At 48.2% G+C, this 126,777-nt stretch overlaps 7 protein-coding genes across 7 annotated transcripts; 4 read left to right on the top strand and 3 right to left on the bottom strand.

Annotated features, from left to right (window-relative positions):
• Positions 1–41,334: 41,334 nt before the first annotated feature.
• On the bottom strand, positions 41,335–41,975 carry LOC128720691 (general odorant-binding protein 56d-like). Its single transcript, XM_053814380.1, has 3 exons — positions 41,907–41,975; positions 41,672–41,809; positions 41,335–41,589 (listed from the first exon to the last, which is right to left on the bottom strand). The coding sequence occupies exons 1-3, from the start codon at positions 41,973–41,975 to the stop codon at positions 41,335–41,337; spliced, it is 462 nt and encodes a 153-aa protein (XP_053670355.1).
• Positions 41,976–43,850: 1,875 nt separating this feature from the next.
• On the top strand, positions 43,851–44,395 carry LOC128729806 (general odorant-binding protein 69a-like). Its single transcript, XM_053823092.1, has 2 exons — positions 43,851–43,913; positions 43,991–44,395. Exons 1-2 carry the CDS (start codon positions 43,851–43,853, stop codon positions 44,330–44,332), a joined length of 405 nt encoding a protein of 134 aa, XP_053679067.1. The 3' UTR covers positions 44,333–44,395.
• A 4,716-nt stretch (positions 44,396–49,111) lies between these two features.
• Positions 49,112–50,593, top strand: LOC128729790 (leucine-rich repeat neuronal protein 3-like). Its single transcript, XM_053823091.1, has one exon. It carries the CDS (start codon positions 49,112–49,114, stop codon positions 50,591–50,593), a length of 1,482 nt encoding a protein of 493 aa, XP_053679066.1.
• Positions 50,594–53,398: 2,805 nt separating this feature from the next.
• Positions 53,399–60,343, top strand: LOC128729774 (uncharacterized). Its single transcript, XM_053823088.1, has 3 exons — positions 53,399–53,480; positions 59,762–60,138; positions 60,218–60,343. Exons 1-3 carry the CDS (start codon positions 53,399–53,401, stop codon positions 60,341–60,343), a joined length of 585 nt encoding a protein of 194 aa, XP_053679063.1.
• A 937-nt stretch (positions 60,344–61,280) lies between these two features.
• Positions 61,281–62,128, bottom strand: LOC128729758 (kallikrein-6-like). Its single transcript, XM_053823087.1, has 2 exons — positions 62,068–62,128; positions 61,281–61,993 (listed from the first exon to the last, which is right to left on the bottom strand). The coding sequence occupies exons 1-2, from the start codon at positions 62,126–62,128 to the stop codon at positions 61,281–61,283; spliced, it is 774 nt and encodes a 257-aa protein (XP_053679062.1).
• A 1,727-nt stretch (positions 62,129–63,855) lies between these two features.
• LOC128729742 (uncharacterized) lies at positions 63,856–97,677 on the bottom strand. The gene is made up of 7 exons (XM_053823086.1): positions 97,651–97,677; positions 89,459–90,171; positions 87,130–87,322; positions 70,159–70,360; positions 68,078–68,442; positions 67,427–68,015; positions 63,856–67,355 (listed from the first exon to the last, which is right to left on the bottom strand). Exons 1-7 carry the CDS (start codon positions 97,675–97,677, stop codon positions 63,856–63,858), a joined length of 5,589 nt encoding a protein of 1,862 aa, XP_053679061.1.
• On the top strand, positions 69,270–70,543 carry LOC128730456 (uncharacterized). The gene is made up of 2 exons (XM_053823502.1): positions 69,270–69,599; positions 69,985–70,543. Exons 1-2 carry the CDS (start codon positions 69,316–69,318, stop codon positions 70,097–70,099), a joined length of 399 nt encoding a protein of 132 aa, XP_053679477.1. The 5' UTR covers positions 69,270–69,315; the 3' UTR covers positions 70,100–70,543.
• Positions 97,678–126,777: the final 29,100 nt, after the last annotated feature.

Genomic DNA, 126,777 nt, shown 5'->3' with positions numbered 1-126,777 from the left:
AGATTATGGGAAAACGAGCGCGACTTCGCGTGCAGCTCGGATCTCATGAATGATTCAAGCGGGCGTAAACCGCCAATTCCAGCCCTATTGATGGAAATGATGTCGATTTGTTTCGAATTATCGTACACGCAAACACAATCCGTTTGAAATGAAAACAATATTTATGTCTGTGAGTTGATTGAAATAATAGACGGCTAGAGCACAAGGTGTCCATTATACAATTTACGCGAGGGTGATCTCATGCAGGAAAGCGAATAGACTGATTTCTCATCGGATATATGGGAAATATAAAGACAAATAAATTATCCATAGGAAAAAGACTCCCCGGAAGTTGCTCCACTCGCTAAAACCTGTAGCCTGTTGTTCCTCCGCTGGAATGAATGTAATTCCCTCAGGACCGAACATAAAAGCCAACCCAAGAAAACCTACATACACTGTTTTAGCGGCTAATAAACGCACGCAGCACGTCCCCGGGACGCGAAATGACTCAGTTACTTCGGCTTGGGATAGATTTTTCAATTAACCTTTCTCAGCGATCGACCTTTTCTTCAACGGCCCCCTCGGCCAACGGCGGCACCGTCTTTAGGGCCGAAAAATCCGTCACGAGGCACGTTTCGCTTGCCATTAATGGCCGGGAAGGAACAAACAACAGCCCCACAGGACGAGACCAGCGCCCATTTGCCTACCCTCCAACGGGACATGGCTCTCGCATGCCTCGATCGTAAAGTTCGGTCGATGATTCTATCCCAAAGTGCTTTCCCAGACGGGCGTGCGATGCCCGTTAAACGCACTCGATCAAGGGGTCTCACACCCTCAACAGCCCTGGACTCCCGCACCGGAACCGGAATCAGTGCGTCGGGAAAATCGAAACCGGAACATGGCGATAAATTTTAACGCCGGTCCGCGTAAGACAATATTCCCAGCCAACAGCCCTCCCGATTTATGAGCACGTACCCAAGCGCGGGGAAGCGAACGTTTGCCGAATATCTTAAGCTAACGGTCGCGCGCGTAGGTCTTTCCCGCTCTTTCCGCCTTTTTCCGAACTGATTTTCTTCTCAATTTCACCGGCGAGCTACGGGGACACGGAAAGCAAGGAACCGACCGGTCCTAAATCATTCCCCCGTCAGCGAGCGAATTTGTCACACATTTTATAGTTATCGCTCATAAATCGGATCGCTCGGTGAGGAATAAATCCCGAAAATGGTGTCACCATCCAAAACGACGAACCATCTAATGGACCCCCATCGGCCGGGTGGAATCGTAAAAAAAGATAAACTTGTAACCGATAGTCACGGTGGCACCCGGGAAAGCCCGGCAGCACGTGAACGAGCACTCCGTTCGCTTCCTTAAGCGCTTCATAAACGTTTCTCCACCGGTTTCTCGTGGAACGGACCGCCGGCAGTAGTAGCAAATCGAATTTTAAACAACCCCGAATCCGTCCTAGTGCATATCGTTTCGTGCACGCGCTCCAAAAGGACCTTCGCGCGTGCGCCAGCGCATAAAAGTTTTATTAGTTCATCTGAGGGGCGTAAAATTTGGGTACCGTGTACTTGGGCGCCGAATGTGCTGTTTCAAAGGACAAAGGGTTTGGGGAAACTGAAGAAAAAAACACACAGAAAGGACATGATCCGAATCCTGACACCTTGCAGTCCTGGACTCGCGGAAAACCCTCTTTTATGACAGGTGGTGCATTTCCTGCCCGGGGAAATGGAGTCGAGAATGAGACGGTTCTAGCACGGACATCATCGGGAAGCCGAGGGACGGTGTGTTAAAATTTAATTCTTAATTTCCAACTCGCTCGAAAACCCGAAAAGCCCGTCAACGAAAAGGCACCACCCGCCTTTCGTTTAATTAAAAATCGTCATCGTGCCCTCGGTGGCCCACACACGGGACGGATTTGTGCACATCCAGTTTTCAAATCCCATCCTTCCAGGAGGATCACCATTTCGTGTCTTGTCGCTGTCGAATTATGACCGACGCTGGATTTGCGCCCGAGTTTCTGCACCGTTTCGCACCTATGCTATGGGCATACGTAAAAGCAAGTTTGCGCTTCTGGCGGTCCCAGTGGAAAGCTTTGGCCCCAAAAACTCGTGCCCCCGAGTCGGGAACCCAGGTGCGAGGTTGACAATGTGACTCTCTCAGCCCGCGTGTACCCAAAAGTGCCGTGCCACGTGAACCGCTAACCTTGGGCATGGCTTAGGTAAACTCAGTGGTAGGAGAAAAAAAAAAGTGAGCAAAAAATTATTCAGCCGGCTCAGGAAAAGTTTTCCACCTCTGGATTAGATCATAATTAAGACAGGACCCACGGGAGAGCGCCTGCGGGTTCACCACACAGAATATCAAATTGCGCCGTGGGACTGAACACGGCGTCCTGTGCTTGAAGTTGCCTGCATATGTGTTGGGAGATGTGACGACCTTCAGACTCTACATTAAACAGAAATAATTTCCAACAAGCGGTACCAGTGAGTGTTCATGTTAAATGTTTTGCTCAAAATGATTGTCTTGAGGTAGAGCTGCTGTTGCAAAGAAAATTGCTCAAATAGGAAGTAGAAGATCAGTTAAAGAACATTTAATCATAAAACTGTGCTTTCCTTTATCTGCCTAAATGGATTTATCGTTCTAAACACAGTGAGAATGATATAAACATCTTAGTTAATTAAAACAAATGTTAGTTTAAATGGCCATCCATGCGTATCAAGCAATGATCCGGTTACCTCTTACATCATTCGCTCACATTAAGCAGCCTACTTTGACTGTCAAGCGTAACACTGCAAAGGGTTTCTTGCTCACAGAAATAGAGCCCTGCAACAAAGGAAGCCCGTGTTTCTGCTTCTAGGAAATGTTGAAATATTTTCGCTCCGATTCGAAATTACCAAAGCACATTCGCAAGAGCAAAAGCAACCCGGCATCCTTTATTCACTGGATAATACAATCAGGCGCCTCATCAGAACTTCATTTCGTGTAAAATAAGTACGTCCCGGGCGGGCCCAACCCTCCACCACTGCCGGGAATCGTAATTTCGCTACCAGCTTAATTCCGGCACCGGAACTCCGGGAAAACAAAGCAATACGACACGTAAGCGAGAGTAACAAGCAGCTTAATCAGTTGAATCAACATGCGCTCAGCCTCCCTCAGCCCTCTCGCCAGTGGAAGAAAAAAAAACCTTGCCACCACCCATTGAACTGGGATAATAATTTACAAACTTCGCCGAAGCATCACAAAAGCTCAACGCGCGCGGTGGCGGCTGCGGAACTGGTCCCTGGAGCGGCAAACAATTGGCAAAACATTTCCCGGAAAAGCGCAAAAGCGCAGAGACGCTGGTAATGAAAGCTTTGCGCGATGGGCTGGAAAAGGGGGACGGCGAAGCCGGCACGAAAGGGGGAAACGAAGAACACGAAGAACACGGCGAGTGTACAAACAAAAAAAAAAGACGCAAAATAAATCGTAAACCCACTGCACTCATTTACCACTTGCGCGCCATTTCGTTTCATTTCGGGGAAAGTTCTAATGAGTAAGATCCACGAGTCCCTCTGGTGGGAGGGTGAGGGGGTTTGTTTCATCCCTTCCCTCGGACCCACTCACCCACTCAACCCACCCACCCACTCACGTTTATAGCCAGCCGAATGTAATAAACAATATATCACGGTACCGCAAACAAATGATGTCAAATTAATCGCAGCACCCACCCGGCGGCATCCTCACGCCTTCCCACACTCCCCCTCCCCTCCCATCCTTTTGGAGGGGGGGTGGGGCGGAAAATCGGGAAAACATTCCAGGAGCAAGTTTTGTGCCCGCCTGTTCGTCCTTTTGCGCCATCGCACCCAACCACGGCACCGTACGTAACAGAGTTACGCGAAAGTTGCAGCTCGTGGCGCGAGGCGCACCGGGAACCCACAATTTGCACCTTCTCCATCCCGATTCCACCCTTACCCAGCCGCGTGGGAGGTTCGTCCTTTGCGCGCCACGCAACAGGACGCCCGAGCCCGAGAACCGGCGCGCTACGAAAGAAGCAGCATAAATTCTCATTTTCGCCACCGGCATCAATTCGCCTTTTGTTTACCGTGCTTATCTGTGTCCTCGAAGGATATCAGCCACGGTCCTGGCGCCGCACGGCATCCTGCAAAGGACCTCCGAAACGTGGGACGTTGTGAGCGTGCGCTCTTGCGCTCACTCCCTTAACACTTCGTCGTCATCGTGTCGCCGCTGATGAGGGCGAGCGAAATCGAATTAAAAGTTTTCGTTCACCGCCTCGCATCCCTCCATTCAGGGTTGTGTGGGCGTTCCGGAAGCCAAGCCGCTGGGTTCCGGTTCATCGGGCGGCGAGGTGCGGCTGCGTGGGTGCGACGCTTTTTATGCCCGGCAGCGAAAACCCAAAAATTTATTCAAATTTAATATGTTTATGTTTGCACTTTTGCCTCGTGGCCTCCCGTTATCTCGAGGGAAGGATCTCCTCGGTCGTCCTCCTGGCACAAAATGAAGCAGAAAATTTGGCCCCGGTGGCTCCGGTGGTGTCCCTTTGGTGGGAATGCCTTCGCCAGCGACTCACCCGGCAACCAAAAGCGACCAAAGTAGTTCAATTACAGATTTATTGTAACCGTCCCCTTGTGTGCGAGTGTGTGTGTGTGTGTGTGTGTGTGTGTGTGTCCTGCCCCCCCGGGGAGTTTTGTTTTGGGGAGGACTTTTTCCCGCCAGAAGCCGACTCCATCTGGGCGCCCGTGGGAGCACTTTTAGCGAATTAGTCAATTTTGTGTTCACAATATTTTGTGTGTCCCCGCCGTAATTTGGCACATCCTGTTGAACAACTCGTACCTCACACGCCCTCGGGGGGCCAGTTCGCGTCCTGCTCCCATCGGTCGTTTCTCGGGGGGGCGTGTCAGCCATCGTCCAGGAAACCGAACGGGAAACCACAACCCGGAAGCCGATAAAAACCGACCACCGCGTATTTGTCATCACATTCGACAGTCCGGGTTAGTGTGTTTGAGCCAGGACTCCCTGACGGTGACGCTCTGGGACGCTTCGGGATCGTAATGGTGCGCCAGTCGTAAAAAAAGGCGTCCCTCGGCCAACCGAACTCGAACGTGATTGTTATGAGGTACACACGGGCGATAAAACATCCCACCTTTGGGTCCGGTGTTTGTGAGTTGTTCGAACGAGCTCAAACAAGTCAACCCATCGCGGAAGGCCATCGTCCGATAACGGCAGGAGCTGGAGTCGGATTCACCTAATGGCCTGGATCACCGGGCTTAATGGCCACCGAGCGCACAAACCGGAAAACCCGGACTCGATATTACTCCCACCGGGACACGAAGCCTCTTCGCGACTTCATGGGGGGAAATGTGCCGGCATTTTCAAAACCCTGCGAGAACACACTTCCGCAACGTGTTATACGGTTACAATTTCTCCCTAAGCGTGTAGCTTCCTGGGAAAGCCAAAAATACCGACCGGACAGCGCCAGCTACGAATTGGATCAGAAATCATTAAAAAGATTTACCGACCACAAGCGAACCTGGCGGTAAGCGAACAAATCTTCCCAAAGTAAAAGGACACTTCCACCTCCGCGTAATTCGACACTATTTATAGCCGCAAGAAGAATGCGCGACGGTGCGCTACCTTCCCAAGAAGCGCTCAAGATTTGGTCCAGGCACGCAAATTACATCCCCAAAAGTGGAAACCTTCCCGGGAGGTTTTCGGGATGCGAAAGAGAGAAAGAGAGAGAGAGAGCGAAAGTGCGCCATTATTTATAGCGAATCGCTTCTCAAAAGGTCAGATTTCATTTTTGGAAAGCCACAACAATGGCGGATGCTTGGGTAGGGAAGTCGGTAAAGAAGCATCGAGGGAAGACAGGTGGCACTTGATATCATCGTTGTGGAAAATGGAGATGAAACACAAACAAACCGGCAGATATAAACCACTTCCAAAGGGAACGCTACGCATTAATGACAGTCCCGGTGAAGCGCTAGGCAAAAAAAAAGGACATCTCTCATCCTTCTTAACGAAGCAAGTTCCTTTGTAGGATCAAGAAAGGATTGCCCGTCACGTTAGTTGGCTTCTTCCGGTAGTTGCCGGCAGCAAGTACGCAACCGGTTTGCCCAAAAAAGGGACTACGGCCGGTCGGCCTAGCCGTACGGAAACCGGAAGACTTCGAGCTCCCACCGGAAGAGGGTGGAGGGAATAATTTTAATTGAAACTTTATTACGGAACCATTTATCTAATGGAAGCCGTAAAATTCTAAAACTCCAACCCGCCAAGAACCGGACTCCGGCCCCTGCGCCATATAAAAGCTAATTCATGTAACGGATAATGAAAGTTCGTTATTGCTGCATTTGCCGTGAATGGGCCGCCATGATTCACCATGCTATCAGGGACGGCTGGGCACGGCCACGGGTACCGGCGGGCGGGTGCCATTGGCGTTGATTAGCACCAGAAAAATGAAGCACCCACCCATGATGGCGTGGTGATCCGTTTACAGGCACGACGCAGGACTTGCCATCGCACCGTTGCTAGGTTTCGCGCCGTTGTTCTACCGATGTTCCACGAAAAGCTGCGGCCTACTACGATGCGCATGGAACGAACGCTTGATACTGGCGATGAATGAGGTGAAAATGAATCACCAGTCTGGGGGAGCGTAACAAAATGGCATCTCTGACGCAGTTTTCGGAGGGGGAGCAATGTGGCCTACAGAACGGATACACACGCAGCGGACGAGAAGCGCGACAAATGTGACATCCTTCGGTCCGGGATTGATGACAGCGACATCCGTCCACGTGGGAGGAGGGAGAAGCTGATGATAATGGGACGTTGGACATGTTGCTTTTACTTTCGATTGGTGCGTCCTTTTGGGGAAAGAAAACCGCTTGTCTACCGAGCGCTACCGAGAAGGCGCAAGAAGGACAAACTTTTACCGAAGATTGCGACCACTCTCCGTACACGACGTCGTATGGACCGGCTGTCACAATTATGGCGAAGGAATGGAACTTTTTTTTTCTTTCACCCTAGAAGCCATGGAAGAAAATGCGCACATTTCTGTGCCAGCAATTAACTGCGATAGGACGATTTTGCACGTGTTGGAGGAATAATTGAATCCACCATTTATAGACGCGTTGCGTTTGACCGTGAGATTTGATTGCAAGACGCTTTTTGCCATGTTCAAATGGCAGAAGTAGTTCTTTGATTGGTTTTTATTCTGGGAATTTCCATTTCGATTGCTTGCGAGCTTGAGCTAATTTATTTTTGTACCTGACATCTAACATGTGCTTTGATGGACAAACTTGATGCTTTAATTCACCAGGCCCAAGGGATTTTCAATGGTTCAATGGTTTGATAAAAGTTTCTAAAATTGCTATCATATAGCAATAAATTAATGCTGATCGCTAAACTCGTTTTCAACTTGCTTCCAAAAGATACGAAAATATACTAACTTATACTTTGCTTACTAAAATATCCATAAAAATCAGAGTCTTCTTGACACTGCTTTAAATAATATTCATTTCCTAACAGATTCAGTTTTCACCGTATCGATGCTCACAATCTGCTTCATATTTTTCGAGCCTTCCAACCATCCGCTATCGGAGCAGTATGGAATTCGTTTTCCAGCATCCTTTTCCATTGCCACTACACCACTCCTTTGATAGGGATTTTCCTACCACAAGAAGGTGAGCGAAAAAAAGCCCCCACAGGTAGACAACCGTCTCGTAGGCTCGTTTCCCGACCCATCCGGAACCGGGCTGAAACAAATAGAATAACATCAATACCGGAAACGACCTGACCGGTTGCCTTCATCAATTTTCTTTCACACCACCAGCCAGCCGGACGGATGCGAAACAGAATGCGAAGGGAATCAGGTTCTCCTCCCAGTGCCGGATGGAGATTACCGAAACCGATACCCACCACTCGGAGACGGATGAATTCATTTTTCAAAATTTTATCACAAATTCGAGCCTTATCATGGGCCCACGCTTCCGAGCTGGGAGCCGCTGAAGGTGAGTAAGGTGAAAATTATCATCGCCCTAAAGCGGGCCGATTTATTCTTTCAGCACGCTTTCCATTGGCTGGAAGATGGGGTCGAAATCCTTCTCGATTCAACTACGCCGGCTCTGTATCACGTGAATGCGTTCTTCTGTCTACCTTCGGAACGAAAAAAAAACCTCCTGCCGTTAAATTCCATCGACGACTATCGCACCGGAAGCCCAGGTCTGGGTTTCGTTTAAGGGAAAGAAAAATCAATTTCAACCCTCCCGGTTCGGATGGCGTCGTGCGCCCTCATAAGAAGCCAATTTCGGGCGCCCAAAAACTGCGTTTGGTTGCAATTTTTCCATCGCTTTCGGATCAAGATTCTCGGGTCCCCTTCCCACATCGCAACGATACGCACAGCCTTCGAGAACGCAAACCCGCAAAGCGAAGCTGGAAAACCTCTCAAATTCGATCATCATCATTAAATCTCATCATAATCGCATTAGAGCCGCAAAACACCTGATGTGTGCGAGCACTCGGTTTCATGCGTTTTGGACGTGGCGTGTGGCACAACAGGAGGCTTTCTCGGGCTTCCACGTGGCAAAGGAGCCACAGGCAGGAGAAAAACTTTTCACCCTTCACTATCACCGATACCGGCAGTCAATCCTTTGCGAAATGGAGAAGCCATTTTCGGCAAGCCAGCCCCTCGTTTTTGCGTTTCGGTACACGAAAGGACGAAACAACGCAGCCAGAGACAGAGATGTAAGGGGCTCACATACACACGCACTCCTCCCCCAATCGTATAGGGGCGAGGTAAAACGCATTACTTTACTCAGCGCTGAAACCCTCCCCGAGTTTTAAGCCCCTGTCAGGACGCGCTGATCGATCCATCCGTCGGGATACATTTCCCTGCAAGTACAACGAAGCCGCGCACGGACAGGGAGTCAACACCAGCAGCCGACCCTTTCGTCCATTCCGGACCGGGTGTGCGTGTGTCTTTTGCTTAATGCATTAGGCATGCTGTGGTGTTTCGGTGCTGGGTTCCGCCGGAATTCCACTCCACCGTAAACTGGTACACACCGACACGGGCAAGTAACCCTGGGAACAACGCATTATTATTACTCATTCATGCGCATGAGTGACGTACGTGTCACGAAAAGGCGCATCAGCCAGGAAGCCATCTCTTTCGACGGTGGGCTCGGAGAATATCTGCGAATAAAATTCCGTACGCAAAATCAAATTCCTAGCGCTTCCCTACCGGTTCCCGAAGGGTGCCATGGAATATTAAATGAAGATCTTAAAATAGGGGAAAAATTCTAACCCTCTAGTAGTGGGTTTTTTGCTCACACGCAATATGTTTTATTTAAGCAACTGATGGACGGATTTAGCGATATTACAAAGACACATTCAGGTGTTTGATTTGTACAGGTTTAAACAAACTACTTACAAATAGGTGCACTTGTTGGGAAATGCATTTGAAAATTGTGATGACCTATCTGCCATTACTCGATGTCATATTATTGAATACTTGTTTTAAACTGATTTGTGCTGAAGGTATGAAACAATTACAAAGGCAACAGACAGAAAAACGAACCATAAAAAGCTCTCAAACTCAGTGTCTGCTTTAGCTACAATGTTGTAGTAAATTTCTGCGTTGTCTCACAAACGTGTGCATTTTGGCCGTTGTTGTTTTCATTTATCAATTTGACATATAGAAAAATGCAATGACCGCATGGCCTACTATTTCAAATATCACTAACATCAACTATTAATGGACATAGATACGGTGTCTGTATTCCATAAGCGAACCACATAAAAATAAATTGCCAATCGCATAAACAAAACCATAACAAGACACACCACCACCGGAGTGGCGTCCAAAATAACCAACCCCGGAATGACCACAGCAAAAGCCTTCCGCATCGTCAATGAGTCGCCGCAAAGACAATCGGCCCCAATCGAGCCTGAATGCGCTCGCTAACGAAGGGCAAAGTTTTACGGCACAACCGGGGAGGAATTATGGCAAGTTTGTGTTTCTCGCATCTTCGGACGAAGAGTTTGCTGTCCCTACAAACAACGGGAGGCCCTTTTTTCTGCGGGCAAATTTTCTTCAGCTTCCAAACCCCCGGGGGCGTTTATATTTGGGCCACATCCAGTACAGAACGCAGTACACGCGTCGTTTTCTCTCGGGAGTCTCTATCACTCCTGCTGTGAGCAACCATCGCAATCTGTTCCTTATGGATGATTCCACACCATCTTGCCGGTGGAGGAAATAATTCATCAGTCCCCACGAACGCAGGTCCGTGTGCGGGAACTTTGTGCGTCCAATCAAATTATGATTCCGAACCCATCAGTGGCATTGTCCAGATGATTTGGAACGGGAAGGCGCCAAAATAATCCTTCTTGCCGCTCTCAGACGAAAATTACAAAACTCATCAGCACGACGCTTCTCTCTGTGCTAGCGAAGATTTGCAGCAGCTCAACACAACCGCATCAACACGATAGGGAGACTTCCGGTGTAATGCAGAAGCATAAGCAACTTTCAATACCACCCGATCTCCGTTCCGAGACGCCTTCTTTGGGGCGCAATTTTTCATCCTTTCACCGGAAGTGGGCCGTACGTTCGGGAGTTCGATAGAAAAATTTTCATTCTTTCATTTCGTTTCGAGGGGCCGAAGGATGGAAAATTGTGCTTATTTAATCCTCCGATTGGCTCCCAAGTGAATTTTCAAACCGAAAACTTTCTCCCATTCCCAGAAAAGAGCTCTTTTTTCTTTGCTCCGTTAATGTCTAAAGTGGAAATCGTGCAATTTTCCACCCCACCCATGCCCGATTGAAAATGGTAACGAAATGTTTTCGTTTTGAAAAATAGACACAAAATATAACAATTTGCGAAACGGCCGAAAACATCCAAAAATGCCCGTGATGATTTTAAAGCTTTACGAGGCACATTTGGGCCATCTTCATCGAGAGTTTGGATGCTCTCCAGAGACAAACAAACACGAGCCCGGGCCGTGGAGTGGAACGAAAAATCATGATTGAATCTTGGCGTTGCTTTCCCTCGCAGGGCTAAGCCGGTCTATTCCGCACGGGGAGGCCCCCGAAATCCCACCGGAAGCGACGAAAGCACTCAAATAATAACAGTAACAATAAAAACCAATAAATTCTAATACTTTTCATTACAGCGAACATTTTCTGACAGGTCTCAAAACTTTTTAATACACCCTCCGGATCCCCAGTGGAGAGCGAAATCTGACAATTTTTGTTTTCCAAAACCCCGAGCGCCGTCCCAGAAGGAGCCAAAAGAGACACACCCGAGGCACAAGAAAGGGGGCGGTAAATCGAAGAACTGCGCCCGGCGGGGAAAGGTTTTCTTTTTCTTCGCCCTCTCCCGGGTGGGGAATTTGGCCCCATACCACAGACGACCGGTTCCGGGAGGACCCAGGATAGAGAGTCACTCGTCCGGATCGTCTTCAATCGGTTGAAGTCGTCGGGAAGGCCCGGAAACCGGAAGCTGACGAGCAGCGAACGAACCAAACGGAAAACAAAACACAAACACCAGCGGCGGCACAACAGCGAACCAGACGGCAAAAGGAAACTTCTTGGACGGGATCGGGCCTTCGCAGCCGATATCGATGACGACTACGACCACGACGACGACGCCGGGGCAATGATGATGAAGATGGCCACGAGGGAAGTGCCCCAGGACGAAGTGATTTAAGCCTTTTTGTCGCTTTCCAGCGGTCGGAAAACTTTCCCTTCGGTGCACGGCCAGTGCCAAGAATGTCGCCGTCCCACGGGTGCGTTGGCACAAATCGGCTTTTCGATGAAGTGGAAACGGTAGCAGCCGGTCGGTCCCGGTTGCCATTTTTCTCTCCATCGATTGCTCATTTTCGCTCGATACTCGATACCCACCCACATGCTTCTGCCTTTCGTCGGAAGACAACGCGCCATGACAAATTGCCACCATCATCATATGCCATCAAGTTGAGCGTTTCGTCGTTCCGGCGCTCGAAAGTAGCGTAAACAACATAAATAATCATCAGAAACATAAAACTGCATTCGGTCGATGACATCGTTCAAAGGGGAAACCAAAGCGCACGAGGACACCGAACTAAGACGGGTTTAAATGGAGCGTGGGTGGGCTGATGTCAGCGACCTGTGTGTCCTTTTCGCTGTAAATGTCCTTCCACCGATGCCAATGCGCCCCGGAATGTTGTCAACGACTTCGAGCCAAACGACTGATTGATGAGGCTTCCAAACTGCTACATTTTTATCAAACACTAATGGACGAAATGGAGTCGGTCCGGTGGGAGTAGTGTTGCTTTTCAATTTCACAACCCACATTCGCCTGCTGCAGAATTCAGCGATGGTTGGAAAATTAATCCGTCACTTCGCGCACCCGGAATCGGGAGCTAACGTCGCATTTATGACACGTATTCCGTGAAAGCTCGCGGAGGGAAATTACTTCGATTTGTGCGCCTGCAGGTGGCAACGAAGCTCGACGAAAACAATATCATCCCAAAAACCACACACAATGGGTTCGCACGCGCGTGCTCCAACGCGATATGAAGATTGTACCAAAGCGGCGTCTTGCCATTCTGTGCATTGTGTGCTTCATTAAACTTTCATGTACAAAACTCCCCATTGGTGGGGTAGGTTGTACGAAGGAAAGCCCTTCGTGATGGGACTTCACTGCTGCCTCGATTCAATCCCCGGCTCTAAGCGCGCAAAACGCCCAACTCGCGAAAGGACCAACAATACGGTGCTACGGATTCGGTTAGGTTTCGAATGCGCATGGAAGCGCTTTTGTGGCAATGGAGACGCGGCGCTGGAAAATCCCACCGTTCCCATAAATTACCCGTAAATAATAACACTATGTCAACGCAACGACAGAAGCCAAACTGAAGGCTTACCGGTGAAAATGTCGCCTAGAGACCGCCTTCCAGACGTTCGTGTAAGTGCAATCTGTCTGCCGGTTTCGCGAACGCGCCCCGTCAGCCAGCTGTTGCCAGTAGTGCTTGAATGTCATCGCTGAAATAAACTCGAATGGTGCAGAAATAAAGCCCGCGGTACCGGGTGGGTTATTTATTTGTTTCTTAACAACATCCAGTCGGCATCACCTTTTTTCCCCCGGGAGGCCTCTCGCGTTGACAGAATCCGATGTGTGGGTGGTTTTCAGTCGGCATTAACTCACGCACGCACGGTGTTACCACAACGACAGCACTTGAACGCTTCCCTGTAAACGTATCCTCGGTGGTCTACAAACACTTCGCCCCACTAGTGAGTTTATTGAATTTTCCAACCATTTCCGCAGCGACACGCCGGTAAACATTAGACGCGTCGCGTTTGTGGGAGGATTGTTTGCGACCTCTTCAACGGTGCCACACTCTTAGAGGCCCGGTAGCTAAAACCGAGCGGGCAAAAGCGAGTTGGTTTGCCCGTAAATTATCCATCCCAAGAGTGTCGCAGTCAATGCGAAAAAGGATGACGCTACAATACAAACGACTTACGCACAGGCTGCAATCGTTAAGCGAACGGTGTATAAGGACAACGAGGAATTTTTTTTCTATTCCACCCGAAGGATGCGTGAGACGCTTTTGCGTAAGAACGGACGCATAACACGTCAACCTGTCATTCTGGTGGAATCTGCCGATTGTTAAAGCCCTTTCCAGCAGGCCTTGACATCGCGGCAAAACGTCGTGGTGAATGGGTTCGTCGGCTTTGCGACGCGGTTGGTTAGCATTCTAACCAGGCGTCTCCATGACAACCCGCATAAGGCACTCCAAACTTCCGGGCCGGAAAGCAACCGGGGAGGCATATAATTTCCATGTGTGTCAACAAATTATTAACAGCATTATCTATTTGTTTAGGCACGAGCGAGAGAGAGAGAGAGAGAGAGAGAGAGAGAGAGTGAGAGAGTCACGCCACGCCGAGCGAGCGCTTTTCCATCCGTTCACCCCGAATGACATTAAAAGTTTAGACAAACAGAACTCGATGACACGGGATGAGCGGCGAATGTTTCAACCCGTTGCGTTCTTGCGCCATTTTCGCCACTGAGAGCCTGCGCTGGGCGTGATATGGAAGTGGATAAAATGCCGAAAGATTGAGATGAAATGTAAACACACGTTGACAGACGTCAAAACCGAAAGAGATTTCGTGCTAGTGCTGGCGCAGACCCACCACACAAAAAAGGACATTTACGGCCGGAGCCTACACACAAATTTGCCCTTCTTAAGGACCATCCGGAGAGCGTGGGGCACGGAAATTTAGTTCACTGTTGCATTTTTAAAATTCACCCTACCAACGGGCAAACAGCCGAAATTATTTAACGAATCGAATGTGTACTTTCTTCCATGTTATTCGTACCCCCGTTTCAAAATCATAGTGTTGCCTGCCCAAAAGAGAAATGAGGAGGAAAAAACCTCACCATAAAGCTGGGTTCCTTTTCTACGGAAGCCCCCCTCAAACAAAGAATGGCAGCAACTAAAGAAAGTCTTACACCCATGGGTGTATTTTGCGCCACTCGAAAGCCATCCCGAACCCTACCGATAAAGGGCTAGGCAAATGAGAAAGGATAAACGCTGCAAGCAATTTGTAGCCGCCCTGGATGGATGTGAGCGTTTCTTTTCCTTGCTGTTTCCAAGTTCCGTTTTCAGGAAGGACCTTCCCGGTGTCCTTTTTTTCCCTCCACATGCCCGTGTGTTATCCGCTGCCAGTGGAGGTGTTCACGTTTTCTCTTTATTGCAGCACTAGTGTTGGCTGGCGCACAACACCTTTGCTAAGGAACGTTTTGCTTCCATTTAACCTTCATTCGAACAAGGATGTTCCCTCACCAAGCGTTGTTCCACCCCTCACGCGCGGGAGCTTTGTGAATGGAATCGGTTGGTAAATATTTAGTTAGGAAACAGGATGGCCACTGTGCAAGGGTTTGCCGTCGTGTACAGCTTAAGAAGTGCTCCTACAAAACCTTCGCATCCCCGACCACTCGAGCAAAACCCAAACTCACACGCACAAAGGGAGCCCGGGCCCGGGCGGTGGCCATTGCCTCGAAACAAGAAGCCATCCAGAATACGGACTCTGGCCGCCTGTTGTTGGAAGGAGCGAGTGAATAGAAGGAAGGTGGCCCGGAAACTCCCAACCGGTTTGCCGGAGTCAATAATAGACGAGCCAGCCCGGCCAGCCTCCGTTGACAATCGTTTTGCAAATCGTTTGCATTTGAATGAGAAAGGACCGCGCGTGTGGTGGGAGGCTTTTCACAAACAAACTTACAATCTTTACGCCGGTTTTGCCTGCACTCGAAAAAGGGGAGCTAACGAAATGCGAAGCGTCTAATCTCCACACAAAACCCGATCTAATCGAAGAGTGGATTCGAGTGTGCATGTGTTTCCTTTTTTTTCGTTCAATTTCTCCCCATTCTTTGGCGGGAAGTTAAGCAAGCCCATTCAGCCAGTGTTGGTGGCCAATAAAAACTTTAATTTTATTTCCGCCCAAGCTGGACGTGTAAGCAAATAAGCCATGGGTCCCCCGTCAATGGTGGACGCGCAGGCCCATGCGATTTAATGTTCCACTTACAGTTGCTTGTTTTTCCGCCCCGACATAATGCTGTCGTGTCTCATTTGGCACAGAAATTAATAAGCTGCCCAGCAAGGGGTTTCCTTATTTATTTTTTGTTTCCATCCGTCCTTTGCCTTTCTGTTCCCGGTTCTCGCTTCGATGCGGTTTTCCTTCAATTCTACGGTTGTTTTCCGAAAACTGGACGTACTTCGGTGTGTTTGTGTGCGTGTTTTTGGTTTTCCCCCTCATGTAAGTGGCCGTTCCTTTGCAACCAACGCCAATCATCTTTCGCTCCACGCTCACTGAGGCCAAACATTCCCAGACGCTGTCTGGACTGATTATGGGCATTGCGGTATATTCGACGGGAATTAGCTTCGAAACGGTTCGGGGATCCCGTGTCGAGACGACAATAAATAAAGTAGCCCCCTCCTCCTCTCAGACCACCCCAACAGCCCGCGAGGAAACCTTTTTCCCAGTTGTGGTAAAAAAACCACCGAAAGAAATCCATTCACACCGCGTCAGAACAGGGACCGCAACCGGAAGTGGCGCGCTCATACCTTGCCGACACTCACACACACACACATACACCCGTAAGTTCCGATTTCCGTCCCGCCAGCCGAAAAGGGGGCAGCCATTTCCATCCATTACCGCAGCCCCCACGGGTTCCCCCAGACATCGATTATTTATGGCAAGAAGGAGGCCGAAAATCGGACGTGCCATCCTTACGCTTCCTGCGCCAAGCTCCGACGTAACCGGCAGCTCGATTCGACCGCTAAAAATGAGCTACTTCCTGCTAGGCTCGCCCATCCTGCGGCTCCCCGGCCTTATTAGCGTGAAGTCGAACATCGAACCGAAAACAAATACATAAATTACGCTCATTTTAATGCCGACGGTGCCGTCCGTTCTGGTGGCATTTTCTTCACCACGAACTCACGCAAACGGGGTTCTTTTTCGTAGCAAAAAGGAGCTCCCATGCGAGCTAAAAATAAACCCCCACAACCAGTCCACTCGATGACGCGTTTTGTGACTTTAGCAATGGGAACGAAATGAAATGTTTCCTGGCATAACGTGCATATAAACACCTTATGCTATTTCCTGTGCCTACCGATAGATGGCCCTTAGAGATGGCTTTTTTGCTGCGATTCTTGCGTCCACCACTGTACGATGGAGGTTTAAATTTCTTTGCCAATGTCGCTTACAACACGCCCCCACCCAAAGCGTTAGGGAGGGAAATATGCCCACCGAGCACGTCATAAATAGATGAATCCTTAGGGGGTCTCCAAGAAAGAACGTCACCAGCGTTAAGAAATAACCGAGCGGGTTCGTGCGCCGAGTTCCGTTCTAAAAAGGGGACTTTTTTCTTCACCCCTTTCTTTACAAATGGCGTGTATTTGGAGCGTATCGTTGCGTTGCGCGAAACTTTCGCACGGCATAACCCTGCACAGCTGCAAATTGTGTTTATGCGTTTCTGCTTTCCAGCGCTGACCGGAACGCTAATTTTCCATTCAGTGCGAGATAGCAGCTGCACCCTTAAAACGCCCTCATACCTGGAATTCTGCACACCCTAGGGAGCATTCCAGCCCACGTGACGCATGGTAAGGAACGCAACGAAGGTCCTTCCGGCGATGCGGGTTCCAGTTAAATATCCTACTTCTCCCCTTCAAACGCTTGAGGCATGTTAATTATGGCGGAAAGAAAAGAAAAACTACGACAAACGAATGGGCTCGAAATGGTCATGGAATGCATAAATAATTACTCTACTTCCTTGCGTTAGCTTCTTCCGTCCACATTGCGGAGGACCACTCATAAAGGATCAACGAGAGAGAGAGAGAGAGAGAATGAGAGGGATCGAAAAGAAAAAAACAAACAAGGAAATTCTGCGCCGTTACTGGCCATTTTTTAATCCTTCCTATGTCGCCCTCACCGGAATGGGTTTATTATGCGTGATTTCTGTCGCGCCCGGGGAGTGCCGAATGGCGTGTCAATGTCGTACTCCTCCTTGAGCTGGTCGCTACCATGAGTAATGGGCATCCCCCGGCTATTCAGGACGAACGCATGCATGCGAAATCCGGGGCCCGGACCTATCGGATACCCGCAGAAATGTCGGTGGACCAACGAGTCATGGGCAGAGCCCGACCAAGTGCGATAGCAATTTGAATTAATGGTTCAATTCTAGCCGGGCGGCACCTTATATGATGCCTGTAATGGAGTCATTTGTTCCAAATATGAAACAATAAATGCTGTTATTAACGACCCACCCAGCGTACACACGCACGCACGCGTTCTCCGGTCCGGACCGATAAGTCAATCTGGCGCGGAATGGTTCGGCCATAAATTAGCCGACCGCACCGAATGCAAAACCCCGGGCCTGATAATGAGCAATTAATGCAGGAGCCTTCGCTTAGCGTCTTCGCAGAAAGCTCGCAAGGATATCGTTGCGTTTTCCGATTGGCGTTGGTCAGTTTTGGGATATGCAAAACACGCGAGGTCCACGCTTCCGTGGGTGAATAAATAAATACTTCAGCACCCCATCCATCAACCGATGGGCTTCGGGAAATTACTGCGGCTTTTCTCGGGAAATTATCATTTTATTGCTATTCCATTTCCTTCGAGCACTACCCAATGGACGTTCGAAAGGACCATAGACGACGCTTTAAAGCAAATAAAAGCTTCTATTTTAGCACATTCACGCAGCTTGCTAAATGTGCGAATGATACCAGCTTCAGTGGTCTATTGCCGCAAATGATCGCGAAAGGAACATAATCACCCATCGCTCTTAAATCTCCGACACCATTTAAACACATCCCGCAGAGCGGTGATCATTCATTTATAAAGAAACCGACCGCATCGCCGCATCGTTCCGCAGCAAAAACTTCCCATTTCCCGGTGCAATCGACAGAAACTTCATTAGTGTGTTTGTATCGATAAACTTTCCCTCTCCCGACGGCGTGCGAAAGCTCGCGACAACGCCGGCGTGGTAGCACCGTTCCACCAGGCGCCAGCATCATCCCACTTAGTGCTGCAAATGATGAAAATTGCCTTACTCAATATCACAAAGATAAGTGAAACCGGAACCGGGAGCGAAGCGCGCAAAACATCAACAGAAAGCAGCTGTGTACAAATTCCATCAAAGTTGGCGCTGCCGAGCGGATCCGTACGCTTTGCTCCAACCGTAGTAGCCGGGTCCTTGGATCAGGACGCGATGCAACAACAGCAACAGCCCTTGCCAACGGTCGCTTGGCTCGGAAGGGCGCGGCTTAGCGCACTGTCGGTAAGAAAAACTGCACCACCCACCCACGGTGGAAAGCGCACGGGCACCGGTGGAATGGAACTGCTGGGGCAAACTTTTGAATTATGCATTTCGCTTTAGTTTTCCGCCGCTTCGCGGACCATCCGCATCGCCAGGGCCGGTTGTAAACCGGTTGCCGGCTTCCTGCCGGTATCCATCCTGAACACACCTTGCCCCCGGGGCAAGCATTTGCATCCTGCATCCTGCTTTCCTGCCGATACCGTGCTGGTGGACCGGTGGCGTCGGCCTCGCTGCATACCTTCGGCCATCTGGTTCACTTAACTTTTCATCCGCCCGCCGTGGAGCCCACCGTTTTCGCTTTCGTTTTCCGGCCATTTTCTAGGTTTCGGTTGCTAGGGTCCTTTTTAACGGAACGCTTTTTTTTCTCTCTCTCTCGCCCTTTCTTGCTTTTTCCCTTTTTTCACGGCACTTTTCAGCAAAAAGACACCGCCCGCCCATGGTTGCTTCCGGATGGCTTCGGCCGCTGGTGTCAGGCACGGGTTTCCGGTCGGGGTTTGTTTTCTTTTTTGTCTCCCTCTCGCTCGCTCGCTGCTTTTCTCATGCCACTGCTGGAGCCACTTTTCCAGCCAATCCAGCCGCACACAGACGACGTGGTTGCACGAGAGGATCTTCAAAGAAAAACCCTTGCCAAGCGGGGCCACGAAGCAGCAGGGTTGGGAGAAAAACTTTTCAATATTGCACGGAATGCAACGCTACTAAAGTGGGAAGTATAAAAAGAGGAAAACGAAACCCCGCGCAAGAAGCCGTAGCTGTGCCCGTAAGTTTTGCGGGCTGTGCGGGTGTGAGTGAGTGTGGCTCATTTTGCCTTCACTTCCACGGTCGTGGTCGGTGTTTTTTCTTTATCCCGTGGGCTAATGTTGAGTCGGGATTCGCTGCACTTACGTCGCGTCCTGGTGGTGGACCGAAATGCACGCTAACAACTGCACGTCATTCTGGAGCTGGAATGGCTTCAGGATACAGATACAGATTCGGTCGTTTCTTAGCGACAAGATGAATGAAAAGCGGCAACGTTGAATCAGCTGGAAAACGGGAAGCTTCCAGTGGTATTTATTGACAAGTGGCAATGCTGAATATTTTATTCAGGCTACATTTTCTTTAATTATGAATGTGATCGCGTAGAACATATCTTATTAGCTTATTATTAAATGATTAAAATATGCATTGAAAAAAAAACTTTGCTTACAGAAAATTTACATTGTTCCTTGAAAATAAAAACACAAAAATAAGCTGCTGAGCCGTTGCAACTTATTAGAATCACGCAAATTGAAAGCAATGCGTTCCATAAGCTAATGCTTCCGCGTTAAAACCAACTGAAAAATGCAAAGCCCTGCACATTAGAGCTCAAAAAAAGAACAGTCCTTCCGTCCGAGGATCCTTCCGAGGAGATTCGCACTGCGCACAGCTGACTAGGGTTACGAGAAACGGAAATTGGAACCGGATCACGACACGCGTGTTGCAGGGAGGAAAACTTCACCGCCCACTCGAACGGGAAAAACCAACGTCGGCAGGCTCTCAATCTCATGATCGAAAGCCCGTACGCCAAAATCCCGGCAACCTTACGAGATCTATCAAAACAAATCAATCTGATTGAGCGGCACACGATTCCGAGCGGCCGGTCGCGCTTGCACACTCAAGGATGCCTGATGAATATTCAAGGGAATGGTTCGTTCGTTCGTTCGTTCGTTTTTCTCGCTCGATCTCAGCTTCACCACTCACGACTTCCTACAACGCATCCAAGCCAATGCACGTTCCGTGTGAAGCATCCTCACGATACGAGCAAAAGGATTAAACCGTTGTGCTGCCTTCTAACGGGATCCTCGTGGAGAAAAAAAAACGGAAAATGGACGTAACCTGCGAGAAAAACTCTGCCCCGGTTCGTTCGGGAAATGTGTACTCGAAAGTTTTTCCCTCCACAACGGCGGAGATGGGTTTTATTTTCCATCCCGAGCGGCGCGTATGCAGAACTGACCATACCGCAGCAGGTTTAGATCGAGTTTTTCTCCGTCCATTTTGCTCGTGCATTCAAGGCTTTCCCAGACCCGAACCCGCCTGGTGAACGTGTAAGTAAATAAGCATACATTATTTAATGCTCCAGATGGAATCGATTTCCAACCCGATAAGGACGAAGCGAATGATGATGTTTTTTGTTGCTTCTTTTCACACGCTCACTTCCTCTCTCACTCTCTCTCTCTCACGCGTGGAAAAAAAAACGTTCACAATTCTTTGGAATCAGTTAGCGATGAATGGGTACGCAGAAACGGTGCACAAATAAAAAGCCTGCATCCGACGACCGCTGGTCCGGAATCGAAACGCTGGAACCAACAAAAAAAACCGCCCGTCCATCCAAACGGAACGAAAGTCGAAGATTGATGAAAGAAGGCTGCGAGCTTACACCATTTTCCCAATCGTTGCCTCCCACCTAGAGCTAACTTTCAGCGGCAATTTTTCCACCTACCGAATTGGGCGAGCGAATTTTCCACGCCGCAGCGACAACGAAAGCGAAACCAACCGTTCGGATGGGTGGCTTCCCTTCAAAAACCTCCCACGGGATGCGGACAAGAGAGAGAGAGAGAGAGGCCGAACTTTTCCCTGCACCCAGCGAGCCGAAATGATTGGATGGCCGAAAAAGTGTGGCCGCCGGTTGCGTTTTGCGGAAATCGCAGAATTTATTGAAATGTAAGTTGGCGAGGACGCGCGCCACCGCTGCCGGACCGATGTTTTTCCAATAAATCAAATTGGATTTCCACTTTGCCCATTTTTCCATCCCACCGCACACACGCGAGCCCGGTTTTGGACGGGCGAACCTCGAGATTGGGCAAATTCGGCAGGATCTTGAGCCGCCATTCAACCGTTTGCTGGAAAACCTCCCCTGGTCGGTGGTCGGGAAAGCTAATCATGGCGCTCGCTTGTTATCGGAAGAGAAGATGCGATGGGGAAGGCAAAGGAATGCAAAATTTATGCGATTCAAATGTAAATCAACTTCGAGGTTCGGTTTTGCTGTGAAAACATCGGGTTTGAAGCGTTCCAGGAATGTGTGTGTGTATATATATATATATTTCCCTGAGAGCAGGTGCGCCACCACCGCCGCCACCGCTAATGAATCAGAAGAATTTTCCGTCCGATCGAATGTACTTTGAGATGGGAAAAGATTAAAAAATATCCTATTATCAATTGCACGACTTTCGCAAGCATCTATATTGAGTGGCAGAGTAGCTAGAAGCTAGATCAAGCTATGGTAGATAGAGCGTAATAAACTCACCAAATATAGCCCAATAAACCCTTTTCTAGTCGAGTTGCTTATATTTAAGAGAGAGGGAGCAAGTTCTTCAAGTCTTCCTGGACAGCAGACGAGTAACATACGGCTTTTTCTGGCACAATTTTCCTCCTTTTACACACACACACACACACACACATGGTGGCAGTGAAACTCCCATTCACCAATTAGTCTAAACACAAATTGGAATGTGTTCTTGTTCCTTTTTGGCACATCCATCCGCCAGATGGTAAACAGAGCACACTTCCGACCGACGAACGATTAAAATTTCCAATTAAACTGCCAAAGTACAAATCAGTCCCACGTCCCGTCCACGCGACCACCGCGCGCAGAAGCGTAAGGAAATGGAAAACTCATCGCCAGCCCATCATCCCGTGCCGGGTGGGCACGCGGGTTTCGCCGATATCTCGAGCCACACCGTCCCTGCCGACACCGGCACTAATGAATAATGTAAATTTTTCGCTCCTAGAACAAGAGAGCAAGGTAAATATTGATTTTACTAAAGCGAAACAAACACGACCGAAGCCTGGGTGGGGTAGAGATGATTGTACCCAAAGCCGGTACTGTTTGTCTTCCATTCTGGCCAGGGGAGATGCCTTTTGATGCTGCCGACGTGCGCTCGTGTGTTTGTGTGTGCGGGAGTGTGTTCTTTAATCATACGAAGCGTCCGTTTTAGACGACTGGCGGTCCCTGGCGGTCCCTGGCGGTGCTACATCGATTCGACGAGAAATGTAATTGCTCTAAACGTCACCAGCGCGCACACACGAAACTCGCGGCCACTATGCACCGCGATGCCATCCGAACAAGGATGGCGTGCGATCATCCATCACATTTTAGGGGGGTTGTTTTCTGGGATGTTAAATTATCCTTCAAACTCTATAGCCAGAACCAGGCATGGTGAGAGTAGGGAAAAAGGAACACACACACACACAGGCACACAGGCACACAGGACGGAAAGCAAATTTAATTTTTCTCTCCATTTGCGCCACCCTCCAGCCAGGACCCACCCAGCCGGGCACTCCACTCAGTGTGGCTTTTGTGCGTCTGTCTGTTTGGCAAATTATCGCGTTTGCTCACTTTCCGCGCCCAGCGATGGTGCGATGCCTAAGTGATGGGAATTTTCCGACCGTTAGAAACAATAGAGCAAGACCTCCGCGGCCACTCGCAGGGAGGAGTCTTCTTTCGGACGAAACACGTGCCGGCAAATTCATCCCTCGCTACCAAACACCAGTGGCAGGCTCAAATCGGTTGGTCAAATAATCAACATCAACATCATAAAAGCGCAAATGTACCTTGAAAGAACGGTGAAGGGGGTGGTTTCGGATCTAAACGCAAAAAAAAATGCGACCGAAAAGAAAGCAAAATCCTTCACTCCACTTCAAATTCAATTCCGGGGAAAAGTTTTCTACCGTTTTTCCACAAAATATGCAGGGGAAAAAAAACGCTCCGTCCGTTTACTTTTATGGGATGCGTGCACTCTCATTAATTCCATTGTTGAATTTTGCTCCATTGAGCGTTCTGCCGCCCCCGCCATCGTCGTAGAGTTTTTCCCGCCATTCCTGCCTTTCCGGTGGGTTTTTCTTCAATTTTTTTCCTCCATTTTCCCTCCTATCGAAGGAAGGTGCGTAGTACAGTGGTCCCACCGGGAGAACGTCAAGTGCCCTTGCAACCCTCAATGGCAACCCGCAAGCGGGAATCTCTGTACGTGTGCTAGCACAACTCGTGAGCAGTGTTTTCAATTTCCTCGTGCTCGTCTCCACCACAGCTTGGTTTTTCCTCGAGTGCACACATCGATTAGGGAATAGGAGGAAAAAGCGCCCTGACGAGTGGCGTGGTGAGTGATTGCGACCCAACCGAAAGGGGTGATGAAAAATCCCGATTTCTTGACTTTAAAATTTTCTCCCAACCGAGGGGTTCGTACCCTCGGGTTTTCCCATGCTCGAACTGGTGGGTGGGCGTGTGATAATTCCGCCTCGGCAGGAAGCCGAAACCATGGCGCTGTAAGATTAATGCAGCGCAATTTGTATCGACGAATTAATGGGGGAAATTAATTGGATGGGATGAATGGAATAGTTTCGCGATGCGTCCCACCCTTTGGCGTAAAGGACGACGACGGTTTTGCGGCCCTTCAATCCTCGCTTCCCAACCGTACATTGCCCGCTTCCGGTGCCGTGCGCCAATTTAACTTTAAGGAACGTTACCGCTCCGGGGGACGGAAAATGGTTCGTAACCCCAGTGCGGCCGGTTGGCCATCGCGAAACCCGTCCAGCGGGTGATTGATTTAGGGATAATGCGATCATTATCACAGCTGGGTTGGTTTTCGGTTTGGATGCGCGCGTGCGTGCGGATGTGTTGAAAAATTGCTTTCCCTAAAAATTACAACATCACACTAGCGCACCCCCGTGGAGAAAGGCTGACGTGCATGTTTTCCTCGAGTACCGCCGTTGGCGACGGTTTTTATCGTTGATTATCAAATTAAACAACCCGGGGGGATCGAGTAGAACCACTGTTACCACTTGCGGCGGAGTACAACAAGTTTATTGCAGGTGTGAGATTGTTTCAGTGTTCATTATTGCGTAATCAAATGCCCGTCATTGTGATGGAAAGTGATGGACAAGTGAAAATAATTAGTTTTTTTTTGTCACAAGTAATTACCGAGCAGCAATTATGCTTTCAAAACACGCTTATGCCATGCATTTTACGAATACTTAAAGTGTTGCGGTTCGTTACAGGCAAATAAACGGAATTTAACATTTTTTTTCAATGACATATCAAAGCATCATGGCCCCAGTTTTGAAATACCACCTTCGCAGCAAGCATTCCAACTTACATAACGATGGATTTATTCAGTAAGTTCATAGGTAGCAAAACCACACAAAAACGACAGTTAATATCACCCCACGCCAACGACAAATGAAACGCAAGTACGTAATGCTCGCGCTGTTCAACCCCCGCATGCTTGTCATGTCCAATTTTCCATCATAATCGAACGGAACAAATCAGCAACTTGCAGCGGCACATAAACACACTTTTGAAACTCCACCATCGTCGCCAACAAACCAACGCACCACGCTGTACAAAGGAAACTTCTGCTCAATTTGTACCGCGTCAGCCAAGCCATTAAACTTGCCCACGTGGGCCAACTTTTCCCCCTGCTCGTGCGCCCACGCTTACGCAACATAATCAGCAACTTCCGTCCGTTAATTGGCTTCGCGTTTTCCGTAATGGCGGTGGATGGGAAGGAAGCGCATGCCAGCGGGTGCCATTCGAGTCCCCGGTTAGAGAATTCGGTAATGGGGAAGCACGAGTGAAACACCTCCCAGAACTACCGGCGATTCCTTCCGCGGATGGACGCATTTTAAGTAGGCGAGGAAGTAAAATCTAAGCCTACCCTGATACAAATTGCCGTGGAATGGAAAAATGAGCCCTTGGTCCGTTGGTGAGGGAAGAGAGCGCAAAAAAAAATACAACACATCTTCCTCAGCAAGGATAATAACGGGAAACAAAGCGGAAGAAGAAAAAAAACACCGTCAGAAACGAACGCCTCTGAGGCACCTTCCCGCACCACGATTTCCCGACGCCTTATTACGCACGACCCCGGAAAGATAAACAAAATCCTGATGAAATAATACGGCGTAAATAACGCGACCACCTCGACGCGACGCGCGCTGACAACAAAGGCAGGACAATGGCGCTGACACGGCACGGCTCGGTTTCGGTAATGAACAAGACATATCATGGTTATGATCTTATTGTAACCTTCAAGCTGTAGGAACCTATCGGCGGAACGGCGTTGCTCGATAAGCCGAGGCGAGGTGGCTCGCGAGCTCAGCCCGGAAAAAGCCAAAATGGGGGCGCATATTTCACCGCCAACAGGAAGCCGACAGTGGATCCTGTTTCATTTTTTTTTCACGCCTCACTCTCCTCGAGCAGTCGGAGGGAATAACGTGCAAAAATACGACACCGCGAGGACGCCATCTACACTTCATTAATCTAACTCAACGTCTTCGGCGTGTCACACCGATCGGAGCCAAGACACGGGGACAACAACATGATAAGCATAAATTCGCCATCGAATTGAGGTTTATTGCGTGTCGTCCGTAAACTTCCGCGTATTCCGTGGAGAAACGGTACAAAAAAAAATCCCATCCAGACTTGCCGTGTCGATGTCAGGCGTCGATAGTGGGACGATGTTTTTAACTTCCTGCATTTCGAGCGATGGTTGGGATAAAAATGGAACGACTTTACCGTGTGATAAAACATTCGAGGCACGATTCTGGCGTGCACCGTGCAAGCGTGGGCCAAGCGAATTGTCATCTATCGGAAGCGTTTCAAGCGAAGTGAAAAGGTGACAATTATGGTTGGAATTTAAATTTTCACACCTAGCACACGACATGATGGTGCGAGATGGGAAATTTCGACACCGCGGAAAGAACGTAATCGTGATTGGAATGAAAAAATTAAGCATAAAATTTACATCGAACAATGATAAATCAGGTACAATTCGAAAGGACAATGATATTTCATTAAGAGATAGTTTTTGTACTTGTATCAAATGAAAAAAATATAAAAAATATATTTAAATTTTAATATAAATTTAAACCTTACTTACCATTGATCGCGAACCGACCCGGTAGATCATTATAACCCTTTTTAATGCTGTTCTTCTTCTTCTTTATTGGCTCGACAAGCGGTGTTCGGTTAAGGCCTACTTTGCTATAATTAGTCTATCGAGCCCTCCCAACGCTGTTATTACCGTCGTTGATTGCAGGATCTCGAGCAGTCGCCTAAGCGACATCGTTGCTTCAACATGTTGATGGTAGTTAATCTATGACAAATAAAAAAGAATAAAATAATATAAATGAAAACAATCTGTACCATCTCTGCAATTCAATCGACTCATTTTCTATGGCCATGGAGATGCTGTAGAATAAGATTATTGTAACAGAAGCAACTGCATTCTTGGAAAATTTCTAGTAAATTACTACTCGCGCTACTTCTAGGTCCATTGTATTTAAGATTGATGAACTTTTTACGCACACTATCGCTATCCCCCATTCAAGCTAAATGATGTAGCAAAAATAATTAAAAACACTTTAACAAATTCCTGGCACCCCATCGAAGCTATGCCAGCTTCCAGCACGAAAACTCGGCACACCCCAGCCAACATAACGACGTCCGCGTGACGCGAACGCAACGAGACAAAAACTCAGCTTCATCATCGGCGTAAATCCGTGACGAATGGTGCGGACTCCCTCCGGCCCGACCGGCGACCAGCCGAAATCCCGGAAGTCCGGGCGCTGCGTCCTTGCGCGCGGTGCCGAAAGAAAGAATCCCGCCGGCAGTGAGTGCCGGAACTACGCCGGAGTGACACTGACAACGGGAGGAGGTGGAGCGAAAAACAAAAGGCTCCGATTTTAATGAGTATTTGCAATTCATCAGAAGTGAGCGTTTAATGAATCGCAAACTTTCCTTCGCAACTGGTGGGTGTATGGTGCGGCGAGAAGGGGGGGGGGAGGGAGGCACTTTTCCGGAAGCAGTAAACAATCAACCACCGATGAGGGGGAAAACGAGGTGTCTACCCGAAAAAGCGCCGATCCGACCGACCGTAAATACACTGTAAACAGGGAAATTTATCAACCTTCCCTTCCCTCGACAGCCGGCAGGTTTGGGGAGGTTGTGCGGAAACCTCCGATCCTGCGCCGAGAAACGTCTTTCTTTGATGACGCCCGATTTCGTATCCTGGAATCCGCAAATCGGCGAACGCGATGATTGCGTGCTATCCGAGGGCGTCCTTGTGCCAATTAAATCCAGCGGTCCCGGGCGCGGTGCTTGACACGTTTACCGGAATGAAGCGAAGGAACCAGGGTGGGGAAGGAACCAGGGAAATCGGAAGTGAGTCATCTTCTCGCCCGACTGCCTTCGGTAATGGATCACAAAGATGCGGCATGATGATGGCGTGTTTTCGAAGAAACGTTCAATTTTTTTCTCCCCTATCGCGTTGATTTCCAGCATGCATACGGGTTAATTCTCCTTCAGTCGGTCGGAAAACGGTCCCTTGGCTAGTTCACCATCAAAACCTTCATTCGAGGGGACAACCGTTGTATTGAATTCCCCTCGAGGTGGTCGCCAACCTCGGGGGAAAGGATATGACGTTATCGGAAAGTTTGTTTTGCGTCGAACGCCCACCCCAAGAAAGTGATCCAGAGATATAAACCGCCCTCGAGCACCCCTATAACAGGGTTATCGGGGATTGGGGAAGAAACTAGCACACATGCCCGGGGAAATGATCCCACACGGGCCCGTAAAAGTAGGGGCGATGGGTCCTTACCTGAACCGGGAATGTAAAACTCACCTGCAGCGGATCTCCCCCGGAACCATGTACGATAAACTTGGGCGATAAAATTATAAAACTTATTTATGAAATTGTATTCCCGGTGCCGTGTAAAAGCCCGCCTCATCCGCCGGTTTGCCCGGACTGGACTAAAACCGTACCAACAGGACACTCCGGCAATGGAAGGAACGACTAACGATAGCGAGAGTCCCTCTCGTTTAGGAATAAAAACGGGCCTGCTGCTGCTGCTGCTGGCACCTGCACCAGACGAGCGAGCGTAAAAACGGTTATGTTGCACCCAAACGAGTAAAAATTTCAATACACATGCATGCCTCTCTACCCTACTACACCGCAGGTAAGTGCAGCACGCGGAGCTGGAGGACCTCTGTCTTCTCTGGCAGCATGATTCATGATGCCACTGCATGCCGCAATGCCGGAGTGTCGTAGCCGAGTGTTCCCTACCGGGAGCAGGAGCCGATTGGCTGCGGTCGGGCGTTTCACTGCATCTTTGCATCCTGGATCCCGCAGGGGATCCAAACGAGCCGGAACGAAATCGAACGATATTGCACATGGTACCGGTCGAGCGATTTGCGCACGGAAGCGGTCAGGAATCAGCAGACACACTGCAAGCTGGGCTGCCGCATTTAATTCCCTAGATGTCGGTCGATATCCTTTTTTTATCCGACCGCGTTGGGTGTTATGGTTGAAATATTTCATCGAGGGAAATGGTTATAAACATAACTCTATGAAAAATTACAAGTTTAAAATAAACTAATGTACAATTCAACAAGCTTTTCTTGTAAACAGATAACACAAGCACGGATAGTCTGTAAATCAAAGGCATAAGCAATTAAAATAGTATTTGAAAGACAAAAAAAAAGATGAGAAAACCAGGAGTGAAACATTTCATGAACACTTCAAACCATGTTACTATTTTTTTATGCCAGTAGTGGATCATTAAATGAACCAAATTTGCAAAAGTTCATAACGTCAGTAGGATTTTTTTGCAAATATCAAAAGCAAACTAAATAGCTTAAGCTTTACAGCTGTTTTTGTATTGTTGACTTTCGTTTCTACCACTTAGGTTCATCCTCAGGTTAAGCGTGTTTATCATAAGCATGCTCTCTAATCAATTCGCCATACACACACACACACCTTTGCACCTTACCTCAGGGCGATCTATCTGATCCTGCTAATCGCATGTGTACGCATGTAAAACGATACCCTATTTACCTTGCTACCAGGAAACTGTGTTCGATTTTAAAAACAACATCCCATCCACCATCCGTCCGGTGCATCCTTCGCCTTGGGCCAACCGTCGGGCCAAACGGGAAGCAAACAACAAACCACCCACCCTTCGCTTCGTGAGCGTGCAAATATTTCCCGGAACTCGTACCACCATATCGTCAGATTAAGCAAGCAACCCAAGATGCTTCGAGTTGCTCTGGCTCGTATTAGTTTTTCCAACTACGGAAATCAAACACCATAATCACGGTGCACAGGAGCAACACAAACACCGGCGTCAAAACTATTCAAGATTCTCACATCATCCGCACGAGGCGCACCACTCCCGAGAGGGGAGGTACCGCTTGGTTACACAACCCAACCCAGTAGAGTGAGAAAATTTCGATGGAAATTACAGCGCAAAAAAAAACGTATCAGTTTCGCAACTGCTCCGGGTTTTGTTTGCATAAAAGTACTGTTTACCATAACTGAATCGAATCATCCCGCCAGCACGCAGAAAACATTTTGAAACAAATTTTTGGGAAAACATTTTTCAAACACATCTCCAACACATGCTGATGACATATTTTGAGCTCGAACTACGCGGAGCTTTTTAGCCACGTCGGAACACATTTTTGCCGCCCACAATTCCCGCGCACACGTGACGCCAAGTCGTAAGTCAGTGATCTTTTATTTCGTCCTAAGCTCCGCTGGCCAAGAAGAAGAAGAGGAGAGAGAAAAAAAAACGAAACGAACATTCGACTCTGCAAAGACTTGCAGAACGTCATAAATATTTTGTCAAGCAATATTGGATCGTTTCGGTGCACGTAAGGACGCTTAGAGCGCGCTTTCCACTCTGGCTTTGTTGTCTCGCCCTCGGGCAGGATGACTTTCAAATACGGCGTATCGTCCTTGCTGGCAAGGACCCACCGTGCCCGCTTCCAGGAACACATTACGAAATATTACCGTACCGAAAGGCGCACGCCATCGGGAAAGGGCGCGTCCTGTGACACTTCATAACCTTTCGCCGTGCCATGGGCGGTGGGGTGATGGTGATTTTTTGGGCGCGAACCGCTGCCACATTCGCCCGCTAATACGATTTCTTTGTCGCTCGCTCGCTCGCTCGCTCAAATCAAGACGTCCTGATGGTGGGTGGTTCATGAAGCAAAAAAGAAAGCACACCCTATGAAGTCATTCGTTTTGAGCCGGCGAGGCCACGAGTGCAGTGTGGCCAAAAAAAATATTAAACGCTCCATCCTCTCGCTGTCGACGGCACTTGCTTAATGTTGCCAAAAATTTATAGAGAATGTGTTATACATGCGATTTAGTTGTCTTTTTTATTAAACCTCCACATGGCCATCGGGCAAATGGTTCAAAAGAGGGCACTTAACTCTTCCTGCCCGCGTCGTTGGCAAACAGCATCCAGTTTCGCGTTACCCGAGGCGTGGAAAGATGATTAAATGCAGCTCTGTAAGGATAACTCTGACACGGGTAGCTCTCGACCCATCCGCGGGGATCCTCGCGAGTGCGCGACTGTTCCAAATCGATCTTTCATCACATCCAACTCGGAACACTCGGTTCGCTTGCATCCTTGTGCAGCGCATGCTGGTGGCATGGCGTCATGTTACGGTGCGAAATTGCTGCAAGGATATCGCCCGTCGTGGATGTCGCTCGTCTTGCGAAACGCGAACGGGTTTGGCAACGACAGAGGTCAAACGCATTCCCGGTGCCCGGTGCAACGATGGGCTGATATTAGCCATTCGTTATCCATTATGAAAATGAATGGCATATCGTCGGTACACACACGCCATGAGGCGCCAGAATTGCTGTATCGCTTTAAATTGCAATTGTAGAATACGTTCAAAATGGGAGCAGGAATAAGGCATAGATTGTTGGAAATTCTAATTTGAAAATTTGTTACGACTTATAGCAAATATTAAAATTACCGAACACCCTGTGAACGCTGTCAAAATACTTACATAGTGATAATATATCCATTGAGATTGCATCCTTCTTTCTCTAATCATCGCGCGCGCTTTACACAACACCGAAATGTAGGCCCGAGTAACGCACACACACACCACTAGGTGCTGGCTTTACTTCATTCATCTTGACCGCGCACCTTCGGACGCTCCCATTTTGTGTGTGCCATATTTAGACGCTGCGCAAAGCGCGATTTTGGACATTTCGCTCACAGATTACACTATTTAACTGATAAACACTGATAACACGATTTCGATAAGGTAGAGCTGACTTAATTGCACTTAATTGATTGATTTGATTGACATAATGATGATGCGGTTTCGCTTCATCGAGATTTAACAGGCACACGCACTTAACACAATGCACTTTTGGATTCGAAAACGCATAAATTTAACAACGCACAACACTTTTTCGCGATCATCGACGCATAAACAAACGCGCGCGCGCGGAACATTTGCACATGAGTGGAACGAAACAAGAACTAAATCACGACATGACTATGATATGAAGGGCTTGAACGGAGGCCCAAGACATCCGCACTGGTCCACTGTCACCGACCGAAAGAAAGAGAATGGGCCGCGCGAACCATTCATCGCTCACCAACTCCACCGAATAAGTGCGTCTTATCACTAACTCATTAACACCTACGACTGTCATCGGATTACGCATACGGCTTATTTCGGCTTATCTCGTGCCGCACGCATCCACCGTGCGTACCTGTCACACTGGAGATCGCTTAAGTGTGAGAGGTATGATCGACATTCGGTGTGCTCTCTCTCTCTCTCGCGCATCGATATCAAGCTTCTGCTATAGCGGTGAGAAGAAAGCGAAGAGAGAACGGAAAAGTGTAGCTAGATTGCATCGTTTCGAAGATATATGTGATTTAGAGCAAGAAGATGCATCCTTATCACGATATACGGATGCCTATTAGTTGGCCATTTTATAAGGCTATTTAGCAAGATGTAAAAGGGGATGTTTAAGTATTTGATTGATTAAAAAAATTAAAAAAAAACGCAATTGCTCTTTAATATCCTGAAAGATAACATTTCTTTCGTGAACATCTTTACCGCTCCAGCGAACAAATCAATTGCATACTTTTATGATGTAAACTTCAAGAACATTTATATAAAATTATCTAAACTAATCGATTATGCTCTATCGAGCCGAAATACCGATTGGCAGTTGTTTTAAAATCCAAATTAAGGTTTAAAGCGCTCAGAACGCCACTCAATCGAATGAAACAAACCCCACATTTTCCGCTGGAAAATCATTGATAAGAACTCCAAATCCGGTAGCCAGTTGCACTTCCGTATCGGGTTTTTTTTCTCAACCCCCCGTCATCAACACACACCACGAGCGCCATTCGCAAAACATTTTTGCAAGATTAAGCAATTTATTACGTCGCTTATCAATTCACTGCACGCTCGCGGCCCGCCACTCCATTTTGCCAATTAGTTCGCCCCGTCGCACCGACCAGCGGCAGCTCGATTTCGGCAGCCGCATCGACAGCATCCATTAGCCGTTTGCGGCTGCTGCAAATGTAACATTAATGGCCCAACTAATGTGCACAACGGACGCAATCCGACCGACCGACGAAATAAATCATCGATGCCAAGCGGTGTGGCGTATCCTTTTTGGTTTTTTTTTTGTTTTGCTTCGCCACTTGTGCACGGTTTATCTTTGCTAATGTATCATAATCTAGCGCACAAACCGCGTACACACACACACACAAAAAATACGGCAAAAGAAATGGACTAAATAAAGAGCAACGAGTGCAGCCGTTACCGGCTGCATAAGATAATGCAAACCGCTCTGGATGGGGTTTGGCATCGAGAGGCATTCGAAAGGAATGAAATAAAAAATAAAGGCAGAACGCTAACAACGCGCTTCAAGCCAGTTAGCCAAAACGCTCGGCGTGACCAATTAGCATTGGCCGCCGTGTGGATTAATCCATTATTTTCCCTCGGCGTAAATGGAGTGTGAAAAACTGGACCGCTATTATAATCTCTCGCCGGGACTACGGGCTGCGTTTTGCAGCAGCAAATTGAACGAAGTGCTAGCCTGCTGGGGTTTTTTTTATTCCGTTACCGCAAGTCCACGAGCCAAATTACAATTTAATGTACAATTCTCGTGACACCCGCCACCGTTTATGTGCTTTCGCTGGTCGTTAAATCATCAAGCACGTGAGTGGAAAATCCGTCTCGGTTTGTGCTGTTTTAAACTTTGTCACGCTTTTTTTTCTCATTCCCTCGTGCACTCGCTAAGTAAAACATCAAACCCACGGTACCACTTAATCAACCGTAATTAACCGCGCTTGAACGTTCGGGTTTTTAGCTTGCCACCCTTCAGCCTCCTGTGGGAACGGACATCCTCACGGTGTCCTGGTTAGGCCACACCAATTGCCAGTAAAAGGGACCCTGTTGAAAGCAAACGAAGGAAAGAAAAACAAACCATCACATGAAAGCAAGTGCACGAGCGATATGGGTATCAATATCGAAATGAAATTAATTTCTTATCGTTGGTTCGGTACACAGTGCACTATGGGACAGGTTACCAGTGATATTTCATTTATTCTATACCAATTTGGTAATAGCTTTCTTAACCTTAGCATTTCGATATTATAAAAATTCCATTTGGTTCTAACATACTTAGAGTGAATTTCAAGCAAAATGGAAATGATGCTCATAATTTTTAACCCTCCATATTACAAAAGAATAAAAAAAAGTCAATCAACAACCGATCCCTATTGCGTCTTATATGCATTCCTACCTTCTAGAACACTTCTGCGTCGTTGCTTTCAGCCGACAGCCGTCAAGAAGTCGAAGAGCGTGAAATTTATTCACATTCACTTGATTAGCCCTTCGTACTACTGATGAATGCCCAACGAGCCAAAAGCCGTGCCGTAAGTGCTGCAAGCGATACGTTCTTTTCTCGACTCCTTTCCATCCTGGCCACGCGCCCATACACGCGTTTGGTGAACGAAACCAACCCTCTGGCAGCGCTTTCCCCTTCAAAAGGAAAACCCCGTTCGACAAACGCTCCGGGAACAGAGCGAGATTAATATTCAGCAAATAGCACAGTTAAATTAAATTATTGTTATTGAAAGTGTATTTGCCGTGCGTGTGAGTATGTATGTTTTTGCCCTGCGGCTGATTCACGTGCCGCAATACACACGCGCGCCTCTCGTGCGGTTCGTGGACGTGAAAATTTGCTGACACGAAACGCGTATCCTTTCCCGAGCCGAACCGAGGAATTTTCCTGCTCGACCACAGGCATGGAAGGGATCACCGCAAATCCCCACAAAAAGGAGCCGTTGTGGGTTGATAATTGATAAAAAAAAGTCCGCCAGTGGTCCAGGGACGCGGTTTTCGGTTGCAAAGGCGTTTAAAATCACCAGCAAAGATCACGTCCCATCGGTGTGAGGACACGCTCGCGGTGGAATAAATCCCGGTGCAATATAAACATTTCGCGACCATGCACACCGGGCATCATCAAGTTTTGATAATAACTTTCCGAGCGGTTCTTTCTATTCACTTGCGCCCTGCGTCCTTCGTGCTGGCGACGCCAGGACGATGGACCTGAGAAGAAAATGAAGTAAAAAAAACACACACAGAAAGAAAGGCGCACACCGGTAGTTCATAAATTTGACTCTCGGCGGGGTGTGCTTTCAGCATGCGTGTTCTATTTTCATCTGTCTTTCGTTCGGCGCGAATTGAGCGCATCCCCATGCCACACTTTTGCGATGGCGCCGAAGGAGGGAAAGTCCTGTGAGTAAATATTAAAACAGTCAACTGACGAAAAGCGAGCGGCCACTTCCATTCCGGTCACGTAAGATTTTTCCATTACCGATCCAGAATGTCGGTGCTGCCAGCAACATACGAGAGTAGGTTTATATGAAGCGCCACGACGCAGGCCGGGGCTGAGCGTTTCTCTGGGTGCGTGTGTGTGTGTGTTTTTTTTTGTTTGCTTTTCTTTTACGGTGCCCGAATCGCTTTCCTACTGTGTCCTTCGTTGCCATAGCGCAGCGAAAAGGAAAACTGTGCGCGTAAATTCCATCAACTCGTCCACTCCGTTGCCACTGGAGACTAAGATATACAGTAGGAGAGTGAGAGCAAGCGAGAAAGCAAATAGAGCAGCCAGGAAGCCCCATCGCCCGATTGACTGGAAGGATTGGGAGCCCGTTCTTGATCAGTCTAAAAATGCTGATCATCTCTAAATTGCTTCGTGGGAATGGATTGAGAAGTGTTGGGAACGTGCTATAAGCCACACCCAGTGGGAGTTAATTTTGATGTGCTATTTAGTCTTCGTTTCAATTCGTTTTGCATATTTTGTAATCACAAACGGCCCAGGATTACGATAATGCTAGTATCGAGTCACCGACAACATACATTTACGCAAAGGTAAAGAATATTGTTGAGAACACTATATATGATTCTGCCATTTTGCGAAGATGAACGGTTATTATTTTCATGGCTCGTACGAATGATGTCACCATTTACAACGAAAAAAAAAACGTTGGCAAATCCAATTATTCTACGAAATGTAGAAAAAAAGTTATCTCTGTTATCCCTCTGATTGAATTCCTCATGACATGGTACGTTATTACTTTTTCAACTCGGTACGTAACAATACCGGATCGCAATTGAAAATGATGACGCCCTCGGATACCGTCGGAACACTAAGCGACAAAGTCACTTAATTCATATCAATTGCTTGTCCACTGCACCGACCGTTGCCCGGATTGGACTGCAAAACTTCATTTTCCAGCGCCGTTGCCTGGGAGCGTGTTGCCTACCTTCAGGCGCGCCAGGACATATTTACGGACGGACAGGGGGTTTTATGGTCGAAAACACACACGAAAACGAATCGACGGACGTGCACCGGACATGACAATCATATCGCCAACCAATGCAACCCGAAGCAGTTCCGTTTTATCCGCCTTATCTCAGCGGGGCGGTATTCGGAGCGAACACAATAACGGCCAGCAAACGTCCTTCGTCGTCGAAAAGGGTGCCAGCGTCGGCGTTATGATTTCGATTACGAATACCGAAGCGCAGAGTGTCTTGAGAGTTGTGCCCGGAATACGTGAGTGGCGGGTCCCGGTTGGACTGGATTGAATTGTCGGTCAGCGTCGTGTCCCGCACTTACGATGGAGGTCATGAAAACATGAAAACTGCCACCCCGTAATGATGGACAATTTCCATTTTAATCGACAGCGAAAGAATGTATTTACGAGGGGCTAGCTCGAGAACCACCAGTGCATGCTGTTTGAGCCAGTTGTCGCCGTACATAGCAATCGAGGGTAGCGTCAGTTTAATTTATAACGTGCCTGGTTATAATGAAAATTCCTCTCACAATCTAGAGATTGTGTCTTTTACCCATCTCGTTCTTTCAATCCGTTGTCCTTCCAATAAATGCACCCTTTATGATGTGAAAAATCGAATGACTTCAACGTCCTCTTGTACCGTAAAAAAGATACGTAAAATATATCCCACTCAGCCACATCCACGACACAGCGGTTAGCGATCGGTGCAATTGAATTCGGTAGCCAGCACGCGCAGTTCGCACGTCAAACGCGAAAAAAATTGCTGCACCGCCTGTCGCGGTGCTGTCAAGAATGAGCATTTAATCGTTTCTTTTTTCCAACAGCCCCCAGCTCCACCTTTGCCGGGAAATGTAGGGAAATGTAGGGAAATGCAGTAAATAGTCCCGAAAGATTCGCCAACGGCAGACACCAAACAGACACTGGGCCATAAAACTTTCAATGCGCAATTTGAACAAAACTCCCGCATATGGAGCTCCGGCAAACAAAACGACCTACGTGACGTTTGGAGTTCCCTCGTGCGCACGTATGTGTGTGAGGACGAAGGCGAAAGAGCGCTCCCACCATGCCGTGGAGAGGCCGAACCATTTTGTTTTTCTAGGGGTAAGAAGGAAAAAACCCCAACACACAAACCCTCCAAAACTGACGAGACCAAACAAATAAAAGAAACCGTAGTAGCGTTGATTTCCGCAAAAGGATCAATGGCGGGGAATGCTTCAGCTCCCCGCGCACAAAAAAGCTCCATGAATTGTTCGCGGGACAAAAAAGTGCGCAAGGAAAGCGGGAAAACCCCTAAAAAGGAAGAGAATGAGTGAGAAAGAGAACAACTGGCAAAACATCCAAAACAAGCGGCCGAGTAACGAGAGCGATGAGATGGGAAGGAAAATAATAATAATAATAATAACACGCACACCCGGCCCAGCTCGGTGGAATGATATACGTATATAAAAGGCCAAAAGCAGCGTCCCGAGTCCGGGAAAGTAAAACAAGCAGCCCCAGGAAACACGTCCCGACCGCATCGGGAAAACCCCACGGCCGGCTAATACGCGATTGGGTAAACGAGGCAAGCCGATGGGGCCACGAGACGGAACTGGGGCTGGCAATAAAATTTGAATAAATTGCAGATGTTCATGGCGCTTCCTGTCATCGAGCTTTCCGCTTTTCATTTCAACTTTCATTTCCTGTCTGGACGGATGCTTCTCGTTTCGTTTCGTTAGCTGGCCTCGCCCGACCTCACGCAGAACCGGTTGTTTGGGGTTCGTTTTCATTTTTTGGCCTTTTCCTCCACCTTTTTTTTCTGCTGCCTCGTTCATTCCGCTTCCATTCGATTCTGCTTTCCTTTCGAGCCTTCCTAACCTCGCGATAGCTGCCCTCCGCCCAAACACGCGCTCCCGCACTCATGCACGGCACATTCGTTTCTTCGTTCAATTTCCGGAAAAGCTGTTCCTTGTTGCCGGAAACCGGCGCAGGTTTGCTTTACCCTTCGGCGTTGTCCGGAATGCGCCCTGTAGACGAATTTTCTTTCCTCCCGCACCAATCAGAACCTACGTATAGCCCACTTATTATCATTCTCAGCTCCACACGCTCTGGCGTATGGCGTTCAGGTGTCTTGAAGGCGAATCGGGAAGCCAACAAACAAGCTTGACATAAACTTTGTCTGCGCCTGCGACCAGTTTCAGGCCTGCGTTGATTCTCGTGCCAACACACGTGGCCAGGGTGGAAAACGATCGCGATAATGCACTCGCAAAGGGACGGATAGGACGTTCCCAAGATTGGATCGATGTACAATGGGCAATGGGTTTAAAACGCTACCTGTAATGCACCTTTTTTAATGCCATCGACTTTAGCTAATATTGTTAATATTTAATCCTTGAATATCCTTCCCACCACACCATTAAACCATGTTTCATTTTACTTAGAACCATGCACAGCTTTTTGCAATCGTTCGCTTTTCGCTTATTTCAATTTACTGCTTGAAAAGCATAATTGAATATTCTCCTGCAGGCGAACACAAATTTACTATGTGAAGCGCAAAATAATGCAGCTTGTTTGCGCTGCATGCAATTGCACAAAACCTGGTAGTACACTTTGTTTTGACAGCTGTCATTTTGACGTCTGATCATGCACCACGGAAAACTTTACTGCACCCATATTACCCCGTTGCGGCTTGCATCACGAAATCACTCACAAAACTCGAAAGGGAAGTTTAAATGCCGCTGTCTGATCGTACCACGTCCTCACTGCCCCCGTTTCCCGACAAGCAACCAACGACAGGAAGTCACGTTTTACCGAAACTATGCATTCCCATACGGGGATTTTTTGCTGTTGCTTCCTCTGACGTGAACCTCGCCAGGTTTTCCCCTCCACGTTTGTTCCATTTCCAGGGAAAACGTTTTCCGTTTTTCTTTCCCACCCGATAACAGTCATCTTGCACGATGTTTGTCTTCTAAGTTTGAAGAAGTTTTTCTGCCTCCCCACTCACACATACACACACGAGCCGTGCCAAGCGATGCAGAGGCGTGGGAATGGAGACGCCTGGTCCTTTTCCCTGCTGCATCTTCATCATCATCATCATCATCCTTTCGGGAGCCAATTTTCGCATCCCGATCGCATTCGCATGCGAAAATAGACAGTTAGTGTCGTATTGTGACTGCATTTGCATATGCTACTGTTCGCTCCGGGACGGTCTATTTCTCCACTCGACACATGGCAAACAATGCAGCTATTGCATTGTTGACTTTTTTTTTTCGAGAGGAGCATGAAGTTGTTATTCACTCCAGCTTGTTCGAGTGTTTTTCTTTCCCCACAGGCAACCGCACACAAAATGAGCAAAGCTCGGTTGCAGCTTCTTCCGCACCAGTACCGATCGTGCCGGATGGAACGGTGCATCCTCGTCAAGCAGGAGGTACAAAAAAAAAGCTCTATAACTGCAGCGTGCCCACCGCAATCCTCCACACCGTGTGGCTAATGTCACGTTTTTTTGTCGCCACATTTTTGTGCAGCCCATGGTTTCCCTATCTTTTTCACGCTTTTCAATTTCCTTTTCGATTCCCTTCAAATGGAGCAGCTTATCTTCACCGTACCGCCGTGCGAACCTCAACAGCTCGCCCATTATCGTGCCCCTGGCGGGAGAAGGTGCGCACATGTTATCAATTTTCTCCACCTCCATCCCAACCGGAAGTGGCATCGACGATGCCACAAAAATGCCAAATAAAGTCACGATTTTTATTCCCCCTAAAAAATGCTGCTCGTTTCTTTGCACCTATTCAAACGCGGTGGGGGTTTCGGGAACACGAATAAAAAATTCCGCAGCTCAACGAATCGAATCGATTGCTGGAAAGTGGATTCGGGATGAGATGAAACAAAAGCTATTGCAGTGTTACCTTTCAGCGGTGCAATAGTTGTCATTCCGGTTCGACGACGCGAAAGCTCATATTAAACCCGGTTCGATTCGCCGGTGCCAATTTTGTTGCAAGAAAAGGCGCCGGGCGTTCAACCGCGGAACGCCAAAAAAAGGACTATTATGGTCGCCTGCAGTCAGGTGGCATCCTGCTTGCTTCCTGAGTAACCTCACCTGCCGCCGCATTGCAACAGGATGCACATTGTGCATTGGAAATGAACATTTTCCCATTTTATCGTTCCGTTCCACCTCGGGATGTGAATCGGAAGGTATCCGCGCATCGCCTCTTGTGCGACCCAATGTGCACCGGATACGAGTGCAGCCGGGTCAGTGGAGAATGCATCCCGGTGCACTATCTCGGTCGGGGAAGTTCGGCTGTCTGTCAACGCGCGGAAGGCAACACAATCGGAATCGGATGGGGAATGGTGTATTTTGGAATGGGCAAATGGGACCTGCACCGAAACGATGCAATCGAGAGCATTGTCTTCACGTCAGTTAGTTTGAAGTGTTCGGATTGAGATTAAAGAATGCACACGAATTGTTGGAAATGCGCTTTACTCAAAGGAATACGAAAATCATATCGAAAAACGAACGATTTTTCTGTTTCTTTCCTTTATATGTTACGATTTTGTGCTTTGTTATAAAAGATGATACACCTCACTGCTTAGAAGCCTCTTAAAAGAATTAGACATCAATATTAGGGTAAAAATATTTATCACAACGGCTTCTTGTGCACCACGAAAGATCTCTGCAAGCAAAAAATTAATCATAAAAACGAATGTTTAAACCACAAACAGTCCTTCTATGAAACATTTCACAGCGGTGCGTGCGAATAGAAATATTTATTCATTTCAGTCTACTTCGTTTCACATTTCACTCCTTAAATACAACTTACGTTATCCTTAATCTACTTTGAATCGCTCTTTAAAAAGCGCCTCCTCAACCGTTGGGTGTCGGTCGGAAAAAGCTCACTCTCGGTCTACATGTTCCTCCGACCGATGCCCTTACGCAGCTGGAACAGCTCCTTCGGCACCTTGTGGTTGGTGAAGAAGCACTTGTACATCTGGTACGCGGTGTCGCAAGCATCCGTGCCCTCGACCGAACACTTCTTGATCAGCTCGTTCACCTTGCTCAGCTCGATGCCCACCGCCAGCTTCTCACGGATCACGTCCTGCTGGATCATGCCATCGTTATCGATGAAGCCGGCCTTATCCAGGAAGCACTTCACGAAGCACTAATAAAAAGAAAACACACACACATTTTCTCTTATTCTCCGGTTCTGTTTCCCACAACGAACGCACATGAGCCCCACGAACCTTCGCCTTCATGGTGTCGATGGAAAAGTCCCCACTCAGCAAGCGGAACGCGTTCTTGGGCAAAATTCCGGTTTCCTTCACGCACTCGCGTGCATTCTGGTGGATGCGCCGGATCTGCTCCGCCTCGATCCGGGCGCCCTGTGCATTGGAACGGGGATCATGAAACGTTTCGGAAAAAAAGGTTTGAGAAAATTCCTCCCAACCGGCGAGGAAAACCATCTCGCTAGAATCTCACCTTCACCGCGGTCACGCCAACCGTCAGCAGCAGCACGGTAAAGGTCGCGATCATTTCGTTGCACTTCATTATGATCGAGCTGTTTTCCCACCGGTTTGGTAACGCACTGTTTCACCGCTTGCTGGGAGCTGGTACTGATTTGATTGCTTGTGCCTGGGTGCTCACTTACGCGGTTCGTCTCCATTGACGGCGCGGTCAACGGTACTTATAGCCGAGCGCCCGGGACTGGAGCGCCCGGGAGGGCTTTCGGTAAACAATTCAATTTCATGCTGATTCATTGAGTTCTTGCACCACCTTGGGGTTGCTTGGTGATGCCCTTGGTGGCTGAGAGTGCACCTCAAGCGGTAAGGTAAGTGAAATGCTATGCCCTTCCGAGGTGCCTTCGTTTCTGCTTACCAGCTTCTCATCGTCATTTACCTCTCGGTCGCACTGAAGTGCAACCCTTAATGGGTGGTAGCATGGGACGTTTAGCATTAGTGCTAATGATTATCCGTGGTAAAATCTGTAATGACTTCATTAAAAGGGCATAATTTAATTTCTCCTGCTTTTCTTTCGCGTCTAATCATTATATATCGCGAAGCTTAGCCATTAACAAACTTCAGAAAGCATTTACTATTACTTTTTTTCAAACAATATTGACATATTTCAAGATGAACTCTTATAATAATTTTACGATTATTAAACATACTATTTTTGTGAAAGAAATATCACGATACAAAGCTAACATCAATAAGTTGTAACAATTTGTAACTACTTCACTTCTATCCCTAATTGAAGGGTTTAAACCTTGCCCAATACTTGCATAGCATGCCCCAACGGTAAGTGTAAAACTTTTGAGCCCTTTGCTCTCATTCTCCACAAGCCGTTTCCTGCTACCCTTCCCCGTGCACAGCAGAAGGAGTGAAAAAAAATGTTCTAAAATAAGCATACGCAACTTTGCACCGCCCTTGGGCAAAGAACCACAACAATAATATTATGCCACACGGGGCGGACCCTTTGGAGGGCACTGGCATCGCACAGCGAACTATACGAACAAATTCACCACCGCACTCTAGCCGGCAGTTCGATCTCGATCGTGACATAAGACGCTCGCCGTGGTACGTGGTCTGTCACGTGCCGAGCTTGGAAGCTGGAAAAGTGCATGGAGAAAATGTTGCTGGAAAATTCCAGCCACACACGTATGGGAAAGCCCCACCGGCGCTCGATTGAAAGATGCGATAAAATGGAAAGTAAATAAGCAACTACAAGCTAGCTTCGTGCGCATGCAAAACTTTTGCACAAAAACGAAACAATGAGGTGGAAAACGTCTCTCACCGGCGATGCCATTAAAGCCATACATTAAAGGCGCGGCATGTGTGCATTGCAGCCCTTTTAGCTTGCCCGAGGCGAGTTGTTAAATTTTGAATGCAATTTGCACATCGCTTCCACCCGGAGACAAATTGTTTGGTCTCGCCTCCCACATTACATCGATTCACCTACGCGTAATCAATTATGTATCACGACTGGCCCCTCGATGGCCACCCGAGCTTTAAAGGGCTTTCTCTTCCGTCCGAGCGAAGGGCAAAACTGTACCTTCGCAAACGATGCAAACCCTTCAAACGATTGTTTGCGATTTGTGCTTTGCCGACGGGCACCTCGAGGCTTCGCTTCGTTTGCGATGCTGGCCCTTCGGGGCCCTCGATGCACTCGATGTGCAGTAATTAATGATGCCACGATAGCCACGAATGGAACGCACATGAACTTGAACGATGCCGCGGTATCGCTCGCAACCATCGCTGGTGCTTTTGTGGAGGTGAAAAGGTGAACTCATCTAAAGCCATCCCACGCCAAAGCGCGGGAGTTTGCTGCTATATAATGCGGTCGGATTAGGTTAGTGGGCTATCAGAGCGAAGTCAGCATCAAGAGCGCCAGCAGCATCCCAATCCCAAATCGCAAACATCCAACATGAACCCGACCGTATTCTCGCTCATTGTAGCCGGGCTCGGCCTCCTGACCGCACCGGTGCACGTAAGTATCCTTTGTGAAACATTTCACCAACCACAGCCTCCGTGACCGGCAAATCGCCCTTTAACATCCCGCCGCAGGCATTCACACTACGACAGCAGACGATGGTCAGCGTGTTTGCGCTCGAGTGCATGGCCGAAACGGGCATTGCGGCTGCATCGGTGACGAAACTCCGTGATGGCGATCTCACCGCTAACGATCGCGCGGCGAAATGTTTCATGAAATGTTTCTTCGAGAAGGAAAGCTTCATGGACGGTGAGGGCCGGCTACAGCTGGAGGCGATTGCGACGGCAATGGAGAAGGACTACGAGCGGTCGAAGATCGACGAGATGCTGGAGAAGTGTGGCGTGCAGATGGAGGATCCTTGCGAGACGGCTTTCCATGCGTACGGGTGCTATCACGACCACTACCAGAACTTGTAAGGACGCACGGCAAGGGATGATTTCTTAAAATCTTCGACCCTTAACCGCCTCAATATGCTCCTCAGACAGTGAAACGTATTTAAATAGAGTGAAGCTGAATGAACCTCATTCGTTTTCGTTAATTATCACCGGCTTGAAGAATGTTTGAAATTTCTGCAAAAAAAAACTATTGCTCTTCATCCAACGAGACTGTGAGCTGAAGCAAAGTACATACTGCTTGTTAAAACCATCACTTGACAACCCTTGACAAGCTTATTCCTATTTTTCTCCCAACTCAGTCCTGCGAGCCAATTCAGTTCGTTTTCTCCCCTCCCAATGCCCATTAAAACATATGACTGTAAACGAATAACATCATTACCGAAGCGTTACCGCGGTGTTGTTGCAGGGCTCGGCAGGACTCGCACCGTGTCAAAAGGCAACTCACAGGAACACAGCCCGGAGAAAAAGCTCCTCCGTTTATCATCTTTCGCTGCATTATCTACCGTACGGCAAAGCGCAAGCACCCGGTCCTCAACCCGTACGGTGCTGATTATGCAGTAGGATTACGAACCGTTGGCCTCACCGTACGAAAAGCGTGGCTTCTGTGACTTTCCACTCGCTGCGGGCGCTGCAGCGCACGTGGGACGGCAAGTGCAGTGCAGTGAACGCTAAGAAATGTACAACCATTGCAGTGCACCATTTATCACCTGAAGCCCGCGGGCGGGAAACTGGAGCGAAAATGTGCGCGCGAGACCAACTGCAGATAGGGATTTTTGCTATCTTTCCTTGCACAAAACAATCGGGCTGGGTGGGAGCAAAAAAAAAAATGGTGTGATTCAAATGGGAGGAAAATACACAACATAATGATGATTTAGGAAAGGCATATGGACGGGAAATGCTCAAAAACTTGCCCAAATGCATGCTGTTAGTTATTTCCTATTGATTAGTTTACACTTTAAACTATTCATCTTCACGAGCACGATGTGTTTTGAGGGAGGAAAATGCTGTTTCTCGTTAAATTTATTTCCACCCAACCCAACATGCAGACAGGGGTCTTGATTAGATTTCGAAGCACGTCCTAATCTTTTCATCATATTCCGGCCCCCGAAGGCAAGCCTCATCACTTTATTTCCCAATCTCATTCGGAAGCGCTCGGTCTTCGCGCTTGTTCGCGCTCTCGCTTTGCACTTTTGCATGGCCATATTGTCCCCGGGAAAACCTCACCCGAGGGCACCGATGCACTGCCATCCACACGAACCGGAGACATCCTAGCGTCCTCTGACGGCAGGGCCTATTGTTCCGCTCGTCGACGGATGCTTTCCCGCTGGAGGACATACACACACCAACAAAAAAAGGGACACGCTTCCTCCCAAGCCAATCTGCCGAACTCCCGAAGGAGCATAGTGAGACTGCACGTCTACACGGTGAAGCTCCAGCTGCACTATTTGCATTGCGCTCCGCATCGTTGCACATCTTCAAAAGGCTGTCGAAATTACCCCGTCAAGAAAGGGCATCCCTCTTTCTTTCGGGAAGCTGCAACGACACGACCGAAAGTGTCAGCCAGTCTCGACGCTGAAATAAAGTGAAATCGTTCACGGGCGGATGTTATTGTTTTTTTTTTTTCTCTCTCTCTCTCTCTCTCTCTCTCTCGCGCGTTTTTCTTTCCTTTTCCTGCGCCATCATCGTCCTTCGACGTAGTAGTTGGTGGTGATGGAAGCTTATGGATCGATTCGCCAGCCACACAACGGCAACGAATTCGCATGGAGAAGGCCAAAATAAATCGGCCTCTGCCTTCGCTTCCAGACAGACGACTTTGGTCGAAAAAAAAATGAATAGGCGTGCAGAAAGGATGAAGGTTGGTTAAGAGAAAGTCCTTTTTTCTTACGTTTTCGTTTTGCTCTCATGCTCAACAAAAGGCCTCAAACGCAAACAGGATGCTCGTATTCGACTGCACCGTAGATCTTCATTAGCATGATAAACTTGTTTTCTTTTTTAAGAGGGAGTGCGAAAAAGCGACTTTCCTCCTCTCACATCAAGACACGGTTGAGCAATGTGCTTCGTCCTTATAAAGGCTTTGAGAACTTTTATCTGCCATTCTATAGGATGCTTGAAACTCTAGAGCTTCATAAAACATAAGATAGTACTTTTTAATTGTATATTTATGCGCATATTTGCTATATTTCCTCACAAACACATCGGTAGATCAGTTGACATATCCTTTTCTCATTGCTGCTGTTTTTCTATCATTTAAATTAAAAGAAATCCCCAGATTCATGCAGCGCATGTGGTTTAAAAGTAAAAATAATGAATTGCATGTTCGATCACATGCATCGGAATGATCCTTCATCTGTAATCGCAACAAAAAACCACTCGAAAAAGGGATTGACGATTGTCAACGATCCCCCCGCAAACGAAAACGCCGTAACCGATCCGAAGCCCACCCCAACCGATAAACAATAATTATCGAAAAACATGTCCCCCCCGTCGGCGTATCTAATTACCGCAATTCAAACAGCGAATGCGAAAGTGGGCATGCATCAATTAAAGAGCATTTAAAGCATCAAAAGGGTCACCCAGCGTGGATGGGTTTCGTATACATCAATTAAAGTTTATTGCGCCCAACGTCCATCGGGTACTGCGATGCCCAGCGGCTCCGATTCCGACTCCCATTAGACCGATCGGACAAGGCTGTATATAATTAATAATTGGATTTTAACCCCCAAGCCTTCGGACCATCGCCTTCCAGGCCCTTCCGTTGTTACGATGGAAATCGGCTACCCCCGAGATCTCGAGAACACGGCCACGGGATACGGTTTCATGTCACCGCAGCTCCGAGGTCCGAGATAAAAGCGTGCAGCACCTGCACGAACATCGAACCCGTAAAAGCGACGATGTCCTTTTTCCTGCACGCGCGTGACGAGCGAGCAGCGGGTTGTGAGGGTGGGGGGAAGAGAAAAATCCCACACCCCTCCCCCCCCCCACACACACACACACTCACACACGTGCGCCGTGAAATCAGAGATCGAACAGGACGACGTTGCGTGCGAAGCTCACTCGTCGTCCTGCCCGCCGGCGTGCTACAATGTAACCGTAACAAATGACATGTTTTGCCGTTCGATAGTGGATCCCTGAGAAACGTGTCCTTTCGCCCGGTAAGACGGGTCGGGATGGAATCCTTCTCGGCTTATTTATGTAACCTATTAAAACCGGTCCCTCTCGCTCTCTCTCTCTCCGCCTATCCTGATGTCCTGCACGTCAGTCAGCTACCGGAGATTCACCCGGGAAGCAGATGCCTGAGACAGGCCGGTGTCGGAAGCGGGTAAATAAATCCATTTAGCAGGATCCCGGCAATGTTCGCATCAATCGCATCGGATCGGCTCGTCGAGCCGCACACTCACACGGGATGGCAACATGCGTCACGTTTTTGTGTGCGCCCCAGATTGACAGCTTGTGTCTTCGAGTGTCCCGGTTTCCCAGAAGATGTATGATCTGTTCACGTGTCACTGTGGTGAAGGACTACCACAAACCTGAGCCCTGTGGTCAGAGATGACGGAAATTAATTATCATTTGCTAGCAGTTTCTTATAAAAAAAAAGAAACAACGTTTGCGAAATCGAAAAGTGAATCGTTTGAAAACCACACACACACGCACACAAAATAAACCCGGAAGTTTTCGCTAGAATGATGAAATTTGGATACCTGACAGCTGTGTGTGATATCAAAATCCTCCAATTCTTCAACCGATCGGGGGAGCAGCTGCTCCTGCTGTTGATAAGAGCGAGCAAGAAGTTGCAAATGGCTACCTCAAACAAACGCTATTTGCGCTACTTGAAAAGCATCACCTAAAAACAGGAATTTGGAACCAGTTTTGAGTTTTGAAATTTCAAAGAACCACCTGGTTATGAGGTTCGTTAGTCGATGTCGTTGAAACACGATCGACTTTGTGCAAACAAATCACGAACGGAGGTGCCAAAAGTGTTGATTTTCTCACTACAATGTAACACTAGCCCGACAGCTGACTCCGATCGATACGTCAGCCACAAATCAGACACGCTGACTGGTATATTGCCCCGTAAAGATAGTGATCGACCTCCAACGTCATCGAGTTCGGCGAGCCTTTCGCGGAAAACTCAATCTCCATCAGTGGACGCGCATCTGTCACCTTCCGAGTTGGGCGCTTTTCCTGGAATACGCTCCCGGACGTCCCGGCATGAATCAGATACATTCTTAGCGTTCGTGCTCATGGACTGAGAGAGAGAGAGAGAGAGCGAGAAAAGTGGGATACGAAATAGTCATTGATTACTCAAAATGAATTGCTCACCGGCACTACGGGCAGCTGCCGGTGTTGCAGTTGATAAGCAACAGCCGCTAGTAAGCCCACTGATTGCAGGGCCCGTGTTATCACAATCACACCGGACGAAGGTATTCCCTCGGTGTTGTCGCCGCTCCTTCCCATTTTCATACACTCTGCCACTCCTTCCCACGGCAAGGAGCTCTAAAAGATAACGATAACGGCCTTTAATTTGGTAGCGTAAAGCATCGTGCCTAACGTTAGTGTGCGATCGGCGATGGAGCGCTTTGGGTGGAGTTCGTAACAATCTCGAGAGAAAATCGATTCCTCCGCATCCGATAAGATAGGCATCGGTTCGCGGTGGCGAAAGTGCCAAATCTAGGTGATCACCGGACCTCAGGTGCAGCAGAAAAGCCGCTCGCATGTACAAGTGATCACGTAACAAGCGCGAAGAAAAGAAAAGCGTGTTGTTGAATTTGTAGTAGCCCCCAATTTGGTAGCTCTAGTGAGATGTGCGCTAAAGTGTGCCCGTTATCGCGGTGGGTAATCCCACTTCTGCTGCTGCTGCTGGTTGGCTTGCCAGTGTTCCACGCACAAGAGGATATCCAACCAGCCGCCCCAAATGTGCCCGAGCGGCCAATTTCCCAGCTTTGCGACTTCAAAAAACCCATGTACGATCCAACCGACAAGGACGGCGATCGATTCTGTGACTGCGACGTACACAACGAACCATACAGTGGTCTTCCGCTGATCAGAATCGTTTGCCGCCGGCATGGGCTCAATGACAGTTTCTGGGAGGAATCGATTCGCGAACAGTTACCCCACGGTACGAGTCAGCTCGATTTGTCCTACAACGCACTCACGAGTGTGCCGCGCCTGAGCGGCGACAATCTTGCGGATCTACGCCTCAACCACAACAAGATAACAACCGTGCCCGATAACGTGTTCGCTAACGTTTCCACCCTTGTTGAGCTGCGTCTGAGTGGTAACCAGCTCACGGTACTCACCACCGACGCCTTTGCTGGGCTGACGATGCTTAAACTGCTCGATTTGAGCGACAACCGCATCAGCACGATCGAGGTGCACGCGTTCTCCAGCTCGATCCATCTGGAGAGGCTCATCCTGTCAAACAACTCGCTTGGGACGCTACTAAATCACACAGATTCCACGCTATATCTGAAGCTAGGTGTCTCGACCCGGCTTACGGTGCTCGAGCTACAGCGCTGCAACCTCACCGAGGTCAATCTATCCGCCGGAGTTGGTCTCAAGCGAGTTCTGCTCGGATTCAACCGGTTCCAAACCCTCACGAACCTTCCGAAACAGGTCACATACCTGGACGTCAGTGGGACTCCAATACGCACGCTGACAGCGAAGTTCCTGCCACATCTGCTACACCTCGAAACGCTCATCCTGCAGGACATGCCGACGTTGTACACGCTCGACGATTACGCGCTGACTGGGTTGCCCCAGTTAACTACCGTTAACCTGCAAGGCTCACGAAACCTCTCAACCGTGCATCCGTACGTGTTCGGTCAGAACGTGGCGCGTAACGAGACGGGCATCGCGTTAAGCCGGTTCATCCTGAAAGGAACGAACCTGCGTACGCTCAACTCCACGTTGCTGTTCGCGTTCCAGAAGCTGAAGGTGCTCGACGTTCGAGGTGCTCCATTGCGGTGTGATTGCGAAGTTCGGTGGCTGCGCGAAATGCCAGATCTAGTTACGCTGGCAATATGCGCCCGACCGATGGCCCTACACGGGAAGTTCTTCGGTCACATCAAAACGGAACTACTTCAATGCCGGGCGGAGCAGCTTTGGATCTACACCGTGTTCAATGTGGTGCTGGTGGTGTTATTGGTCGTGCTCGTGGCCGTCGGGATCTTCCTGATCGTGCGAGCTATTCGCCCGAAACCGCACGTTCAACTGCGTACGGTGGGTCCTATGAGTCCGTACGCGCGCGTTACCATCGAACCGAACCGGGAGGATATGCTGTGAGGCTCGTTTTGGGGCCTGCGAAGGGTCCTGTTTCTGTACATAGGAATGACATTAGTATATTGGGTAGTATTGGTCCTTCAAGCTAAGCCCGCTAGCATAGTAGAAGTTATTTTTAAAATGTGCTCAGTCGCAGCAGATAGAAGGATTTAATGTTGAACAAGATTGGGCATTAGATATGATCCTAGAATAAGCTGTACAAATGCTATTAGATACAACTAACAAATAAAACACACACACACACACACACTCACAAAATACTAAATAAACTTTAATGCATTATTGTAGATCGTTTGTGTTAACAGGATTAACTCCAAGTTGGTTACCAACACGATCTTTCAGACTCAACCTCATCTCTTGCAGGTGTATGGCGTATTGCCTACCTTGAGGCGCTTATGTACTTTTTGGATGCAAACAACATGATGATCATGCTTTTTTGCTCTCATAACCAGTTTTCTCTCACACCGTAGAATATTATAGCACTTAAGAACATAGCCGCCTTCACTGCAATAGAAAAAACTTCAAAATAAACGCTGCAAGCAATCAACTTTCACGAGAATATCATCTCCAGCACTGGGTCGAATAAGAAACCAAAGGGTGGAAGCAGCAGGGAAGCCAATAAAAAAAATCTGGCTGAACTTTAAACACCGTTACTCCGTGGGATGGGCCACCAAAAAGCACGACTTGCCATGATCATCTCTTAATTGGGCTGCAGATTGCAGATCTCCTCATGCTCACAGGTGCTTATACCTTACATCAAGTATAGGAGCATAGGCGTGCAACTTTCATGCACCGAAAACTCTGCCATCGTTGGAATGATACCATAAACTCTGTGCGCATAATTTCAGCAAGAGCGTGATGAAATAGTCTCAAATAAATTTTAAAGCCCCAGTAACATTTAAAGATCCCAATATCAAGCAACCTCTAGGGGTGTTCGACCTCAAATCAACCTGCCAAAGCCAACGCGTGGCACCTGCCTTCCCGAGGCGCATTCCGGGGGTTGTTCCGCTCCCGCTGCTGTCTTGATTTCCCATCCCACTTTGCCTTGACCCTGGGGCGCTTGGGTGGACTTAAATTTCGTCTATCAACAACCTCTTTCACCTACATTCTACACCGTCCGGCTTTATCAGCCCCCTTTTTAGCGCTCCGGCTGACCGCAACCGCAAACCCTTCTCGCTGGCCCACTTTCTCGCACCCATCCGCACCGAGGGCGCCTCCCGCTGGGCGTTTGTTTTCGTTCTGCCCTCCGGAATGTTGTCCACGTCAACATAAAAACTCGATCCGAACCCGCAGCCGAGAATGCCGGGAGAGAAACAAACGACGAGAGAGAGAGAGAGAGTGTGTGAAAATCAGTGAGATGAAGTTTTGAGGGTGATCGAGGCGATCATTCTCACCCGGCGAACCGGAAAACTGGTCAAGTCAGCTGTTGAAGATCGCTCGAGATTCCGATCTGCAAGATGTGCACATTCTCGCGCTTAGATTTGAATAAGCAACGCGCGTTGGTGGCCACGTTGGGAATTATAGCTCTGGTTTTTACAGTCCTAAGCCCCGCTCAAGTCATTCAAATGTCTTGCAAGCAAGCGCTAAAGTCACTTCACTTATCCCGCTCTCAATCATCGGTGTCTGTTCCCGAGATGGGTGCCTCGATCCGCCTTGATCGCAAGAAACTCAAAGATCAAGAGAGAGAGAAAGAGCGAGCTTCAGAGTGACAGTTTGCCGTCTTCAAACGATCGCGGAACCGCGGAATTATCTAACGCGAGAAACTCCCCGGCCAATGGAGGGGGGGAGACCAAAAGGCTGCTGCAACCAGTTCTGCTCGGCAGCTCGGTTCGTGCGATCCGTGCGCAAAGTCGCTCCGGCCGTCTGGTAACGATCGTCGGGGACTTACGTGCTCCGGTGCATTTACGCACCCCGTGGTAGCCTGGATTTTCTTCCCTCGTTTGAACAGTGCCCCATATTTACGCCCCCGGAAAAAGAAAAAAAACCAACCCCTAACCAGCTGTGTGCCGCCCCCGAAAAAAAAACCTCAGCGAAAAACCCACCAAAACCGTCCGAAAACAACCGTTACGCGCTCGCCATTGAATCAGACCGGTGGTTTTTACTTCACCATGCCCACGTAGATCCGGCGCTCCGTGTGTACGCTTTCTGACGGGCTCGCTAGGGGTTTGGTTGCCCTTTTACGTGACGGTTCTTCTAGCTTTAGGCGCCCGGTACGAGCACGTTTGCAAATAAACTGCCACAGCGCAGCCGAGTGTTGGTTTTTCGCTGCTCCACGCACCCGAAAGTGATATTTGACCCCGCGAAACGCGATTTGCCGCCCGGTGTCAACAGTGACAGCAATGTGACAGCCGTTGAGAGTGGCGATAGCTTCGTAGTAACATCGCCCGATCGTGAAAAAAAAACAAGTGCTCTAACGTTTGGTGTTTGGCGCCCCGAAAAGTGGAACCCAAGACGGGTGTTAATTAGTGCCGAAATGGCCGCCAGCAATCGGGGCGAGCGTGTGCGTGACTAATTGGAACTTCCCGAAAAGTAGTTCCCAACGTTCTCGGGTTCTCGTTGCTCTGCGTGTTCTGAAGAATTCGAACGCCATCGAGTGCCGCTAGCGATCGAGAAAAACCGTCCTCGTTTTGAGAATCGTCCTCAACGCCAGGAGCAAGGACCTACCGACCAACGGAATTGCGAAACCGATCACTACCGCGACCGTCAACTCGCAGGACAAGCGCTTTTACAGGGCTTGGGGGCCTGTTTTGGGTGCCTACACGTGCCTGCACCGGAACCAATTACAGCCTCAAAACCCCCACCGGATACATGGCTTGCGCGATGTCCTGCTGCTCGTTCGCTAGCGGTCCCGGACACGGTACTCGCCCGGACAGCGATGCTCACGTAACAGGTAATAAGCCCGAGTCTGCTTGAACGTGACAACCTGTGTGCGGGTTGCTTTCACTTCGGTGGGTAAACCTGGGAATGCGACAACCTGACAGCTGGGTGGGCTGCAGGGCAGGCTATTTTAACATCCTCATCGATGACTTCGACCTATGGGACGAACTTGCAGTCAGTGTTCAGGGTCTTACGGAGGCTACCGTTTTGCAGCGAAACACAAGATTATCTTGTGCTGGCGTGGCAAATTGTTGCACCCCGTCGATGGCCAAGAGAGAGAGAGAGAGAGAGAGAGCATGAGAGGTCTTGGGAAAACAATTTGTCGCCAATTTTTATCGCTTGAGCAAGGTGATCTGTCAGGAGGGCAAAACGTGCCGGTATTAAAAAGCTCAACCATCAGGTTGTTGCACAACCGACCACGATTTCGATCGTGAGGAATGGTCAGTTCTTGATGAGTTCATCACATCACGAAAAGCGGACCTCACAGCCTTGCCTTTATTCACGTCTATCGGGAAAAAGCGAAAAACCTTCGGCACCAATTTACATTACCCACCCCCATGAAACAAAGCGCGCTCGTGGAATACATTGTCTGGCGCGCCGGTTCGTCCGAGGGCTGATTAGAAACTTGTTAACCCCGCGTCGTGCCGTGGCCAGAACCACGGGCACACTAACCGATACTCGTTATCCAATAAATTCCATCTCGCGCAATGCAGGCGCAAGAACGGAGGGCTTGCAGAATTAGGGTACCCTCTCGAAACCACGGCTCTGGGTCGGAGAAGTCCCCAGCCACAGCCCCAGAAGCCAATTCGCGGCGATGTCACTAGTTCCCCCTCGCATGAGGGAAACTGCTACTCTGCTGTTCCGGAAGCGACCCCAAAACGGGGACACGATGTTCACCAGCGACCGGCACTACAAGACGGCCGAACCTGGTCAACGATGTTGGACGGACGGACGAACATTACGAACATGTGTTGCATATGCGCCGCGCGAAATTAATACCCAACCATGGCTCGGGGGCTCGTTGGTGCGCCAATATTTCGCTCTCTCCTCCCTTAAGGGCAGCCCGAGGGTGGAGTTCAGTCGGGGGGTTGGTAAGTCGGTCACTTACGGGTCGCGTCGGTGTGACGGTCGCCTGCTGCCCTTTTGTGCGGGTTCGAGCCGATCGCACTGGCATGGGATGATGCAAATTCGCAACATTGCACCATCGGTGGTGGAGCGAAAATTCGCTACCGAGTTGCCGATAATGCGGCGTCCGGTGGGCCTTGGCGAACATTTTGAGAACAGAACCGAAAGGTGTCGTTTCTTAATTAGTAAATCGATTCGATTCGTTTCGGTGGTGTTGTTCCCTTTGGTCGAATTTTCCCCATTTAGGGGCATCATTTAGATAGAATAGCTGGCTGCGTCGTGTGCTCGAAATGGCTGCGTTCTGACAGATCAATATTTTTGAATTTAAATTCGCTTTTCCACTCAAAAGTTTTGCTAAATTACTTTTTACTGCCCTTTTCATTTGCTATTAAGTGGAACGCGAGTAACTAAAAAGTGCCATAAAACTGTCAGTTTTCATTAAACCCTCTCAACTCGTGTCATACCATCACCGTTCGCCACACACACACACACTTTGGCAATCGTCAAAGAAATCATCCACCGCTAATTAATCCATCCAATCGCAACTTGATGAACGCCGTCAGTGGTGCCGTCATTTAACGTTTGCTTGTCAGCAGAACGTCTCCAGCGCAGCAGCGAATCCATCCCCATATCAACAGCTGCACCGGGGCGTGAACTTTCGCTCTCATTCTCTCGTTCCTTTTTTTTTCTCCCCAACCGTTCTTCATTTTCTTCAAATCAGTCGTCCAAAATGGGCTCCAAATTGTCCTCCCGAGCTGTGGTTGCGCTCGCTTGACGTGCCAATTTCGTCCCCATACGATACGCCAGCGAGAGAAGAAAGGATTGTCATCCATTGATGGATGTGTACGAAAGCAAGCGGACCGAAAATGACCAACGAGACGAGATTTGATCGTGCTTTTTTTTTCACTCTCTCGCTCGCCTTTTTTTTTGTTGCTTCTCGTTATACGTGAATTAACCTTTCTGGTCGCCCTTTGACTCGCTGCCAGTGCGCGACGTGATCCGGTGGCTTCCATTCCCATTTCGGCACCGGTTCGCCATCTTCCGGTTTTATTAGCGTGTAACCGGAGCCCGTCTTCAAAAGGACGCGTCGTACCGGTGGCGCCAGGTTTGCCTTCGATTCGTCCAGCACACCGGTGGCCTTTTGTAAGTAGGGCTGTAATTAAAAGTTCGCCCGCTTTCGGCAAGGATGCAGTAGAGCGGCAAGAGGAAAAAAGAACCAGCAAAAGCGCAAACCGAAACTCCGGTCATCCTTTAAGCGAAAGTCCTCCGGCTAACGAACGTCCGAGTCGGTGCTAACTTTAACCCAACCGTTGGCGCTAGCGACAAAGGACACCCGTACGCCCCCGGTTCGGTGGCGGAACATTTGTCGAAACATGTTACAAAATCGTGCCCTCGCGCCAATGAATGGCGTCGTCCTTTCGTTCGGCGTTTTTGGGGGAAGGAGGATATTGAAAAGAATAAATTTTCACCCCCGTGGAGCAAGCGACTCGGAAGGTTGGTGCCGGATGTACGCGGGAAGATAGCACTGGCAACGGTCAAACATTCGATAGCAGCCTCCAGCACGAGACCGGTGCACCGGAAACCATGAACACCAAGGGGAAAAGTCCTGTAATTTAGCACTCGCTTTCTGCTTCACTCTCGCTCGCTTTCCCTCACGCTCAGACAGGATCACCTTTCCCGTTTGGGGCTTTTTTATATGGTCACTGATTACAGCAGCACACCCACGTTTCGTTTCCTCTGCGGCCAGGCGCTCGAATTCGGTCGGCAGAAAATATAGGTTTTAATTAGTCCGCTCTGCATCTGGCGAGAGCGATGAGGACGATGACAAGGACATTCGCCCCTGGCGGCCACTGGATCTGGCAATTTTTCATTCAAACCAGATCCGACCGGAATGAAAATTTGACCACTCCGATAATGCGAGTGTGAGGAAGGCGAAGTTGCATTATTCGATGTACGATATGATGCTCGGCAAGGGTTTTAATTAACCACCGGCACCGGTACGGTGCAGCTCGTCAGCGTGTCCTTCGGTATTATCGCTTTTGACGAAACGACAGCCACCCCGAGAAGGTGATGTCAAATGGTGGGATGGTCGTTTGGAGGAATAAAACACCAAACCAAGCGTACCTTTCTGTACCCAAAAACTGGTAGCAAAATTTAGGCATTTAGCTAAATGTTCATTACCCCTTTTGGAAATGATTCTCCGGATTTACCCGTGGGCTTTGTGATGAAGAATTTCCATTAGGGTAGATCTTGTCTTAAGACATGATCGACATAAAACCGTTCCACAACTCGCACGACAGTTTTAGTTCCCTCGAAGACCTGAACAAAGCAGGCCGATCTTGAGCTTGCCTCACAAGATGAAGCGCACCATGGGCGTCGTTCTCTGGTGCTTGCTGACAAGTGTCGCGATCGATGGATACGTCATCCCTCGGCCTAACAGTGAAGTGATCTTTGAACCAATCGATCCCAGTGAACGTGATCTTACCCGGTCATGGTATGAGGTGGCACCGGCGGAACCTGACGAAGCGCGTATCCTTTCTCGGTTGCGCGCGGAAAAGCAGATCCTGATGGAGCTGTACTACCTCGCGAAGGTCCTGCGCGCGTACCGGCATCCTTGGGCGTTCGGAAGCGACGTGTTCAAGAGTGTGATCGCTCGCATCACGAACGAGGAACTGCTTGAACAACTCGAGCACAAACTGAAGAAGGAGCCTGGTTTTGAGGCGATTGCAAGCATCGGAGCAGATGGGACGGTGCCAAATCCGTTCCAGGTGCAGTTGGCGAACGATTTTCGGCTCCTAGCACCCGTCGTCGTACGAACGCTGCGGAAAATTCTCACCCTCAAACGCTCCCCGGGCGGGTTGGCCATCAGCGACAAAGAGGACGTCGTTGGAGAGTTGCTACGAGATGGACAGCGAGAGTGGGAAGAGCTTCAGAAGGCTGTTCAAACACTCAAAGGACCTGGCGTGTTTGCGATCGTGAAACCACCCGTCCCGAGCCCACCGGTGCCGGTGTATTACGGAGGATACGTACCGAGTGAGGTTCAACCAGAAAAGAGTCATCTTCCTCTGGAAGTCAGCAAGCCAACAAGTGCAGAGGATGGCCAGGTCGAACCACCAACACCGGTGGCTTATCAACCGAATGTCCACTGGGGATCGCAACCTCCTACATTTGACGTCGAGACGTACCATAATCTGTTCCCAGGATATAAACCATCCTCGATGTTATGGGGTGGTACAAACGACCTAGAGGAGGTTGAAGTAGAATCGCCACCACCGGAAGAATACCAACCCACAAGCGAAGAACATCATCCCCATGAAAGCTGGGGATCGAAACCATACCAAACGTATGACGTCGAGACGTACCACAATCTTTTTCCGGGGTACAAACCTTCCTCGATGTTGTGGGCTGGCACAAACGACGCTGCACAAGAGTTTGAAGAGGTAGAGAGTGAAGTCGATCCTCTCGTACCTGTTCCCGAGGACACATACCTCCAGGGAGAAGATGAAGAAGAAGCACCCTACGGTGGGATCCCTGGAGATATGGTGTTTGAATCGGTTTATAATAAGGAAAAGCACGGGCTTAGAGGTGATCATGAGAAGACACTACCCGCGGACAAGGGTACGGTTGGGCAACTACCCGTAGATGAAACGCTTCGTCCGTTGGAACATTTCGAAGCACCGGTGGACGCTAACGAGCAGGATGAAGATGGAATTCCCGAGGATATGGTGATCGGACAATTTCTAGGAGGTGATGATGAGGATTCAGAAGATCCACCAGAGTCCACCACCTTGCTATTGGATCTCCTCGAAGTAGGAACGGTCGATGAAGACACTACGAGCGGGTCCGATATCCCGGAGGATATGGTTTTCCAAGCGCTGACGGATAACAAAGAAGGAGAAGACGTCACGACGGAACGTCCTAGTGAAGCTCCACTAGACATCCCGGAGGATATGGTTCTTGGAGCGCTCGTTGACTCAACAGAACCACCGCCGTATGACTTTTCACCCGATAAGTATGCCAACGTCCCAGAAGACTACCTAGAGGACGAAAACGCCCCGATCGAAGGACGCAAGAGCTACAACCGCCGTAGGCAGCAACTGCAGCAGCAACATCAACCGGCCCAACCACCGCCCGTGGTGATTATCCAGCAAACGACGACGGTGTCTGAACAATCACCACAATCCTCCGCGGTTTTGGCCGATCAGGTGGAGAGAGCCGCCCGAGAGCTGATCGCGATCGAGCTGGATAAGTTCCTGCTACTGATCGAGGAGATCTCGGGCTTGGATGGTGTAGCGGATGAGTTCGATCGGGATGATCGCACGCGCATGATTGGGTGGGTGAATCAAGGATTCTCGCCAACGATCGGACTCGATCAGCGTGATCTGCTGAAGGCGGTGTTTAAGCTACTCAACACGAAAGAGCTCAGCCAGGGCCGGGTTGATCTGCTTGGGGCGCTCGAGTTCCTGCAGTCACAACTGGACACCACGGTTCAAGCTAGAAAGGAGGAAAAGGAGGACGACTATTTCGCGCGGATGTATGGGACAAGTGCCACCGCAGAGGATGAGGCTCGCAATGGCGACTCCACGGTTGATGAGGACGTAGAAACGGCCACCGATTTGGGGAGGGATTTAAAAAGTGATAATAAAGACGACGGTGAAGCCGACGGGCAGTGATGTGGAAACGGTACGGCGTCAACCGGTGCAGAAGTTTCCTGTGAAGCGAAACTTCTGGAAATGGGTCGGTGTCCTGATGAATCAGGTGTTTGAGTAGGGTTATACGAGTTCGTAGTTGTACATAGCAGATAGATTTTAATGTGCGAGTAAGACGTTAAGAAAGAAATTTATGGAATAAAGGAGGAGAACAAAATATGGGTAGTAATCAGCAGCAATTATCAGTGGCTCGAATCGAACCGATGATCGTGTTAGTTAGAGATGAGATTATAAAAAAAAACGTTTGCTGAGAAAAGACATGCTGGGGAAAATTTTGTATTAAAACAAATATGGAATAAACATCCTAAGCTTGATTCATCCTTGAATAGAATAAACATCCTAACCGGGGATTTTGATGAAAATAATTGGTCTATCAGTCATCGTAGTTTAGTGTCCACCATGCAAACAAAATCTTACTGCAATTTATCGTTCATCTTTACATTCTCTTTCTCCAATGCAGAAAAACACTACGGTTGCTACAAAGCGGGTATCTTTTTCGCGCTGGCCGTCATCCTGCTGCTGCTGGTCGGTTGCTTGCCCGTTTTCCTTCTCACGACCAACAACAACCTTGTGTTGCTGATCCTGCTCATCACGCTGCTGCTGATCGGACTAGTGACCTTCGTGTATTTCCGCTGGCAGCGCAACCGGGCGCTCGCGATGCGGCGCACGTACGAACAGCAGAAGTTCACGCTGTCACGTGTCCATCAACCCGTACCAACGCCAGCAACGATGACGGCACCGATGTCGATGATGGCTGCCACCACGGATCCTGCATCCAATGGCACCGCGATGAAGGGCCTCAACCCAACCGCAATGTACCCACCGTACACTGGACAGGTAAAGGCAGATAAATTTTATTCCAAATAATTAACCTAATTAATGTGGACGCGTGTTGCGTTTTCTTTTGGCCCTTCAGAATTCAGCCACCAAATTGCATGATCCCAGCTCAACGATGACACCGGGCGGTGGCAAGGACGATTCGTCGGTGGACGGAACGCTGCAACAATCCATAAAAAGCCCTCCGCGGTATTCATTCATCTGATGAGAGCCGAACGACACAACATAAAAAAGCAGAAACACACGGGCTATAATGTTGATAAATGTGCACAAATGTGGTTACCAATCGGGCTCGCTCTTGCTCCCTCGGCACGTGCCCTTTCTCTCTCTCTCTTTCTCTCGCTTTCGTCCTGCGAACACGCAGGACATTAATTGTACTCGATTCTGGTTGAATGGTTTCGATGGGGCGTTTTTTTCTGTTTTAAATTATTGCCCACCGATACCGCAACCGTCCGATCGAACCTCAAACAAATCATCAGCATAACATTCCACCCCAAGCATGATGGGGGTTCGGATCGGAATGTGGAATTTAATCCGATGTTAGCCTCTGGTTAGGTGTGACAAGGACGACAAAAAAATGGGACACGCTATGGAAAACAATTTCACCCTTCTTTACATTATTTAATTTGCTCTGCTCAGCGAGGCGTTTCGGGAGGGGTTGATTAGCATCCCCGTGCTGTTGGGTGCAGTTGCAATTGGTGCAGTTTTAATTCCAGGGATTTATATCCACCTATTAACCAAATGCAAGCGATTTTTCACGGACCACTGCTAGCGCTAACGTCGCTAGCACTAGCGTTACTAGCACTAGCACCAGTAGCGCCGCTAGCACTAGCATCGCTAGCAATAGCGCTAGCGCTAGCGAGTACTTGTAAGTAGCCTCCACGTATCATGCTCGCCTAGTACTGAGCGGCCGATTTTTCGTTAAACGCGCGCACGGTGATTTTGACCCTCATCGAGATCGCGGCGTCATCTCGCGAACCGTTCAGCTCGATCATTTCGGAGTAAATGCGGTGAATGAAGTTGATTGCTTATCATTCCCACGTACTCTAGATTTAGTTTGTAGCAAAAACAGATACCAATAAATATATTTATAAATATTTTAACACGTACTTTTTTTTTGGTTCGGGTTGCCTGAAAGATCCTTAACCGGCAATCAGCGTATTGATGCCATTCTGCACCCAATCGGTGTACTGTGATACATCCGTGCACATGAAGGGTGCCGATCCGCACACCTGCTTCCCAAAGGACACCAACCCGAGCAGCCAGGTGTATCCCTGAACCTCCCCGACAATGGGACCACCGGAATCGCCCGGACAAGCGGTCGCACCCGCCTCACCGATGCAGAACGTGTTATCTGGTGGGAACGCCTCGCAAACCGTCACCTCTTGGAACTCACACATCACGAAGCGCAAACGGTCCGATAGCGTGTCATCTTGGTCCATCTTCCCAAATCCGATCACCTCCGTGGTGGCCGGACGTTCGTACCCAAACGGTAGTATAGAGATCGTCGCAACGGTAACACCATCCAGCACGAACGGCTCGTCGACACGTCCCACCGCGATATCGTACGGGTGCGTTTCGCCATCTGGAATGTAATTTTCGTGCACGAGCATCTGCGTGACATACCGGACCTGGCCCTGGTTCTCAGCGACACGCCACGACGTGCCAACCTGCGCCTGCAGCTGATACATCTGATACGCACAGTGGCCCGCCGTTAGGAAGCACATTGGCGTCAAAAGGACACCCCCACAGTGGTATATGTACTGCACTACCATGAACCGGTGCAACTGCACCATGTAAGGGTATCGACCATCCGGGGCGTCTCCACCATACGTCAGGTGGTTCTCGTCAATAACTGTGGGGAAGGAACCGAACACAAACACACAGGTTATCCTTGGAAGGACGAAAAACGTGTAAACCAGACCGTACATATGCATCGCACCGAGACGGCCCAAATTGCCAGCAGAAACACCACGAACGTTGGCAGCATTGTGTGAACGGTTCCACATCAGCTGAGGTCCCTTCCGGATGCAAAGAAGCTTTCCTTTTGTAGCATACTGCTCGAGCCACGCGATGCCAATTAGACGTTGGGCAAAATGTTTGCCAAACAGCGAATGCAAAACGTCATTTAAATTTCTCAACACCTCCATTAAACACCATTTAGCATGCATGGGCACCGTAGTTTCGTTATGCTTTTGCGTTATTACGTTTATTGACCGGAATATAGCCCCCGCACGGGACGGCGTATGCCACCCGCGCGACGCTTCATTCTAGCAAACCGCTTCCACGCCCTTGCCGGCCCTTTGCTGGGCTTTTATCTCGAGTTTCCGTTTTTATCTATTGGTATGTTAGCGAACTGCTGCTGTTAACAATGTATACGTATCTGCATGTGCTGCAATTGTGTCTGTGTTTTTTTATTATCATTATTATTCCTTTTTTCCCCAATCTCCTCCCCGTTACTAGCCTGTCTTGCGCTTTATTGTACGACACACACACACAAACATACACACTTACACCCACACGCGTTCCTGCGATGTCTCTCGTTTCCCTCTCTCTATCTCAAATGCATCATGTTTTTCGAATTTTTTTTGTATTACATATTGATGGTCTCCTTCGTACACTAACGAACGTAGGGAATTAGGCTGGTGATCGTCCTCCTTCGAGGATACGTCCTTTCCCGCTCTGCAGGTTTTACATGGGATGTATCAGATGTGCAAGGGGTGTGTTGAAAAGGTAGAGATGAAAGGGGGAAGAGAAACTCGAAATCCAAAAACGAAACTGACGCAAGGATGTGTACTAGGAGATACGCGACGGCTAGGTTTTATATGGCTAGGTCATAGTTATCATGGCTTTACCCGATCTATCGTACAGTATGACGCGCGGGTACAAAAACCACCCTCTGCCACGTGGTGGAGAAGAACGGATCGAGAACCCTTACATCTTTTTCGTTTCCCAGATCCACATCGAGCGCCGAGTAACAGCAACTTTTGGATCATTCATTCAGGACGAATGAAATCTGGCGCGTTTGCCCACGCGTGTTTATAAAAACCAAACTCCTGCTACAATGTGGCTCTCGTTCCCTTCAAAAAGCTCCCTTAGCAAGCTAAAACTCCTACACTTCACGCCTCTATTGCACCTTAAACGCTAGATCCTTATGTTGCAGTTCTCAGCATGATTTCGCTACTACGTACGCGGTTGGCGCGTGTGTGACACCCGCTATATGTATACATATATGCCTAATCCTACGCTACTACCACCTTCGCGCGCTCTCGCTACTATAGTTTGATTTGTTACACTGTATACAACGGACGCCTTTTCTCTCTCTCTCTCTCTCTCCACGACGGGTCCTTGACGATGGAACCATTGCCGAGAGTTCCACCATCGATCGCATACAGATCGCTCTCGATAACGAATGCTACGCCCAACAGCAACGCATTTAAAATTAAACCAAAAACAAAACGTAACTCCTGCCCGTTCGGCTTACATTTATCTAAATAACAAATAATTCGATTGAAACGACGCGCGTGTTTCCACGGTAGAGCAAAACCTAAAACAAACGGAAAGCAGCAGACGAAGAAGAAACCCATTTGGAGCCACCAGCGGAAGGACGAAGGTTCAAGGATGTCCGGCTCGGATCGCGGGGCTGCCATTGTCCACCGTAGAACCGCTTGTGTTGGTGGCGCTTGTGGTGTTGCTAATGGTGGCCATCCTTGCCGACTAGCTCTTGGAGATTGGAATGCCTTGCGGGAGGTTTTTGTACAGCTGCAACAGCTGCTCCGGCGGTAGGCTTTGGAAGTAGAGGCCCGGGTTGGCGTACAGCTGCAGGTAGATCGGATCAAACGGAGGCGGGAAGCTTGCTCCCGGGGGTAATCCGGATAGCATGGCTGCAGTGGCCGCGGCTGCTGATGAACCCGGCGATGGAACGACGGGGATGCGCGGAATTGACACCGGTGGAACCACGGGTGGTTGCAGCGCGAGGGGTGGCGTTCCGGGTAGCGGTGAACCACCACCCACCGGAGAGGGGGAAACCGAGGAGGACCCATGGCTCGGGGAAGTTTGAGGCTTCTGCGAGAACTGAGAGAACAGCTGGAGCTTCTGCTGCTGGTGCTGTTGCTCTTCGGACGCCTTCTGTTGCTGCTGCTGGAGGAACTTCTGCTGCTGCTGGAGCTGCACTTGCTGCAGCAGCTTGATCTGCTGGCTGAGCGGGTGATTAGCGGATGTGGGCGAGTCAGGCTGGGGTGGATGGTGTTGTGGTGAGAGCGAACTCGGTGGCATTACCGTCGTCGGTGGCGGCGGAACCATTCCGACCCCAAGCGGACCCGGTGGCATCGCAAACGGTGGCAGACCGGTGGCAGGGGAAGAGTTCGTTGGTGGCAGGACAACCGGTGGCACGGGCCCGTTACCACCCACCGGTCCACCTGGCGAAGCCCCGACATTTGGGCCGGAGTTAGCCGCTTGGGAGTTTGACCGCCTCCGCGGGGTCTTTTTAGGTGTGGGCGGAACCAGCGGTGATTGATCGGCAAGGGTGCCGAGGAGATGCGTCAGCCCGGGGATGGACGATTTCGAGATGCCTGACGAGGAAAGGATGCGCGCCATCAGTTCCGGGTTTGCCTTCTGCAGGTTGGCCAACGTTTCGAGCAGGTTGTTCGGTGAACCACCCGGTGGCATGAGTCCTAGCGGTCCAATGGCGGCGGAAGATGGCGGTGGCAATGGAGGCACGATCGTGCCATTCGTCGATCCGGACGAGGACGATGACGAGGAGGAAGGACCAATCGTCACCTTGGGACTGGGTTCCTTCATCGGCGTCACACCACCACCATCCCTTAATGGCACAATGTCGTACGCTTTCGACTTCTTGTGACCTCCTCCCATCACACCGGATGGGCTGGAGGATGCGGAGGACGACGAGGACGATGTGGAGGAAGCCGCGACTGCTACTGCCGCCGCCGCTGCTGCTGCCGCTGCCGCCACCTGGTGGCTGGGCACCGGAACCGGAATGTTCAACGGTGTCATCATCGGCGGGAGACCGGGCGGACCGGCGGAGTTAAGGAGCGGTGGTGGGGGAGGGACACCTGATCCCCCACCGGGATGGTGATTGTTCGTCGGTCCAGGAACGAGCGTAATCTGGAGGCTCGGTGCTGTCCGCGAGGAAGCAGATCCTGCCCCGCCACGGCCAGGATGTCGTGCGGAGAAATCCATACCCGCGGGGGATGACGCATGATGGGACGGTGGGGGTGGTAGCGAGCCCGGTGGATTCCCTCCAACCTTCGAGGAGAGATTCGCGACACCGTCCATCCCCAGCATCATGCCGACCGGTCGAGATCCGGTGAGATCGAGCAAATCCGGCACAGGCGCTGGCGCTCGTGACGGAACCAGCACCTTCGGATCGCCAAAGATCTTGCCCGTTCGGGTGTACATGCAGTGCGTCTGGAACTCGAGTGGGGTCGGAATGCACTTGCGCGGCGGTTCACTGCGCCTGTTCGCCGCTGATGTGTCAGATCGTGCCGGTGGAGTCGCATTCAATTCGGCCGTGATGTTGATACGCATCGGATTCGGTGGCGCTGGTGCGGATTTGTTGAGACTCGAGAAGATACTGGCCCCGTTCGAGATGGGGGTCACCTCGAGACCACCCTCACGCAGGATATCCAGCTTGCGCTTCTTCATCGGAGGCAACAGCGATGGAATCGGGCGCATCGATTGGCCAGCCTGTTTGCGACCGGCAGATGAAGGTGTTGAGGCCACGGCCATGTCACTTTCGTTGTCACTGTCCACGAGATCGATCACCTCCGTCGCTGGTGCCGGAGGTCCGAGGGATTTTGCCATCGAATGGTGATCCTGTTGCTCCATCCCAGTTCGACCTCCGGATAACGACCCCGGAGGTCCTCCACCATGGCCATGACCAAGGAACGCCCCAGCCATCATCATATTCGCTGGGATGGGTGTGATGGTCGTTAGACTTTGGCCACCAAAAAGGCTCGCCGATCCACTGAGCCCGCTTCCGAGCAGCGGAATGTTCTCCTTCTGACTAGCGCCCATATATCCGCTCCCGTCCATGAGCAACCCGCCGCCTGTGGCCTGCAGTCCACCCTTCCGATCGTTCTTCATGCGAACGTGCCGCAATGAGCTCGTCTTTGACGGCGTTGTCGGGATGCAGGCGCTGGATGTGATCGAAAGTGTGCCGCTTGTTGGGCACACGGACACTTCCTTGATCGTGAGATCCGGATCCGTGCCCTGTCGGTTCAGTGGGAACAGGCTGAGGGAAGAAGCGGCCCCCTCGGAAGGTGACCCGACAGTCGGATTCGCGGCCGACGCCGATTTGGGTGTTGTGGCCGCTGGTTCAATGTTCAGCTCCTGGCCCGATTTGTCCTGCTTGAAGCTATACTTGAACCGACCCGCCGATTCACTCGGACTGCCTGCTCCGGAACCACTCACAGCTCCATTCGAACCGTTCTTGTCGTTCGATTGCACCGTGATCTGCTGGATCTGAATCTGGTTCGTGATCTGAATCTGGTTTGTGATGTGCTGCGGGCTCTGCCCACTGAGCGGCCCGTGCTGATGGTGATGGTGATGATGATGATGGTGATGGTTACTGTTCGTTTGGCCTGCGTGATGATGATTCGAATTGTGCGGATGAATTGTCGTCTGATGCACCGTGATCGTCGTATGCGGTTGCTTGATCTGTATCTGTGACTTTTGATCCTTTTCGTCCAGGTTTGGCCGCACGATTACGGTCAGCGGGACGGACACTGGCGACATTCCAAGGTGAACGCCTCCGTTTGGACTCGAACCACCATTACTATCGTCCTTCAAGCCACACTTGCCACCACTACCACTGTACAGATCGTCCTTCTCCATCAGCTCGCGCTTGACGGAGTAATCCAACCCTGCACCACTGTTCTCCAGTCGACCAGCGTGCGATTTACCATCAGGATCACGCCTCTCTAGTTTAACATCACGCAACAGACGCAGCTTGTTCTCCAGCTCGTCGTCTCCTAACAACAGCAGGGTGGTTTCGCGTTTCAGCTCCGTATCCTGATCGGCAGCCAACTCGCTCAAGTGCTTCTCGAACGGGAGCACAATCTTTTCGTACTTCCGTCGACTTAGCACACTGCTATCGGCGCCTGTGCCCTGCAGCAGCTGGTTCCACATCTCCTTATCAGTCACCGCACCATATCCGCCGATCTTCTGCACCTTCACGTACACCGCGTACAAGCTCACTGTTGGGAAGGGATAAGAAACAGAGCATTAGTACCGCTACTGGCCACCAGGCGTACCGTTCTAGGCGTACCGTTCTTGAGAGAAGTCGCCTGACTGTCCGCATACTGGAGTGCCCGTGGATCGAGGAACTCCTGTAACCGCTGCAGGAATTCCCTCTCGGCTGTGTTCATCCTATCGTTCACCCGGAACAGATTGTCGTCCTCCTCCTCCTCGTCATCCTCGTAGTCCATCTCTTCCTCGTCCTCGTCCGCGTCATCTTCACGGTCGCGATCCTTCGAGGCGCCACGTGCCGAAGACGACCCACCATCCTCGCCGTCCTCGTCCGCTTCTTCGTCCTCATCCTCCGACTCGCCACCACCAGCGGTAGCCGCCAGTGACGAGTTCGATGAAGACGAGGACGATTTCTTGCTACCACGACCCGCTTTCCGGGACGCCTTCGATGCTTTCGACTTCTTGGATGACGCCTTGGACGATTTCGAGGTGGACTTGGTGCGGTTACGCTGTGATAGGTGATTTCCAGTGCCCGGTTTGACCGTTCCAGCAGATGCCGAAATGACGACGCTGATCGGTTCCTGCTTCGTTTGGGAGGATCCTCGCGAAGGTCGTGGATTGTACCGTGGGGTTGGGTGGAGATCGATCACTTTCTTGCCGGGAGACACCTAAAAGTAGAAATTAGAGACCGTTAGTACACGTCCACCAAATAGGGTCATCAAATACGCACCTTGCTGTAGGAGTAATCCGACACATCCGACTCGTTTGACTCGCTCTCATCCGAACAGCCCTCCTTCTTGGTGTACTGCGACGAATCAGAGAGTGTCTTCTTTCGCTTGCCACGTGGTCGACCCTTCAGCTTCGGTGCTAGGTGATTACACAGCAGCTCGTGAGTCTCCAGCTCGGGATAGTCGAACGTTTCCTTACAGAACATGATGCGCATGTTGGGGACGGCCGCCACGAACCCGCCAAGCGTTTCCACCAGCGTGTTACGCAGCCACTCGTCCTGGACACCCTCAAGGCGCTTCAGCAACGCCCGGTAGCGGCAATACCGCGAAAAGCTCAACACTGCCACCTTCGAAACGACGTTCTCACCTGGTGAGGAAAATATGAGACAAAATTAAACAATCGCTCGGTGTGGTTTACAGGGGGGGTTGGCTTTCTCGATGATGGCCACTGTTGGGGTATGTTTTCATCACTCCACTCGAGGGCCGAGGACAGATCTCACCACCACCATCGTCGTCATCATCATCATCAACGCAACAATTCGCACCGGCAGTAAAATAAACACTCCGCGTGCGTTCCCGCGGACCCCGCTTTTTGGAAGCCGGCGTGAAATTCGCTGATCGAGCATTAGATCAACAGCATAAGCACACGCACACCACATGCGCAAGACGGCTAGCCTCAACAGCCCTTCTGGGGTTTAAGAATATTCAACGCCACCATAGCAGTAGCTGGAGGACTTCGACCACGACCAGCCGACGGCGCGTGGAGACGCAATCTTTGGTAATTTCGGTATTTAATTGAGTGGAAATTGGTGAGTGATAAAGAAAAAAAACGCTCGTGAACACACACACAACGCGCGTGTCAAGCGTTTCTGTGGTGAAAAGAAGCGCCGTTTTGGGGCTTGCTGTAAATAGTCCAATCGACTCCCCAAGGTACTAACGACCCATTCAAGCAACTCCCCACAAACCTTCATCTCTTCGCACCACGAATACAGCGTGTTTTGCGGAACATAACGACTACGATACACACACACACACACATACACGAACACGCAGTTCGCGATCCGGAATTCGAGCACATTGGCGTTGGCGTTTTTTGGAGCACAACCCCACAATCATCGCGATTCTGGACGCTCTCTACGCGAACATCGCGCGCAACCGTCAGTTTCAGTGCGCAAGTAGACACGGCAGCAGAGGATCACCACCGGCGCGAGTGTGTCGATCTCACAGTGTGTGCCGGAGTATGGCTTCCTCGTGGGTGCTTCTGTTCCTGGTGGGGCTTGCGCTACTCGCGGAAAAGCTGCAGGACGATCAAGCGAGTGCCACCGCCAACATCATCTACAGCGGATTTAAGCTGCCATTGCCACGCCACCGGTTGTTCTATAAGTCGGTCGGTGAGCGCAAGATCGGCCCCAACCTGTACGAGGTGTCCACCATCATCCAGGAGGACATTCTGCTGCGGAAGCGATGCGAGTGCATGATGCGCCATCGGTGCCGTGTCCCACGCAACATCTTCTACCTTTCGAAGTGAGTTGAAACTCCACGATTCGTGTGCTGAGAGTCGTTCTGTTTCTCGCGGGTTGCGGTTTTGCGTCGACTTTCCCCCGCACGTTTATCCATGGGTGAAACGCTTCCACAAAAGCGACAAATGAAATCATCCGTACGCGCAACACGCCCATATTTATAGCCGCAAAATCGACGCTCGTGTCGACGCAACAACCAACAAACGCGAAACAGACGCCAACTCCGGCATGCCGGCATTCCCGCCGAGATACAACTGTACCCTCGCCGTCGGCGTGTATTTCTGCGCTATCTCCGGCGCACGATCGTTTAAATTTGTGATTTGTGTAACACTTCCTCTCTTTTCCGCTTCGCTGTGCTTTTTATCTCCCGCCTATTTTTATGTACCCAGCCGAGATTGCCATCACCGCGAGAAGGTGTGCTGCGAGCTGCTGGAGAACATGTATGACCCGGCCAACAACGGCACGGCCACCGAGCGAAGTTTCGTGAACGACAACGAGATCTAGGCTCGATCTACGACACATGATCCTACACCCCCACGAGTGCGCTACCGCCTGCAACTAACCCGAATTCTTCTCCTTGTCCACGTCGCCAAAGTCGAGCGACGAGTTTTTGCTGAGATGCCGCGTCATCCCGAGGCAGTCCTTGGCGCTGTGGTCGTCGAACAGAGTCAGCAGGCCCCAGGTCCACTCCTGTTCGGTGTCGATCCAGTTTAGGAGGTCTTCCGCGCGGAGTATCACCTTGTCCGAGATCGCCAGCACCTCGTCCTGGGTGGGTGAGAAAGAGAGAAACAAACAAACCTTTTATAACAATCTTGAAACTCGCGAAAGGATACATTTGCATTTATTACACCTGACTAACATCTCTTTTTACATGTATTTCGAACGGTCTTTGAAGGCCGAAGATTTGTAGTTAGTGCTTAAAAATTCTCACTTAAAACCTAATAAAGTAAATGCAATAATATTATAAAACCTAAAATAGCTAATGTTTTGCACTACATTGTATACTTCAATTCATAGCATCATGATAGAGAGAGCAATAGAAAGAGAGAGAGAGGGTGAAAGAAAGAGAACGCACTATGTCGAATCATTCCATCTCATTCTCGATGCCGAATGCTTGTGAAGCGTTTTTGAACGTTGCTATGCTCAAGCGTTTTTCTCATGCTAACTCGTAGCGCCATCTAGTGGCTAGGGATGGAGAACTCTCTCGTGACGAGAAACGCTTATAATACAGCGTGATTCAAGCTATTTTTCACTGTTTGCATTTCGGAAACTGCAAAGCGGAGTAACAACTGAAAAGCAAAGTTGCTATTATACACAAATTAACATTTTTAACAACTCATTTTATCGCTCCGAATTACCATAAACAAATCGTTTCCCGTAGGCGCGCCTTCGTTCAGAATATCAATCAAACGGCAAGGCAACGTAGTCGTAGCTGCAAACGATGCAGAAAGAGAGCTTTTTCTAGAGGCGAAGAGCGATAAAGAACCGCGCGGAATGAAATTATACGATACCCCCACCGAGAGAAAGAAGCAATTAAACAAACAATAAAGCTGATCGCCCCCCAAAAAAAAAAACTAACGCAAGAACGAAAAGAAAACACGATCGGAGCAGCAGCTTTGATCGAAGCGCAATCCTACCCCAAGCAACACCACACACACACGCGCGCTCGAGGGCCGTTCTGTGAGAGGGATAAATAAAAATAAATTCAACTAATTATAGACATTAGTGCACAAAGAACACTGAATGCTACCGCCATTTTTTTTTTTTTCTCGCTGACCTACCCAAAAAAGCCAACCCCGTTTGCGGAATCAATCCAAATCGCTAATATCGCTTCTAGATGGCAACATATCGTGGTGCTCTTTAGCTGAGAGAAGCGTACGCACCCCTAAAGAGACGAAGAGGGTGTGAAACAGTGAGAAAGAAATAGGGAAAGAGAGGGAGAGAGAGAGAGCGTCCAATGGCAAAAAAATGTGTTACGAAATAAACGTGCACAAGGTTGAGTGGAAAAAAAGGGCAAACAGCTTCTTATCAGCATTATCGAAGCATGTGCTGATCATTGTTTCACATACATGCAGCTCCATAATCTCCTTTCCTTTGTTGCTTTGTGACTAGAAAGTCTCTATTATATATTTCGCATCATAAAGCCGCGCTTAACTGTGTAGCCAGTTCCTTAACGGCGATAAAACACGCTGATTTAAACTGTTACATTATCGGTTGCGATGGCTCTTTAAATCTAAATTCCATTTTCCCGATGGATATGTCAGCAAACAGGCGATTGAATCAAACTGTGAAAATCCGCATCAATTAGCATACGGCCTCTCTCTTGGATCGGTATTGGGCCAGGCAACGGGTTCACTGACTCCCCACGCAACCACCGCCCGCACCCACGTGGTGCCAAAAAGTTAAGCAAACAACACCACAATCGACCCCATCGAAGCAGTGGATTTTGACATACTTTTCTTCTACCCTCGAGAACGCCCGCCCATTTCCTTTTTCCACGCACACTCGGAACCGGGTGGGAAAAGCAGGAAGGAAGGATCGTAAAAGGGTGCAAGAATACTAATGCCGAGAACGTCGTGTGGGCCTCTCCGCTTTTAGCCGTGAATGGGATGACGAACGAACGGGCACGACGAGCGAGGGATGGCGAATTTTACAAAGTGCCATAATATTGTCCGAAGAAAATTCCCAATCTTCCCGAAACCGGGTTAGCCGTGGGAAGGAACCGGACTAGACAAGACTCATCGAATCGAACTAATGAAACGATGAAATGGCTTAGAAACGTAGCTTGAATGCCAATCAATTGGATTTTGCAACGGTAAAACAAAAGGTTCGCTATAAAGATGGTAGATGTGAGAACAACCCACAGTTTTAGGTAAAAATATGAAGATTTTTTATGAAAAATATATTGTTTAACTCGGAGACTCGAATAAAAAATATATTATTCGACAAAACTCGGAGCAAGAAATCTATGAAGAATGTAACTAAGAATAGAATAGTAACTAAGCAACTTTAGATTCGTAACTAAATAAGCTGTAAAAGAAGTCACAAATGAAAAATAGATAAGATCAAATAAATGAACTGTTTCATATCGACCAGCAATAGATATCAATTTAGCAGAAAAAATGAGTATCATCTCTGCTGTAATGATTTTCCTTTACCAGATATTTTATCAACAATATATTTACAAACGATAATAAATCGATGATATATTCCATTCTATACGAATAGCGCAAACACCAGGGAGGGAAGGTTCTTTGCTATTTTTGGAGCAATTCAAACATACCTGCTCGGATTGAATCGATGTAAAATCACATTTCGCGGTGATATTTATTTCTTTGCAATCGTTTCACGAAAGTTAATAATTCCACTCTAGCGTACCAAAGAGCCTGGCGTAAAGGAGAAGGAGAAGCATCCCTTACCGCCGCAAACAACAAAAAAGAAATAACACACAACCATAAACCAACCGAAAAAGCCATAAACTCCTCCACCGATCCTTAATCTGTTACTTCGGTGCAAAGGGGGGGGGAGCGCACATCTTCGGTTTGTGCAACTGTGAGGAGGGAGGTTTAGGGTGGTTCGGAAACAACTACCACCACAGCGTCTCGATTTCACGAACTATTCACCTTCAGCTTCTTCAAAAACCCTCCACCCTGACGAACCCTTCTCAATCCACCCTCCTCGAAAAGGGAAGGCCCCATTTCTTCACGCACCGTGCAAAGCTTAGCTTTTATTTTCTCTCTCTCTCTCTCTCTCTCTGTTCGCTGCCCCGGACGAATGTTTTGCAGTGCGCATTCATTTCAGCGAAAAACCCCCAACTCACCCACCCCCAGGATTCTCGATGGAAAAATAGACAACGACATTGCAAAAGGACCGTTTGGGGGTGGTGCGGGCGCGCTCATGAGGGTTGTGAACTGGAGCAACGACGAGTCTGCCCAGGTCTGGCCGGTCTCTCACCCTCGCCACCGTCCCGCGAACCCCAAGCGGACAAGTACTACGACTAGCCCTAGGAAAATGGTTAAAGGTTGCGGGAAAAACCAGCTAGAACCGACGCAGAACTCAGTGTGTTAGAGCGGAATGAGAGAGAGAGAGAGAGAGAGAGAGAGAGAGAGAGAGAGAGACAGAAAGTTTAGGGTGAATAAAAAAATGCTAGCAAAGATACTGAAAATAGAACGAACTGGTCGGGTGACTCGAGGGGGAGGGAAGAAAAACCCGAAGGGCAGCAATGGGGAGCTGGGGTTCGGTTGATCGTTTCCCAGCGTTTGCGGACAAATACGTTTTCCAAAACGGCAAGCTAGACGCATTCCCTCCCGCAAACATTCAGTTTCTGTTCGTTCTGCAAAACCGCCAAGGGCGGGGATGAGGGAAAACGAAAGGGAGAGACAAGATAGGCGCGACGCATTCGTAGGAAAATTCGATCGATATTTAAGCGTGAGTGGAAACAAAAAAAAATGATGAGAAGGCGGAACATGTGGAAGACGGCACACATATCTAGTGCACATTGTTGATCATCGGAGGGCAGAATTATAGGGTTGTAATTTAAAAAGCCCTTCCTTATGGTGGAAATAAATTAATGGATATAATTTACGTAGATCTTTGACTGGGAATGGAATATTTGCTCAACAACAGCACGATGAGCAGCAAGCTAATGAACACCTAGCCGCTTATCAGTAATAGCAACAGATAGGGCAGTGACTAATGCCTCTAAGTGCAAAATTAACTTCATAATTTAATTTAACGCACGAAAATGTAATCACCAAAAGCATATCAGTCGTGCTGTGCCAAAAACAAAAAGATAGCAAAATTATTGCTTCCTACTTGCGATAAGATAGGTTCGAAGAAGAAAGGCAACACACACACAAAAAAAAAAAGAACACATCATACCGCTCCTTATCGAGAACACGGTGGAGTGATAACGGAATTAGATATGCGTCTCTGATGCGGTCGGTTCGGTGCATTCGGGGTGAAAAAAGGTCAGATTTCCCGGAACGTGTAATGAGCTCGTCTTTATGCTGCAACGGACGTACGACGCCGCCGCCTTATCAGCGCCGACATGCGAGATAAAAGAGAAAATGTAAATCAACTCCATCGTGCGCTGTTCGGTGTGGCGTCCTGCGGCGAGAAAGGACGGCGATCTCCGGGTGGTGGTTGTGCATTCGCAAACCGGTTATCGACCTGACCGAGAGCATTCCGAGGACGGACACATCTGTCATAGGAGGTTTAAGAAACGAGCGAAAGAAAGCGAGGAAAGAAAATCCTCCTCTCCCCGTGCTCGGCAAATGCCAAGGAGTAAGGAGTTTTCCACGATGTAAAATGACGAAACGGAGACGCAAATGTGCGCAAGATAAAAGAAACACAAACAACATCCTGCCCTTTTGTTTCGCTTGCAAAACTATTCCCCTCTTGTCTGTCTGCGACTGGGCACGTTAAAGTGCGAGTGGAAATGTTAGCTGAAAGCAGCGGCAAGAGACACACACACACAAAAAACAATAACCCCAACAGATATGACACAGGACAGTCTGTGTTGCTCTCCGGTAAAAAAAGGGCGACCAGAAGGCATTAAGCAGATCAGCTCCTTCGACATCACCACACGCAGGTCCTTTAGTCACCCGGGTGCAGCCACGAGAAAGCCGATAGGGGTGGGAAAAATTGCACAACACAACGGGAAAGAACGAGACGGAAAGCGCGATGCATGATGCGCGCGAACGAGCTGCATCCGCGTATCAGTTGCAAACCGGGCAGCAACGTTTTATTTTTACACCGATTCGGCTCGTTGCACTGTTTCCCTTTCTCTCGTTGTCTCTTTCTCTCTCTCTCGCTGTCTCTCTCTCTCACTTGCACCGTTTGATTGCACCCCGTTTTTCAGTACGCATTACTGGGCGAAGAAAGCGACATGGCACAGCAGTAACAGCAGCAAAAACAAAAAAACACTAAATAAACACGCACTCACGTACACGCTCGCAACCCAGCAGGAGGTGGAAATAGTGCGCAAGCCAGCCACACAAAGGGAAGCGCGCGCGTGCATAAAAATCCCACGCGCATAAGTCAATCGTGAAATGTAAACACCGAGCATCGCGAGCCAAATGGAGGAATGAAGGCAATGAGTGCAATCATATTTTCGAGGCCCCTTTCTGCTTCGGGAGGACACGGTAGAGAGGTCACAGAGAATGCACCGCGAGCGGAGCGATACTGATCGGAATGGGAGGGTACTGTACATCAAACGTCCGCGCACACTCACATCTGGTGATCGCTATTTATACAGTGTGGAAATTCTTTACGCGATTCGCGAGCATTCGCAGCGTGTTATTGAGGTTCGCATTCTCATATTGCCGTTTGAATACATGGGACATGAAACGAGCATCAAAGGATGAGTAAGAAATAACATCCGTTTTGCTGATACCACAAATAAGAGGTTACGACCGACGCGAAGAAATCGGAACAATTAAAAATGACACATGATGTCGATGTTGTGTGCAGCATCGACAGCCGGTGGTTGTCATCGGAAATGTCAAACATCAATCAGCGTTGTGCCTGGCTCGTGTGTGCGATGATGATGTCGGGGATTCGACTTTCCGTGCTGAGATCGTAGTAGGCGTTTGCCGAAAATGGCGAAAAATGAAGGCGTCATTGAGCGCTATGCGAAGGGTTGAACGGACACAATTTGGGGCGAAACCTGTTCGTGGTGGAAAATGTCAAAATAATCACCTGTCAAGGTGGGTGGGGTTTTTCATGGTTTGATGGCCCCTCACAGTTTCGTTATCACGGTTGTGTACCAATTAGAGAGAGACAAATAATTCATAATGGCCTTAAAACTGGCATCGTTTTGATGAAAAATGGTCATTTTCCATCAATTTTAGCGCTTTTAATCAATTAATTAGCATCGAACCAACACCGGCGTGAAAAGCGCACACACCCTTTCTCGCGCTATCCGGAGGTGAATCGGAAAACAGAATCACACCGGCAGCGTCTCGGATTGCAGCAGCAGCAGCAGCAGCATCGCTGAGCCAAGGCCCCCTCAGTAAAAAGAAAACCCGTTTCGGTGGAAAGCGAAAAGAGCACGCGAGAGAGAGAGAGAGCGAAGCTACCGCGATCCCGTTTGCCACGGGAAAGAAAAGAAAGGCATCGAAGCTGTGCAGGTTGAGCGACAGAGGAGAACGGTTGTGCGGATGGGTGATGGGGTGTTTTTCTTTTCATTTTCTGGCTTCTGACTGCGGGAAAAACGTGGGGCGCGCTTCTTGACTCGGATTTCAGCGCGCATTCACGATGACCCGTAACAAGTGAAACCGTACAACTGGGCTGAGAGAGGCGAGTGATGCGGGATATGGTGCGAGGTCATGAAATCGGTATAACACACTCGTAACGGAATGTAACCTAATCACATCTGCACCCGCGATGTAACACTTTGGAGCTGGGGATGCGCTCTAAACGGGTTCTGATTTGGATCACTATAAATAGCCTAAATATACACGAAATTCATTCCTCGTGTGGTGTTGCGCTCACCCCAAGCCCGGACCTTGCATTCTTTCTGACCTACATTGTTTTACGAAGGGAGTTGAAAATGAAATACAGTTCCTTGCCGCCCAACGACGATATCGACACATTCGCGCCAGTACGCCGATGTAAATGGGTTTGATTGAGCGTTGGCTCGATACGCAGGGAAAGCCTTGACCCATTCAATAAACATGTCGCACAGAGCTTTCCCAACAAACCCCACTGGAAACCCACCCGGCTGGACGGCCGCAATATGGCTGCTAAACGAAAGCAAATATCGCAAAGCAGAGAGAGAGAACACACATAAAAAAACGTATATTACAAGGAAACCATCTCTCTGTAACCCACTCCCGTGGTTTTGCACGTGTGTTCTCATTTTTCTGTGTTGTTTGATCGAATTGATTCCATTTGTGTCGCGTTATGTCTCCTCCATCATCCCCATAATGGTTCCTTTTTTTTCTAGGCGTCTAGGCGTTGTGACGCGTTCTGCACATTTCGCATTACATGTTCCATTTTTCTTCGGCCATGTTTCTATTCCATATCTGACCACCCAGCAACCGACCACACGTTGGACGCATTTCCGTCTAAAGCAGTAGCTTTTCACATCTATTCCTCGTGCAAACCCCACCGCAGTGAGTGTAGTTTTTATTTGCCATTTTACTGACGCGTTTCGGCTTCTTTCAGCGCGTCCGTTCGCGTTCCTTTTGTAGGACGTTTCATAAACATGTTGTTTGAATGGCGCATTAGCTAACGCGCCAGTTCGAGTGCCTGTTTTATGTCGCCTCATAGGCAAAATGTAACAAAATCCAGTAAGGAGCTGTTTGCGTCCGGTAAAATTATATTTCAACATTAACGCGTTATTCTACGGTTTTTTTTCTTGTTACTCCTTGTTCCGGTTTCGTCTCCCGCCACTCGTTGCGAGGAAATGAAAAGCCGTTTGAGAGGCGGAAAAATTGAGTCCAATATCAAACCCCGGCCACGGTCCACGATCATCTTCCGCTTGGCAGTTCACGCACGTACGATATTAAAACTGTTCCATGAGCAGAGGACCGACAAGTTAGCATCCGACATGGGGCGGGAAATAAAAAGAAGAGGAAAAGAAAATCGCAAATCGCTCTACACACCATCGGGTCCGGGATCCGCGTACTGTTTCTGCCCGGATTCGCCCTCTTTTCCAGAACACACGGAGCAACAACTATTTGCGTTGCACTTTCTGACTCACTATTGTCCTCTTGGGACGCATGAGTCACTTTTCATTTCTTTTTATTTTATTTTTTTTTTCAAAGCCGCATTTAGATAACACGATGATATGAATTGCATTAATAAAACGTGACAATATGAGCACTGAAAGCATCCTCAATCGCCCCCAAATTATCTCAAAACTAAACGTTGTAAATCGCTCAGCACCACAATGGGACTGAATTATTTATGTTTTGTTCTGCCATTCGGTCGATTATCCGGAGAATTGAAAGTAATATTGACAAATTCCGCTTTCCTCGTACCGCGCACCCGGCCATCTTAATGGCCATCGGGTTTTTTGATGGAAACCAGATTCCTGTGCCGCGGCTACAGCCAACTCTGGTAGGGAAAAATCAAAACAACACAACATTTCGCTGTCGCAGCACAGCTCTCATTCTCGTGTCTTCGTGAATCGACGCGGAATGCAACGTGGATGGGCTAAGCGTAATGGGGCGAGAGCGAGAACGCACGACGCGAACACACGATGAGGAAGGAACGCAATAAATTAGTTTTCTTGACCTCCGGTCCTCCCCCCCCCCCCCACGCACTCTGCCCGCCCTGTCCATGACCCTGTTTCCGTGGTTCGGTCGAGGACGATTTCGGAAACGCGTACAAAAAAAGGCCTCCTCCGCGCGCGCAATGCAACAACGCGGCCGGCCTCGGTTTGTCGTGTTTTTTGAGTGTTTTTTGGTTTCTCTCCTTCCTTCTCTTTATCACTCTTTGTCTCTCTTTCAAATGCTGGCCTTCTGGCCTTCAGCATAAATAAAAAAAAATATCTGTAAGCCATAGAGCGAACGAGTGCGATGATCGAACGTGGCGTGGCATTGCATTTGAGTTCGCCTTTAGGTCGACCCTTTTTGGCCACCTTGTCTCACACACTGGTGTATGGGCTGTTTTTTTTGTGGGTTTTGCTTGCCACCTCCTATTCCCTAGCCGCATGTTTAGCACCATGACCCCTTGGCTAGCCTCTCTCGTTCTCTACCAGCGCCACCGTCATCCGTAGACGTAAAACCATTTCCGACTTCGAAACGTGTGCGCGTTTTTTTGGGCAAAGTTTTTTTCTTTTTTATTTTTCCATTTTTTTTTCACGTGCTTTAAGCCAAGCACGCTGAAAGGATGCCAGCAAGTGATTAGGAGCGCGCTTCAGTGGGGCGAGAAGGATGAGGAGGCGAATACAAAAAATTACGAAAACAAAAAAGGAAAAGATAAAAAAACACATCCCCAAAACTGAAAGCCCGCCAGCGCGCGAGCCCGCCCGCCAGGAGAGCCCGGTATTTTATTTCTAGTCTTGCGAGTCAGCGAAACTTCACGCTTATCGCTTCCTTTTTGCGGGGCTCACATTGCTAAGACAACCGTTAAATGCCGGGAAGACGACAGATAGCGAAGGCGACGGCGAAACCTCGGATGAAAATGTTCAAACAGGCATCGGCGAAAATACCAGCCCGGATGGGAGAGACGAGCCGGAGCAACAAATACGGCTTTATCTCGCCTTTCTGCACAGTGAAATTTCATTTTTATGATGCACTTCCGCACGAATCACTTCCGTTAAAGCGAGCGCGTTGATAGCTAGCGAAAGCGAACCTAAATCACCTCTATTCACATTACCCTTAATAGTTTTATGCACATGGTACTTTTAAAAGTGAGAATTTAAATTAAAAAAGGGACACTCTGAATATGTTAAAGATGTCTCAATCATCAGCAGCAAATGTTTAATATCCCTGTACCACAATTAAATCTCTTGATCAATAAAACATGGGAGTTTATTTCGTATTTCCTTATTATCTTTACAACAATATTAATTAAATGAATCGAATGAATACAAATAACGATAAATATATAACCAAACGACTACAAATTCAAATAAGCAAATTACGAATGCAACAAAGTAGAACTGCTGCAAGACTACATACCGGTGAAGGACAAGACCTTCGTTGGATATTTAAATAATTTACATTCATATTCTTCCCCATCAGCATGACCGCACTTGATACCGTCATCACTGGCTCCAAATAAGGCAGCCCACGCGAGAACATGAACCCGAAATCAGGTTTTATTTAAAACCACCCTCTTCGCACCCTCACGATCGTTCGATCGCGAAAGTGATGGAACCACGATCGCAACCTCATTAATCGCACCAGGTGAGAAATTGCTGCGGACCGTTTCATCCCCCCGAGGCGCACGCCTGAACAGGATGCTTTCGCCTAATGCGAAGAGAAGTTGCACGGAACAGCGCTGATCTTATCGATTTCATCAATGCGCGTGTGTTGAAGAGAAATGTTGCTGATGATGGTAATAGCGGTGATGATGATGATGATGATCTGCATCCTGCTACGCTCTCACTTTCACTCGCCATGGCTCTACCGTTCTCACTCGAGCGGACAAGGACGACGAGAACGCGATGGCTCAGCAAAAGAGGGTGGGTGTCAGTGTTCCTCAACCGTACATGAATTCCATTTGCTTGGCAAGTTTACCTCAATCTATGTTTTTCTTATGCAACAGAACAAGCATTACAATTTCACCCCCGAAAACGGGCATCCCCTGGCAGAAAATTATCATCCCCATCACCCCCATCGGTTCAGCTCCACTGATCTACGCCCCATCACGTGAGGACGCACCGGTTACCTTTGTTTCCACCGTTTCCTTTTCCGAGCGCGCAGGTTAATTGCATTTTGCGTACGGTAATTTTTCCCGATATGAGAGGCCTTGTTTTTTTTCGCTCTCAGCCCCGGAATAGGAAAAATGGGCAGCTCACAACCTTCGAGCAAGGGTGGTGTGAAGCGGGAAGGATGGGGAGCGGTGGAGGGACAAGTAAAAACAAGGTGAAACATTTGCTGAAACCGGCCTCGAACGTGAATGCACACGACAAACCACCACCAACGCGTGCAAGCAAACCGTTGCTCTCGTATCATGCCATTCATAAAACATGGTGCGGAACCATGTGGCAGGTGGCAAGAGGGTGGCATGAAAGGGAAGCCCCGGGAGACGGTGGAAAGCCTGGGTGGCAAAAGGGGGAGTCATCCTCAACACACACACGCGCGCGCGAGCGCACGATAAAAAGGGCAGGCAGCATACGTTGTTTCATTATTTACCGCGTGTGCTTTTCACAAATCGTATCAGCGCGCATAAAGGTTGGCTATTTTGGCGTTCGCTTTCCCGCGTGTACGACAAAGCAGGCACGTGTGTGTACGCTCTGTCTCGCTCGCTCGCATGGCGAGCGGGGAATCACTCTCACCTTCGATGCACTCACTGCAACGGTGAGAGTGAGAGGATGAGTAGCCGCTTCTCACTCACTGCATTGGCTTGCATTGTGAGACGTGCATTGATGTTATATCGTGCCTTTGATCGAGCTGTTCGAGTGCGTGACGTAGAATAAATAAAAAACCAAGCAATAATAATAATAATAGATGCCCCTTCATAATTCGGTCAAATTTAAAGTCCTTCAAAGACGGCTCAAGGGCTTATGTAGTGAGGGACGGACCAAGCAAAAAATGATCGAGCCAAACCACCAAACTCCTCGGCTAGCCACAATAACAGCTCCTCACACACATTCACACACACACGCAACCCCCATTTCCCACTTCATCAAAGCCTTCATCAAGCTATGCATCGGTTTGAAAAAAAAAACAAAACATGAAATAAAACTACATACGATCTCCATTCATCTGCCCACGGACGGACTCACGATATTGCTTACAAATAAAGCACAACCGCAAGAGGCGAGAGGAGAGCGGAGCGACACGTGCGTTCTCTCTCTCTCTCTTTCACCCCCACCCAAACCACCCCTTTTCACGCTCATGCATCTCTTTTTCTCATTTATCTCGGAGGAGGCTCTCTCGCTCTCTCCGGCTAGTGCAGTAATCATATACCTCCTCGCGAACGCGACCAGCAGGTTTTATTTCTTTTTTCCTACCCCTTTTTCGCCACCCCCAGCGCCCACCCGGCATTTGGGGAGGATGAGGGCAGCATAATGTGCGCCGGCATACGGCGAATATGTCTGTGTGCTTGATTCGTTGTTTTTGGCCGTCCACTGCGCGCAGTTAAGCAATAGCGAGAAACAAGAACGGCTGCCCATTTGCAGTAAATAGAGAATAAGGGAGGCCGAAGAGACCCGACGAGGGGTTGCACACACAAAAAAAAACCCCAATCATTCTCAGGTGGCCTTTTCGCGATCGTTTATTGAACGGCAACAACCCAACAGAGAAAAAAGCAGCACACATTGGAGGATCGTAACGTTAAAAAATAAATTATCCAATATCGGCAGATTCAACAATGGCGAAGGCGTGTGTTAAACGGATTTAAATTGTTTTCCAACCCGCAATTAGATTTCGTTAGGGTGGTGTGGAATAAAAAACACACCCTGTACGCGCGTGAACTGTAAACGAAAAGCCTTCTCGGGGCCGAGAATCGGGAAAGTGTTTGCGTGTTTTTTTTTAACATTTTGCCTTGAAATACTCAAAAGTGAGTCAAAACGCCACACACAACATGTGCGTGATTTTAGATTCGGAAACGAAGAAGAATGAGTTCAACACCCTTATCTACGTTTCCATGCATCTCTACACGCGCACCTGCCTCTGCTAGCTATTTTTTGTCAAAGCATTTCCATACATTTTAATCTTTTTTTCTTCTTCAAAACCGCCCTCTAGCTATCGCGGTTCACGCCAAACACACAATGTCACACTCTGGCCATTCTGACTCTCTCCCCACGTGGCACTTGAGACCACGGTTTCTCTCAGCAGCCTCCAAAAGACGCGCCCGGGAAAGAGATTAGAACGGAATGACATCATTTGCGCGTCTCGTTCGCCACCTCTCAAGCCCCCAAAACCCGACACCACGTCCGTCCAGTCTCTCTACTGCTGCTACCCTGCACGAGGGGGTTGCTTTTCGTTGCCTTTTTTTATTCCTCCTTTTTTTTGTTTGCTCCCTCACGTAGCCCCCAATCGGGCACGTACGCGAGACTGGTGGGTAGGCAAAGCGCCAACCAGAAAGGTCTCGGAAACTGTGCGAACGGTCGATCCGATTAGCGTGGAGGGTTATGTTCGTTTGCAACATGAGCCGCACCAGCACCAGCTGGGGGATAGACCGGGTTTTTTTTTATTCTCCGCGTTTGATAATGCATGCTTCATTCCGTGTCAGTTGTTTCGGATGGAAAGCAACTAAATATTTATCGGAATTCTGTGCCATTTCACAATCCAAACGCTTTACGGCAGACCCGCGCAGTGGACTTAAGTGGTCACTTAAAGTGTATATTACACAATTAACTCGCTACTATGAAGCATAAACTGGCGCCCTCTCTTGCATACGCTTAATTGTTTTCATTCAAAAAGCCCTGTAATGCAATTTAAACAAAATAAGGGAGATGGAGATAAAATCCAATTAAAACAAGTGCTGACAAATTGAGCTCGCTTTTTTAAGGATTATTTTAATATATAACCCTCAAATTTTGTCGCTTTGTTGAACAAGTTGGTTGAGAGTTTTTGCTACTACCCTCCATAAAAATGCGTACATGAATATTCTGATTAAAAATTCAAATCCACATATTAAATTATAATGAATCACATATTCTAGCCGTAGCTTAAAATGTATATAATTGCACCACATTACGACCTGTACTACGCTTTCTGACTGATATAACAACGGCCACAAATCAAAACAAACTGCTTTCGCGCCAGCTGATGATAAGCCTGTAAAAGAGCACACTTTCCGATGTTTATTGCTTATCTTGTTTTCCATTTCGAACAAACGTGCACCAAACGGAAAGGCAAATAATTGCCCCCTTTCTTTTCCTGGTGCAGGGGATGTAATCTTATCTAACCATACCCGATGGTTGTCCGCCAGCGATGAAATCTTTGCAGTTTCCGAAGCGCGCTTGCAGCGGGAAAATTGCCAATATGCAGCCCTTATGTCGTCGATCCTGCGCGCGAGGACGAGATAAACGCATTTTGCTAACCCCAAACACGTACGCTACCGGGCATAAATGGTCTCTCTATGGTCGCATCCTGCACACCGGTGAACTTTAGCAAAACGCCTCAAGTGCAGTAGCCACAGTGAGGTGTTATCAGTGGCTGAGTCGCCACCACCAACGCGTCGGGATACGCGACATTCGAACTTCATTATCAACTTCATCCCAAAAACCCCACTGAAACTGCGCTTGCTTGGTGAGGGTATTACATCAGCTTCATGCTCCCCCACACTCACTTATCAACTCGCAGATTTACACCGTGAACCCTCGATGCCTCTCTTTACAGTCTCGCAGTACACAGAAGGTTAACTGCAGCTGACACGGCACGTCAAGGGCCAAACCGTGCTGTACCCCCCTTTGCTCACATATTGATAACGAAGTGACGATGGTGTAATGTACCACGCGTACCCGTGTGTGTGTGTGTGTCTGGGGGGGCATTAAAGTGAAAAATTAAGCGAGAAATAAAGGGGCAGAGAGAAAAAGCATCCACTACGGGGAGTCCGGTATTTTGTAATGTGGTTGGAACATTCACTCACACACAAAAAATAATATTAATAAAGAATAAAGAAGGGGTATCATTTGCTCGCGAGAGTGGACGTCGCAATGACAGCATACATTTTAATGCTTCCCCAGGAATGGCCCGTCAGAACATCGACATCATTGGACGATTGAAATGGCCCACTCGGGAGGAAACTCTGGGGGAAGGATCCCCAAAATCCCCCAGGAACGACGGCTTACCAGCTTGAAAATAAATTTGAATAAACCGATTTAAATCCTGTTAAAAGTGTGTTGCGTAACGTTCGGTGGAAAAGTGACGACTCCCAAAAAAAAACAACACAACAACAGCAAGCGCATCTCGGTTGCGATGCGAGCTGAAAAGTTGCTCCCTTCGAGTAGATTATTAGCGTTGCTGGTACAAGGGAAAGGAGCGAAAACACGAATGAATAAAAGGAGAAAAAAGTCAGCGCAAACACTTTCATCGAAACTTTGGTTCAATTGCTGGCTTCACTCTTTCTGGCGCATTTTATTAGCCGCCGTTGCAAGCGCTTCGGTGCCTCTTCAATATCGATGAAACCGTGACACAGTTGAGTCGTTATTGATTATTTCTACAAGTTAAAAATATCAACCGACAGGATATTGCCGCCCGTCCATTAGGACACTTCATCTAAACTAAAGCCACCCCGCAGCGAAGTTTACTTTCTATCGCCCTCTGCTGGCGCTTCTCTCCGTCTGGTTGGGGGGGTTTCGAACGATCCTAGTTTGGAATAAATTACCGAAACAGTTCCACATCGCGCACGGAACAACGGCACGGACGGGCGGAAGAAGAAAAGCACAAAAAAAAACGGCGCTGTTGAACCAGCGAGCGAGCGATAAAAAGTTAACGATACGGAAAGAACAAAACCAGATGCGGGGAATGAACCGAAGAAAAGCGAGAAACCGGGAAAGCAACCCCCGGGAATGGGACGCACACGGCGAATGGAAGTCACGAGGGGGGCCTAGTGAGCAGGGATGGTGTGTTAGCATATTTCGTTGTCAAGAACCGGCCACGGACGGAACGCGAGCATCGAACGGAAGAACTGGGGCGGCAGCGACGGCACTCAAATCTCATTTCCCTGCCGCGGTTGTTGAGACGTGGACGGGGACGGGGGGGTTGCTGCACAAGAGGGGGGGGGGAGCGGGAACGGAGCACGGGGGTTTCATTTTCGTCAGCCTCTGCCCGGCATGACACCGCGGTGACACATCGTTCGAATTTCATGTCGGTTCGCCTTAGTCCCGGCGTACGCAAAGGCATGCACGTGAACTCTGAAAGTGCCGAATAAGCCGAGGGTGGGTCCAAAAGTACCGGTGTCGTTTGTTGGAAGGGGGGACAAACGAGTGCTTCAAAACGATTCGAAACATGTGGCTTGATTGTTTTATGACTTCATACAAAGCGGTAGGGCAGACAATAGATTTGTTAAATATTTTTAAAATCCATTTTCCTCAGCCAACAAATTTTTGTACAAGAAATTTAAAAATAAAAAATCACCATATTTGTTAGGCAACGATATCATGCATCTTTTCTTTTATCACACAATATACGAGGACGAGCATCAACGGTCTATAGATCACAGGTCCAGCATATATGCTAATCGTAAAAAAGGACACAGTTACTTTCCTAATTTGCGCGAGGGACATTTGGTTTGATACATTCACTTTTTTGCCATTTTTGCAACCTTTTACCATTTTCAAAAAGCATAAAATTCACCATTTTCTAAAGAGGATAAATTATTACACCAAACCCACCATTTTTGGAGCAACTTCAGCGATGGAATCATGTCCCTATATAGTACGCAATATACGACTAGCGTTTTTTGTTGTGTTTCAAAATCTCTCTTCCACAAACCATACAACGAGAGAAAAAACCGTGCGGTGGTATTTCGGTACGTTTTAATATTTTAAATTCGCTCCTTCCAACGAAACCGCGAACCGGCGGCCACCGCATAGCAGGAGTGGTGCTTGTGTGTCTGTGAGTGTCCGCGAAACGTCAAGAACATTCTCCCTCACTTCTGACCGGTCTGATAGCTTGTCCGTCCGGCGTCAGGCATCGTCGTTCCAGGCCAGCGTATCGTGGAACAAAAATTTTGACATTCTATGCTTGTTGAACATTTCTTATCGATTGCCAGCCATCTTTTCCACGATGGCCCCGCGTTCGTTTGTTTTTTGTCTTTCCGCGCGCGCGTCGCGACCCATGTTTCGACATTCACGATTAAGCAATATTTCATTGGCCCACCGCCAGCATGCCAGCCCGACCCACGTGGTTGGGGGGGGCCCATTGTGCATCGCAAGGACTGCAACATTCGCGACTTACCTCGCCGTGGCAGTTGCGTCCGGACGGTGTGTTTTCCGGCAGGAAGTAGAGCCGGAGGGCTATCAGCAGGCACTGCTCGTTCCGGTCCCGCCAGACCATCCGCAGTTCGGCCAGGCACGCGATCGGCGAGTCGGACCACGGTCGCACCGGAATGCAGTCGCCCAGCGCCAGCACCAGCGGTCGGTGGTGTTGTCTGTGAAAAGAGAGGGAAAAAAGGCAAAAGACGGTCACATTAGGCGATGTGATATAGAAGCGACCGCAGCTCAACGATTTTATGAAGATTTCTCTTTCTAGGAGGATTAATTCCGATGGTCCGGTTACATTGTTTCGCTATTTAACGCCAAATTGCGGACGGTGAATGATTTTGATCACCTTAAGTCTTCTCGTGGTTCATCGTCATGCGAGCCTGACTCTGGCCAAGCGAATATACTCAATTTAGAGGCCCAAAACGAAACGAACCATCACTGTTTTTATTTAGCATTTTATAATTGAAAAACAAAAGAAGGAAAAACAATAAAATTTTAATTAAAACAAAACACACGAACGCAAGCCAAAAAAAATGACAACTGCCGCAACGACCTTCATTCAGCCATCCTGCCATTTATTTGCAGCTTATTTAGCAACGGGTCGATGATTAGCATAATCCGCGGAGGCATTGCGCGATCCATCTCCGATTATGAAAGCCGCAACGGAATCAATCTTCTTCACCCGGCCAAGCAAGGATCGCTCCCGTTCTCCAAAAAAGTGCCACAATGAAAATAACACCCAAGGGTACATTGTTGACGCAACGGATGTAGGGCATACACCGTTTTCCCTTTAACCCAGAAGGGCCTCATGGGAGGCAAACACGCAAATGGACCGAGCCGGCGTGCATGAAAACACACAAATCAATAAACGAAACCGAACACTAACGAGCCGTTTGGGCTGAAGCGCGAACCAAACAGCACTGAAGACCTTCTTCTCTAGGCATAAAGAAAAAATAAACACGAAAATTGAAACACTCACACGCACGCACACGAGGAAGTGCAAAAGTGCTTTGGCATGATGGAGGAGAGCATAATTTTTTTTTTAAACAACTGAACCGAGGCGTCGCGGTCGTGTAGCAGAGCGTAGGTTAAGTGACAACGGCGACTGGTGGGTTCGTCGATTAAAAGCTGCCCTTTGCCCGCAATTTAGACTTGCAAATCGGCCAATCCCAGGATAAGCATTTTCCTTTTTCCGCGGGTACCTTCATCCGAACATCGCGCCCCATAGATCGCAACGGCATTTATGGAGCTAATTAGCATAACTCTTCCCGGGCGCATGTGCTCACGACCAACTCCCAGATGCTTCCCCGGGAGCTTCCCGTGGTGAAACGGACGAAGTTCGAGACAAAGCCGCAAACAGCAAACAAACGCATTCGAAAAGGGAAACCAAAACACGACGACCACACCAACCGTCGTTTGACCGCCGTGAGGCGAAATGGCGACCGTGCGCGTTGAGCACGCCGTCGAATTAAAGAAACATAAAACATTCTCGCTCACCGAGCCTATAATGACTTTGTGCAGCCGAAGCTCCTGAAGCGAATTTCCAATATGAAGGCTCGCGCAATGGGTACCGTTTGCCCCTCAACATGATGAAATCATTGCGTAAAGAATGAGAAAATTGCCACACTGCCTCGAACCACCGGAGCAATCGAAACCAAGCGACCGGTGGCTTTCGCGCGCCGTTTGCCGAATTAGAAAATTGCCGCTTGGTGAAAGGTAGTGGTTTGTCTATTGATCGAGTATCTTGGCACCTGTCTGTACGGTGGGGCATTATTTCGTGGAAATAACGACAAGAGCCGTGGGCAGAAGCTCGGGCGAAAGAGAAATTCCTCAAACCCGTCTAATGTTTGTTTGAAAGTCTTACAGCACGACGTTCAAATTCGCCAATGTTATCATTAAAATAAACTGGATTTTTTTTACCAAAAAAATTATATAAAAATCAAAAAATATATGTGCATTTACAGTAAATAATGTACTCCATTTCCGATAGCATATCCTTACACTTTTCGCAGCATAAAAAGTGTTACAAAAATAAAATCCAATTTTCCGCAAAATAAAATAAATTGAATAAACAGCGAAGTAATCTACTTAAACGCTATGCGTATGAATAAAATAAAAAAAAAGAAAACATAAACGAAAAATTGGCTTTCTACACATAAATAAAGCTCGAGCACAAATCACACAAACGAAGTACGAAAAAGAAGGGGCAAAAAATTGACCTTACGAGATAAAGAAAGTGAAAAATAAAATATACAACAGGCAAACGAGAAAAAAGCGGCACAGACCGCCGATCAGAAACTTACTCTCGATCGTGCGACGTCAACCGGCACAGGTTGCTGTTGAGGCCGGCTCTCGTGCTGGTGCCGTTGCCATTCGCAACACTGCTACCACCCGCTCCTGCCGCCACCACCACGGACGCTCCTCCCCCGCTGGGGCCATTTTCGCTGACACATTTTCGTTGCGTTTGTTTTGGCTTCGCTTGGGTGCCATTTTGACTTTTGCCGCCGCCATTGGTACCACCATTGCCACCGTTGGCACTAGAGCTACTGCTGTTACCGTTACTATCACTATTGCTATTGCTATTACTAGTACTGTTGCTACCACTATTACTACTACTGCCGCCACCACTCGGCGCACTATTGGTATTGGCTTGATTGCACTGGGCAGTGTCCTCCTCCGCTGGCTTGCTGGCGCCCTCTGGTGGCGATCGTTGGGCGGAGTTGGTGGCATTAGAGTCCGGCGAATCGGTGCCACCTTCGCTTGGAATGTCGACCGAGGGACGGTGACGGTCGAGACCGTTGCTACTACTGCTGCCATCGGTGGAGGTAGTGGTGTTGGCAGTACTGGACAGCTGGGCGGCACCACCTTCACCGGGTGCGGTGGCTCCGGTCCCGGGCAGGCTCGCCACGGACGAGGCAGACGAGCCGGACTCGTGCGATCCCTTCGGACCGAACGTCACTTTGACGCCCTTGAAGAAGGTGTATGAGCCATGGTAGCCGCAGGGTCCACCAACGACCTAAAGAAAGGAGAAGAAGAACATCGAGAGATGTTAAAATAAAGAACAAACAGCGGATCTTCGTCGTCAAGAAACATCAGGAAAAATAAAGACATCAGTTCCAACCTGGTCAGAGGATGGTCTCGTCTAGAGAGAATTCGGAGAGAGTGAGCTTTCGCAGAATTTATCCCCAATAATTTATGAAACGAGCTTTCAGGATTACTGTCATTCATTTGTGTTTATTAGTTCGAGTTTCCCTCACAAAACCTCCCGCTATTCCATTCTACCCTCGTCGTCAAACAAAATCGAATCGTCCTCAGACTCTTGCCACCTAGGAGTGATCTCCAAGCGAATCTGAAGGTAGTCGAGCGATTCCAACACATCACGCCGGCCCCGACTGAGCTGTTTCACCTTCAGCAGCCTCCGCATCGATCGGATAAACTCTAGTTGATTCAACCCCACCACCGGCGAGTACGTTTGCCTTATCCACCCAATCATGCGCGCTCTGTCTGCCCTGTCGAACTCCTTCGCCAGTCCCTCCACACCGGACAGGTCCTCTATCTGCAGCAGGAACCTGTCGAGCTCGACGGCGATCAGTTCCCTTGTCGCGCGATCGACCTGATTCGAGAGCTGCGTCGCAAGTGATGGTGCCGGCTGACCTACCAGCACTGGAAACGGACGCACTACCGGTTTCACCGGAACGGGAACTGCTGCTGGTGCCTCGGACACCTTCGTCGTGGTTTGCTGTATGATCACAACTGGAGGTGCTGGTGGCAATGGTTCTGGTATTCTGCTTGGGGATCGCCGGAGATCAATCTCCCACGAATGGTTCTCATCCTCAGAACTACTTGCTAGAGGTTCTGGAGCAGGTTCCTTGACGTCAGCCCACTGATACCCGCCAGCGATCGGGTTTTGAGGCCATTTGACACTTTCTTCAACTGGAACCGGAACCGGTTCTACTTCCGGGTGAAGATGCACCGAATTCGAGCTCCACGCCCCATGGTTGTCATCCTGGAGGTCCTTTAGAGCCTGTCGAAGGCTTTGCCACTCATTCGCAACGTCCCACTGTAGCTCGTAGAGGAAATCTTTCTTGTCCTCCAGCTGCAGGTTGCTTGGGACTCGCTTCAAGCCCAAAAGCCGTCGCAGAGTACGCATCAGGATTGGCGCGAGTAATCGGAAATCGTTCGCCAACTGCTCCTGTAACGGATCGGGGGCGGATCCGTATGTTCCAATCTTCGAGATCACCTCAAACGCAGGATCATGCTTCAACTTTCGCTCCAACTGTTCGATTAGCTCTTTGTTTGTGATCCACTCGACAGCGCGCTTGAACACGGGGCTTCCGTACGCCCAAGGATGCCGGTACGTCTGCAGGACCTTCGCGAGATAGTACAGCTCAAGCAGAACTTTCGTTACTTCCCGTCTTCGCAAGAGCGTTCGCGAATCGTCGAGCTCTTCCTGGTAGAAACTTTCACTGGGATCAAACGAGTCTATCTGAACCGCACGGCTATGGCGGAGAGGCGCAACCTTATGGTCAGCCGAGGAAAACCAACTCAAACCACACGACAGTAGCAATGTTAGCAAGACGATGAGTTTCGCCATCTTTACGTCCGTTTGTTACAGCTCCCGGAGGACATCTGCGGACGACAGCTCGCACAGAAATGTGACGGAAAGTACTAAAACGAAGCTTCAGAACCAGTGCTGGATTTATACCCTTAAAATCTGGCACATAAATCCTACCTTACATTTTTAGCAGGTATCATTTAGGTCCAACTCTGTACCTAGACGCCTCGAAAGATACGTTTAAGCCCCTCGTTTTGAAATTGGGATCTTAAAAATGGATTGTTTATGGGTTACGAAATATAAAGCAAAACCACCATTCGCATTCCACCACTCCATTCTCGAGGTAACCGTAATTAGTTATTGATTTCGGTAGCGCTTCCTCCTCACGGCGTTCTCTCGCTTTCGCCACAACCTTTGATCTCGCGCGAGCTGCTATTATAAACCGGCTCCCTTATCCGAACCGGAGATATTAAAACGAGAAAACGAGATCTATCGCCTCTCAGCTCCGGTGTATTCGGAATTAAATTCCATCCCACTCGTCTATCGCTTCACATTCCATTCCAGCGCAAATTGGAACCCCGATCCGCGCGCAGGTATCCACACCGAGCATCATTACCTTAAATACCCGTATATACTCTTGCCTGCCCCGACCCGTCCGGGGGTTCGTTTCTTCATCTTTCGCCCTCCAATTTTCGTCTGCACCACAAAAAGGAAAAGCTCCCGTCATCGTCAAGCGCAGCATCGGGGCCTGCCAGACAGACGGCTGTGCTTGGACGAGTGGCAAACACCACCAATAACGTAACACACGCCCCATAAAAATCCATTATTCAGCTCATAAATGGGTAGAAGGGTTTTGTTTCATTTTTCTTCCCGTACTTGCACCCCGGTATCCTTTGGCCGAGTTCTGCTCCGGCGCATTTGCTTCTTCTCTCGCTTCGGGAAGGTCTCATTTGTCACGGAGCCCTCTGAGGTCGTTTAATGAGCGCCACACGATCGTACCTGGCGATTTTCTTGCCCCTTGCCAAGTTGGTCAGACGTGAAGAATGATGGGATTTTGTGTGGCCGCACGATGTCGCCGTCCGAGACTCTGACTGATCAACCACCACGGCAGGCGCTTTTAACGTCCTGGACAAATTGAGTTCCATCGATCACTCGATCAAATCAGTCGATCGGATGTCGCATAAATTATTGCCGTGTGTACATAAGGTAGCCTCATTTGGGGTCTGCTAGTAAGAAGGGGCAAAACGCGATTTCTCACGACCTCCATCGAAGATCGAACAATCTAGTGACCAATGATCGAGCACGTGACGTTTCGCTTGACGTGATTCATTATACCTTAGAATAGAAAATGTACATTGTATTTTCCAGGAGGTAATCGGAAACCTTCATATCGGTTAAATACGCAATCAATGCAACGGTTAAACAAATTGATCCAAACGTTTCACCCCGAAATCGACATTCAAAGTGGTTGTAAAGTAATCATCTCGAGCTTATTGAGAGCGATTCTCGAAAAATGTTTAAAATTCTGTTAAATACCACCGGTATCAGTTTCCGTCGCATTGGAAATGCAAAAAGCCCGGAAACTGCACTCTACACGCGTTGCAGTGCGAAAAGTGAAACTCCTCCTAGGTGTAACAGCCGCCTACTTCCGCACACATCATAATCGAGAGGCTCTCGCGCGCTCCGATTGCAGCAATAAGCTAAAATGCAACCCAGTACGCGCTTGATTCCTCTCCACGCCAATTAGCCCTTCGCGCCGCTGCCCACCGAATCGGCTGGCTGTTGGAAAAAAAAGTATTAAAAACAACACGCCGAGCACAGATTGGAGCAAAATAATGTAAAACGAACGCGCTCGGGGGTCTGAATACAGTATGTTTCTGCTGCTGTAAAAAAAAGTATACCCCGCAACGCCGTACTTTACTCAATTTGTGCACTTTGTCGGACATCTGGCTATGGGGCTACGATTGGGACCGGGCGGTGATTTACGATTGGGCGAATGGGTGGAAGGAGAAAAAAAAAATAGCCACCCCAAACCATACATCCCCGTCGGGTGCAGCCAAACACTCACCTGTAGCGAAACAGTGCACAGGTTTTTGGTACGCAACAGCGTGTCATGGCCGAAACGGGTTACCTTTTGCTCGTTTTATGTTTGATGCGATTAATAGCTTTGACATATTACTTACATTTTATCTCAAAGCAAAGCGTACTCGTTCATGTTAGAATGTGCAACATATCTCTCAGTATGCGTAATATTTCTCGCACAATTTATAGTGTCGATTGATGTTTAATAAAAACGTCTTCCAAATATAAATTTTTTAATATACTTTGTCAAACAGGTAAATTTTTTCTGGGTAATTTTGAAAATTTAATTTTCTATTAGGAAATGAATACCGCTTCAGTCATTTTCATGTACGCATGGTTGCATTTATTACATCAAAAAGTATAAATTACCGGACCACAAACAATTGTATTCTTATAAAATAAATAATGTTGATACTTCCTGATCTAAAGATGCCAATTTACCATTTACGTTGCTAAATTGTATCTAATTTATGCTAACAATACATTGCTGAGCTTCCCTTTGTTGGAGGAAAGTGTGTGATTGATCGATTTACACCGGGCTAAATTGATCGAACGCAATCACCAGATACGTGCTGCAGCCGTATAACATCCCCTATCGTTCTGTTTTTTTTTGTTTTGCTTCACTTATTCACCGCGATCGCATCATCCACCACCAACGGTCTCGGCTATCTGCGAACGAGCGATCCGGATCCGCGTGTTAAGTTGTGGGGCAGATAAAAAAAATGCGATGTTTTAAAAAACATGAATCAAATGAAAAAAAAAACGCTACCCCGTACACATCGTCATCGATAAATCCAAAAGGCACGCAATACGCCACACAGCCGGACGACGACGGCCGCTTCCTTTCGCTCTCTATTCGCTCGCTCGAAAGTGACCCCCTCAAGGTGTGTGTAACCGGAGAAGACGACGGCTCTTTCGCTCGAAGGTCCAAACCCACCCCAGCCGGTGGAGCAGCAGCAGCAGCAGCAGCAGCATCGCTCCGGCCGCTTAGGGAAGGAAACGGAACGGAACGAAACGGAACCGAAGCAACCATCGCCGCCAGGGGTGGTTGAGAAGTGGTTGAAAGCAAAGGGGGATGTAAAGCGCGACCCTGACGCTGTGTCTTGGACGTGCCTCCAGCCACCCTCTTTCGCCCTAGCAGCCCCACCTCCACCAACCGACGGACGAACTAGGGTGGGTAAAACAACAAAACAACAATCCCACCACCTCTCGCCCAACCCACCCCCAATCCCGCGCACGCGAAGCCTAGTCCCATCCAATTGATTCGACGATGTTTTACCCGAGAACGTGAACGGCATGTGGCGAGACAAGAGCGCGTGACAGAGAGCGCACGATCGCGGGGATGCAGTGAATATTCATTTGCGAATGAAAATAAGCAGCCCCCTCCCGGGCAGGGGGTTTCCGGGGGGGCTTGGGTCGGCGCGAGGAAGATATGAAGCTGCCACGCATTTGGCCTTTTCCTGGTCAGCAAGCCGAGGTACTAAAGTACTTGTTTTGAGCCGTGTGTGCGGCTGCCGCTGTGGCGGGATGTCAAATGAAAAATGATGCACATTCTTATAGCCGAACAATTGCAGCGGTGGTGTGTGCCATTAATTTACTTTTAATGACATTTGGCAGCGTACGAATAACGGTCGTGTGGACGTCCGGATATGCAATCGGGGTTATTTATGGGAAACAAAAAACCCGGGAAAAAAAATAGCAATAAGCTATGCCCCGTGACATTTTCTATTCGATTTTGTGATAAAGCAAAAGGCAATTTTTAATCCATTAATATTAGATCAAGACAGCATAACACGCCGGTTCGAAGAACGCAAATCAATTTGTGATGCATCATAATATATAGAAATAATGGTACGAATGAATAATAATAAATTAAATGTATGGATACCTCGCGCACGGAATTAAACGCACGGGAGCGTTTTATTAGCCTTTCACCCTCTTACGACCATCGACGAACGGTCCCTGGAGACTTTGACAAACGGTTTCCACTCATGCGAGCAAACGCTCGAGCACATAAAACCGAGCAAAATATATAATACCGCCCCCATGCATTCAAAACGTGCCCCGAAACCGCGCCACGTACCACGTTTCGGGTTGGGTCAGGCCAACTGAATTTAACGAAAAGCATACCCCCCGTTTGAACAACAACAAAAATAATGGTGCCTTGAAATACACCTTCATTGCTGCTGCTTGGGGAGGCAAATAGATCAAGTGGAAATTAAAACCAGCAGTAACACTCACTACTAACGGTCCAAACTTTCTAAGATGCCCTCCTTTGTGGGGGTGAAAAAACACACCCCTATCTTTTGGTGGACGATTCACTCGTCGACTCGAATAAAATCAACCTCTTTGAGAACGTTGTGTTTAGCCTGTTCCTGAACCACGCATGTGTGTTGCGATATTGAAGGTAATGTTACCGGAGCAGCGATTGGGGAGAACAAGAAAAAAAAAATGATGTGCACACATGTTCTCGACTGCAGCGGAAGAGTAAAGGAAGGCAAAAAAAACACACACAGAAATCGTGCCCAACACACAAAAGCTGTCACACTTCTTCCTCCGTTACGTAAACGATCGCGGGTGGTTGTGGTGATGAAATGTACCGCCGCCGGTAGAGCGAAATGAGATGAGACCGCGAGCTGAGCAAAAAAAATATTTATACAACCAATCGAAAGATCGTAAAATACGACACGCATGTACGGTGCTTCGTAAAAATGGACCCACGGTCGTGAAAACCCGCGCACGAGGTGTAACCCCGAAACGGCCTATTTGACAGTTTTTTGAATGACCACCGATTTTGGCCGGTTTCCGCACGGCTTTTTGGGGCATCTATAAAATACAGCAGCAACAACAAAAAAACACCAACACCCTTAATTCGTACCCAAACGATAAAGTATTTGGCGTACGCGCGAACCAAACCGGTAGCGCAAGCGAGAAAGCGAAAAGGCACGTGATAATGGTGCACCGGGGGGTTGTTGTCGAACGTTGAAAGGGTAGTCTGACCGACCGCCCGAAAGGGGGGGGGGGGGGGAGAGAGAGCATAATAACAGCATAACGCAACGAGAGCAGCAAACATAGCCGATCCGATCCCTGACGGGCCTCCAACATCGAGCTGCCTCGAGTGGCTCCATCTGCCGGCAGATCTAGCAACCGAAGCGCAAGCGTCAAGTTTACCGCTGGTAGGGCGCACGCACATGCAATGGGTGTGAGGGGGAGTGGTGCACCAAACCCTGCTGATGCACGGTGCACCCACGAGTGTCGAGTTTTCAATGCCGTATGATGGTTGTTGGCTTGGCGGACGGAGACGAAGCAATCGGTGAGGACGACGACGACGACGACGACCGTTATCATGCAACAGACTGACGAATGCGCTTACCTCACCGTAAACTTAGGAGCTGTTGATGCTAAGTAGACGAAGAATGTCCACGCGCTCGCAGACCGAGATATCAAACTATTTAACAGCGACAGTTGAGACGAGAAGGCAATATTATACGATACGTATCGCGTATCGGAATACGGAGTGCCGTAATTCTTTTGACGCAAAGATTAGCAACAGTTTGAGAAGTTTTATAATGATCCGGAATTTTGTTCAAGTATAACTTTGCTCGATATAAAATGCCTCAACTCCTGCGCGAGATGTTCTAGACGGAGTTGCTTTTCTTTTCAAAATTGGATTTGAATGTCTCGCAAGAGTATATTAAGCACATGTTATGCAACGGAATGGATAGCTCAAAAGGAACATAAAACAGTATCTACCCAGCGAACAAATCAGTTAAATATATATATATTTTATTTTTAGCTATTATTTACTCATCCACCATCCACGTAAGTTTACAGTGGAGAGTAATTTATGAGAGATACTTCCAAAACGCATAAAAATGTTAACATAATATTAACAAAAGTTGAATATTACTGCGCTCGGTGAATAATATATTCATAACTTAAAAACGATATATATATTATATAAACAAAATGAAGCATCTACCATCGATTTCGTGTTTATTTAACAGAAATAATATGGAATGAATCAATCAAGCGCTTTGTACGTTCGAAAACTAGCCCGTTATGTACAAGGAACAGTAAAGGACGGCTATATCGAACACAGCATCATTGTAACCAACGAATGTGGATGACGTAGTTGGCAAACTGCTGCAAGATGAAGCTATCTTTGTCTGTACTACGGTTGCGCAGTACCATTAAAACGTTGTACAATATTAAGTATCAAATATTCACTGAAAATATGTTCTACAGACTGGTTGTTTTGTGCGTTCAATTGTAATGCTCGAAAAGATGTTCATTATCGTTCTTTTACATTACGTTTATTTATTTAAGTTCATTGTTTTTAAGTTGCGTTAAAAAATAGTATAACTGCCAACAACAATGTTAATGTATTTAATTATTCAAATATAAAATGAAACTAATTAAGTTTAACAATTTTCCCTGCATAAATCTACATAATTGTGATATTTTGAAACATATCACGGTTATCATCAAAAGGGCGTTATGCATGTACGTTTTATCAATTGAATTTCATCCACCAACTAGGAAACGGGCGCGCTCTATCTATGACACTAATGCCACAATATTTTAACCACAAAGCTGTGAAATTTCCTAAAATTAGTCCCCTCATGCCCCTCGCTTACAACAAAACGGGCCAAAATAATCAATTCAGCATTAAAATGCATTCCACTAGCGTTATGCATTAAAAAAAGCCATCTCTCCCCGTCGTACAATGAGAAGAGAGGCACTTTCCCCAAAAATTTATTTACTTCAAAACTACATCTGGCCTCATGAAGGGCTGCTAAACACGCCAAACTGCACGACGATGGTTACGAGTGCAAGCGAGAGAGCAGCTAGACCTCGCCGAAATAGCACTCTCTCGGTCACACCCGCTCTTCCTCCCAACACTGGTCCAACAGCATCTTGGAATTCACGACTCACGAGGGAAAAAAGACGTAGAGCAAGCGCGAGAGAGTGAGAGTGAGAGCTAGTGACTGAGAGCGAAAGAGAAGCACGATGGATTTGGTTTCTTCTTTTCGCCTTCTCTAGATCATGTTCCTCTTAGTTATTTTTTTGCTTCAACTGCTCGTTATTTTTTTTTCTTTCTTCGCTTTGATTTCGGAGGCTGACAAATCGAGGAATCGAGGGGTGCGGTTAAGATGCAGAGGGAGGAACGGTGGTGGGGCGGTGGCAGCATGCACTTCTCACCCCTCAGCACCCTTTTCCACACACACACGTCTCGCCCATCGGGATCGGATGGAAGTGGACATCGCCACGTTTGGTAGCGGATTGGAGGTTAATGTTTGTGTACATTTCTCGGCTCGCATGTGTGTAAAGTTGCGCTCAAGGTTCCGATTGCTGCGCTTCACTACATATTTAGACAAGACTAAATGCAGCATCGTGCAATGATGACAAAAGGTATGTGTGCTTAAATTTTGTTTAATTAATTTAAAAATAATTGTTTTTGTATGATAAGCAATTACATTTACTAAAACAGGTTTAGTAATAAATTAATTGAACGGGAACAAACGATTTTCATACAACAAAACGTGCTTAGGAAAACATTTCCTCACAACGACGATGCATTAAATTTGTATCAAATTTCCTGCTCGAAACTGCGCCGTCATTTCCGATACACCCCCAAGGAAGCGAAAGCTACGAGACCTGAGAATGTGTGCAAGGGGGAGGGAAGAAAGGGAAGCAGGGGTGGGGTGGCAGGGTGTTCGGGTGGAATGTTTCAATATGAATTTCAATCAAACAGTAGTAAGCCGCGTTGTGTGCATCGCCTACTAGCGATTGATTCGATTTGCTGTATTTATTTCTTCTTCTCTCTATTTAGTCTCCCCCGCGCACCGTGACCGATCAACCCCTCACCCCTACGCCCACCCACCCAACCCCCTTATGACACCAAATGTCACCTTCCGAACATGTTTTCCCATTGCGCGATGAATATTCATCACCGCGAGGGCAAAGCAAACACACAGCCAGCCACACATACGCACGCGGCGCAATAATGAGCGGTAATAAACCGGTGGTGCGTAACTTATCGCGAAACCGTACTAACCCCCTCCCGAGGTTGTAACGGAGTTTTTCGGAATGATAGTGAAGCGGGAACTTTTCACAATCATCTCGCAGCCATCAGCACATGATGCGGCGATTCGGGGGGTCATGAACGGGGCCGGAAGGAGGGGAGCGCAAAAAAAAACAAACCGCACTCAAAGCGCAAGCAAAAAGGATGACGCTTTATCGGTTTAAATTATGATTTTCCTCCGCCATCACGTGCTCGCGAGATTGCTCGGAGTGCGTAGAAAAATCAACGCAACATAAATACATCACCGTAACGCTCGCAGAGGGAGGAAGCCGAGAGCGAGAGAGAGAGAGAGAGAGAACATCAATCTGTTAGCACGTCTGGGCGTGAGGTGTGATGTGGGACGGATTCTTCCACAACGTGACCGATGAAAAACCTTCTAATCCAGCTACGGCCCAACACGACGGTTTATATTTCATGTCTCACAACTTCGGAGGGGGTCAATCTAAACAGAACACAAACGGAATCACAAAAAGAAGGAAGGCGAGGGGATGAGGAACGGTGAGAGGCAAAGGAGTGGGGTCAAGAACGCCACGAAGGCAGCAGCAGTTTGCGAGCAAAAGTTTTTGCGAAATAAAAATAATAAAATCGATTTTGTGGCCAATTTTGAGATCACAAAAAGTAAAAAAACAAACAAAAGAACTGATACACACAGCCACACACAAACGCACGGGCACAATGCGAATGGGAAAACGCATTCAAGACGCCCCCTCTCTTCGACCCCAACGCTACCTCTCAAGGTAATTCCACCCCTCCGAGGCGTCGTTGGTGTGAGGAGCTCGAGCTTACGGCCTGCTTCGATTTGGATGGTGTCAAAATAAAATGAGAAAAAAAAAACCTGACAAGACACACAAACACGCACGCTGGAAGCCAAGGGGCACGACAAAAAGCCCGCGATGGCGAATAAATTTCATCTATGCGCACTGCATACATAAAATATGATTCACTACTCACCCGATAGTGCGGCGGGGTTCGTTCCACTGTTTCGCCCTTCAAAAACTCGCCATTTCGGAATTTCGGGGCTTCGGTTTTGAATCTCTTTTTCTCTTTCAACTCACACACGCACACACGCGCGCGCCAGTTGTTACTTTTGGGGTACGGGAAAATGTACCCTTTTTTCCTCTTTATGTATGTGCCCCCGTGCGCGGTTGGCTTCAAGGTTTATGCTCCCGTACATTACCTTCCTGCGCGCTGCACTACCCACTTTGCCAGGTTGCAGCTGACATAGCAAAAGTGCATTGGCTGTGTGCAATTTGTGCAAGAAAACACAGGCACAGAACGCCAAAAAGCAAAGAAAGGAAAACGCAAACGAAGAAAGCGCACAGCTCCATTACCAACCATCGGCGGGGGGTTTGAATTGCTACAAAGGCGCGCGAATTCGAACATATTTTAAAGAGAATTTTGAGAGAAAGAAAAAAAAGTACACCCCTCATACATCTCAGATATTGAATATTAACCCATATTAGCGCAAATGAAGGTTAACGGCACGGGGTGGAGGAGCGCAAAAAAAAAACCACCCCCTACCCCAATGGCACAATTATCGATGCGAAACGGATTGAAATGTCAAAAAATTAAGCAATGCCAATCTACGGCCACCACGGGTACGGGGCCCATGCGCTCCTCGGGAAAACCTCATTTTCTTATCCATCATTCGGATGATTATTTCCCCGCTCTAATGACTCGAGGATGTTTTCGCTTCCTACGCGCGGCAAGTGTAAGTGCATAGTACATAAAAAGGCCCCCAGCGCCTATACATAGGAGAGCCAGCCCATGCTGCTGCTACATAGGTTGCCCAAGATACATAAAGTTCTGTCTCTCTTTCTCGCTATCGCTCGCCGTCTCATCTCAGCCTCTCAAAAATCCAAATCGGCAAGCGCTCTCTCTTTCTCACTCTCTCGCGTTCTTTCCATTCAGCTTGACTTCCTTGTTCCTCCAATGCACACCGGCACGTAGAACATACATTTACGGAACACCCTTCTTACACCACCCTTACTACCCTAACCCACCACAAAAACCACCCTTAGACGTGTTTCTTTTACTCGGATCTTATTTAGCTGCCTATTGCTTCTCTTTTGCTCATTGTTTTTTTTTTCTCAACCCCCAGCTCTCCCTCTCGCTCTCACATTCTACTCCTCTCTGTTCCTCTCTCTCTCTCTCTCTCTCTCTCTAGCTCTCTCGCTCTCGCTCACTCATTCTCTCCTTCTTCCGCTCAGTAAATCGCACGGCGCGTATCGTTTCGCACCCAGTATCTATCGTGTTTCAACAGTTTATGCTATGGCTTTATGTAACGATCCACCACCACCCCAAACCGACCATCACCACCCGGAACAACACCCCAACCGGCCAGCATCGGAAAGAAGGTCGATCGGGCCGGGGAACGAGCGGGCGGAACGCCGTGTTGCTTGATACGTGTTGGGAAATGAAAACAAAATGTGCCTCTATTTAGCATCGGGATCACCATTATCAGTATCAACTCTGGCTGGTTTTCCCCTGCTTTTTTCTCACGGCGCGAGAACCGTACGTAACACCGTTGCGAATGTTGCCGGTTCGGTTTTTTCGTCTCTAATTAGGATAATTGAAATTTATTTCAATTTCGAATCGAGCCTTTCATGTTGCTTTAAATGCCCTGGTGTAATTTAATTGTGAGTATTATTTCCATACCCTTAGAGAGATAAGGGGGGTGCGCGGGAAAAGGGTTTTAAGAACGAACAAAAATGGGAAATTAAAAGTAACACATGCGACACACTTTTTCTTTTTTTTTTACTTCAACTCAAGATCCATTCGCTGCGCACTTATCAAGCTCTTGTACCTCTTGGAGGAGCAATCCTAGCGCTAGGAGAGCACCGGTTGAAACGAGAAATGTTTTTCCTCCTTGCCCTTGCTCCATCGCATCCCTCTGCTCGCTCTATCTGACGAAGCTACTCTTCTTTGCTCCCCCCTAAAACCTAACCACCCTGCGAGGCAAGGCCTTTTCCTCGGGTCTATCGGTCTCTAGGGTGGTTCGTTCAGTTCGTTAAATCGATTTCCGGAGCCCTCGATGGCCCTCCTCTCCCGGCACGAAGGAGGTGGGTGCGTATATTGTGTGTCCGGTGCCTCGGTGCCACGGTAGAAGTAAAACCTCTCCTCGAGGCTGCCCCTTTTTGCGGGCGGCAGATATGAATAATTGAAGTCCAGCGGAAATACGACATCAATAAGATTTTCACCAACCAGAAGCCTCTAGTTCCGAGCAGAAGGGCGACATTCTCAAGGGGAGTGCTTATCAAGCAGAGGGCAACAGAACAATGAAAGTAATGCAAAAATAGCAACAACAAAAAAACAACAAGTTGTAACAGCATGAAAATGTGGCACAAAATTAAAATTGCGCGCACGAACAGGTTGTGCCCGCTGGTGGGAGAGAACTGGAGCAGAGGCGAGGGATTGGAGAGAAATTAAGATGACGTGGCCTCTCTCGTGGTTTGAAGATTCGATTGCGAAAAGCAATTTTAAACCGATTCTTTTTCTCCCTTGCTCTCACTGCCTCGGTCTCGGTTTGTGTAAGCTATGCGAAGATTGCATGGAAATAAGGCCAATAACTAAAACGCTGTATGATTATGTTTAAGAGTATTTAAAGCATACTAATATTATGTTAATTTAAACGGCCTTGAATATTGTTGCATAATATTATTTAAGTCCAGTCAAAGCATACTAATTTCGTTACTTAAATCTCGTCGTTTAAGTAATAGTAAAAATTGTTTTTTTTTACAAAAACATGGCTTCGCTTACCTAAATATGCTAACAAATCTGAAGGTGAACTTAAAGTGCAATATTTTTTTGTAAAAATTAAAAAAAAATCATCAATCTGCGGAGCTTATTGAACGCACCGACAAGTAAACTGATTCACATTGCACTTTGTAGTTTAAATAGGTTAACAAATCATTTGAACCACCTTTGCTTGCTCACTGGTATAGTAAAAAAAAATCTCAAGAAACTCGGGATGACGACATAACGCGTTGTTTGTGGCCGATTGGACGGATGAGCACACGGAGGCGCATAAAGTTAGCCCGCGTTAACGACGTAATAGCAAAGCTCGAAGCCAAACAAAGGGCGATGGGCGAAGCGGCGGCGGCGGTGGGGCAGTGAAATGTCGTCCCTTTTTTTTTATTACATTACAACTCACAACACATCCTGACTGTTTCCTCATGCAGTCGATCGATATCACATCATGCAAATCCGCATTGGACGGTACAGAGTAAACTAATAAAAAAAATTGAACAAATAAATAGTAAAACGGAATTAAATTTACCTAACATGTGTCCCTCGCATACCCTTCACAATGACGATGGGGAGTGGGGGACCACTTGAATGTACGCATTAAAAACAAAAACCTCGAAATACAAAAGGGACCTCGGCTCCCTTCACACGCAAAGAACGAGAAAAAAGGGGAAAAACCGAGAGATATCTCCCCATTTACTTGTCACCGATCGATCGCTACACACGCGCTTATTTAAATAAACCCATCAAAACTTATCGGCCCGAATCGGGTTAGAATGCGGGACGAAAGAGATAGAGAGCGTGTCAAAGAGAGAGAGAGAGAGAAAAGAGAGAAAGGGGACCGGCTACGTTCCGCTGCAGAGAAAATGAAACACGACGCCTGAATGGGAGGAAAAAAGATTCGAGAAAAACCAAATGCAGTAGGAAAAACACACACGCTCAGGCGCGCATAAGGCGAACATTTTCTTTCCTGCTCGCACTTGAACCATGCCAAAGCAACGCTCCCAACCCCCCTTTTTATCCTCCCGAGGGTGCACTAATTGCGTACTATAGAGCGTTTTATTTTTGGAAGCGCAGAAAAGACAGAAGCGATGCCTTTTTTATTTTACACTTTTTTTTAATGCTCAATATCCTGTTCGTCTCTCACGGTCGGTCTCTGGCCCAGCGAGTGAAGGCAAGTGCGTGTCTCTTTTCGGTCGCAATGATCGCAGGTCAACGTGTAGAGAGTAACCAAAAAAAGGGCACACAAAATACCCTCGTCACAAAGAACTCAACTGGCTCACTCGAGCAGCAGCAGCAGGTTTCGTTCGGCGTCAAAAGCAACCAATTGACACATGTATTTGTCAAACAAAACCCACTACGGGCGGGAGTGAGATACGTGCGATGTCCTGCAATTCTCTCTCTCTCTTTCTCGTCTGGCATACATACACACACGCACCCTCTCGGCCGCCTCATCCACCCTCCTCATGGAAGCAGACGAAGGAAGCTGTCTTATCTTATCTCGCGCAACCGAACTGGAGGAAAAGCGGTCTTCGCCGTTTGTGTTTTGTGCGTTAGTAGGTTATTAATACAAACGCGGGGCGCGTGTGGCTTCGATTTGTGTGCACTGTATGCAGACACACACATACACACGGGGACCAGCTTTTCGTCAATAATCAACAGCCAGAACCGATTGTGATTGGGGTTGTTTTGCGAGAGCAAAAGATGCGCGCTTTAAAGCACATAAAAATATATTTCTGCTAATTCACTCTAATTCTCAGTACCACCTCATCTGCCCGGCCCCATTAGCCACATTAAACTCGAGGTTTTCGCTCCCCTGTCGGAGATGATTACACGCTTCCCACGAAGGAATCGTAAGACAGGCGGCTCCGGGAAGCCGCCGCCGGAAGGCTCCAAGCAGCCCAACGAACGAATGATACCGCGGAAACACGCTGGAAACAAGTTTAAAATGCGCCCGCATTCCCTAAAAACCCTCACCCGCAATGGGAAGTCCTAAAAAGGATCCACCTGCTCTCCTTTTGCTGGGTTGGTTCGTGAAATTTTATTCCATGTAGATCTGTGTTATTTTTTTGTTTTTCTTCTGGTTTTGTTTTTATTTCTTCTCTCCATTTCTTATCTCCGAGTGGCACACAAACATTCCATTCGGAGGAAACTTTTGATTCAGTATAAAAATCGCTCCCAAAATGTGAAACGCAAAAGTTTAGTGTGCGAGTGAGACAGATTAGCGGTAGAGCGATCAAGAGAGAGAGAGAAATAAAAAAAGTTAAAATCAATCCTATGGAAACAGCTGAAACATTACGTTAGAATCCATTTCTATCGCTACGAGAGACAACGAGGCTGATAAAATAGGTTAAACATATTTCTATAACAAAGATTTCACTCAACGCGTTGTTTTGAATATTTTACCATATTAATATCGACAAAAACTTTTCACTTATCATTCATTAATCGCATTCTTAATCATTCTGAACTAATCCCAAAGCAAGCCTGTTGCTGTAAGCCCATAATGACGTCAAAATACGCCCCAAACCCACGAAAAACCCCTAGCGCGCCTTTTAACGTAGATAAATCAAAACCTTCATTAAACAACTCCATCCCACCTGTCAAAACACAGCTCCGGGAAGCTCAAAGATGTCCGCTTCGGGCTTCTGCTTCGTCTCCACATGTTTTCCACCATACTAAAATCGATACCAGCCTGACGCGGAATCGGAACCCGGCAAGAGAAACACTTTCTCTCGCATTTCGATGATTAAAAACGTGCCCGTTGCGGGTTACCGTTCCCTTTACCCGAGGCTAATGAAGCAAATGGAGCCACGAGAACTTTGGCCCAAAATTTGCCCACGAGAATGAAAACACACGCACCAAAAAAAAAGCCTTCCCTTCGAATTTTCCCCGTGAACAAGGCGCCTCAATAACCATGCCGAAGTTTGATACTAACGCGAGCAAACTTTGCAATACACCGTGTATTACACCTTCAACCGAACAGTGTACCGAACGGAAGCTGCAGGGAAAATGGTACTTGACATGCCAAAAAAAAACGCAAGAAAAGACCGAAAATAAAGAGCAAACAACTAAAACTACAACAAACGTATCAAATCGGAAGATCCTAAACTCAAATTCCACCCTGCACGGGATGGGCCCCCCACGGGCGAAGAATGGTGACGAGTGGAAGAGATATGGAAACGAATATTATCTACAACCCGCAACGGGAAAGAGGTGTTGGGGTGGTGCGAGGGGTGCAATTTTCTCTGGAGTTAAACTTTCATCCGCCCCCCCCTGAAACCGTGTATGTGTGTCTGTTCGCCCGGTCCAAGCTAAAACCGAGCACGGAACGGTTCGCTCAGTACCACCGAAAAACAACTCCAGCAGCCAGCCCGGTACAGTTGCCTGGCTTCATCTCGTCGAAGGGAGGAAGGAAACACATCGGGTGTCTTATGAAATCGGGCACACGTACAGCCAGGCACACGTACACGTCAGACACACACACACACACCGTGGAAACCCGGTGTGGCACACGTACAATGCGTTTCGTGTGCTGCGCGAACGAACCAAAACCCGGCGATGTATGACTTGATAAGTGCCGGGAATGACAAATTTCCGCTCCACGGGCATTCGGTGCTGGGCGATGGAATAAAAGCGACCCCGGCAGGACAACTCGGCGCGGGCTTGGGGCAATAAAATTGATACAAAACCTGCTCCCATACCGCGTGGCTGGGGTATTTTTAATTTCTACCCAAATCCACCCAACCTCCAAGACGTTTCGATGCGCCAGGCAACCCGGGTGAACGAGTGAAAGATAAAAAGAAACAACAAGTACTTGATGAAATATCCATTCGCTTTCGTGCGTTTGCCCAACCCACCCCTCCCACACCCCTCCCCAACCCCCACCACCGACTCCTTCGACTGCGAGGGATTCCATTTCGATCTCGCTACGGCACCGCATCGCTATTATGACGCCAGAAACCATCCACCGAGGCGGGCAGCATATTTCTATGATTCTTCTTCCTACTTTTTTGTTGTTGTTGGCCTGGCCGCTCTGCTCCGTTCACCATTGCTCTTATTTTTATATGCACGTTTCGCCCACGGATGGAAACACATTTTATTCGCCGTTTTTCGCCCCAAATCAAGGGATCCACTTTGCGCCGTGCTTGTGGGGAGCAGCTTTGCTTTGGCGTGTTTTTGTGTTGCCGTTGCCTGTTTTATGTAGAACCTAGCACGGACGAAAGGATGCCATAGATATTTTACACAAAGAATGTATGCCCATCTTTAAGTGAATATATTTAAACATGAGCACAATTGTTATCAAGAATAGCATGTCGGACAGCTGGCGTAATAGTGACAAGTGTTAAAGGAAAGATCGTTTGCATAGCAGCCCGTTGTATAAATATGCGATAAATAAATAAGTGAATAAGTATAAATAAATAACACATGATAAACATATCTCTACCCTTTGAGCATTAAAACAAGTTATGAAAGCACACAATTTCAAACACTTCATTCGTGTGTAATCGTTTTTTCTTTTTTTGTTAATTATGTTTCAATCTATTTCCCACATGTTCAACAACCGTCTAAACGCAACAAAGATACGTGGTGATATTTTTAATCATCCTTGATATTTTCTCATTTCAATCGCGCTTTGTTTGACACAGTCTCTTTCTCTCATTTCCCTGCTTTTCCACCCTGAGCCGTTCTGACTCATTGTGGTGGAATTAAAAAGCATTACGACCGATGCATTCACCGGACCCATGATCTCCGGACGCACGGAAAGAACATTAAAAATGCCGGATCGAAATATTGAATGGAGGAAAGCAATGTAGAGAGAGAAAAAAACACACGCCACACCGAGGCTCGTACACGGGGAAGAATAAATAAAGCAAAATTTACCGTAATTTATCCCGTGACCAACAATGCTCGAACAAACAACAACAGCATCAGCAGCAGCGGTACGAGGTGGAAAAGAAACACACACACAGGAAAAACGAAAAGAAAAGCGCAGAAAGCGAAAAGGGAACCCTGCTGTCCGGGGGAAGCCCGACCATGGGATGTGGAGAGGGCAAGCGAACAAGTTAAAAAGCGATCGCCTCCTGCACACACATCTTCGCATCATCAGCGTCATGTTTTCCGGTTTTGGCATCGCGCGCGGCTTTCATCCCACGGCCGTGTCCCAGCGCGCCCCCGGTGAGGAGACCCAACAAACGACTGGCGAGAGGATAACATCTTCGCCCCGTACAAAAGGAACACCCCGTGTGGCTTATCGCCAGCCCCTTCCTGAGTCACCACCGGCAAAGGCAAGCTTTCAGACCGGGTCGTCCTCATCCGTTACCGGTTACCGGCGAAGGAACTTCAACCCTGGCTCGAGCAAACAGAAGCAGCGGCGTGGTGATGGTGGTATCGATTTTCAAATGGGAGAAAATTACAAAGCCCCGTGTGTCCTTTTCCTTGCCTTTGGCGGTGTGCTCTGCTGGCTGCTAACGGATTTGCGTGACACTTCCCGTTTTGCGCTTGCCTGCGTTGAATGGGGTGCATTTCAATGTGCATCTGTCAACGAGAGTTCTTATCTGCGCCAGAAATGTAGCGACCGAGAAGTCCCGTGGCTTCTCGTGTTTTGGGTGTGTTTGAAAGTGGAAAATTAATTGTTATTCCGTTCCGTTTAGCAACCTGCCCTTCGGTGGCAGATTGTAATGAAGCCATCCAAATGATCATTAACAAATAGCTCGTTATAATTTAAGAATCGACATTTGCTGTTTTATTCGCATTTTGGAACATTTTTCACCACATTAAACTTCCACCACACGATGAAACGCAAGCAGCTGTTTCTCGTGACGCTTGAAGTAACTTTCCGCAAACCCGATAACAATCACGATAAATGCCCATTTCGGCCGTCAATCCGCCGTGGCGCTTTATCAATCGGCGATTGCCAAACGAAACACCCGTCGCACCGAAAGGTATAATAACACCATTAGCATAAATCCGCACTGCTCGCGGGCTGTGCCGCGTGGAATGTGGCAAATTTTCAACACCACCACCGCCCGCCGGAGGGCTCAATCGCGAAAGACAAGCACAAATGCAGCGCCCAATAACAAAAATCCAACACCCCCCACCCGGAGGGTGAGGTTGAGAGCATGGAAAATGGGTTCCCTTTTCCGCGGGCTACACACATTTGCATTGGAAATCAATTCACCCTCCCAAGTGCCACACCCGAGCGATTTACATTTCGACTGCTGGTAAAGCGCGCGCAACGCGCACAGAGAGACATTATTTATTGTCGTTTTGTCACGGTAGTTTCGCGAAAAACGCGACATTCTCCCGGCCAATTATGGGCGCATTATTTCATCAGCGTGCGCGAGCGATTCGTTTTGTTCGGGATTCACAAAGAAGAAAAAAAATTTTTGGTCCAATCTATTAGCTGCACACAGTAGGTTTAATGATTTGTCGCACTTTCGCCGCAGTTGATTTGCAACAAAAACATCACCGACGACGTCATTTGCGCCCGGACGAAGAACGCAAAGGTTACGCACGCAAGAAGCCAGAGCTTGGCTCGGTGAAACCCTAGAAAAGTCTGCGCCCTGTCACAAGCGATGCAGAGAAAACGAGATAAGCGAGAAAAGGCACGCACCAGAACGAAAGAGCGAGAGATCACTGGGTAGAAAAGTTTGTCTGCTCGGAACCAGGACAAAGGACGCCCGTAAATATCTGATTACACAAGAGAGATTCATTTCTGATCGAGCGGAATGTTTGTTCATAAATAAAGCAGCAACAGTACTGTGCACTGTGTGAGGCTCTTACTAATGAGAATAATCACACTTAGCTGGCAAGAGTTGAAAATAGCCACCCCTCCATAAACACTATCGCACACACAACATCATTACTCAAAAGAAAGTGCCATATTGTAAAATTAGAATAAAATCCCACTTGGCAAACGAGCGTCATTTTCAACAAGGCACGCACATACACACACACCAATCCCTGGAAGTGAACGCGAACGGAAAATGGTTATCGCACGCTCTCGTGGACGTGATGAATAAGGCATTAAAATCCCCACGAGGGTAATTGCTATTATATTTATCACCTCGGACCGTCCAGGCGTCATCTGAAATACGATTTTCCCGTAAAATTGCACTCCCGCAAATGAAAGGCAAGCTTTGAGAACGCATTACACCGTTTTAAATCATGTTTCGGCGTGTGGAGCAGACCACATTAGTGCTTGTATTTAAATTTTATAGATACAGATGCAGCTTCTAAAATGAGGCAGGACGACGACGTTCTTGGGGCGTCGTTTTCAATATTGTACGAGATTTGGTAGGGCGTTTCCCTGCGCGTCCGAGAACGAGCGGACAGAACAGCTCCAATCTGCATACGACGCTGGGGTGCAGTTGGAATGCTTCTTCTTCGGAGCCAACCCGTCGTCGGTCGGTGGTACAGATTTTTCGAAATCGAAGCGAAGAATCTGTCTCCTTTCCGTTCTACAAACACACACACACGTGCACACGGGGTGTGACACAAAGGGAAGTGCACCCGGTGTTGCATTCCCACCACACCACACGGTCTTCTGCATCGGTGCAAAAACCCACCCTGGATCGATACGAGAAACGACAACGACGATGGCCTTCCGGGATATGGAAGGGAGATACACGGATGAAAGCAAATGAGCAATCGGTTATGATAGAGCCGGGCTCTGGCCAAAGAGACACTGTAATAGATGGAGACCAGTCGGTGTCACACACATGCACACACACACACACAAACACGAGCACATAGCTCCTGACTCACCCTCCAACTGGGCGCCTTTTCACCCCCAAGGCTGACCGGTTTTCGGTGCACTTGAACGGCTCTCGTTGCGCATATATTTAGAATGCATCGCTCGGCTTCTGGCCACACAATTAACCTCCCACCAGCAGTTCCACCCACCCACCCACCCTCCAAACCCACCGGAAACCCATCGTCTTTATGACGTCGGTTTTACGGCAGCCGGGTGGGGTTTTTCGGACGCATTTCGATATGCAAACGGGCTCCTGGAATTGTCCGGCTCAGACTGTGTGCCAATCGACGGGAATCGAAGGTCCTTCCCAGCATGTGTGGGCGTCTTCTAGACGTTCTAAAGGTGAAGCGACCCTCGGAATGTGGTAAAAGGATGCCAACGTGTCATTACGCGTTAAGTGTCGGCTTTTAGTGAAATGAAGAGGACTTTCCAAAGCGCAGCAAATCAAATTAAAACAGGCGCGCTGGCGTTAGGCGAGTTCCGTAATTTCACACCGGCAGTTTGCAGTATTTATTAAAACATCTCCCCCACGATAAACGCCATCTGCCGTGCGGCCATAACTTGCCAACCCCCTGACCGCCTTACTGGCTCTACGGCTCGAAACGAGGTCCGTCATAATCGTTACAAGTTTTATCAAACGAGCAGAAAGAAAATATACCCGGTGACGAATGGTGGCATCCACGGCAGGGTTCGCTACGAGCCCACCATAGCACCACCCACCGGTGGGGTGGTTTCGTTTTTCCCGCCACCCAACGACGCCCTCGAACAGCCCCCGTTGGATGCATGGAAATGTATAACCTAGCCCGCAGAAAGACTAAAACCGTGAAGGAAGAACGAGAAAAAATACTCACGTTGGGGCACCGACTGGGGGGAAGTGGGGGCTGAAAATTCCCCACCCCCTCCCACTGTCCATGGCACCCACCAACCAAACCAATGTCCTCCTCAATGGAAGGAAAATCAAGGTTTAACGAGATGGGGAAAAGCTGGGCAAACAAGAGAAAATGAATTTGCAATACCTTCCCAAACGACCGTGGTACTATACCGACAGTGTGTGTGAGAGAGACAGAGAGAGAGAGAGTGATAAAAAAAAGTAAAAGAGAGTGAGCACAACGCCAAAGCATGCACGGTGGAGCAAGTGAGAAGGCTGCTGGCGCCAAAGCGAGAGAGCGCATCGGCAAAGCAGCATAAGCATAAGCCGCGCTATCGGGAGAAAAAGGCAACCTGAAGATAAAGGGATAGTGTAGCGCACAAAAACTCGAAATGCGCTTCTCCGCGCTCTCGAAAAAGCGGGAATATAATCGGAATTTATATTCACCGAGGGGTAATGGAAAATTTCCGCCCTCCGTAGCGCTCGAGCCGGGCCCTTTTGATTTCCCTTTTGTCACCCGGCGAACTCGATTTGGCTCTCGCTCTCTCTCTCTCTCTCTCTTTATCGTTCGACCATGTCCTTTGAGGATCTCTCTCTCTCTCTCTCTCTCTCTCTGGCGAGCCGTGTGTCTGTGGACCACATCTTTTTGTGTGGAGTTTCATCGTTTCTTTAACAAACTGTTAAGCCCGTGAATAAAGCTTGCACTAGCCGTTCATTAGCGTTTCAATAGCACACCGGCATTTCCTCGGGACTGTGTGATTATAAATATATTTAGACATTCAATTGCGTACAACAGTTACAATGGTTTGATAACATTGATAAATTATCAAGCAAAGATAAGATATCTCACAAATTTAAGCAAAATTTAAGCTCACGTAGATAAGAGTGACGTTAGCTAACCCAAAACAAGGAACGACATTTTAACATATTACAGCCCATACCATTTCGAACGAGACATCTGTTAAATTACCTTCAAACAAACACAGCAATCAATTGCTATTTAACTCGAAACTCACACAGTTTAAAACATTACTCCCGTGTGCTCGTGAATGCACGGTAACTTTTTCTGCCATTTTCAACATTATTCAAAGTATAGCGGCACAAAACTCCCATCCGGGCCCAACCTTCGGGAAGTTTTGCTGGCAGAAACTTTTCCTGAAACGACCAAAACCACCCCTCTCCCACCCCCCTCCCCCCCCCCCCCATCGGAACCCCATCCGTCTGTCCTTTGGTTTGCGGCGCTAGGAAACAGGGTGGGAAATCGGATGGAAAATTGTGTGCTGGAAAATGTGCAAAATCAGGATGAGAAAACCAAAGCCTTTTCGGGCGCCGGGGCAAGGAAACCTGCCTCCCCAACCGGTGGGTGGGTGGGAAAAATGGGGGCGACAGGGCGAAGCCCACACCGCACAAGGAAACAAGTGACTTGTGGAGAATAACAGAGAAAACACAAGTCGTGTATCCTAGCCGGGGTTGCCTAGTCCTCGTCGTCGTCGTCGTCGTTGTCGACTCTAGCCGAGGTGTATTCGATTTCGTTGAGTTTTCACCCGGACCCGTGCGCCCGGGGTAGAGGGGAAAAGTTTCAGGAAGAGAAAAAGCGGAAAAATCGATATCATTTTACGTCAAATCCAGAGCCCACTGGAGCGGCACCACACCAATGATGTATTTTGTTTCTGCTGCTGAGGGGGTTCACTTGCTCTCTCTTTCTTTCTTGCTCGCTCCCTCTCTCTCTCTCGCTCTACGTCTGTGTGCACGGACATGTTCGGTGCGCGTGTGCACGTGTACGTGTGCACGGAAGGATACGGACCGAGCGGGGAGAACTAGTGTACGTGTGCCCCACACGGTTGATGCCGAAATTGTTGTTGAGCTGTTGCTTCGTCCTCGGAAGGATCCTCGGCTTCACGTGCTGATATTGGGCTGAACCGGGAGCAGCAAACCACGCGCCTCACAAAAGGCTATAATTTTCCACTATTAGCTTCTGGTTGGAAATTATTTCTCTCGTTACCGTGGAAGCTTCGCTCCGGCCGGATGTTTTTGGGAAATTATTCAAACGAGAAAGCTCTAACAAAAAGCATGTCCTGATGATCAGTTAACGCGTTCGAGGCGTTTAATTTGAGTAGGATAATTGGAACCGAAAGCACAATCACGTCCAAATACAATGACACAAAACAAACCAAACCAGTGAACTAGTTCGTTAGTTGTGTTTTATCTACTTCAAGATAATGGGCATAATTACCTGAGAACGAGAACGAAGCATACCGTAAAAAAGGAACCAAATCGCGTGCTTGTGCATCCAAGCACTTGAATCAATGTCAAATACTTCAACATTTTCACCTACAACCCCACCCAAAACGGAAGCCCACCTGGGACGGTGCGTTTGAAAAACTAGGACAGCAAACCCCCTCCCAGGTGGTGGCGTGTGTTAGTGAGAAAATTCCTCCGACGGCTATCATCGTCGCCGTACATAAAGGAGCACCAGATCGGAAATTATGTGCAGCGGCCAGAAACCGAGGATGCCGGGTGTGTGTGCTCTGCGTTCGATTCGGTTCTCAAAATTTTCAACGGTTACCCGTGAGAGAGCGCGATTCCAACGGCAAATGGATCCTGTTTCAGGCGAACGGTGCTCATCCTTGGGTGACCGAGCTGTGAGGAATGCCAAAGGAAATGTTGATACATGAGCAGCAGTATCGTGGTGTTCAAGAGTAGGAAATGAATGGCAAACTATTTATGCTTCGCAGCAACCGTTTGAATATTTTATTTTATTCCCTCGAAAAGGAATGTTCACGAACAGTTTTATCACCATGCGATGTTTCACGTACAGTGCATTAGTGCCTTGCAGGTTTGTGCGAAAATGTGGCAACATAACAATAATGTTGCCACCAACACAGCACACTTCGTTGCTAACCACGAACCAAGCAGGTAAAGCGCGTTAGAAAAATAAAAAGCTCGTCTCGTACTACAAATCGATGATATTAAAATATTAAAGCAATTTTTGGGTAGCAGCAAAAAACAAGCTTTATCGCCACCGCGCTTTGAGCATCTCGATCGCACGAGCGCCACCAAAATGGCCAGTTTTCTTACGCTCTTGAACCACCACCGGCCGTGTGTCAAAACCCCAAAAGTGGTTAAAACGCTCGTCCCAAAGGGATCTCCACCCCCCCACAGAGGACCTCGCGAGGACCTCCCTGCTTGTGGGCGGGAAATGAAGGGAGTTTTCTTCGCATGATCTCGCCGTTCGGTTGGAGCCATTTTTCCAAACGATGCTCCCGCAAAACTTTTCCCGTTTATCATTACCCAGCAGAGAGCGGCAGCAACAACAACAAAAAATCACCCAAAAGCGAACAGACGAGACGCAACCGGAAAAGCGCATTGGAAAAACGGAACACGGACAACACTAAACGAAGGGAGCCAGCAAATATGGAAAAGGATAATAAGGAAGCTGTGAGTCAGACAGAGAGCGAAAGCACAAGCAAACACACGACTCCACCAAGCTTATGCGGGAAAGGGGGGTTGGAATAAAATGGAGCATCCGCGTACGGGTTGCTGCACACCCCCAGCAAACCTACCCCCTCTTTCCACAACTTGCACTCTCCTCCTCTCTTCCATCCTTTCGTGGGATATAGATTTATGTATCGGATGGTGAGGAGGCGCGCGCGCTTGTACCATTTTATCGTTGTTCGCTATATTGTGCCTTTTGCATACGATGTATCGTTTTTTGTGTTTGTGTCGTTTTGTATGCACTGGATGGGTCGTGTAGTGCGCGGCAGAGCTGGCATTATTTTCGCTATCAGCAACTGCTTTGGCCCACCGAAGCTGGGCGGTTGTAAACAGGATTTGCTCTTGTCTAGGAAAAAATGAATAAATAACAAACAACCCGGCTGAATTGAAGCCGGTTTAATAATCGTAAATTGAAAGTGAGCATAATTGAGCGAGGAATTTCTTTCATTAGCAGCTAACCTCGCGGATCGTTGATGGGGAATATAACTCACATTTGCACGCTTTAAAAAAAAGCTCGAGCGTATGTATTTTTTTTGCAATAAAACACAAGGGCTTTAACATTATGGGCGGTGGCTTTCTAGAATGATTAAGCACAGAAATAAACAATGAAAGCAGCAACGAGCGCATGAAGGCGAATTTTTCGTGTTTTTGAGCGCTCGCACAGCATAACACCTATAATTTGCGTCCAGCTGACCACATTGTCACGCCAATTAGCACGCCGGCACCATATGTTTGCGTAATTCGCCACCTTTTTTGCCCTCCATCGGGCTGATCATTATCAAAAATGTAACGTGATCATTATCAAACATGGAAAGTGTTGCTTTTCTAGCGCTTTTGACGTACAAAAATGGCCCTGCAAATGGACAAAAGTCACAAACGAGGGCTTAGCTGCAGAAAAGCGCATTAGCAGCTACGCCAAAGGTCCGGCAACGCGCACGGCGCCAGCTGGAGTTTTCCATTACATTGTTAATTCGGGGCTTTCCATTGAGGCCCGTCTCAGTCGGTATGCAATCTATTAAACAACCGACTTCCCGTTCTGCTGCCATTAAAATAAAGCGCTCCGTTTCGTTCGAAAGTCGCCCCCACACACACACACACACATACGCCGGCAAAACCCTTTACACCGCACGCACGAGCCAACAAACTCCTCTAAGTTGTGCTTTAATGTTTGCATTATTGATTTCTTTTTCCCGACATTTCCCACCGGACGTGGGGAACACGAGTTGTCGGTAGGGCTTCCTTTTGTCACTCTTGCCAGATTCCGCCCGGTTGCGGCGCCCTCGACTGAAATATGAATGTGGGAGAAACCAACAACCGTCGGCTGGGCCACCACCACGTGCCAACTCCGCACTAGTATCCACGCCAGTCAAAAGGGTGGCTCGTTCTCTCTTGGAAAAATCTATCAATCCTGCACACGCTCCTGCGAGGGGACATATCCTGCCTGTACCAGCGTAGGGGGGTGAAACGAACGAAGCCCTCTGCTCTCCCAACGAGCCTCTCAGACGGCTCTCGCAGAAGCACCAAAACAAAGGCAGAGAGGCAAATATTTATGATCGTCTCCGGGGGTGAGCGGCGCGGGAAAGCAAGCAAACCGAAGCCCGGAAGTTATCGCTGCCGGATGGAGAAACTCCGAATTTCACCGGAACCGGGAAAACAGCACCATCCGAAAAGAAGACGCGAGCGCAGAATCTAAAGTTTGCCCTCGGTTTTTTCTTCTTCTATTATTTTTTTATCGCCGACACCCTAGCATTGCGAGAAGGGATAGTTTGACTTCCGTCTCCTTTTTGGATGCTCCGGAACGTATCCTTTTTAAGGGAATGTTAAATGCCACGCCGTGTTCCGTCTGTTACACCGTCTATAAGCCGTACCGAGCATGAGCCGATCGAATAGAGTGATTCGTTTCTCTTCTCGAACGTCTTTGTTCTCGTAGCTCCTTAGCGAAATAAAGGAAACTATTCAATGACAGCAGACAGTAGCGCAGCTCGGGTATCTTATTCCCTTGCTACTATGCAGCAATTTGTGGGGAATTCTGTTGCGGAAATAATAATTAATTAACTCTTAATTATTTTTTCCCAAAATATGCGTAACAACTGCACATCAAAGCCCCTTTACAAGACCTGAACATTGCGAGAGCTGTGGCATATGCACTCCCCTAGAGCATTTATACATCCCTCAAAAGGGTCGCATGATGACTTTGCAAAAAAAATATCAGCAGAAAAACCTGCCCAATCATCACTGTAAAGTGTATGCTTTTAGTTGAATTTGTTCCTGCCCACAATGGATTCGTTTACGAGGCCCTATAGGTGTCCCTGATGGATACAAATACGCGTTCGATATCGGTCTGCTCACTCGTCATCAACCACGGGGGGTTACAAAAGGCGTTATGGTAAGTGAAAAAACATCCGTCTCATAAAGCCACAAACATGACCCGATAATAACGACGTCGTCGTTCCTAAGGGCTTTCGCCATTAACATTCTCATCCCTATGTCTCTGGAATCCCACTAAAAACCCCATCCGATTGGAGAGCCATTTTCTCGGCTTCTCGAGAGACAACCAAAGCCACTCGAGTGAATGCGAGAGAAATCCACCCCAGACACGGCGACCCTATTCTGATTCCGAACATAACTAGTAGCAGCATCTTCAGATGACAATCATCAAATTGGAACCTTCTCGCTACCAGCATCAATTTAGGAATGTACTCTCTTCATTCCGTATATCCCGGCTGACCTGAAGGCTGATTTATCGAGCAGAACCGCCCATTCCACAAACATTCGTCATCGAGAGCCTGCAATAACATACACTCGCGGCATCTAACCTGCGCTTTTCGCGTCCTTTTGATTTTGATCCGCGTGTATAACCGAACGCTTTAACGAGCAGTTCGAATACAAAAAACACAAAACACACGTATAACCAATGATCGTTTGTATTTTCCCTGGAAAATGCGTGAAAGAATTTCCACACGCGAATGCGAACGAATCTCGGCTCCAATCGAAATCACGCCAAACGAGCAAAAGGAAAACAAACGTCTCGCACGACTTCGTCAACTCGAGTAAACAAGTGCACGCTGTAAACGGCGATAGAGCCGGGAGGATTTAAATCTCAGTGGGCGCACCTCATCCGATTGCATGATGGCCCTCAGGGGGGATGACGAATGAAAACGATCAGGCCAAACAACAAGTGCTAATGGCTGCACATATGCCACCGGGTTCGTGCATCCAGGACGCACGCGAGTTGTTGAAAACACGAAGAATTTTCTCAGAGAACCTGATGCTCATGATTAAAAGAGAGTGGAAAAAATCAGTAGGAAAACGTCCCAACAAGTCCACAAAATCTTGCAGAATCCCCATGAAATCGTATCAAATAACGTGAACGTCCGAGCCTGGAGCTTATGTGCACTTCTCTTTCTTCTCTATTCCGATCGAACCACCTCGCTATCGCTGCCACGTGAAAAACGGAAAATTCAATTACCAATTAAGGGAGCCATACCCACACGCACGGAAGACCCCTTTCTCGGTACATTTTTTATCTTCTCCCTTTTCGCTCGTATTCTGCCATTCTCGGGAACATTTTCATCCCGGTTCCGGTATTTATTCGCCACCGATCGATGTAGCGTTTCTTTTTTTTTTTCTTGTTCTAGTCTGACCTTCTCGCTCTACTGCACTTTCACAACCCGGCTGTTCCGTCGGGTACGATTTCCCAACGGTCATTTATTTTTCCGTCCGCCGGGGATGTGCGATGGCATACAAAGTCTCGATCAAACATCATCACACGTCGATGTTGAGCTCGATTGCATTATTTACAGGGACTCGAAGCGCGTTGGGTAGACATAGGGCTAAATAGAAAAAAAGGATTTCCTTTCAGCAAACAAACAAAAGACACCACTGACCCAATGCAATAAAGAAGCAATGAAAATTCTTTCAACGACACATTTAATAAACAACATCTTAATGTAAAACATCAACGAGCAAAAGTGTTCCAAAAAATACATAGAAATATTACTCTCTAATAGAGAGCGTTTAAAGCAAAATCGTAAAACAGATTTAAACATTAAATTAAGCTGAAGTTTAAAATTCCGCCCCTTCGCTTTATGTGCCGATTCTCCTTTCGCCACGGACATCATATCTTGTTTTTTCTTGTCCGTAAGCCATCGCAAAGCCCGTGGAAAACACGTCTTTTACGGATGGCAGACGAAGAATGGCACGGAACAAAACCGGTCCCCGCATGAGAACAACCGTCTCATACACACACACACCACTCGGTCGAGAATGGAAGGTTCAAATTGTCCCTCCAGAAGATAACCTTCCGACCGTGTGTCCACACAGCATCCAGTGTGTTCCATCGGGATCGAGAGGATCGAGATCCAGCAATCGCTGGTTGGCGAATGCAGATAATTGAGACGGGCAGTCGATTGGCATTTCTATTGCATTTCTTTCACCGATCGGAACGAAACCGGGGGCCATTTGCTGGGTGAAGCACAGTTGGAGCAAAATTCGTTGCACGTTCGATGCCCTCCTGCGTTCTCGACATTCGAATTGTCCTGTTTTCGCCGTACTGCGAGCATAGCTGCTCTCCCAAAAAGGCATTTGGCATCATTTTCCTTTTTTTTTTTGAGCCAGTTCGCCGCACAAAGGAATACTCTCGAAACATTTAACACATATCTCGGGAAATCGTTGCACTCTGTTTAGTGCGCAAATTGTGAACAGATTTTCAAATCGCAATCGCGAGCCAATTACAATTTTATTTTGCTCACACAAAAGCCACACATCCGGTCGGTGAATGTGACTCACGCATTGCGATTCCATTTCGCTGCTAATTAAAAGTTCTCTCAAAAGCGAACCGAAATGTGCTTGTGATAATTTTACAAACATTACAATCCATCGCCAGAACGCACGAAATTAAATCCCACCCCATGGCGAAGGATGGGAACGCCTTTTTTGTCGTCCTATTTTCACCGCACGGCACAAACAATCGTAGAGGATGGAACTGCATGATCGAGGATGCGTAAATTCATGTGAGCAGGATTATGAGGGAGGTTTCTAAATCAGGCATACCGGGAATTGTTTGCCCAATTAATGCATCGAAGTTCGGCAGTGGATAAATGTACACGTTTTTGTACGCGAGAAAATTAATATCAGTACGCAACTTTACGCCCGTGTGCACAAATCGGCATCATTAGAGCTCCCATGGCAACCTGTTGGTGTTGGCCATTGGTGCATTCATGTACCTATTCCATCACATCACACACCAGAGTCCGTGTGGTTTACCTAAAATTAAATACCATTCGTACCAGCGCCTGCATGCCGATCGAAACCGACCATAACAACACGTCAACACACATTTGGGGGGGGAGAAAAATCATAAAAACGACCCTGATTCAACGCACTGGGCGCAGGTGGGAATGGGTGGTCGTTATGAGATTGAACCCGTTGATAAGTACCGCGAGCGAAATGGTAAAAGGGTTCCCAATCTTGGGCGCGGAAATCCAAAGTGACCTAATTTCGTCCGGCAGCAACGGAGTTGCATATTTGCTGTGGCGTAGAAAATCGAAACGAAACAACGATTGAGGTATGCCCGACGAACGGTTTGCCTAAAGCACTTGTGTGTACTGCTCCGATGAAATATCGTAACATGAAGGCGCGTTGAAGTCGTAATTACAATTGACTAATCAACCGAATGCTCATAGCAACAAACATAAGCAGAAAATAGAAATACAAACATAAGCAGAAAATATGAAAAAATAAGCATACAAATAACGTTTGCAAACAGCCGTGCCCCGCCGATGATCGAACGGGTATTTCTTTCTAATAATAAACAAACCGAAAGGTCGTGCTATGAACATGGAAGTGTACTTTATGCTTATTTCAGCGCTGAACGTGAATACTTCTAATGAATGGAAACATACGTGCGATAGCAAAACCGCTCCATTCATATTCAATTTGAATTGATCATCAATAAAAATGCACCATTTTGTCCACGAATGTGCCCACGTCACTACATGTCCTTGGCGAGTAGCGATAGGAAAAAATATTGATTTTCCAACTAGGCTAGTAGTGCGTTCTTTCCACGAGCTCCAAAAATAGCTCACCCTGCTTTGAGGAAATGTTTTGTTTGTTTTCCTGTGCACACAAGAACGGTTCGCTATGCAGGTACGGTAATGTAATGGACCCAGTAACGAGACATTATACACTAGTATTACTATTTGAAATTTAAAATATTAATTAATAACCACGCGATCACCACAGGTTTACGTTGGAGAAAACTAATCTGTTTAACATTCTTTGAAGAACGACAAGCTATGATTGAGATAATTTAAACATGAATTCCATACACAGGCATTACGATTAGCCTTACGAGTCAAAAGGTTTAACCATAAAATCATAAAAATGTTCTTGCTGAACATCACTCGCAACCGAGAGCAGGCGCAATAAAGCAATAAATCATGCACGTCTAGAAAACCGCCTCCAATGCTAATGCTCTTCCAATCGCTAACGAACGAAAAAGGATGGTTCTCTATTTTATAGAAATATATCTGCATTAATTCAATATAACACCGATATGTACATGCTTCGACATTCGACAAATAGCTGGGAGCCATAAAAAAACGGAGCTCAAGCACATTGCACACCGTGCGAATGTTAAATTCCCCACGACGGCAATGCTAGCACGGGGCGGAAACACGAGTGAGAACGAAAAAAATCTCTCACTCAACCGGGAAGAAACGCAAAGGACCCCCAGGACGAGCGATAGTAAAAAAAGAATGATACGACCGGCAGTCGCTTTCCCGACCGCAGGTTCACCCAGACAAGCACACGTTAAGCCGTGACAAAAGGCGTTTAGCCACATGAACGAAGGGGAGAGAGAAAAAAAAAGAATAAAAGAAAAAAATGGCTAGGATGCTGAGGGATGCTCTGCCCAACACGCCGTGGGGTAATTCAACCCCACATGCTGCATATGCTCCTGCCGTCAGGGAAGAGATATGCTAGGGTTTCAATAATTTCACGATCATACACATGCGAGTCGTCGGGGTCGCGGCATTGACGAGTGAACTCGAGAGGATTTAACGACCAGCGGCAAAGCGGCGGGTTGAAAGGCTTCCAAAGCGCATAGAATCGTCGGTGCCCTCAGCATCGATGAGCTGATGCTGGAGGGCAAGGTAATAAAATTGCCCCAAAGAGCGAGACAACAACAAAAAATCGGCAAGAACAAGCACCATGTGCGGTGCAAACATCTCGGGCCTCTCTAATTTCGGCTCGATCACACTGGAGGCATAAGCATTTGGCTGGGAATCGGCCGGGGGCCGTATGATTTACAGGATTTTGTGGAAATTTTTCCGCAAATAATCATTCACGATGCCGCCGTTACGACTCCAAAATTATAGACAGATGACAACAGTAAAAACCTCATTTAATATTTTTTCATCGTTTTGGCGTGAGAGCGAAAAAAAACACGATTAACTCAAACATGAACATAATGGCTCGCCTGCCAGAGAACCTGTTTCGCTGGCTTAAAATCCCCTTCCATCTACGGTGGTTTATCCTTCACCCGTCCGTCATCACGACAGAGTCCCCCTATAAGAGCGATCGCTTCCAAAATTGTGGCTTCGCCTCCGAGCATCATGCGCGCGTTTCCCTTCTTTTTACGACCAGACCGAAAATTCAAACGAACAAATTAAAAAAAATGGATGAAACTAAAAACTAACAATCGAGAATAAGTCATTCGCGGGCGGGCCCAGCAGCATTTTCTGCGCAGGCGGCAGTCAAAACTTTTGCACCGAAAAAAGCGGCAAAATGCGGCGACGATGGCGGCAACGGAAATGGATAATAAATCTGCCATCCGAGTGGCGTGGTTTTATCTAAACGCTAGGGGCGAGCCCGATGGGGGAGATGAAAAGTTTAAAATTAGTTTTATTTTATGGCATGCCCCGTTGCAAAACTAGTTATCGGAATTATAAGAAGAAGCGAATCCAATTTACCGTATGCATGTTTATGGCTTTCGTGGGGCCATGCTTTTCGAGAGGCTAGACATTATTGAGCTTCGACTCGCAGCGACAAACGAATTTAGAAACGTAAATGAGCTTGTTTAGAAAAGAAAGCCCTTTTCAGCAATTTAAATCATCCAACACAATCAACCTTCGATTGAGAGAGAGGCTTCAAATCTTCGGGAATATAAGGGTGTTTTTTTTGTTTCACTTCACTCTTTTAGAGCCACTCGAGCTGACCAGCCTCTCGATAGGATCGGGGTCTAACGCCGTGCTTAAATTGGCGCTTTCATTTCGCTGACCGCCCTCAGGGTCAGTGCTAGTGTTGATAAGAAACGGTACACCGCTAAATGGAGGGCAGTGAGAGAGCGGGAAGAGAGAAAAAAGAAAAAAAAAATGTTTAAAACAATAAACAACACCCATGCCGAACAAAAGCACAGTTGCTGGAGGAGGGTTCACGTATTTCGAAGCCAGCGTAGGCAAATGCAGTCACCGTGTCCCGGTCAGCTTGGGCTCTTGATAAGGGCGTGCGCATACACACACACGCACGCACACACATAAACATTGTTATCAACGGAAGCACAGGGTGGCAGAAATTAACATGAGACTCATCGACTCGGCGCGAGAGCTTCCTCCGTTGGCCACTCGCAATCAATGTTGCACAAATCACGTGCAGCTGCTGCAATCTAACCGAGTTCAGTCAGACCTCCACTCTTGGCCAAGGCAAATATTTGTGCCATTGTTGCGCCGCTTTGGAGCCGGTATTTGTGGGGAACGAATTCTTGCGAGCTCTCGAATCAATTTCTTAGGAATTGTTGCGCACCGGTCGCGCATTGAGAATAATACGTTTCGATGCACGAGTTTTCATATTCTGCGCATATGCTAACTTCCAATAACTTTACTGCCAACACAATACAAAAAAAAATCATGCAAACATGTTTCACTAATTCGATTTCAACAGAACAAACCTGACGTGTGTTCGTGTAAAGCTGTTTAATATTCCAGAACGTGATTTCGAGCCCCCACTCGAAAAACGAACGCAAAACCCCGTGCGCTTGCACAATCCGTGTTTGCTTTTCGCATTTCCCGGGAAATTTCACCCACCACCCACCCGTGGCCACTCGCCCCCCAAAACAGTGGGCTAAAAATGTCAAAGCTGTCATTTAAACAACTCACCCTGATATCCATAATCGGTGCTGGTGTGTGAGGCCCGGGCTTCACTCCCGCTGCTGTTGATGGTGTTGTTGCGAGCCGCGCCGTTCAATATTGATGTTGTTGGTTTCCACCTGAGCACGAAACGATGATGATGCTGCTGCTATTGATTTGGTTGCCGGCAGCGCGACAGCACGCGCTTGTTGTTGCGGCCGATGGCCGTTGTTTTCTTTGGAGTTTTCAGGGATAAATTTCCTTTTGTTTCTCTCTCTCTTTTTAAACTAGTCCTTAAGATTTTTTTATTTAGTTTCGCTACGCAAAGGAAATTTGAGAAAAAAAATTATGAAAAACTGTAATCCGCCAGAACGCACCGAGAGCATCCCAAGAGAGAAACCGAACAGAGATAAAGAGAGAGAGAGAGGCGCGTTGTTGTTAAAGGTGTTGCGAGAGGAGCGAAATTCGCCACACGGAACCGGCGTTTTTTTTGGCATCCCACGCTCCCTACGCGTGACGGGGAAAATGCAACGCGAGGAAAAACGCGGCCTCGCGGACTTCCGTGTTTTGTGATTTGTTTATTTTTCCCAACCAACCCCCCGGGTTCGCATCCCGCGCACGCGAATTTTCTCGCCCACCCCTCGGGTGTTGCTCGGGGGTACGGAAAAGCATCCGCGTGAGATGAACGAAACGCAAAAAAAGGACTTTCTCTACATCTCTCTCTCGCTCTCTCGCACTCAGTCAGAATGAGATAGGAGAACGTGTGATTGCACCTGAATAGCGCGTGCTCGTTCGTCCTGTTCCTCTCTAATCAGTGTGCTTTGCTGCATCCCTTTTACTAAGAAGAAACTATTGATAGCAGCACCCGGAGAATGCACAACAGCACGCCAATGAAATGACCCAACAGTACGACAACAAAAAAAAAACACCAAAAACAGCGCTATTTTTTCTGGCCTTTTTGACAGCATGCCACCGGTCTGTCATGTGACAGATGAGGGAAGGCGATTTCTTTGCCCCGAAAGCGAGACTCGCCACCCGCTAACGGCTAATGGGAAATGCAATAATGCACTCTCGGTTTGTAATGCGGGTTCCGCCACTCGGTCGGTCGGTTTTTGTACACTTTTATCGCCACGGCGCGACCCTAGAATGCATTAACGATGGACGACGGCACGGTCACATATTCGAGACGGGGGACAGCAGCACTTCTAAATGGCTTAAACGATTTTCACCCGCAGGCTATTTTATGCTTCCAATTTTCTATCTCGAAAGGATGAACCACTGTTTCCCTTCTTTCACACGCACGCTCACACGAAACCGACACACTAATTCCATTGCTTTCGGGGCGTTTTTTTTTATTTCTCCACCGCCTGCTTGATTTCCACACACTACTTTATCGGCTATATTCCGTGTCGCTTCCGTTGGGGCGGTTGGAGAAATGCATACAGTGCAGTACGGAGAATTTGCAGCAAGTGAACAATGCACACACACACACATACACAACACTCTCGATTTCCGTTAGAACCCTTGGACAAGTGATCACACGTTTTTTTTTTTAATTCCTTAACGCCATCGCGAGATTAAGAGGCTTTTGGGTGCGGTGTATAAATGGGAAGAAGCACACAAAAAATAGGGAAAAAACGCACAGAAACACAGCATTCTACTCGGGCGCACCTATTCACGTACATACACACAGAGACATGCTGTAATATCTTTGCCATTTCGCGTAACTTTTGTTTTAGACTTCGCGTTTTCTCGTTCTAGGAGTTTCTTCGCGTGGTTCCTACGCGATTTTGATTGTTAAAAATTAATCCCCCAACAACAAAAATGATTCCAATCTCTTCGCCAGGCTTCTCTTATGCACTTTACTTAGTCAACGCAATCTGCTCATTGTCTCGCCTGAACC

Source organism: Anopheles nili, chromosome 2 (genome assembly GCF_943737925.1).
Source record: "Anopheles nili chromosome 2, idAnoNiliSN_F5_01, whole genome shotgun sequence".
Taxonomy (NCBI): domain Eukaryota; kingdom Metazoa; phylum Arthropoda; class Insecta; order Diptera; family Culicidae; genus Anopheles; species Anopheles nili.
Note: the sequence above shows the minus strand (reverse complement) of the source record. Positions and strands in the feature narration are given on the sequence as shown.

What these genes read in the sequence shown, in the direction of transcription:
- LOC128729774 (XM_053823088.1), top strand. Translation starts at nt 53,399, where the DNA reads ATGGCTTGCGCGATGTCCTGCTGCTCGTTCGCTAGCGGTCCCGGACAC. An exon ending in CAGCGATGCTCACGTAACAG is followed by an intron (nt 53,481 to 59,761) that starts GTAATAAGCCCG and finishes TCTCCAATGCAG; the next exon opens with AAAAACACTACGGTTGCTAC. An exon ending in ACCCACCGTACACTGGACAG is followed by an intron (nt 60,139 to 60,217) that starts GTAAAGGCAGAT and finishes TTGGCCCTTCAG; the next exon opens with AATTCAGCCACCAAATTGCA.
- LOC128729790 (XM_053823091.1), top strand. Translation starts at nt 49,112, where the DNA reads ATGTGCGCTAAAGTGTGCCCGTTATCGCGGTGGGTAATCCCACTTCTG.
- LOC128720691 (XM_053814380.1), bottom strand. Translation starts at nt 41,975, where the DNA reads ATGAAGTGCAACGAAATGATCGCGACCTTTACCGTGCTGCTGCTGACG. An exon ending in TTGGCGTGACCGCGGTGAAG is followed by an intron (nt 41,810 to 41,906) that starts GTGAGATTCTAG and finishes TCCAATGCACAG; the next exon opens with GGCGCCCGGATCGAGGCGGA. An exon ending in TCGACACCATGAAGGCGAAG is followed by an intron (nt 41,590 to 41,671) that starts GTTCGTGGGGCT and finishes TCTTTTTATTAG; the next exon opens with TGCTTCGTGAAGTGCTTCCT.
- LOC128729806 (XM_053823092.1), top strand. Translation starts at nt 43,851, where the DNA reads ATGAACCCGACCGTATTCTCGCTCATTGTAGCCGGGCTCGGCCTCCTG. An exon ending in TCCTGACCGCACCGGTGCAC is followed by an intron (nt 43,914 to 43,990) that starts GTAAGTATCCTT and finishes ATCCCGCCGCAG; the next exon opens with GCATTCACACTACGACAGCA.
- LOC128729758 (XM_053823087.1), bottom strand. Translation starts at nt 62,128, where the DNA reads ATGCTGCCAACGTTCGTGGTGTTTCTGCTGGCAATTTGGGCCGTCTCG. An exon ending in CGTCTCGGTGCGATGCATAT is followed by an intron (nt 61,994 to 62,067) that starts GTACGGTCTGGT and finishes CCTTCCCCACAG; the next exon opens with TTATTGACGAGAACCACCTG.
- LOC128729742 (XM_053823086.1), bottom strand. Translation starts at nt 97,677, where the DNA reads ATGTTAACATTTTTATGCGTTTTGGAA. An exon ending in TTGACGTCGCACGATCGAGA is followed by an intron (nt 87,323 to 89,458) that starts GTAAGTTTCTGA and finishes CTCTTTTCACAG; the next exon opens with ACAACACCACCGACCGCTGG. An exon ending in CGGATTACTCCTACAGCAAG is followed by an intron (nt 68,016 to 68,077) that starts GTGCGTATTTGA and finishes TTCTACTTTTAG; the next exon opens with GTGTCTCCCGGCAAGAAAGT.
- LOC128730456 (XM_053823502.1), top strand. Translation starts at nt 69,316, where the DNA reads ATGGCTTCCTCGTGGGTGCTTCTGTTCCTGGTGGGGCTTGCGCTACTC. An exon ending in AACATCTTCTACCTTTCGAA is followed by an intron (nt 69,600 to 69,984) that starts GTGAGTTGAAAC and finishes TTATGTACCCAG; the next exon opens with CCGAGATTGCCATCACCGCG.